The sequence below is a fragment of the Ahaetulla prasina genome, chromosome 10 (genome assembly GCF_028640845.1).
Source record: "Ahaetulla prasina isolate Xishuangbanna chromosome 10, ASM2864084v1, whole genome shotgun sequence".
Classification (NCBI taxonomy): domain Eukaryota; kingdom Metazoa; phylum Chordata; class Lepidosauria; order Squamata; family Colubridae; genus Ahaetulla; species Ahaetulla prasina.
The window spans coordinates 22,949,557-23,093,256 of NC_080548.1; the positions used below are offsets into that span (position 1 = coordinate 22,949,557).

At 45.6% G+C, this 143,700-nt stretch overlaps 2 protein-coding genes across 2 annotated transcripts; one reads left to right on the forward strand and one right to left on the reverse strand.

The window, feature by feature from the left end:
* Positions 1–1,147: 1,147 nt before the first annotated feature.
* Positions 1,148–66,620, forward strand: NPHS1 (NPHS1 adhesion molecule, nephrin). Its single transcript, XM_058196240.1, has 31 exons — positions 1,148–1,285; positions 2,240–2,317; positions 4,198–4,401; positions 8,718–8,840; positions 11,802–11,933; positions 16,134–16,215; positions 18,340–18,443; positions 18,991–19,109; positions 22,608–22,779; positions 23,606–23,763; positions 24,880–25,021; positions 25,123–25,247; positions 28,506–28,592; positions 29,551–29,722; positions 31,976–32,105; positions 33,310–33,482; positions 37,480–37,620; positions 41,291–41,431; positions 42,762–42,877; positions 44,643–44,814; positions 45,023–45,179; positions 49,580–49,731; positions 49,840–49,951; positions 51,665–51,846; positions 55,309–55,365; positions 61,265–61,387; positions 61,580–61,604; positions 61,827–61,917; positions 64,464–64,524; positions 64,653–64,795; positions 66,046–66,620. The coding sequence occupies exons 2-31, from the start codon at positions 2,257–2,259 to the stop codon at positions 66,175–66,177; spliced, it is 3,789 nt and encodes a 1,262-aa protein (XP_058052223.1). The 5' UTR covers positions 1,148–1,285; positions 2,240–2,256; the 3' UTR covers positions 66,178–66,620.
* Positions 66,621–68,957: 2,337 nt separating this feature from the next.
* On the reverse strand, positions 68,958–120,557 carry NFKBID (NFKB inhibitor delta). Its single transcript, XM_058196293.1, has 12 exons — positions 120,401–120,557; positions 95,420–95,511; positions 94,208–94,241; positions 87,352–87,650; positions 85,459–85,664; positions 82,548–82,653; positions 80,847–80,993; positions 79,054–79,105; positions 77,493–77,638; positions 76,353–76,469; positions 73,623–73,787; positions 68,958–73,519 (listed from the first exon to the last, which is right to left on the reverse strand). The coding sequence occupies exons 1-12, from the start codon at positions 120,420–120,422 to the stop codon at positions 73,454–73,456; spliced, it is 1,452 nt and encodes a 483-aa protein (XP_058052276.1). The 5' UTR covers positions 120,423–120,557; the 3' UTR covers positions 68,958–73,453.
* Between the last annotated feature and the right edge of the window lie 23,143 nt (positions 120,558–143,700).

Sequence of the window (143,700 nt, forward strand, 5' to 3'; positions counted from 1 at the left end):
GAAGTGTTAATTCCACTTTATAAGTGTGGTAAGGCCACACTTGGAATACTGCATCTAGTTTTGGTCGCTACGATATAAAAAAGTTGTTGAGACTCTAGAAAGAGTGCAGAGAAGAATAACAAAGATGATTAGGGGACTGGAGGCTAAAACATATGAAGAACGGTTGCAGAAACTGGGTATGTCTAGTTTAATGAAAAAAAGGACTAGGGGAGACATGATAGCAGTGTTCCAATATCTCAGGAGCTGCCCTAAAGAAGAGGGAGTCAAGCTCTTCTCCAAAGCACCTGAGGGCAGGACAAGAAGCAATGGGTGGAAACTAATCAAGGAGAGAAGCAACTTAGAACTAAGGAGAAATGTCCTGACAGTGAGAACAATTAATCAGTGGAACAACTTGCCTGCAGAAGTTGTGAATGCTCCAACACTGGAAGTTTTTAAGAAGTTGGATAACCATTTGTCTGAAGTGGTATAGAGTTCCCTGCCTAAGCAGGGGGTTGGACTAGAAGACCTCCAAGGTCCCTTCCAACGTCGTTATTCTATTCTATATTATTCTTTTCAGCTGATATTGTCCTCTGTGTAGTCTTCTCCTCTGAGCTGTAACTCTCTAGTTTTATCCGCTGAATCAGAGGCTGTGTTGTAATGCAACACACTTAACCAGGTCAGCTACAAACCTTGCAGATGCATTCTTTTCCTCTCTAGCTTGGGGCTAAATGAAAGCCTACTGCACAGTTTTAAATATGGAGAGTTCAAGGGCAATAGTAGACGGAGCTGACTTTCTTTTTCTCACCAGCTCGTCTTCTGCTTCAAATAAAGAATTATCCAAAGAGGAAATTAGCAGGTGAAGTGTTTTGCTCCTCCTCCTTCTCCCGGAATAAAAAAATAAGTAACAGCCTACTGCACAGTTTTAAATAGATGTAATAACCTGAAGTTTGCTCCATTGTGCTCAACTGGGCTTTTATTTTTTTTTAATGCGCCTTTGACATTGCAGCTTGACTAACCAAGTCTCTATGGATGAGATGGCTGTTTAAGACTCAAGAGCAGAGTGGGAAAAAAAAAAAAGCTGACAATACAGTTCTTAAAACAGTGTAGAGATTCATTTGCTCTCTCCACTCTGGACAACGGGAACTTATAATAGATTCTAACCTTCTGCCTTCCTTCTGGTTTACCTTCCTTCCCTCTGCTCGGTGCACTTGGCCATTTCTGAAAGAAACAAAGGAATAATTTGAGAATCGCAGCTCTCCGGAAACCTGCAGTGGAAGTGCCTGTCAACTGATTCACATCTAATCGGGTGCATTTAACGAGAAAGACAGACAGACAGACTCGCTCCGGGAAGCCTATTTGCTTGCCATCTCAGAAATACCTGATCTTATTATTAATAACTGTTACATCAGAAATAAGTGGTGCAGAATGCCATTGTTCAGAATGATTTCTGTGGGATAATTACAAGGTGTTTTTATACAACGAACTCAGCTGGGTTAGTTCAAGAAGGGATCCCCAGCCCCCAGGCTGTGGAATGACACTGATCCGCAGCATACCAGATACTGGAAACAAGCGAAGCCCCTTCCGTGGGATGCAGGCAGCACACAAAACCACAGCCCTTCTGGAGTGCGGAAAAACCTCACTCCACAGAACTGGTCCCTGGTACCCAAAAGGTTGAGGGCCACTGATTTAAAGACTTAGCACAGGGGTGTCAAACTCAAGGCCCATGGGCCACAACCGGCCCGCAATGGCCCGTAGAGCCATCCTGGAAACAGTGAAGGACTGGCCTGCGGTGCCTCTGCCAGCGAAAATGGAGGTCAAGGAGGGTTGCCTGGGGCCCTCCTGAGCTCCATTTTTGGCTGTGATGGCCTCCTGCAGGCCTTCGCTGGCAGAGGGCTGCAGGAGGCCATTGCAGCCGAAAATGGATGTCGAGCTGGCCACGCCCCCTGCCCCCCCCCACCCTGAGGTCAAACACTACCCTGATGCGGCCCTCAATGAAATCGAGTTTGACACCCCTGACTTAGCAGCTTCATTCCCAAAAAAGTCTGAGCTTTGAGGATCTTCCTGTGTCTCTGTATCTCACTTATCATGTTATGTGAACTCCAGCTAATTGGTTTTTCAATATATTGCAAGGATCTTGAAAAGGTATTTTTGGTGAACACAGAATTTGCCAGCTGCTTTCATGCCCACCATTTGCTCAGTCAATTTGTGCCCGACAACTGCTTGCAGCATTGTAACCTCTGGTTTTTTTTATAACCTCCAGAGCATCAGCAAGTAGGAATGGCCCATTGTGGCTTGTTTGTTCCCCTGATCTTCTACTTTATCCTGGATCTGAACAAAGGTGAGAACATTCAGCAAAGAGAACCCAGCAGAAGGGTGGGGACACTATTCTATGTTTCGGTCAGCTGTGGGCTTCCAATATTCTTGCTACTTGTTCACTGAGCGTGCGCATGCTCACTTCACATGCCCGCCTTCCACGCATGCGCTTTGCTCACTCATGTGCCTTCCGTGCATGCACCTGGCCTCGAAAACGTGCCTAAATAGGCCGTCATAGAGCTGGGGTGCTTGGACGGGTGGGTGGGCTCACCTGCGATCTTCGCTACTGGTTCGCCTAAACCGGTACGAACTGGTTCGGGCGAACCGGTAGCGAAGATCGCAGGTGAGCCCACCCAACCGTCCACCAGTATGAACCGGCTGAATACCACCTCTAGTTTCGGTCCCAAGAGGCGTAGAGGAAGCATTTATACCTGGTTATATATAAAGATACAGATGTGGTAAATCCACGCTGTTTATTCTGTGATCTTTTCAGGTGGTTTTCTCTGCCTTCTTCCTAGGGCTGAGAGAGAGGGACTGGTCCAAGGTCACCTAGCTGGTTTTTGTGCCTAACGTGGAACTAGAACTCACCGTCTCCCACTTAATCTAGTCTATTTCCTTTAATCACTACATCAAACTGGCTACCAGTGTGAGTGTGTATATTATTTAAAACGATAAGCGAGGGAGCCAAATGTAAATCTGCATCGTGCAGGCATGACTTGCCTGTCTCCAATTTTTTGATCTTTCTCCAGCTGATCAGATAGTAGCAGGTAGAAGCGTGACACGGCTGACAGACCAAAGGAATAATGTTAGAATGTAGGCTTTTCCCCCTCTCTTCCAATTTTTTCCTTCTTTCTCTCTAAGCAGACTTCCTCAGCTTTTTTCAAATTAAACATTCTTACACAGTTTTTGTTGAGCTTGGAACAGAATTGGCTGACTTTGAATGAGCTACTCGACTGCTGAGATTTTTTAAAAAATATAAATTTTATTAATTTTCTATTGTTTACATTTGTTCGTGCTTAATAAACATCATGTGGTCTGGATAGTTAATTTACTTAACAATATAGATTACATTCTTCATTTCCACCCCTTTTTCCCCCAACCATTGGTAAAATAAGTTCCATGTTTGATAATAGTCTGTGTCTTCTTTCTGTTTAATTTTCAATCCATTTCTGCACAATCTAGTATCTTCTTAATTATCTCTTCATCTCGGGGTGTTTCTTCATTTTTCCAATATTGTGTGAATATAATCTTTGCTGCTGTTAGGACATGTAATATTAAATACACACTTTGCTTAACAGGTTTTTCTGGTATTATGCCTAATAAAAACAGTTCGGGTTTAATAGAATAGAATAGAATAGAATTTTTTATTGGCCAAGTGTGATTGGACACACAAGGAATTTGTCTTGGTGCATACGCTCTCAGTGTACATAAAAGAAAAGATACCTTCATCAAGATACAACACTTACAACACTTAATGATAGTCATAGGGTACAAATTTAACACTTATAGTCATAAGCTACAAATAAGCAATCAGGAAACAATCAATATCAGACTAAATCGTAAGGATACAAGCAACAAAGTTACAGTCATAAGTGGAAGGAGATGGGTGATGGGAACGATGAGAAGATTAATAGTAGTGCAGATTTAGTAAATAGTTTGACAGTGTTGAGGGAATTATTTGTTTGGCAGAGTGATGGCGTTTGGGAAGAAACTGTCCTGTAGCGTCGTTTTGAGGATAGGAGTTGAAACAGTTTATGTCCAGGATATGAGGGGTCTGTAAATATTTTCACAGCCCTCTTTTTGATTCAATGGAAGGCAGGTTGGGAGCCATTGTATTGTATAAATTCTATATGTTTCCCTATCCTCCTCAACTGCTGAGATGCCTCCATGTTTTGGGTCTGGTAGGTTGCCAAGCAGAGATGCTTCAACAGGTTTTCCGTGTGGAGCCAGAGAACGTCACCATTCTCGAAGGGGAGACAGCTCTGCTGAAGTGTGAGGTGGAAAACCCCTCTGGTACCGTCCAGTGGGTGAAGGATGGGCTTTTACTGGGCCCCAACTGGAGCATCCCTCGGTTCCCCCGTTACAGCATGATGGGTGAGACTAGCAAAGGTGAGATCTTTGGAGAAATACGAGCTGGCTTCAACAGAGGTGGGTTTCAGCAGGTTCTGACCAGTTCCGGAGAACCGGTAGCGGAAATTTTGAGTAGTTCGGAGAACCGGTAATAAAAATTCTGACAGCCCCGCTCCTATCTATTCTCTGCCTCCCGAGTGCCAGCTGATCAGGAGGAAATGGGGATTTTGCAGTAACCTTCTCCTGGAGTGGGAGGGAATGGAGATTTTACAGTATCCTTCCCCTGGAGTGGGGTGGGAATGGGTATTTTACAGTATCTTTCCCTGCCATGCCCACCAAGCCACACCCACGGAAACGGCAGTAAAATTTTTTGAAACCCACCACTGGGCTTCAAACAAAAGTTCCAACTAGGCTGGAAAGTTTAGACAATAGAATAACAGAGTTGGAAGGGACCTTGGAGGTCTTCTAGTCCAACCCCCTGCTTAGGCAGGAAACCCTACGCCACTTCGGACAAATGGTAATCCAGCATTATCCAACAGTTCCTGTCGTGTGCTGGAGCCTGGGCCCCCAAAGTGAGACAGGTTGACTTTGAAGAGTAAACCAGATTGGAATCACGATTAGATGTGCTACTTGTACTTTATTGTAAACCTACCTCGAGAGAACCTTGAAAGTCTGAAAGTACAAATCTCCTCAACCCCCCCCTCCTTTACCACTAGGGAGAGTTCCTTTTTTAACTGGTTTTTTTTTGTGCGTTTCAAATTTTTTTATTCGTTAATATAAAATACCAAAATATGGAAGAAAATAGTGGGAAAGTAGGAAAAAGAAAAGTATAGGGCAGTGATGGCAAACCTTTTTGGCACTGTTGTGTGGAAACGTCACACACATGTGCGCACTCATCAGGGCCACACTCCGGAAAAGCTGAACTTCCAGGTAGACAATCAGCTGGCCAGCACGCATGCACACACCGGTTTTGTTGTGACTCCAGCCCCCGAACCTGGCCCCATGCCCGAAAGTGACTCTGAGAGTGAGGGGGAAGGGCCGGTAAGGCTTACCTCGGGAGCACCGGTTCCTTTGGCTCGGCTCCAGGAGCCAGAACCAGACCAGTCGGAGGACGTAATGAGGCCGTCATCCCCTGATTCCTCCCTTCCCCAGGCTACGCCTTCAGACCCAGCTGATAATAATAATAATCAAGCTTGGCTTAACCCGTGCTTCAGAAGATTAGAGAGGGGCATCACCACAGGATATATAAGGAGCTTTGGGACTGCTCTCACTCCACGGGAAGCAAAAGTTTAGCTGAACTGTTTCAAAAAGAGCTGAAAGTCTTGCTACGTGAGTCATTTGTTTGAACTTTGGCAGGCAGCTGCGATTTCTCTGCCAGGACTGATAAGAGCCATGAATCCGCTGGCTGAAGGCCAGCTTGTGGGTCTGAAGTGGGGAAAGAGACAGAACAGGTTTTTGGCACTGCCACGTGTGTGAAGGATCATTGCACATGCATGCATGCCAGAAACCCAGAAAATAAACAGGCAAGGCCATGCATGCCGGGCGACATGGCTTCGAGTGCCACTTTGGGCACTTGTGCCATAGGTTCACCATCACGGGTATAGGGCAAAGGGAAAAAAAAGAAAGAAAAGACACTGACTTCTCCTTTTGGTGCAGTAGAATAAGATAATAAGATCGAATCTCAACTTTTTACTTTTACATAATAATGTATATTAGCCATTTCTATAATAACAAACCCATCTAATCGTCAAAACCCAAAATTAAAGTTTCGTTTATTTTCCCCCACCTCAAGCACAAAATCCAAAAGCGGTTTCCAAGTAGAGGCAAAATTAGTTGTGTTTTTTAATTTAATCAAAGCAGTCAATTCAAAGCAGGCATCTCTGCTAACTCCATCAACTTTTGTAGCCATTTCGTCCATGGTGCCAATCAAAGTGTCCTTCCACTTTTGGGCATGAACTAATCCCCACTAGGGAGAGTTTTTTCTGAGCCTCTTTTATTTGTATTATGTTATTTTTTTAATCCCTCAAATAAAAATTACAAATTCGCACAAGCAAAATAAGAAAATTAAAATGTCATGGGGATGATAGGCTTGTCAGTGCACCTATGCACATCCCCTTAGGGACTTCTTAAATATAGAGTGACATCCACAGAAGATTAGTTAGAATGAAAACAAAGTTAATGGCTCAGATAAGTGAATCAGGTATTCCAGACTTTGGCAACTCTGTTACAAATACTGAATTTTTTACAATTGAGTTTAGAGCAATTTACGTTAAGTTTAAAGCGATTGTTCGCATTGATTAAAAAGTCATTTATAGGTAAAGCGTTATTATGTACGATAGTACTCTTGCTCCACCCAATACCCAGCTGTGGGCTGTGCTGTCTCTTATCTGACCATTTGAGACTCTAGAAAGAGTGCAGAGAAGAGCAACCAAGATGATTAGGGGACTGGAGGCCAAAACATATAAAGAACAGTTGCAGGAACTGGGTATATCTAGTTTAATGAAAAGAAGGACTAGGGGAGACATGAGAGCACTCTTCCAATATCTCAGGGGCTGCCCCAAAGAAGAGGGAGTCAAACTATTCTCCAAAGCACCTGAGGGCAGGACAAGAAGCAATGGGTGGAAACTAATCAAGGAGAGAAGCAACTTAGAACTAAGGAGAAATTTCCTGACAGTGAGAACAATTAATCAGTGGAACAACTTGCCTCCAGAAGTTGTGAATGCTCCAAAACAGGAAGTTTTTAAGAAAAGATTGGATAACCATTTGTCTGAAGTGGTGTAGGGTTTCCTGCCTGGGCAGGGGGTTGGACTAGAAGACCTCCAAGGTCCCTTCCAACTCTTGGTATTCTATTCATTTCCTCAGCAGTCAGCCTCCCAATATCTTTCCTACATACCATCACTGACAGAGCCTGTTTCCAGCTATGTTGATGACCGTTTATCATTATTTTGGGCTGCTGTATCCTTTTATATTTTGTGGGTTCTTTTTTTTTTTTTTAAAAAAAGTTCACTTTAGTGTACGTTTTTTATGTATTTTAAACTTGTGACCCTTTGAGCATGGATCGTATGGGATACACTTGAGAGATTTTTACTTGACAAGTGTGCGCAACCTTAACCCTGGAGGCCATTTGTGACCTATCCAAAGCTTTGCTGCCCCCCTCTGAGTCCTCTTAATCATTGCTTAATTGGGCCACCAACTGTGGCAGCAGTCATGAATAACTAAGTTCTGGGGGACACCCCAATGCCATTAATCAAGGCAACCTAAAAAAAGAGAAAGCCATTCTGATTTTGTGCCACCCGAAAGCTCTTCTCTCTCTAAGCAACATACAAAACCATTTGGGGCTCCTCAGATTATATTCCATTTAGAAGTGCTGCTCTCAAGTCCTACTATTCTGGCTTTGATCGAGTAGTCGCAGCCATTCTCTTGACTTTCTTGACCTTCCCTGCAGATAGCCTCGACTTAAAAGCCCTTGTAGAGCAATCTTTGCCCAGTTTCCCATTTCTTTGGTGAAAAAGAATTTCAAAGAAAACAGATGGGAGAGTGCAAAAAAAGGTTGGGAAGACTTTCCTAAGCTTTACTCAGAAGTTATGAACACGGGAAAATAATATTTGCTTTTGAACTGAGCAAATGAGTCCCAGTAATGCAATCCATTTTTTTAGAGACACAACTAATGTTCTTAGGCACCATACCTCCCATTTTAGATACGTTTCACCTCACTTACTTCACAGGAGAATGAATTAGAAGTATGATGCCCTGTTATGATTGGAGAGGAATCTGCCCAGGGGTGAAACGCTACCGGTTTGCTTTGGTTCAGGTGAACCTGTACTAATAAAAACTACCGGTTCGAGTGAACCAGTAGTAAAAAAATTAAAAGGTAAAAGGTTACCCTTTAAAAAGGTAAAAAAAGGTTCCAACGATTGCACAGCACAACCTTTTTAAAAAACTTTCTTAAAGCATTTTTTACTACCTATTCACCGGAACCAGTAGTAAAAAAAATGCTTTAAAAAAAAAAGTTCCAAGGACTGCACGGCACAGCTGATTGTCAATGTGCCGTGTGATCATTGGAACCTTTTTTTTTTTTACTTTTTAAAAGCATTTTATTACTATTGGTTCCAGTGAATAGGTAGTAAAAAATGCTTTAAAAAAGTAAAAAAAAAACGTTTTGACGATCGCGCAGCACAGCTGTGATCTTTGGAACTTTTTAAAAAAAAATTAAAAGCATTTTTTACTATCTATTCACCTGAACCGGTAGTAAAAAATGCTTTAAAAAAGTAAAAAAAAAATGGCCACGCCCACCCAGTCACATTACCCCCCACAGAACCGGGAGTAACAAATTTTACATTTCACCCCTGCTTTAGGGATATATAACCTGCAAGTAATAAACAGCCAATTGGAAGACGACGCCTTCTATGAATGCCAGGTTGGATCCACAGAAAAAAGCGCTGGTATAATTTCCCGTAGAGTGGAACTGACAGTGCTTGGTAAGTATAGTTGGAGTCACACTGCCTTAGGAAGATCTCTAGAACTGAACGTTGATTATAACAGGGGTGTCAAACTGGATTTCTTCAGGGGCTGGATTGGCATTGTAGTCCTCCTCTGCAGGCCGACGGGGTGTGTGTGGGGAGGTGGGGGGAGGGAGGGAGATGGGATGGAAGCCTCCTGCAGCACCCTGCTGGCCAAAATGAAACATGGGGTGGCCACAGGAGGCCCTCCACACCTTGTTTTTGGCCTGGATAGCCTCCTGCAGCAAAGGCCTCTGCGCGGCCCATTTTTGGCCAGCAGAGTGCTGCTGGAGGCTGGGGAGGCCGAAAATAGGCCATGCGGTGACCTCGCAAGGCCTCTGCATGGCCCGTTTTGCCCAGCAGAGGCACCACGGGCTGGTCCTTTTGATATTTCCAGACCATCCGTGCAGGCCAGATTTAAGCACCCTACGGGCTGGATCCGGCCCACGGGCCTTCAGTTTGATACCCCTGGATGATAGAAATAATTGTTGATATGAGAGATAAAGAGAAACCACTATAAATTCTACTCGGGTTTAACCAAATCAGGGACAAATCTAATGGACTGCATTGCATCTCATGCTGTGCTTTGGTTTGTTCTAACTTACGTAGGTTAGTTTTTGCAACTTGGTGTGTTGTACAGGACGTTTGGCCAATTTATGGATCATTCAATGTCATGGGAAGGTTGGTTAATTTAGTGAGTGGATCCACGTTTGTGGAGCAACCACAACCTTTAGAGGGCATCTAAGAAACTTCGGTATCTTTGCTGTCCTTATTTAAATTAGTATGACAGTGTCCTCTTCCAAGATTCAGCAGAAACCAGTTCAGCACAACGGACAGTTCAATATATCACCTTCTCAATCTCCTCCAGAAAATATTCAAATCTTCTGCATCATTAATTGGAGGGATATTTTTAGATGAGCAAAGGACGTGGAGCTGAAAAGCCCGACTCAGAATGTGCAGTCAATAGTCTGCAGGCAAACTTTTTTTAAAAATTGCCTGGAACTCCACTAAGGATGACATCACTCAGCCCTTTTGGGTAGGAGACAAATAAAGTAGACATGTGAAATTTCTGATGGGCTTAACACACCTTATTCACATTACGCTCCCCTACCCTTTAAGTAGAAAAAATGATCCAAACATTACCTCAGCGTTAGGCCTTCGCTGCCAAAAGAAGTGATTTAAAATGTGCAACCGCCACTGCCAAAAGATTGCGTGTCTCGGCTTTAATATAATCTAACCTAACCTAATTTAACCTTTATTAACTCTTCTGTCTTTCTCCAGGAATGTGGTTTTGTAGGAACGCCCACAGAAATTGGGGATGAAACCCCTTTTCTCCCTCAATCCAATCCAGCTAGAAACTCACAAAGCTCTAGTTTCAAAGATAGCATACAAGTAGTCTTCAGCTTGAAACCGTTCATTTAACAACTGGTTATTTTGTTTTTTGTAAAAAAACAACAACATTTTTTATTAGATTATAGAATAAAATATAAAAACATGAAAGCAAATAATAGGACAGGGGGAAGGAAAAGGGGGAAGTAAAGTCATAGGAGGAAGGAAGAAAAAAAAAAGGCATTGACTCAGGGGTGAAATTTACTTACCTTTGCTACCAGTTCGCAAATGTGAACGCTCGCACGCAACACTTCTGCGCATGCGCAGGACCTTCTGCGCATGCGCAGAGGTTTAAAAAATGGGATGTGATGACGTCCGCGAAGGTGGGTGGAGCCTCCAACTGCCGGTGCTACCGGTTTGCCCGAGCCAGATAGAATCAGTTGAATTCACCACTGCATTGACTTCCGACTCTCTCTGTTGCAGTAGAATAAAATACTAACATCTAACCTCAACTTTTTACTTTTCCAAAACAATATAAACCAGCCATTTCTATAACAACAAATCAATCTAATCAGTAAAACCCAAAATCAACGTTTTGTTTTTTTTGTCCACCTCAAGCGGAAAGTCCAGAGGCGGTTTCCAGGTAGCAACAAAAGTACTTGTATTTTTTTCTTGAATCAAAACAGTCAGTTTAGCCATTTCTGCCAACTCAGTCAGCTTCTGTAGCCCTTGGTCCATGGTGGGAATTGAAACGTCCTTCCATTTTTGTGCATACAGTATATCTTGCTGCCATCAACATATAGAAGATGAAGGTTCCAATTCCCCCCCACCCCCTGTTTTTCCATTAAACCCAGAAAGAAAGTTTCTGGTTTCATCTTTATCTTCATTTTAAGGCTTTTCTTTATTAGAATATGGATCTTACTCCAAAATTTAGCAACTGTTCAAAGTTACAATGCCACTGGGAAAAAAAAAAGACTTATGAGTTGTCTTCGCACTTATAACGGTCGTAGCATCCCCATGGTCACGTGATCAAATTTTAAGTGCATGTATTTATGACAGATCTAGCATCTTACTGTCATACAGTCAACATTTCTAACCTTCCTGGCCAGGTTACGACAAGCAAAGTCAATTGGAGGAAGCCAGATTTGCTTAGTGACTGCATGATTCACTTAACAACTGTGGCAAAAAGGTAGTATAATTGGGTATGACTTACTTAACAACCACCTTACTAAGAGCTATGGTTGCGCAGTGGTTAGAATACAGTATTGCAGGCTACTTCTGGTGATCGCCGGCTGCCAACAACTTGGCAGTTCGAATCTCACCAGGTTCAAGGTTGACTCAGCCTTCCATCCTTCCGAGGTGGGTAAAATGAGGACCCAGATTGTTGGGGGCAATAGGCTGACTCTGTAAACCGCTTAGAGAAGGCTGTAAAGCACTATGAAGTGGTATATAAGTTTTAAGTGCTATTGCTATTACTTAGTAAAGGAAATTCTCCTCTCAATTATGGTCATAATTCAAGGACTACCTGCACCACAAAAAAAAAGAAAGAAAATTAAAAACAGAATTTTAAAACCCTATATCAATCCTTCACTTTGCTTCTTTTCTACATAGTTCCTGTCAAAAGGCCACTTTTTGTAGAGTACGAGGCTAAGAGCGTGGTGACTTGGATTGCTGGCACGGAATATACCCTGCACTGCCAAGTGAAGGATGCTCGGCCACCCGCTGAGATTACCTTCTGCAAAGGTGAGCCCATAGCTTGAGGATCCCAGCAACCGTTTCCTTCCCTCACCTTGCTTTTTTTTTGAATTCATGTCAGCGGCTATATAAATTCTTTCGTAGCCAGTAGGAATTGCAGATCTTGCAGAAGTTACCGAGCATCAGTAAATTTTTCATGGGCTTTTTGTGCAAAACACAAGGGAACCTGCTGTGTCTGCGTGAGGTGAGAAGTTCAAGACAGACACAGCAACTCATAGTTACTTTGCGGAAACTGTTACTGGGGAAAGTCACGCTGCAAGCCGTCATTTGTGGACTGGAAGCCTGAGGTAACCATTTACACCAGGGGTGACAAACTCAAGGCCCGCGGGCCGCATCTGACCAACGGGGTGCTTAGTTCTGGCCCGCGGGGCCTGCAGGCCCCACCCTGGAAACAATGAAGAACCAGCCCACGGCCCTCGCAAGCTTCTTTTTCACTGGCAGATGGTTGCAGGAGGCCGTCACAGCGAAAACTGGAGCTCGCGAGGGCCACATGCGGCCCTCCCGAGCGCCGTTTTCGCTGGCAGGGGATGGCAGGAGGCTGTCACAGCCATAAATGGAGCTTGAGAGCCTGTTTTCGCTGGTAGAGACTTGGGCTGCCACAGGCGCCCCTGACATGAGTGACATCAAGCTGGCTACGCCCACCCTGACCATGCCTCCTCCCCCCCAAGGTCAAACACAACCTTGATGTGGCCGTCAATGAAATCGAGTTTGACACCCCTGATTTACACCATGGAAAAGGCCACCAATGAACAAACTGGGGATCTAATTTAACTGAATGTCAAATTGGGATCCCCTTAGATGTCGCCGTACTTTGTATTTAGCAGAACACAAGCAGAAGAGGCTTCATTCTGAGGAGGCATGAGGAAAACAGCCCCTGGAAATGACTTTGCGAAACAACGCAACCCCCTTGCTTCCACCGGTCACAGAAATTGGATTGCTTCTCCGACTTTCATCAGCTCCGGATGCTAGAGTCAGCATCCGGTCAGCTCCTGGAAGCGTTTAAAGAAAGTTCTGACTCTTCCAACAACTTGGAACTGCCTGTTGAGGCCAGGGGTGGGCTTCAGAAATTTTAGCAAGGGGTTCTCTGCCTGGTTGCTGGGTGGGCGTGGCCATGGTGGGTGTGGTCTAGTTGGCCTCCTGCACCATGGCACCGGGGGAGGGGGGGGCGCATTTTTGCCCTCCCCGGGCTCTGGAGGCCCTCTGAAGGCCAGAAACAGGCCTGTTTCCGGACTTCCTGAACTTCCAGTAGGCCCGTTTTTCATCCTCTCTGAGCCTCTGCGTGCGCCCTGCACTTACCTGCATCCAAAACTGGCTGCGTGGGGGCTCCTGGGAGGGGAGGGGTGGGCAGGGCCAGTCAGGAGTGGAATTTGGGGGTTCTCCAAACTGCACAGAATTTTAGCTAGAGGTTCTCCCGAACCCCTGCGAACCCCCAAGAGCCCACCTCTGGTTGAGGCTCTGAGACAACATAAATTATCTTGTTGAGGCAAATGCATTGCCTTTGTGCCCCAATGAAGAGACCTGCGTGGAAAATGCCGCACTGAGTGGAATCAAAGCTGTCTTGCACGGACCAAATAAACAGAGGCGAAAGAAGGATTGTGAGGCAGAAGATATCTCACGAAGCAATGCAGGCAATTTACCCATGGCTGTCTTTCCAATTTTAGCTAACTCCATCTACAAATATTTCCAAGCCCTTCTCTTTGGCTCACATTCTGTGGCTCAGTTCATGTAATATGTGGATTAGATTAAAATGAGGTTGGATTACGTGTGGTTTCAACATCTTCAGCGAAATAATTGAATACTAGATGAAGTAAAACCCAGTGCATCACTGGATGTGTTAATAATGAAGCTACAGTTTAGATATTTTGGACATCAAATGAGTCATTGGGGAAGACTCCGATGCGTGGAAAAATCAAAGTCAAAATATTGATAAAAGAGGCTAACAGAAAACAAGGTGACTGTTTCTGATGATGCAAGCAGATGCTTACTTGTTGGAAGAAATGTCCATCTGGGTCAGTGGTGGGTTTCAAAAATTTTTACTACCGGTTCTGTGGGTGTGGCTTGGTGGGCATGGCATTGCTTGGTGGGTGTGGCTTGGTGGGTGTGGCAGGGGAAGGATACTGTAAAATCTCCATTCCCTCCCCACTCCAGGGGAAGGATACTGCAAAATCCCCATTCCATCCCGATCAGCTGGGACTTGGGAGGCAGAGAATAGATGGGGGCAGGGCCAATCAGAATTTTTACTACCTGTTCTCTGGACTACCCAAAATTTCCACTACTGGTTCTCCAGAACTGGTCAGAACCTGCTGAAACCCACCTCGGATCTGGGTTCAGTTCCAAGTAGGGAAAAAGACACTGGAAACATGGAGACTGCTTGGAAAGATGGTTTAATGTTTTTTTATTTTTTTATTTTTTTATTTGCATTTATATCCCGCCCTTCTCCGAAGACTCAGGGCGGCTTACACTATGTCAAGCAATAGTCTTCATCCATTTGTATATTATATACAAAGTCAACTTTTATTGCCCCCAACAATCCGGCTCCTCATTTTACCTACCTTATAAAGGATGGAAGGATGAGTCAACCTTGGGCCTGGTGGGGCTTGAACCTGCAGTAATTGCAAGCAGCTGCTGTTAATAACAGACTGTCTTACCAGTCTGAGCCACTGTCCTGGTGGACAGGATCACATGGTTTGAGTTCCTGAACCGAAAAGGTGATCACATGCTTCAAGATTGTGGGTGAAGAACCAGAGAGGAAAGGAAAAGAGACCAAGATGCTGAGTGCCTGAGTTTATAACCTCTGTTGGGCCCGCACCTTAGTGTTTCCTGTTCCTGTATAAGAAATGTATCCTGATTGGTTGTCAAACTCCCAGGTGGTCTAGGGGGTCTTAGCTAACTTTGTAGGTTGTCTCTCAAGCTTGCTTGAGCCTTGCCATGTGGTGAGTTTCTGTTGCTAGATAGGTCCCATTGTGTTAGAGATGATGGTCCATTGACGAAGGTGGGGGGGGGGAATGAGTGAGCTTGGCTGAGGCCTTAATGGTCCATTGACAAAGGTGGATGAGTTTCTGCCTCTGCTGACAAAGGTGGGGGAGGCAGGAAGTTGCTTCGTCTTTAAAACAGGTTTCTCCATTTCTCATCCAGGAAAATATAATATTCTGCCCTTTTAATATTTCCTAAAACATTTCATTCTTCTAGGGGATGGGTGGGTGCTAACTTTCTGCAGACTCAAAGATACAATAGTCAATCCTGGTGTCCATCAGGTCACAAAAAGTTGAAAGCGACTGAGTTGTGGGAACTCACATTGTCTTAATATGTTATACTAGTGACATTGGACATCATGTGAAGCCAAAACATTCAATGGGACATTGCATGTTGTTACATGAAGGTATGTAACAATTTTTTATTTTTTTATTTATTTTTATTTTTATTTTGTCACAACAGTATACGCAAACATTGACATAAAACAACAACACATCATATAAACATATATATAAGCAAAAGTATGCAACAATTATATTAATTTGATATAATGAAAGGGAACAATAGGACAGGAACGGTAGGCACTTTTGTGCTCTTATGCACGCCCCTTATAGTCCTCTTAGGAATGGGGTGAGGTCAATAGTAGACAGTTTTTGGTTGAAGTTTTTGGGATTTTACGAAGAGACCACAGAGTCAGGTAGTGAATTCCAAGCGTTAACAACTCTGTTACAGAAGTCATATTTTCTGCAATCAAGTTTGAAGCGGTTAACATTAAGTTTGAATCTATTGTTTGCTCTTGTATTATTGTGATTGAAGCTGAAGTAGTCTTTAACAGGAAGGACATTGCAATAGATGATTCTGTGTTCTGTTTTCTTATTCTTATTCTTATTATTTCGTATTCTGTTTTTTATTCTGTTTTCATAGTCCAAGTTTGATATTTAATATGTTACCTGGTTTCTCTATCCTTATTTAAAACTGACAATAGATGTTTCTATGTAGAATTTTCAAACCTTTTCCGAACTCTTTCTCTGCAGATGAAATGACTATTCAGGAAATGGCCTGAATGACCTTCATATCAACTTCCTAAAAATTATAGGAATTATAGTAATCCAGTAAATCCGAAGGGCATCGGGCTAATAGAAACTGTAGTTACAAATCTGTAGTCATTAATGTGTGTAATCTGGAGTTTTATCACCTTTTTTTTTTTAAATCCAGCTGACAAAGAACTGCCAGATGTGACATCTACTATCCAACCTGGTTCTGTAGCCAAACTATTCAGCACTGAAGCCACGCTGAGGTAATAAAGAACTGAACAAGGGTCCCAAGGAGATTGACAGGTGTTAGTTTTTCTTACCCGGTTGGTGATATTTCAGGTTTTTAAGAACCAGAAGACGTAAATTCGTATCTCATAATTGCCATCAATTCCACGACAGGTCTTCGTGAAAACAGTCTGCAGCTGAAGCTCACTATTCTTTTGCAAAATGGAAATAAGAGGTTTTTGAAGAAAAGGGTTGTCCAAAAAGTCCTCGTCAGAAGAACCCATCAGTTCAGGCCTACCCTTGCAATACTAATGTTGAGAGCCTCCCCTGTGAGAAATTGTAGGTGACACTGGGACAGGATTGTAAAGGAAAGCAGAAATAAACTATCAGGAGGTAAAAAAAAAAAATGAGGCGATTGGTGGTTTATCTCATTACAACTCAGTCCAGGTAGTGAGATACCTGGGAAGAAACATTACAAATCATTCAAAACGTTCTACTTTAATTAACCCCGCTATAAATGAGGCCAGGGAAATTCCAAGACCAGTGTGGGAAGAAATATCCGTTCAGGTTCAGTTCTAAGCTGGGAGAAAAATGCCGGAAACGACATGAAGGCTGATTGGAAAGATGGGTGTACTGAACCAGAATCACAAAGACAGTTCTGGGAACAGCTGAACAAAATGGTTGAATGAGTGGATGGATCTTTAGAGGTTTCTGTGACTTTGAAGGTTGAACTGTTCTGGGGGTGGGGCAATGAAGGGGCTTGTGTTCTGAAAGGGTGTTGGTTAGTGGTGGGTTTCAATTATTTTACTACAGGTTCTGTGGGTGTGGCTTGGTGGGCGTGGTGTGGCTTGGTGGGCGTGGCTTGGTGGGCATGGCAGGGGAAGGATACCGTAAAATCTCCATTCCCTCCCCAATCCAGAGGAAGGTTACTGCAAAATCCCTATTTCTTCTGGGACTTGGGAGGCAGAGACTAGATGGGGGCGTGGCCAGTCAGAATTTTTACTACCGGTTCTTCGAACTACTCAAAATTTCTGCTACCGGTTCTCCAGAACTGGACAGAACCTGCTGAAACCCACCTCTGGTGTCGTTGCAATTCCTATTGTGGGTAATGGCTTTCTGCCCTGTGTTGGATATTGGGTGAAGGGCTGCTTTCTAATCCTACCATTCTGCCTTTGTTAGCTGTCAAACTTTGCTGCCAGGAGTTTCGAAATATCCTGTCTGGAATGGGCTTCCCCTGGTCGTATTTGCTTTGCTTATGAATAGAGCTATCTAGATACTTGTCTTCCTCTGTCAATAAGCTCTTTATCTCCTTAAGTGCTGGCATCTGCTGTGGGCTATTAAGAGAGACTGGGGGCTGCTTCCTTCTGCCTCTAAAAACTTCTTTCTCCATTTCCCTGTTAGAGAATCATAATATTCTGCCTTTTAAATATTTCCCAAAATATTACATTCTTCTGCGGGTGGGTGAGGGTGGGGGCTTCCCACACCAGTTTCCAAGATTCTGTCTATACTTCTAATCTAGCACTAATGATCCTTTACTGAACTCTGTGTAGGTCCTTGATCTTTCCCAATGTTGGAAGAAATATCCATCTGGGTTCAGTTCCAAGTGGGGACAAAGACACTGGAAACATGGAGGCTGCTTGGAAAGATGGTTTAATGGTGGTCAGGATCACATGGCTTGAGTTCCTGAACAGAAAAGGGCTGAGATCCTGTGTGCTCCCTGGCTTTATGCTTTTTCTGAGCTTTGAACTTTCTGGGGCACAGGAAGAGTATCCTGATTGGTTTTCAGACTCCCAGGTGGTCTAGGGGTCTTAGCTAACATTGTAGGTTGTCCCTCAAGCTTGCCTGAGCCTTGCCATGTGGTGAGTTTCTGTTCTATTGTGTTGCAAATGATGGTCCATTGAGGAAGGTGGGGGGGTTGAGTGAGCTTGGCTGAAGCTTTAATGGCCCATTGACAAAGGTGGGGGGGAGTCAGGAAGCTGCTTTGTCTTTAAAACATGTTTCTCCATTTCTCATCCAGGGAAATATATTCTGCCTTTTAAATATTTTCTAAAATATTTCATTCTTCTAGGAGGGGGGTGGGTGCTAAATTCCTACACCAGCTTCCAGGGCTTATCAGCCCACAACTATATATACATTTTTTTTAAAAAAATGTCTTCTTCCAGGTTCACCCCCGAGAGTTCAGACAACAAGGAACTGCTGACCTGCAAGGCTGCAAACACAGTGACTTTAATACCAGTCGCTGTCAGCTTCAGCATGAACATCCTGTGTAAGTTGTTTGGAATGCTTTGTCAGGCATTCTACCCAGGATTAAGGAAGTGTCATCAAAATAACTGGGCAAGTGCTCAAGGCAATTCCTATTACCGTGTTAATAAAAAACAAACAGAAAAGGAAGTGGGCTGGGGAGAGGAGGAGGAGAAGGATAAGGATGGAAGGAGGAGACAGGACAGGAGAGAAATCACAGGAGAGAAACGTAATGAAGAAGGGGACGGGAACCAGGAATGCCAGCTAAGGAAAGCAAATGGAGAAGATCAGCCAAGGGAATCATTGAGATCATGAATGGTGTTTTTGAGACCGTTCTTAAAACAAGCTGGCTGGGGAATTCTGGGAGTTGAAGTTCTTGCCAAGGCTGAGAAACGCTGTCCTAATGGATGAAAGGTTTCCTCACCCTTGGAATACAGATGAAGCTTTGGGAGGAAATGACAAGGTAGCATCACACACCAGGCAAGATGCTAAGAATTTCCAAAAGTTTAGTCGAGTCTGAAGTGTTTTTGATAGTGGTTTTCTCTCTCTCTCTCTCTCTCTTTTTTTGACAGTCCCACCTCAGCTGCCTGTCATCAAGGGCTACACAGGAGCCGTTGTAAAAAACAAGGAACTGAAACTGACCTGCATTTCTCCAAGTGGGAATCCCCTGGCTACACTGCAGTGGCTCAAGGTGAGCAGAAGAAGTTTAATAAAGTATTTAAGTTTTGGATTTACGGGGTGCTGTGTGAGTAAAATCCCTAGCTTGGAATTTCTGGATTGGAACCCAGTAAGGGAGGGAATAATAATGACAGATATGCATTTTTTTTTCCTTGTTGCAAGAATTTTGCTTTGTTGTGTTCAGATCAGAGACATGCTTAAATTAGAATATTTCTATTTAATAGATGCAATTAAACTTATCAGTAATTGCATTCCTTAGTACATGGCTAGATTTGCATAAAATACTTAACTTGGTTGCTGAGTTAACCAATATGGTTATTGTCTAGCAGCAATGGCACTCAAAGCTAATCACATACCTATAACTAGTCTACAAATGGTTTAAATTGTTGTTCATTGTTTTAATAAGGCTTCCTTTGTAATGCCTCCAATTTACTCTTTTTTGACTCAGTGACTGAGTGCATAAAATGTGTTTAACTTGTTTCATTGCCTTAGTCCATTTTGTGTATTTGCATGTTGAATCCTACTAAGTTTCTACAGTACATTTCTCCCATTGTGCCAAACACTATCCAATAATAAAACTAATCTTAGCCTATTGTGAGAATGCAGCTGCAGCTAAGTCTTTAATTGATTCTCTTAAATATGTCTTACAAACCTAGTTATTTGGGGCACATTTCATCTGTGGGGAAATTCACCCAAGGAGGAATAATTCATGGGGAGGGGTGTAGGCAGCTTGCTTAAGCTGCTGAATGCCAGCATGGAGTATGGGAAGTTCTTGATTTCTGACTAGTTGCTTAGAATAGAATAGAATAGAATAGAATAGAATAGAATAGAATAGAATAGAATAGAATAGAATAGAATAGAATAGAATTTATTGGCCAAGTGTGATTGGACATACAAGGAATTTGTCTTGGTGCATATGCTCTCAGTGTACATAAAAGAAAAAATACCTTCATCAAGGTACAACATTTACAACACAAATGATGGCCATAGGGTACAATTTAACCCTTAATGATAGCAACAAAAAGTTACAGTCATACAGTCATAAGTGGAAAGAGATTGGTGATGGAAGATTAATAGTAGTGCAGATTTAATAAATAGTTTGACAGTGTTGAGGGAATTATTTGTTTAGCAGAGTGATGGCGTTCGGGAAAAAACTGTCCTTGTGTCTAGTTGTTCTGGTGTGCAGTGCTCTATAGCGTCATTTTGAGGGTAGAAGTTGAAACAGTTTATGTCCTGGATGTGAGGGATCTGTAAATATTTTCACGGCCCTCTTCTTGATTTGTGCAGTATACAGGTCCTCAATGGAAGGCAGGTTGGTAGCAGTTATTTTTTTCTGCAGTGAATGTTCATTTATGCCTGACCCCACAAAAGGGACTTATGATCCAGATTTGAAGTTTTTGACATCCGACCCACCTCCACCCTTGCAGTCATGTGACCTCATTTGGGGCAATCAACAGTCAACCTGGCTTTATGGCTGTTTGTGGCATTCTGGGATCACATGACTGCAATTTATAATGTTTCTTCTGGAAACTGACATTTTTCTGGAAAAAAAAATTGGAAAAATGGTTCAAATCAGGGGTGAAATCCAGCAGGTTCTGACAGGTTCTGGAGAACCGGTAGTGGAAATTTTGAGTAGTTTGGAGAACCAGCAAATACCACCTCTGGCAGGCCCCAGAGTGGGGAATGGAGATTTTGCAATATCCTTCCACCAGGAATGGGGAGGGAATGGAGATTTTGCAGTATCCTTCCCCTGCCACGCCCACCAAGCCACACCACGCCCACCAAGCCACCCCCACAGAACCGGTAGTAAAAAAAAAGTGGATTTCACCACTGGTTCAAATTAATGACCGTGATGTTTGCTTAATGGTTACGGCATTCACTTAAAGACTGCTGCACAAAAAGGCTGTAAAATCAGTACAGACACAGGATGAACCTGTTTTACATCTGCCATGAGTTATGGCTGAAATTGTGGGCTCAGTTACAATAGTAAATCGAGGACGTTCTTTAATACCAAGAGGGAAAAAGGCAAGCATCTTTTAATAGAGAGAAAACATCCTTAGAGAGCAGGGGTGTCAAACTTGATTTCATCCAGGGCCACATCAAGGTTGTGTTTGACCGCCCTGAGTCAATTTTATACCGCCCTGAGTCCTTCGGGAGAAGGGCGGTATAAAAATCAAATCAAATAAATAAATAAAATAAATAAATAAGACCACGGGGGTGAGTGAGTGGCCCTGGCTGGGGTGGCCGTGAGTGCGGTCAGCTTGACATCACTCATGTCGGGGGCACAGATGGTGGCCCGAGCCAGCGAAAATGGGCTCCTGAGCTCCATTTTCAGCTGTTATGGCCTCTTGCAACCCTCTGCCAGCAAAAACGGAGCTCGGGAGGGCCGCACACGACCCTCTCAAGCTCCATTTTCACTGTCAGAGGCACCGCGGGCCAGTCCTTCGCTGTTTCCAGTCCTTTGCTGTTTCCAAATCTAAGCACCATACGGGCCAAATCTAAGCACTCTGCAGGCTGAATCTGGCTCCCGAGCCATGAGTTTGACACCCCTGTTATAGAGGAAGGACAAACAAAGAAGGCAAGAAACTGATGGCTTTGAAGAGGCGTTGTGGGTGGTGTATGATGGGCCAGCAGCTAAGATCCACCCTGTGCCAGGCTACCACTGCTTCCAACGGCTGCTGATCCCTCTTTTGCTTCATCTGTCTTGCTCTACAGCTACTTCATCTGCCTTCTCACTGCACGTAAGCAGAGATACCAGGGAGGGGGAAGGAATAATGGCTTTCACTTTCCTTGTCTTCTCCTTCCGTAGAGTGTTGCATTTACATATCAATAAAGAAGGAAAGAATGCTGCTCCGCATAACATTTACATGTGCAAATGTACAGAGATAAATGAATGTAAATAGAAGTCAACTTAGCTCCCGGTCAAGGGGGTTGGGGTGGTGGTGGGTGGGAAATTGACGGTCTCAGTTTGCTGATATGTATAAACTAAAAATTGACGACCATTGACGGTCTCAGTTTGCTGATATGTATAAACTACGTTTGGTGAGATTGGACTGGACAGTTCTTCAAACGGAGGATGCTTTCATACTATTAATGGTCTCTTGTAAAGTCAGAACCACAAAAAACCCCTAATATGTTACTTCTAGGCCAGTGATGGTGAACCTTTTTGGCACAAAGTGCCCAAACCAGAGCACCAGAAACCCGACGATCAGCTGGCCGGCGTGCTTGCGTGCCTTGGAAAACCGAAAACCAGCTGGCGGGTGTGCATGCATGCCTCGGAAACCAAATGACCAGCTGGCTGGTGCACATGCGTGCCTCAGCAAACCGATGACCAGCTGGCTGAGCTGGGGCAACAGCACGCGTGCCCACAGAGAGGGCTTGGCGTGCCATCTCTGACACATGTGCCATAGGTTCGCCATCATCGTTCTAGGCTCTTTGATGGGTCTGCCTCCACGCTTGAGGTTTCAGACTCATTGTTGGGCATCTCAGGTGATGGTCTTCTGTCTTTCAGAACGATGAAGTCATTTCCAGGAACTGGGAGACAGATGACACCAGCCAATTGTCTCGAAGTTCCTTGAGCCTGAAAATCACACCAGAAGACAACATGGCTGTAGTGAGGTGTCAGGCCATGAACCAAGTTTTATCTCGGCCTTTGCAGTCCAGCATTGTTCTGAAAGTGACCTGTGAGTGCCAGCCAGCTTCTTTAGCAATGCTGTCCTTCTCTCTGTGCCTATATCTCTAAGGCTTCTTCCCCAGTTAATTTCTACAGCTGCTGTCTCCATTTCTTCTGTTTCTGTATAGCAGGGGTCCTCAAACTACGGCCCGTGGGCCGGATATGGCCCACTGAAGCCATTAATCCAGCCCACGCTGGACCACCAGGCTTCCCCGTCCACATCACCCCACCTATCTGCCGGCCCCCATCCACCTTCTGGAGGCCAAAAACAGGATACGCAAAGGCCTCAGGGGCCTCTCAGGCCTCCAGAGAGAAAGACACACACACACACACACACACACACACACAAATAGAAGTCCCTCATACACACCTCAAGGCAGCCACATCCCTTCAGTAACCTGCTTTCCACTACCAGGAGCATAACAAATTAAAGTTTAATTTGTGTGTATTATTTAGACTGCTAAATTGGCCATACCCACCCAGTCACATGAGCACCTAGCCATGGCTGCCTAGCCAGTCCGGCCCCTCAACAGTTTGAGGGACCATGAATTGGCCCCCTATTTAAAAAAATTGAGGACCCCTGCTGTATAGAAATGGTGGTTCCTAGATGCATTAGGCAATCTTATAACCGTGATTTTTTCCCCCCAAACAAGGAGATAGATGTGCCCCATCAGGCGTGTGAAAAGCAATGGCATTGTTCTTTTTGTGGGAGGGAAAGTTATAGTGAGCATTCTGAAAAATGTCCACCCGGTGATGTGAGGGAGGGTTGGGGTGTCTCTCCCATAACAACGGATCACTTTCTTTCTTTCCCTCCCTCCCATATTTCTGAATGGCAGTTCCTCCTGAGCAGGTGAAAATCATAGGCTCCAGCAGCACTGAAGAAAACCAAGAGATCTTCCTGACCTGCTCCACTTCTACAAGCAACCCACCAGTGATGCTACGCTGGTGGCTGGGATGGAGAGAGCTCAATGCTACCGAAACCGCCGTTACAGAGGTAGGCAAGCCCAAAAGACTGGAGGACCATGAGTCAACTGGAATGTGTTGTGGCCCGCAGCAGATTCAGACAGTGAGGAGGTTGGGGAGGAACAGGGGCCAGTCCTGGAATCTGGGGAAGGCTCTGAGGAGGGCTCTGCATCAGAGGCAGAGATGGGGTCAGGGCCGTCTGACAGTTGTCAGTTGCCTTCGGAGTTGGACATCAGTGAGGCAGAAGAACAGCTGGATCCTGTTCCCAGTGTGCGCATGCTCAGAGCTGCCAGGAGAAGGGAACAGCTAAGGAACAAGGGTCGACTCAGGAGTAAAGCCACATGTGAACGGTGAATAGACCCTCCCATAGAGAATAAAAAGGAGCGAAGGGGAGGGGAATTTGCAGGAGACAATTAGTTCATTTGGGTGAAGATCTGTTCCTGCATTCTTGCCAAGTATTGTCGGTTACAGTATGGAGTCTGAAAGATATCAGCCTGGCCACTCTCCAAGCCTCATAAAGGTCAGTAATTGTGAACTATCTTGAAAGACTGTGGGAGAGGAAAGACTTTGCTGGAGAGGAATTCACTGTAAATTAAATAAAAGGGGTTTATCGGGACGAGGACATGGCTTCATGCTGCTGGGAAAGGTTAGGTCAGAACAGAATGATTCCCTTGGTAGATCTGACTCACCTGGAGATCATTTTTTTTCCTGGACACTGGGGTTGTTCAAAGACAGTGACGGCTTGCTCTGTGACCAAATAAGGCCCTCAGAAAAGCAGACTGGCTACATAGCAGGGGTGGGTTCTACTTACCTTTACTACTGGTTTGCAGCGGGATCGCGCAAAGCTTCCTGATGATGTCAGGTTTGGTGGGCGGAGCCTCCCCCCCCCCCGGTTTTACTGACGGTTCACAAGAACCGGTCCGAAGCAGGGGCAACCCACCACTCTACATAGGTATCTTTTCTTTTATGTACACTGAGAGCATATGCACCAAGACAAATTCCTTGTGTATCCAATCACACTTGGCCAATAAAAATTCTATTCTATTCTATTCTATAAAATTCTATTCTATTCTATTCTATTCTATTCTATTTTTTTCTCTCCTTGGCAAATAGTAGTCACTGAGTAAAATTTGCTTTCCTCTTGCAGGCAGAGTATGGAGGAATGACCACTGTATCCAATCTGACATATATAGGATATCGAGAGGACAATGGTCTCCTCCTGATCTGTGAGGCCTTCAACGAAGCCATCATGTACACCAAGAGTGCTTCGGTTACTCTCAGAGTAACATGTGAGGATGAGGATGGGAACCAGCAGGGTTATGTTGCATTTTAAGCCTCTCTTCTTCCTGCTAATTGGTTTTCCCCCCCTCCTATTTTTTTTTTACCTCAGATCCACCTCAGAAAATCTGGCTTAATGTGCCACCACCAGAGACATATTTTCGAGCTGGCGTTGAAATCAAACTCGTTTGTTTTGCCAGTGGTGGGAACCCTTTGCCTCGTCTTGATTGGTACAAGGTACCAAAGCACTTTAATGTCCTCTTCTCCTTCATCATGGTCCTTGAGACCACTGCAAGGGTTTTTAGTGAAGATACCAAGATCCCCATTCCTCTAGCACAGGGGTCTCCAGCCTTGGCAACTTTACGACTTGTGGACTTCAACTCCCAGAATTTCTCAGCCAGCGTGTGCTGGCTGAGGAATTCTGGAAGTTGAAGTCCACAAGTCGTAAAGTTGCCAAGGCTGGAGACCCCTGCTCTAGCAATAGCACTTAGATTTATATACCGCTTCACAGTGCTTTTACAGCCCTCTCTAAGCGGTTTACAGTGTCAGCCTATTGCCCCAACAATCTGGGTCCTCATTTTACCTACCTCGGAAGGATGGAAGGCTGAGTCAACCTTATTTATTATTTATTTATTAAATTTGTATACCGCCCTTCTCCCGAAGGACTCAGGGCGGTTCACAGCCAAGTAAAATAGACAATATATAAATACAATTTAAAATACACTTAAAAAACTTATTAAAATTGGCCACAATTAAAATTTAAAACTAAAACCCATTTAAAAACCCATAAATTTAAAAAACTAACCCAGGCCAGCGCAGATAAATGAGGTTGAGGTCCGGAAGTTGACGAAGTCCTGGGGAGGTCGCTCCAGAACACTGTCGGCACTCTGTGAGAGCGCACGGTCGGTGAGAGGTATTCAGGCGGTCCTGAGCCTGGTGAAATTTGAACTGCCAAATTGCAGGCAGCCGGCAGGCAGCAGAAGGAGCCTGCAGTACTGCACTCTAACCACTGCGCCACGTTGGCTTTTAATCTCTAGCGTAACCTCTTGGTGTCTGCACCAACAATTCCTTGCATATATAAGCCTCTCTCTAAATTTCAGAGAGAAGCTGCCAAATCTTGCAAGATTGGACATTCTTACTTAAAATCTACCATGTTTTCAACTCGAGATAGCAGAACGGTCCCTACAGCTGACCTTCAGTTTACATCCCTGAGTGCAAAAACTTTTGATGACAATTCACATAACAACAACAACAACAACAAAAAACAACAGAAAAGGCTACTCTGGCTCATGCTCTGTCTCCAAAATCCATCCATATTAGCTTTTTGCCAAAAGAACTCACTTCTCTTTCCTGCAGAAACTACCTTTGCCTGGTGGGATGTGTCTGGTTTTCGGACTGCATAATATTAAGCCACTGCTTTTTGTAAGCCTTGGTTTATAGTATATACCATGGTTATACCCAGCGGTGGGATTCAAGTAATTTAACAACTGGTTCTCTGCCCTAACGACTGGATGGGTGGGTGTGGCCATGGTAGGCGTGACCAGGGGTGTGTGACAGGCAGTACTTGGCCTCCTGCACCCCCATGGAAGCAAAAATTGGCCGCAGGGTGCCCGTTTTGGGCCTAGTAGGCCTCCCTGTAGCCTCCTGGAAGCAAAAACAGGCCGCGGGAGGGGGGCACACCACATCCCCTGCAGCCCATTTTGGGCCTAGTAGGCCTCCCTGCACTTACCTGGGAGACAAAATGGGGCACGGGGAGACTTCTGGAAGGGGCAGGGCGAGGTGGGGCCAGCCAGCAATTTAACAACCGGTTCAGTTGAAGTGGTGTGAACCGGTTGAATCCCACACTGGTTATACCAGGGGTCTCCAAACTTGGAATCTTTAAGACTTATGGACTTCAACTCCCAGAATTCTCCAGCCAGACATGCTGGCTGGGGAATTCTGGGAGTTGAAGTTCACAAGTCTTAAAAGTGTTGGAGTTTGGAGATCTCTGGGTTATACCATCGTTTTTCCAGCCTTGGCAACTTTAAGATATTTTAACTCCCAGAATTCCCCAGCCAGCATTCCAGAGTTAGAAGTCCACCCATCTTACAAGTTGCCAAGTTTCAAAAACACTGGCTTATAGACCAATGAGCAATGAGTTTCTCCAGCTCATTTAACAAGTCATGCTTGAAGCAAACCGAGGCTTAAAGTGATGCTTGTGTGCTGTTTCCATTCCAGAGTTGATTGGGTAATCCATCTCCTGTAAAGTACTCCAGATCAGACCTAGAATGACAATCATTGACCCACTTTTTTACATTTCAGGTCAGCTCTAATCAGTCTTAGGCAAAGCTGTGTGCCCGATTTGGGGGGAAAAAAAAGGCATGAATGAAAGTTGCAAACTTCCCTTTGCCCGGAGCTTATTTCCTATTATCAGCTCTTTCCGCAGGCATTTCTCTTTGAGCCGGACTTAGATAAAAAAAAAAAAAAAATTATAGCAGAAGAAAATACAGGTAGAGTCCTCCACTTACACCCAACATTGGAATTGGAACTTCCTTAAGTGGCTCATATCTGATTTTATGATTTTTTTCTTATACATGGTCATTAAGCGTATTCAGCTTCCTCCATCGACTTGGATGGAGTCCCCTGGGAAGGTTGTACATGTTGATCACATGATCCTGGAGGGCTGCAACTGTTGGAAAGGCATACCTACCAATTGCCAAGCACCTAAATTTTGATCATGTGACCGCGGTGACGGTCATAAGTCTGAGGTGCAGTCGTCAATCACCTTTTTCAGCTTCATCATAATTTTGAACACTTGTTTAAGGATCATAAGTTGAGGACTATCCAGGGGTTCTATTCAGCAGGTTCTGGAGAACCGGTAGCAGAAATTTTGAATAGTTCAGAGAACCGGCAAATACCACCTCTGGATGGCCCCAGAGTGAGGATGGGAATGGATATTTTGCAGTATCCTTCCCCTGCCACGCTACGCCCCCCCCAAGCCACATCCACAGAACTGGTAGTAAAAAAAATTGAGGTAGGGACTACTATTGGGACTACCTCTAAACTACCTGCAGAGAAAGGGTTCTGTAACTACTGTATTTGGTCAGCCCTTCCCACCTCCCACCATCTAAGCTTTATCCATAATTTAAGCATGGCTTGGTTTAGCAATAGCACTTATATACCACTTTACAGTGCTTTACAGCCCTCTCTAAGCGGTTTAGAGAGCCAGCCTCTTGTCCCCAACAATTTGGCTCCTCATTTTACCCACCTCGGAAGGATGGAAGGCGGAGTCAATCCTGAGCCTGGTGAGATTTGAACTGCCAAATTGCAGGCAGCCGGCAGGCAGCAGAAGTAGGCTGCAGTTCTGCACTCTAACCACTGCGTCACTGTGGCCATTTAGGATTGGGGTTGAAGTTAGGGCCCATTAATCTACTTTATCTGAAGACATTGTTTGCATTAGTATAGGCAAAGCAAACTTAGTTTTCCTAAAACAAGTTTTATTTTTATAATTTGTAGGTGACCTGCACGCTTGCTGGAGGAGTTCGAGTACAGCTGCAGCAATCTCAGCAGAGTGGACATTCGAAGCCTTGTCAGGGCAAACAAGTGAGTGAAAAATCCAAGGCTGGAAACCAAATGTGGCTTTGAAGCACCCCCCCCCCAATGTTCTGGTTGGTTGTCTGGTGGGGGGGGGGATATGCCCCTCCTTGTTGTGAAACCTCCTTTGATTGTTTCCTGTGACCCTCCATACATTTACTTTGAGCCCTTTGTTGCCTTCGATCATGCAAAATTGGAATCTGAGCACAGCATTCTCAAACTATTGATGGCCTTCCAGTTCTATTCTCATATTTCTACTGTCCAAAATAAGTTTGGTTATTCACAGGGGCTTCAATGAGAAGCCTGTTCTGAACCAGAGCTCTTAAACGATCAGCTCCTGGAAATGATGTCACACGATACTGGATATATCCAGTAGTGTAGAGAAGAGCAACCAAGATGATTAGGGGACTAGAGGCTAAAACATATGAAGAACGATTGCAGGAACTGGGTATGTCTAGTCTGATGAAAAGAAGGACCAAGGGAGACATGATGGCAGTCTTCCAATATCTCAGGGGCTGCCACAAAGAAGAGCACGTCAAGTTATTCTCCAAAGCACCTGAGGGCAGGACAAGAAGCAATGGGTGGAAACTAAACAAGGAGAGAAGCAACCTGGAACAAAAGAGAAATTTCCTGACAGTTAGAACAATTAATCAGTGGAACAATTTGCCTCCAGAAATTGTGAATGCTCCAACACTGGAAATTTTTAAGAAGATGTTGCATAACCATTTGTCTGAAGTGGTGTAGGGTTTCCTGCCTAGGCAGGGGGTTGGACTAGAAGACCTCCAAGGTCCCTTCCTACTCTGTTATTCTATATCGAGAAACATCCCTCTCATCCTTTTCTAAGGCAGGCAGTAGGGATTTTTTTCTCTTTGTCAGAGTTGATTTGCTCATCTGAGCCCGCTGAGTCAGATTAACAGTTGTCTTAACTGTTCCACTATGCTTACTATAATATGCATTGCTTCCACAGGATATCAAGTTAGTAAGGGAAGGAACATCTCCAGCCTCATCTGGGAATATTATTTCCAAGGAGTTGGTCTTGACTACGACTCCCAGTGACAACATGGCAACCTACCGCTGCAATGCCACTGGTCCTCCCAGGACCCCTGCACTCACTGCATATACTAGTTTGCTGGTTCAGTGTAAGTTAAAACTCAGCACAGATTGTGCATGTGCAAAAAAGTGCGTGCGCACACACATACATACACACACACACACACAGAATGGGAAGTTCTAAGAGGGTGAGTGGAAGGATGGAGAGGCAGAGAAAGATGGATAGATATAGAATACCTTTTAATATGGGATATTAAAAGGTATTCTATATTCTTATTAAAGATTAGAAAAGAGAGGTAGAAATTAGAAATTGGGAAAATATTATGCATAATGTCACACAATATAATTTACTATAATTAATATGTATACGCAAATGTTAGAAGTTGGAAGATTACTCAGAAAGTCATTAAGAGTTGAAATATTAAAAAGAGCAAGAGATGATGGATAGATATAGAATACCTTTTAATATGGGATTTATTTCATTAAAAATTAGAAACACAGAGGTAGAAATTAGAAATTGGGAAAATATGCATATTGTTACATAAATATAAAGTGTTACAATTACTAAGTATACGTAATTGTTAGAAGTTGGAAGAATACTACTATGTATACTTAAATAGTAGTATTATTGATATAAGTATTGTGTATAAAGTAAATTAACCCAGACAATATACTGTTCACTAAGTAATCATGCATGTTAAAGAAAAAAAAACATAAATAAAATTTATTTTACGAGAGAGACAGAGAAAGAAAAAGATGGACAGATTGACATGGAATTCTTAGGACATCCAAGATTGGCTGTTTGCCTGCAGATATTACCCAATGAAGTAACATCAGTGTGAACGTATGTGGGGCTTGCTGGCTGGCGAATTCTGGGAGTTGAAGTCCACACATCTTTTAAAGTTGCCAAAATTGAACTATCCTGCACTAGACAAAATTGGGGTTGGGTAACTTCCATGTTTCCCCGAAAATAAGACCCTGACTTATATTTTTTTTGAACCCTGAAATAAGTGCTTGGCCTTATTGCCATACGCTCAAAAGCCCGATTGGGGTTATTATCAGGGGATGTCTTATTTTGGGGTAAACAGGGTTGTAGTAACTTGAAGGGATGCAGTGGCTCAGTGGCTAAGACACTGAGCTTGTCAATCGACAGGTTGGCAGTTCAGCAGTTCGAATCCCTAGTGCCGCATGATGGGGTGAGCTCCTGTTATTTGTCCCAGCTTTTGCCAACCTAGTGGTTTGAAAGCACGTAAAAAAAATGCAAGTAGAAAAATAGGGACCATCTTTGGTGGGAAGGTAACAGCGTTTCATGCGCCTTTGGCATTTAGTCTGCCAGCCACATGACCATGGAGACGTCTTCGGACAGCGCTGGCTCTTTGGCTTTGAAACGGAGTTGAGCACCGCCCTCTAGAGTCGGGAACAACTAGCATCTATGTGCAAAGGGATCCTTTACCTTTACCTTTTTAACTTGTAGTACAATGTTTCAAGAAAACACATCAGGGAATGTAGATCCATAGTGAGTCCAGAAAAAGTGGGCTGTTGTGCATTGAAAACTAGCATGTTATGGAGAAAACTAAATGAGGGAATCTTTCTTCCTCCATGCTAGCTAATAAAAGAGAATATTTCTAGTTCCGGGTTGGAATGAGCTACACTAGCAGTGATGATGTTACCTAATTTGGGTAATGAAATGTCTGCAAGAAAATGATTAAGTTCAGAGAGCACCCGGGACTCCTCCATGCAGTCTTTTCACATACACAATATCAATCGATTGAAACAAGCTCTACTGCATTTTCTTTTCCCCTGAATGTTTTGTCCCCAAGAGTTGTGAAGTGCACTGTGAGTGGAAAAATAGGAGCTGAATGTGAAACATGATGGGTAGGGAGCAGGGGTGGGCTTCAAAAATTTTAGCAAGGGGTTCTCTGCCCGGTTGCTGGCTGGGCGTAGCCTAGTCGGCCTCCTGCACCATGGCAGGGGGAGTGTTTTTGTTCTCCCCGGGCTCCGGAGGCTTTGCTCGAGCCTTTGGGAGGGTAAAAATGTCCTCCCCAGGCCCCGGAGGCTCTCTGGAGGCTGGAAACGGGCCCATTTCTGGCCTTCCCGAACTTCTGGTAGGCCCATTTTTCACCGAGCCTTTATGCCACTTACCTGCATCCAAAACGGGCCATGTGGGGACTCCTGGGAGGGGTGGGGCAGGGTGGACGGGGCCACCCAGGAGTGGGATTTGGGAGTTCTCTGAACTGCACAAAATCTTAGCTAGAGTTTCTCCTGAACCCCTGCGAACCCCCGACAGCCCACCCCTGGTAGGGAGTGACAATACAAATCTGAAATACCCTTTCTTTCCTTAGTTCCACCTTTGCATGCCACCATTACAGCAACAGACCAAAATGTGAGACGTGGCCAATCGGTGACGCTGACCTGCAAATCGGGCAGCAGCAACCCTCCTGCTCATCTCACTTGGCTCAAAGATGGAAAAAGGTGAGTAATTCTGCTGATGACCACCTTCTTCAAGCTTCTCTGATTGTCTTTGTAGGTTTTGCCTCTTTCCACCAAGACTGGCTTCAATAGCAATAGCGCTCAGACATATATATAGCGCTTCACACAGCGCTTTACAGCCCTCTCTAAGCGGTTTATAGCGTCTGGGTATGGCCCCCAACAACCTGGTTCCTCATTTTAGCGACCACAGAAGGATGGAAGGCTGAGTCAACCTTGGGCCCATCAGGAACGAACTCCTGGCGGTCGGCAGAGTCAGCCTGCACTATTGCATTCTAACTACTTTTCCACCGTAGCTCTTAAATCGCTCAAGCATAGCAGATGAAGGTCATTCCTTTTGGGTTCATCCTGTAGCATCAAGTCATTGGGTTTGGGGCTCTTTTCCGAACCAATATAATTATTGGATAGCCCAAGATTAATTTTGCATCCAGGGTTGTTTGCAGGGTCTAGTAAAAAGAAAGGCCAGGAGGGCAAATGTATTGGTGTGATGGAAGCCTGTTTTCTATGTGTGTCGTACATGGAGCTTCAGCTTCACCATCACAACTGCTTCTTGACTTTCTTGGCCATATCCTGTGGACACCCTTGGTTGCATCAAATCAAGGATCTGTCCTCTCGTATTAAGAGGAAGGTTGGTTTTAGAGGGAAAGCGTTTTACATTCCCCTCCAGATTAAGTTTTGAGGACCCCCTTAGATATGCCAAATGCTGCTTTAGCATGCATCGTACTGGCTGCGTACTGGCGACCCATTTGGGTCATGTTGTCTTCTTCCCACAATGTCATAAGAACAACAAATCCACACAGGAGAAGGAGGGCAAGAAGAAGAAGATCATCTTTGCTGTATGGAAACGTTCTTCAGCTGTCACTTCGTATTTCCCCCATTGTTCCTCAGTCCTGACCCATCAGGCTTCCGACTTCCCGAGGCTTAGGCTGTAATGTCAACAGAAGAACTAGACAGCTGAATCAGTCCCAAATTTCACTCGGTCCTGCTTTCTGTTTCTGACAGCAGCATGAAACAGGCCTGTCAGAAAACGTGCAAGTGAGGCTACGAAGGCATCAGGTCTTGTCTCTTGCTCATCCCCGGCAGCTGAGCTATGTCAGTAGATTGTCTCTGAATATAGAGGTTCATCTTTGGACTCTTGTCAGAAACATTAAGTTCGGCTGCGATAATCTTCACGCCTTCTCGCCTTCAGGCTGGACGGCGTCAATTTAGGCCAAAGGAAAGCAGAATTTGGAGGTTTCTCAGCATCGGAAAGAGTGACTCTGGTAGTGTCATCTGCAGATCATGGGAAGAGGGTGGAATGCTACGCCTACAGCTCTGTTCTCTCTGAAGGTGTGAACACCTTCTACCAGCTTACGGTCCTATGTAAGTATACGGAAATGTCCCTTAACTACTGTTTCTTTGTTGCTGGAAGTTCAGCTCCGAACGTGAAGCTTTTCATTCAGTGGATTTGTTCAGCTGGCACAGAATGCAGCGGTGAAGGCAGTTATGTGTGCTTCCAGAACAGCACATGTTACACCTCTGCTCCGCTACATCTGTTGCCAGTTTGCTTCTGGGTACAATCCAAACTGTTGGTTTAAATCTTTAAAGCCCTTTGTGGCATGGGAGCGGGCTATCTGAGGGCACCTCTCCCTAGTTACCCATCCTATTAAATCAGGCAGAGGAAGCATGCTGTGTGTACCATCAGCTAGGGCAGTGGTAGCAAACTTTTTACTTACCGAGTGCCTAACAGGAACGTGCTTTGTGCGCTGTGCGCACTCGCGTACCATCAGCAGTAACGTGTGGCTCCTCCCCATGTGCTGCAGTGCGGAACTGCACCATCTGTGCATGTGCACAGCTTTCGCGTGCACCCCCACCATGTGCTGTGCGCGCAACCGCACCATCTGTGCATGCGCACATTTTGTGCATGTGTACTAGTGCACGCTGCACGCACAATCTCATCATCTGTGCGTGCACACAACTTTCGTGCGTGCAACGCACACGCGCAAATGCCATTTGCGCGTGTATGCACTGCACACCAGTCGTCTCGCGCGCATACACAAGCACGCACGTGTGCACGGGAGAGCTCCGAAGACCAGCTGGGTCCCCTGAATTGTGCACATGTGCACCAAGAGACCTGAACACCAGATGGGGTGCGTGTGCATGCGCAGCTTCAGGTGAGCTTGGCAACCGCTTGCGTGCCTGGAAAAACGTCTCTGCATGCCACTTGCCATAGGTTCACCATCATGGAGCTAGGGTGTTCTGACCCAGCTCCCCAAACATGACAATTCCTCTGGCGTGAACTCAAAAGATTCCTTTATTAGGAATGCTGGCAGCCCCGGCAAAAAGTTTCTCTCTCAGGCTAACAAGTCCATCCGGCTGGATGATGAATAGTTGTCTGCTACACCTATTCATCTCCGCCCCCTGCCTTTTATCCCCACAGTTAGGGTGGGGCTTCGCTAGCAGCGGTGGCTCTTCCTTCCCCAGGACTGGCCCATGGATTTCCACTGCTCTCCTCTCCTCTGCCTTCTGTGCAGCCGCATGTCAGACACTGGACCCAGCTGTTCCTCTTCTTCTTCATCAGCCACCTCCAGACCTGGGGGCGCTCTCTCTCTCTCTCTGTCTCTCTCTCCCCTTCCTCTCTCTCCTTCCCTCCCTCCCTCCCTCCCTCCATTCCTTCTTCCCCCTCGGAGAGGTTGCCCTGATGCTGGCCCCGACTCCCACGTCTCCTTCTCCTCCTTTGATTCGGCTGCTGGAGGGTTTGGCGCCCGACAGGCCACAACATAGGGACCTACTTTTGGTGAGTCCCAGGAGATGTATCTTCTCTGCCATAGTGCCTGTCTTATGCAATCTTCTTCCCCTCCAAGGTTAGTTAGCTTAGCTCCATTCCTTCTGACATTCCGAAATCCTTCCAGACCTGGTTATGTTAGTGGGCCTGAGGGTCGCAAGGAACTGGAGACGTGCTCATTGTAGAAGTTGATGGAGTTTTTTTTTTTAATTTGCATTTATATCCCGCCCTTCTCCGAAGACTCAGGGCGGCTTACACTATGTCAAGCAATAGTCTTCATCCATTTGTATATTATATACAAAGTCAACTTATTGCCCCCAACAATCTGGGTCCTCATTTTACCTACCTTATAAAGGATGGAAGGCTGAGTCAACCTTGGGCCTGGTGGGACCTGAACCTGCAGTAATTGCAAGCAGCTGCTGTTAATAACAGACTGTCTTACCAGTCTGAGCCACAGAGGCCCTATTGAGTTGGCTGAAATGGCAAAATTGACTGCTTTGATTAAAGAAAAGAAACATAAGTACTTTTGTTTCCACATGGAGACCACTTCTGAACTTCATGCTTGATGTGGAAAAGAATGAAAATTTTGAGTTGGGTTTTGCCAATTAGACTGATAAAGCTTTATAGAAATGGCTTGTTCATACTATTATGAAAAAAGCAAAAAGTTGTGATATGATGTTCATGCCTTATTTTAACATACCAGAGACAGTTGGAAGTCAATGCTTCTTTTTTCTTTTTTCTTCTTCTTATCTTTCCTCCTTTCCTTCCCCCTCCCTGCTTTTCTATTTATTTTGCATTTTATAATACTTTATAATTCAATAAACAAAGCTGACTGATAAAAAGAACTGGAGACAAGCTTAGATGGATTGCTGTGATAACCATTTTTATCCTCTCCCTGCCTCTGGTTTACATTTTCATTTCTATAATCATTTCTCTTTTATACTTTTTTGTACATGCTTTATAGTTGTTTTATTCAATTGTTGTATGCTGCCTTAGAGTAGCTTTTTGTTATGCATATCTGAGATCCTATAAAACCAATCCCTGAATAGACCTCCAGGCTTTCCTGTGGACATTGACATTCCGCTGGCTAAAAACGATGTTTGATTACTAGGATAATACATGGATGGAAATCTCCAGGAAATCCCAGAGTTAAAGACTGTGAAGACCGTGAAGTTAAGAAAACATCCTGGAGGATAGGAATGGAAGATTGTCTTTTTTTGCGAAGATGACTTGATGGGCAGGGGAAGGAATGGTAGTTTCTATGCTTTGACAGATCTATACATACAGGAAGTCCTCAGTGTCAGGGTTCCAAGTCATACCTCCATATCAAGCAAAACTCCGAAGCAGGTACCGGTAGATTCCTCAAAGAATAGCTTTATTGGAAATATCATATTGGAACAGATCTGGTGAAACCCGACTCTGAAGACTCCCAGGGTTTTCACCTAATTAAAAGTAAAAGTTTCCCCACTTTCTCAAAACAGTCAGTCACATGATCCAATCACGGCTCTGTCTGGTTGCCTGGTGACATCACACCTCCTTCCTCGGACCAGGTGTGAGAATGTCCTTGGTTCCCAAGAGAAAATACTTTGTTTTGGCTACAGCAGTGGTTCTCAATCTTTATAATGCTGCGACCTCTTTAATACAATTCCCCACGATGTGGCAACCCCAACCGTAATATCGCACCTGAAGCCGTATTGGCTAGCGATCTGAACTGCTTGCGATTGCCTTGAGGACGGAGGCATTAAAGCGGAGACTCCTCCCCTATTAAGTTTATCGCACCTGAAGCCAGATTAGGCCAATGATTGGGAGTGATTGCAGCTGGCTTGAGAGGGAGACATCAGAGCAAAGATTTCTCTCTTTTTTAATTGATCACGCCTGAAGCTGAATTCGGCTAGTGATTTGAAGAGCCTGCAGCTGGCTTGTGGAGTCAACCATTGGAGCGCAATTCTTCAACTCACAAGTATACTTCCCATATTTCCGATGGTCTTAGGCGACCCCTGGCAAATCGTCATTTGACCCCCAACAGGGTCCTGACCCACAGGTTGAGAACCGCTGGGCTACAGGATCCCAACTATCTCAAATCCCCCATCCCTGTGGCAACACTGAAGCGTTCAAAAATGGCTTCAGTCAGGTCAGCTTCAGGGTTGACACTCAACTTGAATTGTTAAGCAACAATTCAAAGTTAGGACAGCACTGAAATAAAGTGACTTATGCCTGGTCCTTGCACTTATGACTACTGCTGCATTCCCTGTAGTCATGCGACCGTGATCCACGTGCTTGGCAACCAGCTTGCAATTGTGACCAGTTGCGGCATCCTGCGGTCTTGTGGTCTCCACTTGTGACCTTCCGTGCCAGCTTCTGACAATGAAGTCAAGGGAGAAGCTGGCAGGAGGTCACAAGTTGCAGTCATGTGATGTCTCGCTTAACAACCACACTACCTAACAACAAATTTTCTGATCTTTATTGGTCATAAGTCGAGGACCACCTGTAGACCAATGAGCCAGAAAAGGGAATGTCTCAGTTAGCAATCTTGGCTCTTGAAGCCTCCATGGGCCTGACCTCCAAAAATGTGTGTCTTCATTTCTTTCAACACAGTTCCTCCAGAGTTCTCCCCTGAGCAGACCCACCTAGTGCAAGCTGTGGAGCATGGGTCTGCCCGGTTGCCCCTTTTGGTATCTGCCAGCCCTCCCGAGATTACCTATCGCTGGAGTTTTCTTGGAGAGGTGATCTTAACAGGTGGGTCACACACCTTAGGATGAAATCTAAAGCAGGGGGTCTCCGAGCTTGGCAACTTTAAGATTTGTGGACTTCAACTCCCAGAATTCCTCAGCCAACTTTACTTCTGGGAACTGAAGTCCACAAGTCTTAAAGTGGCCAAGGTTGGAAACCCCGATCTAAAGACCTGAGAACTTGGGTAAGGTAAGAATCGCTGGATATCCTCTTACCTGCTGCATTCTATAAAATTCCCCTAGTCTCACATTTCCTATATCCCTGCTCTTTGCTTTTTAAAAATGTGCATGAAAATGGCCAAGCTGCGCTTAACTTATCCAGGGATGGGCCGCTGGGGGTTCACAGGGATTCAGGAGAACCTCTAGTTCTGCGAAGTTCGGAGAAACCCCAAATCCCACTCCTGGCTGGCCCCACCCACCCCTCCCATCCAGGAGTCCCCTCGCGGCCCATTTTGGATGCAAGTAAGTGCAGGGCACACACGGAGGCTCAGGGAGAGTGAAAAATGGGTCTACCAAAAGTTTGGGAAGGCCAGAAACGGCCCTGTTTCTGGCCTCCAGAGGGCCTCCAGAGCCTGGGGTGACCATTTTTGCCCTCCTGGAGGCTCAAGGAAAGCCTCCAGAGCCTGGGGAGGGCAAACCCCTCCCCGCTGTGGTGCAGGAGGATGACTAGGCCATGCCCACCATGGCCACACCCACCCAGCAACAGGGCAGAGAACCCCTTGCTAAAATTTTTGAAGCCCACCCCTGGTCCTGTTTATGTGGACTTACTGGGAGACCACAGAGGGAGAAGGAGACAATGGGAACAGGGACAAATGAGGAGTATGAGCTTTTAGTTCATGTTTATGTCAGTCTTGATTTAGTTCCAGCAGGGAGGGAAGATGGAAGGTTTGTGCCGAGCATTTTGAAAGGATGGGAAGGAAAAGAAAAAAGAATCGGATGTAAGGGTGGAGCCATTAAAAAAAAGAGCCAGTGGGCCTTGAGACCGTCAAGATAAGTGGGGGACAGGAAGAAGGAAAGGGGTCCGCAGAGATAAATCAAAATATGAAGCTAGAATATTCAGGAAGAGCCACAAGAATAGAATAGAACTGATAGGAGCCTTTGGGGGCTACAGCTCAAAAAATCCAGGCTGGGCTGGGGGTAAACAGCCAGATAGGATAGGGAAAAATCCAAATTAAATTTAATATAAATTTGTTAGCACGATTCTATTACATTAATCTGACGCAAGTGTACTGCGTTTCATATTTGCTTTTCCTGGTGGCCAACATGTGGAGACCTGATGGTGTCCCAAAATGTCAGTTTAGTGCAGCTTTGCCATAAAACATTGTAAATGCATTAAATGGCAGTGCTGAATTTATATTTACCGACAAAGAAAGTGTCGTGTCCCACTCCTTTGCTGACGGCCGGGTCGGGGAAGTCCGTATCAGGCGTGCCTCTGCTGCTCTGCCAAAGTCCTAGCACCTGCCACCAGCACTACTGGATTGGGCGATCTGGTCTGAACTGGGAGCATTTCACACTTGCCTTCTGGGATTCGAACCTGGGCCACTTGCATATTAGGTAGACGTATTAACCTCTAAGCCACGGGCTTTCCTTGCTTTGTCAGCTATACCAGGGGAGACATTGTTTTTTCCAGTGAGACCTGTCTATCAGGGCAACCTGGTCTACCCAAATATAATATAATATAATATAATAATATAACAACAGAGTTGGAAGGGACCATGGAGGCCTTCTAGTCCAACCCCCTGCCCAGGCAGGAAACCCTACACCATCTCAGTCAGATGGCTATCCAACATTTTCTTAAAAATTTCCAGTGTTGGAGCATTCACAACTTCTGCAGGCAAGTCGTTCCACTTATTAATTGTTCTAACTGTCAGGAAATTTCTCCTTAGTTCTAAGTTGCTTCTTTCCTTGATCAGTTTCCACCCATTGCTTCTTGTTCTACCCTCAGGTGCTTTGGAGAACAGCCCGACTCCCTCTTCTTTGTGGCAACCCCTGAGATATTGGAATACTACTATCATGTCTCCCCTAGTCCTTCTTTTCATTAAACTAGACATACCCAGTTCCTGCAACCGTTCTTCATATGTTTTAGCCTCCAGTCCCCTAATCATCTTTGTTGCTCTTCTCTGCACTCTTTCTAGAGTCTCAACATCTTTTTTACATCGTGGCGACCAAAACTGGATGCAATATTCCAAGTGTGGCCTTACCAAGGCATTATAAAGTGGCACTAACACATGGGATAGAGCATACTAATTCCTCTTTCGCCTTTCAGCCCCAATCCAGGAGCCTTCGCAGGCAGTCGCTTCCGTGACAAACTAGTTTTGTTGTGAAAGCGACTGCCTGTGAAGCCCCCTGGACTGGGGCTGAAAGGCGAAAGAGGAAGCAGTGTGCTCCATCCCATATTTGGGTAGACCAGGTTGCCCTATAGCCTGGACTCACCGGAAAAAAAACACTTATTAAATGGCAGGTTTCTTACTCTTGGATTTTCTTTCTCTTGTCCCTTCCTGTGTCAAAGGTCTTCATATTTAGTGAAACGAAAAAAAATGGAGACTAGCAGTGAATGAACTATGCAGGGTCCTGAACTTTAGAACCCATTGATGTGAGAGATTGGAATCAGAATAGAGCTGGAAGGGACCTTGGAGGTCTTCTAATCCTTTTTCAGCGCAAGAAGCCTCCAGCCGCCGCCTCTTTTTCAGCACGAGAAGCAGGGGTGAAATTCAGCAGGTTCTGACAGGTTCTGGAGAACCGGTAGCAGAAATGTTGAGTAGTTTGGAGAACTGGCAAATACCACCCCTGGTTGGCCCCAGAGTGGGGTGGGAATGAAAATTTTACAATATCCCCAGGAGTTTTTTTTTTTTAATTTGCATTTATATCCCGCCCTTCTCCGAAGACTCAGGGCGGCTTACACTGTTAGCAATAGTCTTCATCCTATTTGTATATTTATAAATAAAGTCAACTTATTGCCCCCAACAATCTGGGTCCTCATTTTACCTACCTTATAAAGGATGGAAGGCTGAGTCAACCTTGGGCCTGGTGGGACTAGAACCTGCAGTAATTGCAGGCAGCTGTGTTAATAACAGACTGTCTTAACAGTCTGAGCCACAAGAGGCCCAAAAGGAGTGGGGAGGGAATGGGGATTTTGCAATATCCTTCCCCCAGGAGTGGGGAGGGAATGGTGATTTTGCAGTATCCTTCCTCTGCCATGCCCACCAAGCCACACCACGCCCACCAAGCCACGGCCACAGAACCGGTACTAAAAAATTTTTGAATTCCACCACTGGTGAAGAGCCTGCAGCTGCTGCCTCCTTGCTGGCCGGAACTGAGGCGGCAGTGGTGGCTGGAGGCTTTTCGTGCCGGTCAAAGAACGGTGGCGGCAGCAGGCTTCTTGAATTGTAACAATCCGTTCGCCTGAACTGGTCCGAACCGGCAGCAGCCCACCTCTACCTACAACTTCTGAAGGCAAGCAGTTCCACTGGTTATTTGTTTTCACTGTTAGGACGTTTCTCCTTCATTGCAGGATGGAATTAAGAATTAGGATGGGAGCAAAACTGATGCAGAAGAACATTTGAATTGTTGATCATTGTTGGCTTGACCCATGAAATCCCTCCCCCCTCCTTGCCTTGGTGATCCAAGTGCTTGTTTCTTTGTGGAGCTTGACTTGTGATGGATTGTCTCTGTCGTAGAGGGTTCCCCACGGTACCACTTGCGAGATGGTGGATCTCTGGAGATCTGGAACGTGACTCGAGCTGATGCCGGCAAATACCGGATCTACTGCGAGAATGCAGAAGGACAAAATGAAACCACCATCACTCTAAACGTGCACTGTAAGTTAAGAGATTCGGAGGAAAATATTCCCTGTCTTCACACATCTATATAGACTCAAGAAAGAAAAGTTTGGATTAACCCATCCTTTCCCAAGCTGGCTCCATCCAGATGAGTCTGGCCAACTTACATCAGGCCCAGCCCTAATGGCTAGTGGCCAGGGATTATGGGAATTTTGCCCCAACATTTCTTGAAGGACTCAGGTTGAAGAAGGATGGAGTTCTTTTTCCATATCCTACTTAATTTTATTTTTTACTGTTTCTTCTAAGATGGTCTATTTCAGGGGTGTCAAACTCGATTTAATTGAGGGCTGCATCAGGGCCGGCGTGTGTGTGGCCTTGGGGCATGGCCATGGTAGGCGTGACATGGGACTCGTGTTGGGGGCGGGCATCTGTGGTGGCCAAGTGCTAAGGTAGGACTTCTCTGAGACCCTCCCTCACTCTCATAACCAACCATCCTTCCTTCCTTCCTTCCTTCCTTCCTTCCTTCCTTCCTTCCTTCCTTCCTTCCTTCCTTCCTTCCTTCCTTCCTTCCTTCCTTCCTTCTTTTCCCTTCCTTTTCTCCTTTTCCCTTCCCTCTTCTCTCTTCATTCTCCTTTCTTCTTTCTTCCCTCTTTCCTTCTTTTTCCTTCCTTACTCTCTTCCCATCTCTCCTTCTTTTTCTTTGTCTTTCCTCTTTCCCTTTCTCCTTTCCTGTCCCTTCTTGCATGCTCAAATGCAAAATGGGGAAATATTTCTCCTTTTGTTTTGCTTTTAGTTTTTTTTTGATAGCCTTTTGCCAGCAAAAATGGAGCTTGGGGGGGGGGGACAGGATGGGACACACTCCATTTTTGCTGGCAGAGCCACAGTGGGCCGGTCCTTTGCTGTTTCCAGGCTGGCCTCACGGGCCAAGTCTAAGCACACACACACAAAAAAACTGTGGGCTGGATGCAGCCCGCGGGCCTTGAGTTTAACACCCCTGGTCTATTTAATCAAGTTGCTTGTACATGAGGATTCTTATATCGGGCAAGAGGTTGGACTAGAAGTTTTCCAAATTCCTTTCAACTTTAGGAGGCTATGATTTAGCAACATCACCGTCTTTCTCCCTTCAGATTTCTCAGGCGCAGGTCTGATCTGCGCGACTTTGCTAAGTGAACACAACCGAAGGCGTTTACTTAATCTGCATAATACATTAAGCATTATACTCACACAGACACCTCCAGCCAAAGCTAAAATTAATGGAGAGCTTAGCATGTTGTAGAAATGCAGCCGTCAAATCGTTAACGCAGCTTGAACAGACAACTGTGTGCGAACCGAGTTATGCTTTTTTTTTTCTTTTTCCTCCTACAAACAGATTCACCCTCTATCCGCAGCATTGCAGATCCAACTTACGTGGACCTGGGAGACAGCGCCGAAATTGTGTGCCAGGCTGATGCCAACCCTATACCAAATTTCCAGTGGAGGTGGCTGGTAAACTTATAGGGCTAAGCCAGGAGAAAGCAGGGGAAGGATTGGCACTGATTCTGTATGCTAACCCTACAGTGGTGCCAGCAGGAGAACGTTTCTTACTCCAATTAAAATGGACGTGATGTGGCCATGCCAAGCGAAATGACCTTTTTTCCCCAACCTCCTTTACAACTTGATGGCTAATAATGGTTCTTTAATGGCCGCTGACAACTAAAGAATACTTCCTTTAAAGGCTTTGGTAATGTAACTCCTAACGATCAGACATATTGCATGGACTGGGGTGAGCCGGACATTTAAAAAAAAAAAAAAGACATAAGAATCAGCTTTGCGTTTAACTGTCTGGCAGGAATCTTGCATTACTGCAAGATTACGAGGCTGTTTTGCAGGAGCTAATGCTTCTTTAGAGGCTGACATTCTGTGGTTTGGTGGTTTGCTCCACTTTACTCAAATACATAAAGGTAAATAAGAGCTGGGGATTTCTATTTTTAAGCCCAAGAATTTCTTGGGAAAATCTTCCAGGGACTAGGTGCCAGCGGTAAGTGGTGCCAAAGGCAAGTGTAGGAAAAGAAAAGGAAAGCCACCCATATACAGGCAGATGTGAGATGTGCTCTGTGCAGAAACCAGTGGGCTGGACCGAAGGACGGGGTGGGGGTGGGAAAATCTGTGAGAAAAAGAGTTCTTAATTACATGTAACCCTCGGTTTACAATCATTTACATACAATAAGAACCGTGGTGAAACAGTGGTTAGAATGCAGTATTGCAGGATAATTCTGCCAACTGCCTGCAGTTTGATCGTCACCGGCTCAAGGTTGACTCAGCCTTCCATCCTTATATATGCAAGGAATTGTTGGTGCAGACACCAAGAGGTTAAGCTAAAGGTTAAAGGCTGAGGTGCTACATACCTGCTGAGCATCTTAAGAGCTGCTGTGGCGCAGTAGTTAGAGTGCAGTACTGCAGGCTCCTTCTGCTGACTGCCGGCTGCCTGCAATTTGGCAGTTCAAATCTCACCAGGCTCAAGGTTGACTCGACCTTCCATCCTTCCGAGGTGGGTGAAATGAGGACCCAAATTGTTGGGGGCAAGAGGCTTGATTCTGTAAACTGCTTAGAGAGGGCTTGTCGTGTCCCACTCCTCCGCTGACGGCCGGGTCAGGGAAATCCGAATCAGGCTTGCCTCTGCAGCTCTGCCCAAAGTCCTAGCAAAGTCCTCAGAGCAGGCAGGAGACCAGAAAGTGACTTCAGCAAGATAAGTTCGACTTTGCCTGACTCAGAGACTGCCAGAAAGCAGATCCTTTATATAGGCCATGGGGTGTGGCTCCATGACTCAGGCCTGCCCCTCCCTTCCTTCTGTTGCCTCCGCCTATCCAGTCTTCTGATGCGAGGGTCACTCCAATCAGCAGCTGTTGGAAATAAACTTTCCTCAGGCTCACATGCTGTGGAGGAGGGGGAGGGGTCTAGTTGCTCCGTTTGCCTGGGCATGGAGCCAGGGCTGGGGCTGGGGGATGCTCCCTCCTCTTCAGCCTGCTTGGGCATGGAGCCAGGGCTGGGACCGGGAGGTGCCCCCTCCTCTGCAGCTTGTCTGGGCATGGAGCCAGGACTGGGGCCAGGAGGCATACATTCCTCCGTGTTCGGGAGCAGATAAGAAGGCCCCGGCTGCTGTGAGAGCGGGCAAGACACAACAGGGCTGTAAAGCACTATGAAGCGGTATATAAGTCTAAGTGCTATTGTACGGCTTAATACAATCTTCCTGTTATTCTGGCATCTTATGCAGGGCGATTTGGAGCGCAGCCTGGAAGATTTAGGTTTTAAAATATTGTCTGAAGGATTGGTGGGCACCCTGCGGGTCCAAGGAGCCCAACGAACACATGCTGGACTTTATGAGTGTCAAGTAGATAATGGCATCTCCCCAGCAGCCAAAAGCAGTGCTCGTTTGATTGTGCGATGTAAGTATTAACACTAGTCAACCTTTCATATGTCCTAGACTTAAAGACTCCTATAAAATCTGATGTTTTACTTGTCATAATTGCTTGTCACCCACCCCTGGAGTGTTTCTCTGAGCCCCTTGATGTCATCTCTTTCTTTGTTTTTCTTTTCAGCCAGCAGCTTACACACGCAACACAACTTTAACCACACATCTCTCTTCCCTTCTAGACCCACCAGAAATCCTCAAGGGCCCTGGGCAAAACAAAGTGGCAGCTTCAGGTGATGGAAGAAGCCAAGCTGTGCTTCTGTGCAGCGCTCAGGGTGTGCCCAGTGTGATCTTCAGCTGGGCCAAGAATGGGGTCTCCCTCGATCTCCAAAGTCCAAGGTAAGATTTCCCATCAGGAGGTGAAGTAGTAAAATAGTGAAGAGTTGAGCTTGACTTTGGATGACTGCACGGACACAACCACACAGTGTTGTGGCCCGCCAGTGGCCAGCGAAGCTGGGAGCAGATTTGGACAGTGAGGAGGTTGGGGAGGAACATGGGCCAGTCCTTGAGTATGAGGAGGGCTCTGATGAGGGCTCTGCGTCGGAGGCAGAGTGGGGCCCAGTGCCGTATGCCAGCTATCAACTGCCTTCAGAGTCAGACATCAGTGAGGCAGACAAACAGCTGGAGCCTGTTCCCAGTGTGCGCATATGCAGTGTGGCCAGATGGAGGGAACAGCTAAAGAACAAGGGTTGACTTGGGAGTAAGGCCACAGGTGGATGATGAATGGCCCCTCCCAGAGGGAATAAAAGAGGAGCGAAAGTTGAGTGGAGTTTGCAGGAGACAATTAGTTCGCTTAATTGGTTCGTAACTCTCAGAGACTCCTTGCCAAGTTTTGAAGATATTGGGCTGGCAGCTCTCCAAGCCAGATAAGGTCTGTGACTGAAAATTCTCCCTTGAAAGACTTTGCTGGATGTGAATGAGAATAATTCACAGTAACTTAATAAAAAGGGAGCTTTGTCGGGACAAGGAATCTGCTTCACGCTCTTGGGAAGCCTCGGTCAGAAGACACAGGTTGCTCATGAACACAATGGGGACTGAATTTCCATTGCTAAGCAAAGGGCATTGTTAAAGTGAGACACGCCCAATTTTACGATTTTTTTGGGGGGGCCATGGTTGTTAAGCGAATCACTGCAGTTGTTAAGTGAATCATACAATTAATGAATCCGGCATCCCCTGATGCTTTGCTTGTCGGAAGTTGGCTGGGTAGGTCGCAAAGACCCCAGGACATTGGAATCATTGCAAATACATCTGGTTGCCAAGCATCTGAATTTTAATCATGTGACCATGGGGATATGGCGTTGGTTGTAAACAGTAATATATTATATATGTAAAACAGTGGTGGGATTCAATATTTTTTACTACCGGTTCTGTGGGTGTGGCTCGGTGGGCATGGCTCGGGGGTGTGACAGGCAGCACTCAGCCTCCTGCACCCCCCTGGGAGCAAAAACGGGACATCGGGGGGACGCGCTGTCCCCTGCGCCCCGTTTTGGGCGTAGGAGGCCTCCCTGCACTTATCTGGGAGCCAAAATGGGGTGCCTGGTGACTCCTGGAAGGGGTGGGGCCAGCCAGCAATTTAACTACCCGTTTCACTGAACCGGCCCAAACCAACTGAATCCCACCACTGGTTGTAAGTATGAGGACTGGTTGTAAGCCATTGTTTTTTCAGTTGCATGATAGCTTTGAACAGTCGCTAAGTAAATGATTGTAAGTCAAGAATTAGCTCTATGTAAACGGTTCTTTCAGTTCAGGCATGGTGCTCTGCTTTCCCCCCAAGGCCTAATCAAGTGTGACTCTGCTTAGCTTCTGAGCCCAAACAACATTGCCCAAGTGCTACATATCTGTTGAGCATCATAAGAGCTGCGGTGCGCAGCGGTTAGAGTGCAGTACTGCGGGCTACTTCTGCTGCCTGCCGGCTGCAATTTGGCAGTTCAAATCTCACCAAGCTCAAGGTTGACTCAGCCTTCTATCCTTCCGAGGTGGGTCAAATGAGGACCCAGATTGTTGGGGGCTGACTCTATAAACCCCAACAGAGAAAACTTCGGTGGTCCGCAGAAAAATTATTTGCATTTTTAATATTGCACTAAATCACGGGTCCTCAAACTACGGCCCCTGGGACAGATACATGCAATGAATGTTAGTGTTGCTGCAGAGAGTCTCCCCCTTCAGGGTCTTTTTGTGCAGGTCGGAGGGGGGCAGAAATTCCGACTTGGGGTCTGCTTCAGCCTCCTGGTGCAGGGTTTTGGGCGAAGGCTGGAGGGAAGTGCCGCTGGTGGCAAAGAGCCGGAGGACCTCATTCCAGTGGGACAGCATCATGGCCTGGAACTGGCTGATCATCTCAGCCCGCTGAGCCTCCAAGCGCCGGTACCTGGCCTTGCACTCCCGCAAGTCTTCCCTCTACTTAGAAAGCCTATGCTTGTAGTCCTCAGTGAGGTGCTTCTGCTGAGCCTCCTTCTCAGTCAGATCCAATTTGAACTGAGCTGTTTTGCCAACTCTTTCTCGTGGTGGCTGCTTAGCTCCAACAACTGCTTCCTTTTGGGGCCCTAAGGAGCCTGGGCAGGGAGGCGAGGAGTTGGCCACACCCACCCAGTCATATGACCACCTAGGTACACCCACCCAGTCGGTCATTAAGTGGGCTGCAGGATTTAAAATTATGAACTTAGTGGTCCCTGAGGTCCGAAAGATTGATGACCCCTGCTGTAAACCGCTTAGAGAGGGTTGTAAAGCACAATGAAGCGGTATATAAGTCTGTCGGCTGGCGGCGCCCAGGGGGAGGACCTTCTCTGTGGGGGCACCAACCCTCTGGAACAAGTTACCACCAGGTATCCGTCAACTCCCTGATCTTCGGACCTTTAGACACGAGCTGAAAACATTTTTGTTTCACCGTGCAGGACTGGCCTACTGGGGTTTTAATAAGGGGTTTTATTGGTTTTAAGTTCTTCAACCAACTCTAAATTTTCTTTTAAACTGATTTTAAAAATTGTACTAATTGTTTTTACTTTGGCTGTAAACTGCCCTGAGTCCTTTGGGAGAAGGGCGGTATAGAAATTGAAACAATAAATAAATAAATAAAAAATAAATTAATTAATTAATAAATAAGTGCTATGGCTATTGCTATTAGCATCTTCTAAGCAGTGAATTTTACTGAGGTCAACCTGCATCACCTGAAGTCTTATCTCCTGGTCCCTTATCAGCTTCATTTTGGTTACTGCCCATAAGGCTCTACAGGGGACAGAACACAACGAAGATCAAATATATTGCCGTGTCACAATGCAAACCACATAACTTATGTACTTGCACCCGACATTGGGACACAACTATGAAAGCCTGTTGTGATGCATGTTTTATCATCTTTTGGGGGTCATAATGGTTTGTATCAGATATCTGTGTTATTGTCCAATTCATTTTTTATTACGTTTCCGCAAGTCAAATATGGTTTGATTTCAGTTAGGCTGCAAGGGCAGGAATTTATACATAAGTAAGCGGACCCGTAAATCTTTGCTGCATCTCTTCCTGTCTCTCTCCATCAAATTAAGTTTCCCTGCCTTCGAAAAAGGGCAGTGGAAGTTCGCCGTTGCTTACAGATATTCCCAAACATTTGCACTCAGCATGCAAAGGCTTAACTCCTTTTTGGGCAAACGGAGGGTGGGTATGGGGATTAAGCATCTCCCAGGAGTTGAATGCTTACAATATTCTGTTCAGTTCTATTTGGAATTAAATTTGTAACTTAAAAGTTGTTCCAACGTGGCTGGGGTCCAACCTAAGCCAACCGAAGTTTGATAATCAGTTTGGCACTCCTTTGGATTCAGTTTTGTTCCAGTTGCGTTGGGGAAATGTTACAAATGCATTTTTATCTGCAAGAGAAGAATGGGCAATGGAACAAATCAATATGGCGAATCTGCTATATTTAAACGTCAGAACTCACACATAAGAACAGATATTACGGAAAAGATTTGTTTACTTTCTCCCAATCTCTGTTTCCCTCTCCCTCCCCTCCCCTCTCCCCTCCCCTCTTGCTTTCCTCCCCTCTTGCTCTCCTCCCTTCTCGATCTCCTCCTCTCCTCTCCTTTCCTCTCCCTCTCCCCATCCCCTCTCCTCTCCTCTCCTCCTCTCCTCCTCTCCTCTCCTCTCCTCTCCTCCTCCTCCTCTCCTCTCCTCTCCTCTCCCTTCCCACTCCCTTCCTCTCCTCTCCTCTCCTCCTCCCTCTCTCTCTCCTCTCCCTCTCCTCCCCTCTTGCTTTCCTCCTCTCTTCTCCTTTCCTCTCCCTGCCCCATCCCCCTCTCCTCTCCTCCTCTCTCTCCTCCTCTCTCCTCTCTCCTCTCCCCTCCTCTCCCTCCCTTCCTCTCCTCTCCTCTCTCTCTCTCTCCTCCTCTCCTCCTCTCCTCTCCTCCTCTCCTCTCCTCTCCTCTCCTCTCCTCTCCTCTCCTCTCTCTCTCTCTCTCTCCTCCTCCTCCTCCTCTCCCCTCCTTCTCTTCCTCTCTCCCTTCCTCTCCCTCTCCTTTCCTCTCGCTCTCCTCCCCTCTTGCTTTCCTCCTCTTCTTTCCTCTCCCTGTCCCCATCCCCATCCCCCTGTCCCCTCCTCTCCCTCTCCTCCCTTCCCCTCCCTTCCCACCAGCTTTCCTCCCCCCTGGATTTCTCTTGTTTCTCAGTTTGTCACTCCATTTTCATTTGTCAAATATTTAATGATGACTGAGCTGCTCCATTTTTTATGACATCATTCATGATATTATCTTCTTCCCCAGGTATAGTGTGGTCACAAGCTACGAGGATTCTTTCCACACCAGCACCTTAACCATTGCCAACGTGAGCGCAATGCTTGACTATGCCATCTTCACCTGTACGGCCAACAATGATCTGGGCACAGATGCCTTTGACATCCAGCTACTTAGCACGAGTAAGGAACAGCTGGAAATCTGGGTGTCCATCTGGTGAAGTTTGAAGATCAAAACAAATCCTTGTACCGTTTGAATTAACTTGAACTACTCTGATAATTTCTTGCCAGGTCATCCTGACCCACCGACTGGGTTCAAAGTTGTCAGTGTAGCTCATAATTGGTTGGCTTTGGAGTGGATCCCAGGTTTTGATGGAGGCCTGCAGCAAAGCTTTCGTGTCAGGTAGGGCTCATGGAGATAAAAGTCCCATCTGTCAACACAGGGAAAGGAGCTTTAAATCAATGTAACTCTCATGAATTCCACACAGGTCCAAAACCAGGAACTGACATGTAGTGATTCTTCCAAGCTGAATTCTTTATCGTTTCCACACCGGTAGACAGAATCTTGCCAGACTAAGCGCTCTGCTATCTGCATCTACCATATACTCTGCGAATTGTTAGGGAGGGTCTGTCTTCGCCCTCTTTCTTGCACATATCAAAATATCAGACTGAGTTTTCTCTTATTCCTCTACAATGCACCCCCTCCCTCTTGGGATTCCAGCCTACTACATTCCGTCACACTTGGCAACTTTAAGAAGTATGGGCTTGAATTTTCAGAATTCTGGGACTTGACGTCCACGCACCTTAAAGATACTGAGGTTGGCCATCATATGCATGGCTTTTTAGTTGTAAAGTTACCCAGAGTTGCTTCGGAGCTGGATGGCCTACATGCAGTGGTGAAATCCAATTTTTTTTACTACTGGTTTTTTAGAATAGAATTTTTTTTTTATTGGCCAAGTGTGATTGGACACACAAGGAATTTGTCTTGGTGCATATGCTCTCAGTGTACATAAAAGAAAAGATACGTTCATCAAGGTACAACATTTACAACACAATTGATGATCAATATATCAATATAAATCATAAGGATTGCCAGCAACAAGTTATAGTCATACAGTCATAAGTGGAAAGAGATTGGTGATGGGAACTATGAAACGATTAATAGTAGTGCAGATTCAGTAAATAGTCTGACAGTGTTGAGGGAATTATTTGTTTAGCAGAGTGATGGCCTTCGGGAAAAAACTGTTCTTGTGTCTAGTTGTTCTGGTGTGCAGTGCTCTATAGCGTCGTTTTGAGGGTAGGAGTTGAAACAGTTTATGTCCAGGATGCGAGGGATCTGCAAATATTTTCACGGCCCTCTTCTTGATTCGTGCAGTATACAGGTCCTCAATGGAAGGCAAGTTGGTAGCAATTATTTTTTCTGCAGTTCTAATTATCCTCTGAAGTCTGTGTTTTTCTTGTTGGGTTGCAGAACCGAACCAGACAGTTATAGAGGTGCAAATGATTTTGCGGCATGGCTTGGTAGTGGCTTGGTGGGTGTGGCTTGGTGGGCCTGGCAAGGGAAGGATACTGCAAAATCTCCATTCCCACCCCACTCCAGGGGGAAGGATATTGCAAAATCTCCATTCTCTTCCCACTCCAGGGGAAGGATACTGCAAAATCTCCATTCCCACCTCACTCCAGGGGGAAGGATATTGCAAAACCTCCATTCCGACCCTACTCTTGGGCCAGCCAGAGGTGGCATTTGCCGCTTCTCCGAACTACTCAAAATTTCTGCTACGGGTTCTCCAAAACCTCTCAGAACCTGCTGGATTCCACCCCTGCCTACACGTGAAATATATAAAGATGTACTGAAATGTCCTTGCCATCAAGTGACACACGTAGACTAGACATTTAGACGAAACCATTAGGGAAAAGCAGTTAGAAAAAGAGACAATGTCAGCGCAGAAACAGATGGAATTTATTAATTTGAATAATCCACATTCAGAAATTTTCCACGCTTCCAAGATGTACACGGATTAGGCAGTGTGGGCCTGATGCCCCTTCATGTCACACATTACGTATTTAATGAATTTGTTCTTCTCAGCAGCTTTTATCTCCAATTCCTTTCACTCAGATATCATTGGCCTGGGGCTCCCAGCTTTCTGTACGTGGACGTCTTTCCACCACAATCTCCAACTTTTACGCTGACTGGCCTGCAGCCAGGCACCCTCTATAATGTCTCTGTCAACGCACGCAATGCTCTTGGAGAGAGTGATTTTGCAGATGGGGGTGCAGGGCTGAGCATCACCACAGAAGGTAAGGGGCTTCAAGCAGAGGTGGGGCTGCTGAGGGTTCGCAGGGTTTTGGGAGAACCTCTAGCTAAGATTCTGTGCAGTTCAGAGAACCCTCAAATCCCACTCTTGGCTGGCCCTGCCCACCCTGCCCCTCCCCTCCCAGGAATCCCCATGCGGCCCATTTTGGATGCAGGTAAGTGCAGGGCACATGCAGAGTCTTGGGGAGGGCAAAAAACAGGCCTATTGGAAGTTCGGGAAGGCTGGAAATGGGCCTATTTCTGGCCTCCAGAGCCTGGGGAGGCCGTTTTCGCCCTCCCAGAGGCTCAAGGAAAGCCTCCAGAGCCTGAGGAGGGCAAAAATGCCCCCCCTGCCATGGTGAAGGAGGCCGGCTCGGCCACGCCCACCATGGCCATGCCCATGCCCACCCAGCAACCAGGCAGAGAACCCCTTGCTAAAATTTTTGAAGTCCACCTCTGGCTTCAAGGTCCAGACCAGAAGCACAACAATGAATACTAGCTCTATCTCTACTGCATGCTTATATTGAGAGAATCTTGCAAATCAGAAAAACGAGGGAGGGTTTCTTTTGAAACACTTTCCACACCCTCCCTTCTCCTATGGGCTTAGACATCTTTTTGCATGGCAGTTGTCTAGTCCGCAGCTCTTCTTCCCGTCTTCTAAGGTCATCCACACATGCCATTACAGGCAGGGGTGGGTTCTATTTACCTTTACTATTGGTTCGCAACGGAGCCGCACACGCAAACAATTCCTGATGCTGTCCGGGTCAGTGGGTGGAGCGTCGCACTAGTTTACTACCGGTTCTTGAGAACCGGTCTGAACCGGCGGCAACCCACCACTGATTATAGGAACAAGAGCAGAGCCCAGCAGAGGAGCATATGGGGCATGCTTATATTTTAAGGAGCAAAAAGGCAGCAATTGTATAGTAGCCATAGTGCTGGACATGGACCAAAGAAATCCAACTCTGAAGCTGAATTGGCTTGAATATTTTATTCAGCTGAGTGTGATTAGAAACACAAGGAATCTGTCTCTGGTGCAGAAGCACTCGGTGTACTAGCAAGGCAACAAAGAAAATAATAACACCAATAAAAGGGGGACGTAAAGAAAATAATAAAAGGAATAAATAATAAGACTACAGCCACACTCTATGGGCTGATATACATACACATTAGACAGAACCTGTTGAGAATTAGATGTTCAGTAGAATGATGGCATGAGAGAAAAACCGGTGCTTGTGTCTAAGTTGTCTTGAAACGGAAGTTCTGTCAGCCCTGAATTTCACAAAATAGCAATAGCAATAGCAATAGCAATAGCATTTAGACTTATATACCACTCCATAGTGCTCTACAGCACTCTCGGAGATGTTTACAAATGTCAGCATATTTGCCCCAGCGATCTGGGTCCTTATTGTACCAACCTTGGAAGGATGGAAGGCTGACTCGACCTTGAGCTGGTGAGGATTGAACTCCTAACTGTGGGCAGAGTTTGCTTGCAATGCTGCAGTCGAACCACTGAACCAACTCCTAAACTCCAAAAGCGAGTCTGAGTCAACTAGCCTCGTCAGCTTAGCACACCTGGTTATAAAGATAATAAAGATGGAGGCAAGTAAATATACTACTCATATTTTTAGAAGAAGGAAGGAATACTTGAAAAGTAGAATAAATAAGGTAGAAAAACCGCCTTTGGAATCCTATCTGCAGTAAACACAATGCTCAGTTGAAACAATCAGTGAGATGGAGCGATGAAAGTGTTGTTGAACCGGCAATAGAGAGGCCCAGTTTCTAGTCTGTTCTCATCGATATAAGCCCCCTGGGTGATTTGGAACCAGTCTGTCCCTTTCAGCCCAACTCACCTCACAGGGTGGTTGTTGTGGGGAAAACAGGAGAAAGAAAGAGCCAGTGTGGTCTAGTTTAGGGGTGTTGGACTTGATATCATTAAGGGCCGTATTCGGGTTGTGTTTGGCCTCGGGAGGCTGGGTTGGGCATGGCCAGCTTGATGTCACTTGTGTCCTGCCAGCCAAAAACAGGCTCCTGAGCTCTGTTTTCGGCTACAATGGCCTCCTGCAACCCTCTGCCAGCAAAAACGGAGTTCAGGAGAGCTGCACGCGGCCCTTGCGAGCTCTGTTTTCAGCTGCGATGCCCTGCAACCCTCTGCCAGCGAAAACAAAGCTCAGGAGAGCTGCACGTGGCCCTTGCAAACTCAGTTTTCAGCTGCGACGGCCTCCTACAACCCTCTGCCAGCGAAAACAGAGCTCAGGAGAGCCGCACGTGGCCCTTGCAAGCTCAGTTTTCAGCTGTGACGGCTTCCTGCAATGGTCTGCCAGCAAAAACAGAGCTCAGGAGAGCCACATGGGGCCCTTGCAAGCTCCGTTTTCAACTGCAACGGCCTCCTGCCACCCTCTGCCAGCTAAAACAGAGCTCAGGAGAGCTGCATGTGGCCCTTGCGAGCTCCATTTTCAGCTGCGACGGCCTCCTGCCACCCTCTGCCAGTGAAAACAGAGTTTGGAAGGGCAGCTCTCCCGAGCTCCGTTTTCACTGGCAGAGGCACCATGGGCCAGTCCTTCGTTGTTTCCAGGGGGTCCCCGCAGGCCAGGTCTAAGCACCCCATGGGCCGGCCCCGGCCCCTGGGCCTCAAGTGTGACACCCCTGGTCTAGTAGTTAAGGCTCCAGGTTAGAAAGGAGGAGATGGTGAGTTCTAGTCCCGCCTTAGCCATGAAAGCCAGGTGGGTGACCTTGGACAAGTGGTTCTCCCTCAGTCTCAGTTTATTTCACCTCCTAGGATTGTTGTTGTTGGGAAAATAGGAGGATTGTGTGTTGCGGGATACAAACCAACTAACCAACCAACCAACCAACAAACAACAAATTAGGTACAGTATGTTCTCTGGCTTGAGTTGTTTATAAAAATAAAATAAAATAAAGGCAGGATATAATTAAATTAATTAAAAAACCAAGAGCCCATGTGGTGTAAAGGTGAAATCCTGGGCCGGGAGTGGGGGAAACATAGCTCTAGTTTACACTCAGTCATGGAAACTCTCTGAGTAACTTGGTCCATGGGCCAAAATCCGCTCTTCTCAGCTCTACTTACTTCACAGGGTTATTCTTGTAGGGAAAAGCAGGAGGGAGGACTACATAGTCACACTGAGGAGGTGGTTATATAAACATGTTTTCACAATACTGAAAAGTTCACGGGGTGGGGGTGGGGGGCGGGAATCCACATTGTTCAAGTAATTGGCGAATGTTCCTTGCACTTTCTGTTCATTTCCCCTAAAGGCACAAGATTCTGTTTATGCTTTCGGAGCCTTCCTATAAGGAAGTAAAAAAAAAAGGGAAGTAAAACTAAAAAAAAAAAAAAAGTATACCAAGAAACATGGCACGTTGGGCCCAATCTCTTTATCAGGCAACTTGTCAGCTCTCCGATGCTGTTAGAATTTGAATAATACACGGTTATAATTTTCCATGTTTCTTTCCAGAGAGAATAGAAATAGCAGTTGACAAGGAGTCGGAGATTCCCTTCTCATCCGAAGCAGGTGATCTATTCTATTTAAATCCTGCTTTCTTATGATAAATACGGCCCTGGTATCTTGTTTAAGATAGCCACAATTTTTTATTGGTCCCTGCTGTTAGATTAGAAAGGGAGACTTAGGAGCCGTTGATGCTTCTTTGGACACTGTGAATACTTGTTGATTTGGTACTGTCAAAAAAATACCAAAGCTGTCCGGGCTACTCCATTTGATCAGTTGGGGGGATTACTTATGGATGCCTACAATATTTGTGAGTGATGCAATAAGGAATTAGAGGTTCCAAGTAAGACCCTCCATAGCAAACAGAACCCCGAGGCAGGTAAATGCCTCAAAGAACAATTTTAATGGAGATATCATATTGGCACAGACAGGTGAAAACCGACTCTGAATGTTCCCGCGGTTTTCACCTAATTAAAAGTAAAAGTCTTTCCCTCCTTTCCCAAACAGTCACACGGTCCAACCAAGGTGTTGTCTGGTGCCTGGTAACTTCACTCCTCCTCTCTCCGACCACCTTTGGGAATGTCCTTGGTTCCCAGGAGAAAGTATTTTGTTTTAGTTACAAACCCCAGTTATCTCATTTCCAGCTCCCCTCCCTATCCCTCAGCTCCGGTGTGGCAACACTGAAGCCTCAAAAACGGCCTCGGTCAGGTCAGCTTCAGGGTTGACATTAAAGTTTAAATTTAAGTTAAATTTGTGCATTGGGCTCTTACACCAGTGGAATCCTGTCCTGGACAGAAAGCTGGATTAGGTCCGTGATGGTGAACCTATGGCATGTGTGCTGGAAGTGGCACAGAGAGCCATCTCTCCGGGCACACCAACGATGCTGCCTGTTGCTCTTTCGGGTTCTGGCATGTATCTTCCCGTGCATGGGAGTGCTGGAAACCAGAAGAACAGCTCCCTGGGGGGCATGCACATGATGGGAAGCTGAGTTTCTGCTTTCTGGCACATGCATGTACGCCAGCCAGCTGGTCTTTGTGTGTGCGAAAGACCAGGTGATTGGTGCCCATGCACATGATGGAAACCGGAAGCTTAACTTCCCGGCACATGCATGCACACTGGGGAACTGCTCTTCCGGTTTCTGGTGCTCCCGTGCATGCGTGGAAGAGGGAGCTGCTCTTCCAGTTTCTGGTGCTCCCCCCCACTCATGCGTGCTCCCGTTTCGGCACTCAGTGCCGAAACGGTTCACCAACACTGCATGCGCACACCGGAAACCAAAAGACCAAATGATCGGTGCTCATGTGCACATCGGAAACCGGAAGCTGAGCTTCCCAATCCGTGCATGCATACTGGGGAGCTGCTCTTCTGGTTTCTGGTGCTCCCCACCCCTCGCGCATGCTCCTGTTTCGGCACTGAGTGCTGAAAAGGTTCGCCACCATTGGTCTAGGTCTAGGTCAGGGATCTCCAAAGCTGGCTGAGGAACTCTGGGAGTTGAAGTCCACAAGTCTTAAAGGGACCAAGGTTGGAGACCCTGGTCTAGGTGATCTCCAAAGCCTCTTCCCGTGCTGACACATTGCAATTCTATGACAATAAGGAATTTTTTTTTTTTTTTTTGCAAAATTTTTTTATTTTTCCATAATAATTCCCACAATTTGACCAGTGTACAATACAATCACTTATCCAACAATCAGTCCTATACTCAAATTATACTCAGTCAGGGCTGCTCGACTGCCACTCCCCCCTTTAATCCTTTCTTCCCTTCTCATCCTTCTTAAACTTCCCCCACCACCTTCTCCTCGCTTTCCTACTTCCCCTCCTCTTTCCCACTTCTCACTACCATCCTTTCTAACCCTCTATCTCCTTCTTCTCCTCCTCCTATCCTTTCTTCTCCTCCTTCTTTCCTCCCTACCCACCTAGCTACCTACTTCCTTCCTTCTTTACTCCGCTTTCCTTACCCTTTCCCTTCGGGAGTGTTTGGCGAGCAGTCCCGACATTACACGATTCCAACTTGTTTAATTCTACCATTATTCCTGTACAATGGCAACCAATCAATTTATAGTCTTCCCTTCCCCACCTCCTTCCCCGAGACTTCCCAGAACAGAATACAGGGTATTGTAACTAACAAACATAATCTAAAATATAACATAAAACATATTCCATTTCACACCATCACACTATCAATTCACTTCTTTCTTAAACTAATACATAATAATTCCTAACTTCACTCAAAAACTAATTGATATTTTTTAATCTGATACTTATTTTGAATATAATCAATCCACTTCCTCCATTCCAATATATATTTTTCTTGTGTACAGTCTTTCAAGTAGGCAGAAATTTTTGCCATTTCTGCTAAATTTGATACTTTACTAATCCATTCTCCAATTGTGGGTAAGTCTTCTTTCTTCCAATATTGTGCAATCAATAATCTTGCAGCAGTTATTAAATTCAGAATCAGTTTTGTCTCTATAACAGTGCAATCTGAGATTATTCCTAATAAAAAGAACTGTGGAACAAACTTGATCTTCTTTTTCAAAATGTTCTGCATAATCCACCATATTTTAATCCAAAAGGCATTAACTTTTTTGGAAGTCCACTTAAGTGGTACAATCATCTCATTTTGTAAATTTTTATAATAAGTAGTTGTCAAGCCATCTGTACCTGGTGCTTTATTCGCTTTAAGCTGCTTAATTGCAAACACTATTTCCTCTGAAGAAATTAATTGATTCAACTCTTCCCTTTGATCTACTGTAATTTCTAAAATACCGTGGCCCTGTAAATATCTATCTATATCTTTATCACTAATCACATCTCTAGAATATAACTTAGTATAATATTCTAAAAAAGCTTTTTTAATCAAATTTTGCTGATATACTTCCTTACCTCTATATTCTATTTTATCAATTATACGTCGTTTCTGTTTCTTTCTTAATAAATATGCTAACCACCTTCCAGGTTTATTAGAATTATTAAACAAATTATGTCTTACATATTGTAAATTAGTTGCCACCTGATCTGCCATTAACATATTAAATTGACCTCTTAATATATTTATTGACTCTTTTGTTTTACTATCTCCTGGATTGCCTACCAATAACTGCTCCTTCCTTTTAATTTCCTCTTCTAGTTCTTTTCGCCTTTTGTGCAGTCTATTTCTATATTTATTATTCATCTCTAATAAAATTCCCCTCATATATGCTTTACTGGTGTCCCAAACTATCTCTATAGGTGTCCCTTTATCCATGTTCAAAGAAAAATTCCTTCATTAGAGTTTTACATTCATTTACATTTTGTTCATATTTAAACAAATTCTCATTCATCCTCCACGACCTCCTGGCCTCTTTTTTCCGCTCTAACTCAATCCATACCGGCTATGATCAGACAAGGTTCTAGAACAAATTTTGTCTTCTTCACTCTGAAAACAAATCATTAGTAATTAAAATGAAATCAATCCTAGAAAAGATTGATGTCTGTCAGAAAAAATGTAAAATCTCTCTTTTCATTGCGTTCTCGCCATACATCTCTCAATTCTAAATCTTCCATCAAATCAAAGAATGCCTTTGGCAGTTTTACACGATTGGAAATATTTCTAAGACTTCTTTTATCTTTCTGGGTATCCATCACTCCATTCCAATCACCCATTAATATATAAGTTTTATAATCCCAAGATGTTATTCTTTTATGTAAAAACTTATAAAATTTTTCTTGTTGTTGATTTGGTGCATAAAACTCCTATTAAAAGTATTTTTCTCCCTTCCAATAAAAGTTCAATAGCAATATATCTTCCTTGATTATCCGCTTCAATTAATGTTGCAGATAAATTACTCTTTATATAAACAACTAGTCCATTCTTCTTTTCTGTAGCAGATGCAACAAAATGTATTCCCAATTTCGAATTTATCAAATATTTCTGGTCTAATGTTCTAATATGTGTTTCTTGTAAACATACAATGTCAGTTTTAAATTGCTTCAAATAATGAAATATCTTTCTTCTCTTTTGTGGTGAGTTTAATCCATTGACATTCCAAGATAAAAGTCTAATTGCCATTATCAGCAATCGGAAACTTTTGAAGCACCAGCCGCAAATCATATCTTTCTTTGGGCCTTGCTCCTCCCACTGTTTCCGTCTTGGTAATAGCAGATTGAGCCTGTTGAGCCTTTTCTTCTTGTTCCTTGCGTTTGACAGCTGCTCTTGTCATCCTTGGCTCTTTTGGAATCTCTGATCCCATCTTAGACACATCCAACGCTTGTAAACGGTCTTCTTCCATTACTATCACTTCTTTTTCTTTAATTTCACCTTCCTTTCTCCTACCATCCGGAGATGGGGGACTTCAGCCTTAAGCACATAAGCATAAAACTCTTGTGCTTTACTGACTGTATTAAGACGATGTGCTTCCCCTTCATAGTAAACTATTATACCAATTGGGATGTCCCATCTATACTCAATCTGACGTTTTTTAAGTTCGTTCACCAAAAAAGCAAACTCCTTCCTACCTCTCAACATTTTGGGGGGAATTTCCTTTAGTATTAAAATGTCTTGGCCGCTTGAATCTTGTCTCCTTTAAAAAGCTTGTAAAATCTCATTTCTCACTGTTCTAGTAGTAAAATAAATAACAATGTCTCTGGGAAGATTTCTTTGTCTTGCTATCCAGGAATTCACACGATAAATTTTATCAATATAAAAGCCACATCTGCTGGCCGAACTGCCAAAATCTCTGCAAAGGCCTCCGAAAAATTTGCTTCAAATTCTCATTTTTACATTCTTTAAGTCCACGGATTCGTAAAGCAAGTTCCATAGCTCTATATTGTACCAAAACAATTTCATCATCAACTTTATCCATTTTACATTGAACTGCCTCAATCTTATTTTCCAATTTTAAATTAACTTTCTTTATTTCTTCTACTTCCTGCTCCAATAAAATCACATTTGATGCCAGACCCTGTACTGCTGACACCAAACCTTCTTTAACTTCTTTATTTCCAGTTTGAATTTCTAACATCTGTTTTTTCATCTCTGACATTTCTTCTGTAATTAATTTAAACTTATCCTCTATCTGGGAAGTTTGCCAATTCATAGCATCTTTAAGAGATTCTTTCATAAATTCTTTCAGGTTATCCTGAAGTGCTTCCAAATTTAATGATTTTGTATCTGCTGTATGTGCTGGAGAGACTCCCGGTGTTAATGTTCCTGGGGTTTTTGTAACAGTTGACTTTAATTGTTTTGCTGCCATCTCTTAAAATTTCTCTTTAACTTAATATTACGTATAAACCTTTTAAGTCTTTTTTTTTTCCAGTCTCAGTATCTCTTCTCCCTTCTCATTACAATGTTTAAAAAAAAATTTTTTTTTCAGCTGGCCTCAGCTATAAACAACAGACAGTGAGACTTGTAACACTTTCGTTTTCAACTGTGTAGCTCATTAAAGAACGATCGCCATTTTCACTTTGAAGTCAAGTCCAAAACTTAAAAAAAAAATAATAACAGGGAATTGATTGATTACTTGCTTTTATAATTAGAGCTCTCCTGTTTCTGTTCAGTCCGGTATTATCTTCTTTAAGTTAAAATTGGTCCCGGAAGTTGGTCGCGGCAATTAGGTCTGCCGGAGCAGGAAAAAAGCCTCAGATCTGGAGCACTTTGAAGTTCTGAGGGGGCTTAACCCTTCGAGCCCCCTGGTATCTTCCAGGAGCTCTAGGGAAGCTCTACCTCTGCTTCCTTTTGCTCACCACCGCTTCTTCTCCCGAAGAGGGGGGTTTCCGAACTGCTGGACAGCTGATTGTCGCTGTCTTAGCAGTCCAACATGATCCAGAGGTTGGTGACCAGAAAGATCACCTCCGTTGCCAACGGAGCCAACCAGGAAGACGACAATAAGGAATTGATGCTGGGTTCTTTTCTTATTTGTGGCAAAAACGATAAAAGGCAAGAAGGCTCATTTTATTGACTTTCCACTTTTTAAAACCTTCCTTTCTCTAGAAGGTTCCATCTTGCCGCTTCCCATCGTTCTGCTCCTCGGTGGTCTAGGAGGGTTCCTGCTCCTTTCCAATTTGTTTTTGCTTGGCTGCCTCTTCTTCAGAAAGAGAACTCGGGCTCCCAAAGGTAAGCATAGATCATCACTTGTAAATAGGTCACCGGTCAGGGGAAATTCCAATAATCTGCTCTGCTTTTTCTGCCTCACCAGAAAATAAAATAAAATAAAAAAAAGATCATTCTATGCAGATGAAGAAATCCTTTCATCTCTTCTGTTTGGCTATAATTTATTTTGCTTGTTTTTTCCCCCCCACTTAACAGGAGATGGAATTGAAGGATCAACCAGGTGAGCCTAAGTGGGCGAGAGGGCAAGACACATGGGATTAAGTGCGTAACTTGGAGGTGCCGTCTTTTCTCTTCCTTTTTTGTATTGATGCATCTAATGTTGAATAATTTGAAAAGCTGACATTGTCAGTCACACAGAGATGGGGGCAATTTCCTTGGTAACTGAGAAACGCTTCATAAATTCATCAACGAGGCTGTAACCCAGCGTGGTGGTTCATTGCAGGGGGAAAGTCAGATTTGGGAACAGCTACACGGTGAGCAAATGGCTGAAGGTTGGTGGACAACCAGCACAGCTGGAGGGGTACAGTTCAGAGGTAAGTACATCAGTCTGGTCAAGGGGACTGTGGATGCAATACCTGAGCGACCACAATGGTTGCCAAGCAAGGCGACAGAACAACAGCTGGTTTGTCTGTTAAGCAGCAGTGTGCCTAATACTATTTTCAGAATGCACAGGAATTGAATATAAATAGTCCTCAATGTACAACCATTTGTTTAGAGGCCGTTTGAAATTACAGTAGCCCGGGAAAAAAGGGACTGTGCACTTATAACCAACACGGTCATACGATCAAAATTTGGATTCTAGACAACTGGCATGGATTCATGATAGTTGCAAGGTCCCAGAATCACATGATCTTCCCAGCCAGCATCTCACAAACAAAATCAATGGGAAAAGCTTGATTCACTTAATGACTAGGCGATTCACTTAGTAACTGTAGCGATTTGCTTAACCAGATGGCAGTGTGTGTGTGTGTGTGTAAAATTGGGCACGATTCATTCAGCCTTGCTTAGCAATGAAAATTTTGGTCCCAATGGAAGTCATAAGTCGAGGACAACCTGTAAGTGTGTGGGTTGGTGGCGGTAGAAGCATAAAACTTACTTAGTAGAGAGGGGAAAAAAATCCCCCTCTCTCTTTTTATTCCCCAAAGCTTTTTTGAAACTTGCTTTTTCCTCCCAAGGAAACTTAAGTCAAAGCAGCTGGTTTTATTCAGTTGCTTCCTCCGCTCAGTGTCAAGATTGCCTCCTTTGGAAGTAAGGGTAGATCTCGCAGGTCCTTTGGGTTCAGTCCATCTCACAGAGTCCCAGCGTTCTCTACCCGTATCAGTGAATCCAATTTCATCAATAGAGAGAAATTATGTCAGCTGGAGAAGATTAGTCGAACTGACTCACTTCGCCTCCATCATAATGCAACTTAAGACTGTATTGTTATAGTTTTGGAGAGTGGGTGGGATTGGAGGTTGCTATGGAGCAAAGAAACTTGGGGAAACTATAGGGAAGTCCCCAGGAGCACTTAAGAGAATCTTTCTGCCTCTGTCTGGAAAACTTTATGCAGCTCTGCTTCTGTTTCTTATTAGCCGAAAAGAGTTGGGTCTAATGAGAAGTCCTAGACATCTGATCCTTTTTTTTTTTTTTCAAAAATAGAGGGCATAATAATCTTGACATTTTGAGAGAATCAGACTGTTTGAAAGCATCTCATTTATCAATCCTTGTTAGGGAGGTGAAAAAAAATGAGAGTTTCTCTAGCAGAAAGGGATGGGCTGGAAATTGTAGTTAAGCTCTCCTGGAAGAGATGGTGGGGAAGGAGGGCAGGCTTAGATCTACACATGTTGGTTGGTTGATTGGTTGATTGGTTAGTTGGTTGATTGGTTGATTGGTTAATTGATTGGTTGGTTGGTTGGTTGGGTGGATGGATGGATGGATGGATGGATGGATGGATGGATGCAGTGGTGGGATTCAGTTGTTAAATTGCTGGCTAGCCTCGCCCCTTCCTGCCCTGCCCCTTCCAGGAATCCCCACACGCCCCATTTTTGCTCACAGGAGGCTGCAGGGAGGCCTACTAGGCTCAAAACAGGGCGCAGGAGGGCCCATCTCTGTGGACTGTTTTTGCTCCCAGGAGGGTGCAGGAGGCTGAGTGCTGCTTGTCCCACCCCCTGACCATGCCCACCATGGCCACACCCACCCAGCTGGTCATTAGGGCAGAGAACCAGTTGTTAAAATTATTTAAATCCCACCACTGGATGGGTGAGTGGCTGGGTGGGTGGGTGGATACCATAAATAGGAGGCCAAACCAAGGCCTGGGGAAAAGTATTTTTAAAAAATTGCTTATGGATAGGGGTCTTGAAAGTCATGAGGGGAGGGGGGATGCTGTTCCAAAGAGTAGGATCACCTCCTGGATCCTGCTAGTAAAGGTAAAGGTTCCCCTCGCACATATGTGCTAGTTGTTGCCGACTCTAGGGGTCGGTGCTCATCTCCGTTTCAAAGCCGAAGAGCCAGCGCTGTCCGAAGACGTCTCCATGGTCATGTGGCCGGCATGACTCAACACCAAAGGCACACAGAACGCTGTTGCCTTCCCACCAAAGGTGGTCCCTATTTTTCTACTTGCATTTTTTATGTGCTTTCGAACTGCTAGGTTGGCAGAAGCTTGGACAAATAATGGGAGCTCACCCCATTACGCAGCACTAGGGATTCGAACTGCTGAACTGCCGACCTTTCGATCGACAAGCTCAGCATCTTACCCCTAAGCCACCGCGTCCTGCTAGTAGTACTGCTTAATCAACAGGACCCAGAAAAACCTTATCAGAATGCATGGGATATGCTGGTACTAAAGGAGACGGAGAGATCCTCCAAAAGCTAATCCCGATGCTATATAACTCTTTATGAACAATAACTAGTGTATTTAATTGCATCCAGAAGCTGACTGGTAATCAGTGCAGGTCATATACAATGTTACATAGGCTTAGGGACATGTCTCCATTACTGCTCATATTGCCCTGTTCTGGACTAGAGGTAGTTTCTGAATGGTTTTCATGGCCAGATGTTTTTCCCCCTTGCTCCTGACATTGTTGGTTGGCTCTCCCTCCAGGGCAGTTCTACTAAGACATCAGCCGCTGTCTCTACAGCCACCAGCGATACTAGTGTTATAGGTAGGTAAGAGCTGATCACATTTCCCCCTTCCTCTTCGTCCCAGCCCTAATTCCACATTCAGGCCTATCCTTTGAATGCGTTGAGGGCAAACCTGTTGCCTGAAGGAGAACTTCTGCATTCTTTGCAGATCCCAACATCTCGCTCCCTTGGATTGGCTCTCAAGAGCATCATGAATACGAGGAAGTAGGAGGTCCTAGGAGATTGGAAGATGTGGGTCCCCTCTATGGTGAATGGAATGCCAGCGATGAGCCATGGATCAATGAATATGCAGTGAGTACCTTGAGAGGAAGGGGAATTCTGAGACAGTCCTGATGCGTTGTGCTCTGTGGTTTCTGATCAAGGGTGCGGTACGAAGCTTTATGAATGGAGTTTTGTAGATGGATACTTCAGTGGAAGCATTTAATCAGTGGAACAACTTGCCTCCAGAACTTGTGAATGCTCCAACACTGGAAGTTTTAAAGGAGAGATTGGACAACCATTTGTCTGAAAGGGTATATAGGGTTTCCAAGGTCCCTTCCAACTCTGTTATTCTATTCTATTCTATTCTATTCTATTCTATTCTATTCTATTCTATTCTATTCTATTCTATTCTATTCTATTCTATTCTATTCTAATTCCTATTCCAGTATTCTATTCTGTTCTGTTCTATTCCTATTCCTATTCCTATTCCTATTCCTATTCCTATTCCTATTCCTATTCCTATTCCTATTCCTATTCCAGTATCCTATCCTATCCTATCCTATCCTATCCTATCCTATCCTATCCTATCCTATCCTATCCTATCCTATCCTATCCTATTCTCTTATTCCTATTCCAGTATTCTAATGCAGTATTCTATTCCATTCCATTCCATTCCATTCCGTTCTCTTCTGTTCTCTTCTTATTCTTATTCTTATTCTTATTCTTATTCTTATTCTTATTCTTATTCTTATTCTTATTCTTATTCTTATTCTTATTCCTATTCCTATTCCAGTATCCTATCCTATCCTATCCTATCCTATCCTATCCTATCCTATCCTATCCTATCCTATCCTATCCTATCCTATCCTATCCTATTCTCTTATTCCTATTCCAGTATTCTAATGCAGTATTCTATTCCATTCCATTCCATTCCATTCCGTTCTCTTCTGTTCTCTTCTTATTCTTATTCTTATTCTTATTCTTATTCTTATTCTTATTCTTATTCTTATTCTTATTCTTATTCCTATTCCTATTCCAGTATCCTATCCTATCCTATCCTATCCTATCCTATCCTATCCTATCATTCCTATTCCAGTATTCTAATCCATTCCGTTCTATTCCTATTCCTATTCCTATTCCTATTCCTATTCCTATTCCTATTCCTATTCCTATTCCTATTCCTATTCCTATTCCAGTATTCTATTCTATTCTGTTCCGTTCCGTTCCATTCCATTCCATTTTTCCACATTCCACATTCCGTTCCTTTCCCACTACCTTAATAAATCCCTCTACTTTAAAAACAATATGGAATCTTATCAGATCTTATTCCTTGTGTTTAGCATGTCTACCAAGGATTTGGAAGACGGCCAGCTGCCTCCACAAAGACAGCACCCATCTATGACTCGGTAGCAAACTATGGTCTGCCCCGGGATACAGAACTGCCTTTTGAACAGCAAGGGGAACTGGTCTAAGTAACCTTTCTCTGACCCACCGTCCAAGATTGCCGTTGTCTCCTGGTAACTCTTAGTTCCTTCTTTTTATGCTACATTCCTTATCCATGTAGAGACGCTAAATCCAGTGGTGCAGTCTTTGGATGGGTTCACACAATATAACTAAAACCTGGCTTAGCGAGAACACAATTACTGAGGTTGCAAAAAAAATTACTGTGCTCAACATACACAAAGGGATAACGTGACACCTTTGTTTTGACTGCTGGTCGGATTCTTACAACTCAAAGTGTAAAATGTTTGGCAAAACAGCCAGAGAGCTAGTATTCTCCTTTTTTCCCTACTGGAATCCGATGCCTTGAGCCCTCCCCAGCTGTTAGTTTGCATGGTTAATTTGACTGTTTTAATTTCAGCCTGGTTTAATAAAAACTGCAACTTTAAGAATTGCTACCTAGGCTCGAGGTGTTGTGTTTTTTTTCTCCCTTCCCCAACCTTCCTCTCGCTTCGCTTGTGTGTGTGTGTGGGTATGTGTGTGTGTGTGTGTGTGTGTTGCCTTTTGTAGCTAAACCTCAGGGCAAGGACTTCTCCACCACTCAGCTGCTCAGAGTTTTCTTTTGGCTTAAAAACCGAGGTTCAAAATGCAAGAAATCCATAAAATATAAATAAGCCGAAGGCAGACCACACATGGCTCGCTGGGGATGGAAAGGATACCATAAACCAGAGACAAGTGAAGGGGTTGTGTTTTTTTTTAAAAGGAGGTTTATTACACTTCTGCTCCAATAGCGTATGTTCCATTGTGAAGCCTGCTTGATCTTTCCTCTGGTCAAGTTATCTACCCTTGCAAGCTTTCATCATGTCGAACACAGAAAGATGCACAGGAGGATAGCAGACCCTCAAACAGACGGGGTGAAAGCACAAGACATCCATTCCCAACCAATGACAAGGTCAAAACATCTCGATGCAAGCAAACATCTCGATGCAAGAGCCCTGCCCTCTTCAAACGTGCATTGTGGGATCGCAAAACCGAGGGCAGAGTTTGCAACGCAACATGATTTCACCCCTTGCCCCCCCCACCCCCGTCAGAGGCCGATGGGCGGAAATACCTTGTCTGCTTTGCATTGGTGGGCAATGGTCAGACAGGAGGCTTAATTAAGGTGGCTACTAAATGAACCCACATTGTGGGCTTGCATTTTTGAGCCGGGGGTTCCTACCAGAGGGTGGTTTCAGCAAGTTCTGACCAGTTCTGGAGAACCGGTAGTGGAAATTTTGAGTAGTTCGGAGAACCGGTAGTAAAAATTCTGACTGGCCCCGCCCCCATCTATTCTCTGCCTCCCGAGTCCCAGCTGATCGGAGGAAATGGGGATTTTGCAGTAACCTTCCCCTGGAGTGGGGAGGGAATGGAGATTTTACAGCATCCTTCCCCTGGAGTGGAGGGGGGAATGGAGATTTTACAGTATCCTTCCTTTGGAGTGGGGAGGGAATGGAGATTTTACAGTATTCTTCCCCTGCCACGCCCACCAAGCCACACACACAGAACCGGTAGTAAAAATTTTTGAAATCCACCACTGGTTCCTACGGTACACTTTAGATGTAAAGAACAAAGCCCAGGTAAAAAACTAACCAAGCATTGTAAGGTTTACAAAGACAAGTGGTCCTCAACAGACAACAGTTTGTTTAGTGACCGTTCAAAGTTACAACAGCACTGAAAAAAAATGTGACTTACGACCGTTTTTCACAGTTCCTGTCAACCCTGAAGCTGACCTGGCTGAAGCCATTTTTGTCACTGCTTCAGCGTTGCCAACACTGGAGCTGAGGGATAGGGAAGTGGGATTTGAGATAAAAGGGATTCAGTAGCCAGAACAAAGTATTTTCTCTTGGGAACCAGGGACATTCTCACACCTGGTTGGAAGAAGGCGGAGCGATGCTACCTGGCTACCAGCCTGCACCATGATTGGACCATGTGACTGATTGTTTGGAGAAAGTAGAAAAACTTTTAATTAGGTGAAAACCGTGGAAGACTTCAGAGTCGGTTTTTCTGACTCAGTTTTTCAGCTGACTGAATCGGGGTGCCGGCATCCACAGCCACTCCGTCTTGGAGGGATTAAGCTTGAGCCTGTTTCTCCCCATCCAGACCCGTACGGCTTCCACACACCGGGACAGCACTTCAACAGCTTCATTGGGGTGGCCTGGGGTGGAGAAGTACAGCTGGGTGTCATCAGCGTACAGCTGGTATCTCACCCCAAAGCCACTGATGATCTCACCCAACGGCTTCATATAGATGTTGAACAGAAGGGGCGAGAGAATCGACCCCTGCAGCACCCCACAAGTGAGGTCCCTCGCGGTCGACCTCTGCCCCCCTGTCAACACCGTCTGCGACCGGTCAGAGAGATAGGAGGAGAACCACCGATACACGGTGCCTCCCACTCCCAATCCCCCCAACCGGCGCAGCAGGATACCATGATCAATGGTAACAAAAGCCGCTGAGAGATCTAATAGGACCAGGGCAGAGGAATAGCCCCTGTCCCTGTCCCTCCAGAGATCATCCACCAATGCGACCAAAGCTGTCTCCGTGCTGTACCCGGGTCGGAAGCCGGACTGGAACGGGTCTAGATAGACGGCTTCATCCAGGTATTGGGGTAGCTGTCGCGCCACAGCACTCTCTACAACCTTCGCAACAAAGCGAAGGTGGGAGACTGGACGATAATTACCCAAAATAGCTGGGTCCAGGGAGGGCTTCTTGAGGAGGGTCTCACCACCGCCTCTTTCAAGGCGGCAGGAAAACCCTTCCAACAAAGCGTTGATAATCTCCTGGAGCCAGCCTCGTGTCACCTCCTGAGTGGCCAGTACCAGCCAGGAAGGACACGGGTCCAGTAAACATGTAGTGGCGTGAAGTCTCCCCAACAACCTGTCCACGTCCTCGGGAGCCACAGGGTCAAACTCATCCCAAATGGACTCAACAAGACGTGTCTCCTCTCCCTCGCTTGGATCATCCCAATTTCGGTCCAGACCATCCCGGAGCTGAGCGATTTTATCGTATAGTCAGTTTATTTATTTATTTATTTATTTATTTATATATTATTTAGATTTTTATACCGCTCTTCTCCCAAAGGACTCAGGGCGGTGTACAGCCAGATTAAAACAATAATATACAAAATTAAAATAACAATTAAAATACATATTCAAAAGATGGCCGAAAATTAAAACCGTCGAATTGACCTATACTAAAATACCCCAATTTAAAATTATTAAAAATTCAGAAATTTGAAAATTTAAAAATCAAGCCAGTCCAGCTTGGATAAACAGATATGTTTTCAATTCATGGCGAAAGGTCCGAAGGTCAGGTAATTGGCGTAAACCGGGGGGAAGTTCGTTCCAGAGGGTAGGTGCTCCAACAGAGAAGGCCCTTCCCCTGGGGGCCGCCAGCTGACATTGTTTGGCGGATGGCACCCTGAGAAGACCCTCTCTGTGTGAGCGTACGGGTCGGTGGGAGGCATAAGGTAACAGCAGGCGGTCCCGTAAGTACCCGGGCCCTAAGCCATAGAGCGCTTTAAAGGTGGTAACCAATACCTTGAAGTGCACCCGAAAGACCACAGGGAACCAGTGCAGACTGCGCAGGAGCGGTGTTACCCGGGAGCAACGTGTGGCTCCCTCAATCACCCGCGCAGCTGCATTCTGGACTAACTGGAGCCTCCGAGTGCACTTCAGAGGTAGCCCCATGTAGAGAGCATTGCAATAATCCAGACGAGAAGTGACGAGAGCATGAATGACTGTGCATAAGGCATCCCGGTCAAGAAAGGGACACAACTGGCGAACCAGGAGAACCTGGTTGCAGTGTCCAAAGGTCATGCGATCCCCTTTTGCAACCTTCCGACAAGCAAAGTCCATGGGAAAGCCAGATTCACTTAATAACCAAGTGACTAACTTATCAATTGCAGTGATTCACTGAACAACCGTGGCAAGAAAAGTCATCAAATGGGGGAACAAAACTCACTAAACAAAGCCGGATGGGAAGGTCACCCATTGGCAGTCACGTGATCCCAGGATGCTTGCAATTGTTCTAAATGCACGTCGGTCGCCAAGCATCTGAATTTTGTTCACGGGACCATGCTGCGATGGCCATAAGCGCGAGGAGCAGTTGTAAGTCACTTTTCTTCCAGTGCTGTTGTAGCTTTAAATGGTTGCTAAAGGAAACTAACTGTAATTCTTACCAGATGCTTGGAGAACATGAAGTGAGTTGGGGATTGGAGAAAAGCGCGAAGGAAAAAAGGCAGTGGTGGGATTCAAATGATTTAGCAACTGGTTCTCTGCCCGAATGACCAGCTGTGTAGGCGTGGCTCGGTGGTCATGTGACCCTGTGGGCGTGGCCAACTCAACATCACTCACGCCGATGGGCGCTTCGCCTTAGCTGTTACAATGTAATAAGGGTTAACCAGAGAGGCAGTTTCTGAAATCAGGGCAATAAAGATTAGGCTAGAAACAACACCAGAACGTTTCCTTCCTGCCTTCCTTACAGGATTAGTCCTGTCAAGTGGAAAAAACAAAACAAAATAAGATTTCTTCCAACAACCAGTTCTCCGAACTGCTTAGAAAGTTAACAACCGGTTCTCCCGAATAGGTGCGAACTGGCTGAATCCCACCACTGAAAAAAAGGGGAATGGTTTTTCCCACTTTATGGAGATTACAGCTTTCCGAAATGGAAGGAAGATAATGCAGTCTCGGAGAAGAGCTCAAGACTGCTTCTTTGGCCCAAGTAGGTTTTTTTTTTTTTTTAAAAAAAGCAAGCCAGAGATCTGGCTACAGCTGTCTGGACACAGATGCTGTGACAGGGTTCAATGCAGGCCAAAGCCTAAATCACAATCACAATAAAAAGTAATATCCAAAGATATCCTGGCAGTTCTGAACAAACCCGTTTTCTTCGCGGAGTCTTAAGGATGCTTCTGAACGACCAAGGATCCACAGTGCAACTGCCTTTGCTCGCCTCTGGCTAATCTGAGGCATAATGAATAGCAGTGCCAGCAGTTTCCTCTGTAAGAGGACTCTTTCTGCCTGAAAAGGCTAACTTGTCATTCACATTAACTTAATAACGATGATATCCCCATCCCTGGGAGAAATCCTGGGAATTTCAATTTGCCGGGCATGCCAAGACTTCTATTAGAAGTCCCAAACCTGCTCACAAAATAATGCTTCCTTGGATTCTCCCGGTTACATGAATCTGGACTCAATCCAATTTCATTTTTGAATGAAACACATCGACGATGCATTCTACAAAGGTCTATGCGGCGAAAAGAGACTTCCCCCAGTTTAGATAGTGAGAAACCCCACAAACCCCCCTCTCAGGGATCCATTGTTGACTGGATTCAATGTGGGGGGGAGGTGTTAGTCTAAAATGGGTTCTGTCTTAGATCTACTTCCGAGGAGCAAGCCCAGTTGAATACAATGGGCCTTTCCCCGCTCCCCTCAAATACTCATATGTAGAACTGCATTGTCAGTTTTGCCTTAAGTCAGGGTGTCAAACTGGATTTCTTTGAGGGTTGGATCAGCATTGTAATTGTCCTCTGCGGACCGGCCAGGGGGCGGGAGACAAGAGATGGGACGGATGCCTCCTGCAGCACCCTACCGGCCCAAACGCCCCATTTTCAGTCTCAATAGCCTCCTGTAGTACTCTGTTGGCAAAAATGGGGCGCCCCTCCCCTAGCCCCATTTTGGCTAGCAGAGTGCTGCAGGAGGCCATCAAGGCTGAAACCAGGGTGTGGGGAGGCCGCACACCCCTCCCCATGCCCTGTTTTGGCCGACAGAGTGCTGCAGGAGAAGGTTTTTGCTAGCAGAGGCACTGCGAGCCTTTGCTATTTCTAGGCTGGTCCTGTGGGCCAGATCTAAGCACCTCGTGGGTTAGATCTGGCTCACGGGCCTTGAGTTTGACACTCCTGCCTTAAGTAATCACTCAAGCCGGACCCTCCTATGATACGATCCAGGTAATCGACAAACCAATGTGGTTCAAGTTAAAAAAAAAAAGAAGTTCAACAAACCAATATGATTCAAGAATAACGACGGCAATGCAAGATCCAAGTGTTCTACGAACCAATATGGTTCGAGTTAAAAATCCCATTTCACGGAAATGATTGAAGCGTAGTCGATAAGGAAGACGGAGGGCTCCTAATTGTACAGAATATCACGAGGACCAAATGAGGGAGGTAGCTGGATGCAGAATTCGGATCAACTTTCCTTCAAATATGCGGAGGGATGGATTCCAACCTGGAACGGCCCAGAGGGTGCCAGGTGAGAAGAAGATGGGCCCAGATGCTCAGATCACCATTCTTGCTGGTGACACGGAACCTCGTGGGATTGTGTGGGGTGGGTTTGCATCTGGGATGCCATCGGCCTGTGGTAGAAGCAGTGGTGATGGAGGAGATAAACCCAGCCTCTCCACCGATGGTTTATGGTAACACTCAGGGGTGGGCTCCTGGGGGTTTGGCAGGGTTTGGCCGATCCTCTAGCTAAAAATTACCAGGGTTCAGCAAACCCCCAAATGCCACCCCTGGATGGTCACGCTCACCCCTCCTTTCCCAGAACTCTCCACGTGGCCCGCTTATCATTCCAGATAAGTGCAGGGACCGCATGGAGGATCTGGGAGGGCAAAAAATGGGCCTACTGGAGGTTCTGGAAGTCTAGAAATGGGCCGGTTTTCAGCCTCCAGAGGGCCTGGGGGAAGCTGTTTTCGCACTCCCGGAGGCTCAAGAAAACCCTCTGGAGCTTGGGGAGGGTGAAAAACAAGCCTCCCGGAAGTTCTGGAAGTCCAGAAATAGGCCTGTTTCCGGCCTCTGGAGAGCTTCCGGAGACCCTCTGGACCTCAGGGGAAGCTGTTTTCGTCCTCCCAGAAGCTCAAGGAAAGCCTCCTAAATCTGGGGAGGGAGAAAAAACAGGCCTCCCACCGTGGTGCAGGTGGACGACTAGGCCATGCCCATCATGGCCATGCCCACCCAGGAAGTGGGCAGCGAACCCGTTGCTAAAGGTTCTGAAGCCCACCCCGGTTACAGTGAGTCCTCTCCACCACTGACCCACGGCACCGGCTTCTACTAGGAAAATATGCTTTTTTTGTGTGTAAAGCTCTTGAGGTTCAACTTGACGTCCCAATCCTTATCCAATAACTTAATTAAATATAGCAAATATAGAAGACCACACCTTCCATCGGGGGTGGGGAGAACAGAAAGGAGAAGAAAGAAACAAAAGACATTCAGGCTCCCTCACTCTTCGAGGGTAGAGAAAGAGACAGGTTGGTCTCCCTCTATCCAGGATGGCTGTGTCAGGTGAAGGATGGGGGATAGACCAACCCAGGGCCTGAGCGACGGCTTCGCAGCAAAAGACGCAGCTGGAGAGAAGAGGAGAGAAGAGTTTGTCAAAGCTGCAATGCTGCCCTTCGACTTTTTGCCCGTTCCCAGACCCTACCTGGATCACTCAAAAGCCCAACTCACTTGCTCGGCTGCTGGTCCTGAAGTCAACAGGTGAACTGGCTGCTCGTTCTCTGGGTTCCGGGCAGTGGGATCGGCCCAGTGGTCCAGCAAGAGGCGGACGATCTGCTCTTGATAAGGATGGCCATGGAGGCCAGCTGCCATGTGCAGAGCTGTGTTGCCATGGGCCTGAGGATAGAGAAAGGACCTCGGTGGTCAGGCAATGTTCACCTTATTGTCTTCTTAGCAAGAGGCTTGGGTGATGATGAGCCTGAATCTGCATGCCACACCTTCTTTAAGGTAGAAAGGCTCCCATCCCCGTCTCAATTCCATATACAAAATTAATGTTACGGCTCTTAAGGTACAGCAAGATGAGAAATTCATTCATGCATCTCCAATACAACTGCCAAGCCACCCACGCAGTTCTCATCTGTTTGACTTCTGCACCACATGTTATTGAGATAGGCTCTCCCCCCCACCCCTTGCAGCTGAGCAGGCAAATGGTTTTTAAAAGGAGAAGTACCTTGTCTAAGACACCATGCCTCAGCAATCATGCTCTCTCTCTCTCTCTCCTCCCTCCCCCTCACCCCTCCTCCTCCTCTTCTCTCTCCTCCTCTCTCCTCCCTCCCTCCGTCTCCCTCCCTCCCCTCTCTCTTTCTCCTTCTTCTTTCCACTCTCTCTCCCTCCTCCTCCCTTCCCTCCCCTGCCCCTCTTCTTCTCTCTCCATCTCTCCTCCTCCTCCTCCCTCCTCCTCCTCCTCCTTCTCCTCCTCCTCTTCTTTCTCCTTCTCTCTCCTCCTCTCCTCCTCCTCCTCCTCCTCTTCTCTCCTCTCTCCTCCTCCTCCTCTCCCTCCTCCTCCTTCTCCTCCTCTTCTTCTCTCTCCTTCTCTCTCCTCCTCCTCTCCTCCTCCTCCTCCTCTTCTTCTCTCTCCATCTCTCCTCCCTCCGCTCCTCTCCTCTCTCTTTCTCTTTCTCCTTCTTCTTTCCTCTCTCTCTCTCCCTCCCTCTCCCTCTCTCCTCCTCTTCCTCTTCTCTCTCCTTCTCTCTCCTCCTCCCTCCTCCTCCTCTCTCTTTCTCCTTCTTCTTTCCACTCTCTCTCCCTCCTCCCTCCCTCCCCTTCCCCCGCCCCTCTCTTCTCTCTCCATCTCTCTCCTCCCTCCCTCTCCCTCCCTCCCTCTCTCCCTCTCCTCTCTATTTCTCCTTCTTTCCAGTCTCCCTCCCTCCCTCGCTCCCTCTCCCTCTCCTCTCTCTTTCTCTTTCTCCTTCTTCTTTCCTCTCTCTCCCTCTCCCTCTCTCCTCCTCCTCCTCTTCTTCTTCCTCTCTCTCTCTCCCACACTCCCTCTTTCTCTCTCTGTGCATTTCCCCCCCCCAATCAAATGCCTTCCAGATGTTCTTTACCTGCTGCTTCCAAGACCTGCAGCATTGACATGCAGCATTGACATGTAACTGATGGCAGTTATACAGGCAATCCTCAATTTACAACCATTCATTACCATCCGTTCAAAGTTACGATGACATTGGAGGAACAAAAGGGACTTACAACTGGTCCTTGCACTTATGACTGTTACAGCATCTCCATAGTCCCATGAGGAAAATTTGGGTGCTTACATGTGTTTACAATGGTTTCAGTGTCCTGGGGTCATGTGATCACCATTTGTGACTTCCCCAGCCAGCTTCCCACGAAGTTAATGGGGGAAGCAAGATTTGCTTAACGACTACATGATTTACTTAACAACCATGGCAAAAAAAAAAAAAGGTTATAAAGTTGGGAGCAACTCACTGAGCAACTGTCTTGCTCAGTAACAGAAATTCTGGTCCCGATTGTGGCCATAAACTGAGGACTATCTCTAGTCCAAGGCACAGGCTGGAAGCTATAAAAAAACACACACACCCCTTTGTGCCCAGCCCTGGGGGCAAGGCTTGTGAATTGGGGGGGAGGGGAACCTAGTTGCTGTTAATGATTTTATTCATGGAGCCTACGAAGAAAATACAAAAGTAAATAACAGGAAAGACAGGGAAGGAAAATGGGAAGAGAAAAGTGGGGAAAGAAAAGAGGGAAAGCGAAAGAGAAGGCTTCGACTTCCAACTGCAGTAGATAGAATAAGGCACTAAGTAAAACTATTATGTCAAACTAAAAAGTTGATATGAATGCCTAGTTGACGCATACTGTTGTGCCTCACTCGCCCCCCCCACCCCCCGCCGCAGCCGGGCCCTTCTCATCTTATGTTACCTCAGCCAGAAACGGATAATGAAGACAAACAGCCTGGCATGCCTCCAGCCCCCAGTCCTGGCACCATGCCTGGACAGACCGAGCAAGACAAACAGCCTGGCATGCCTTCAGCCCCCAGTCCTGGCACCATGCCCGGACAAACCGAGCAGATAAACCCTTCCCCCACAGCATGTGAACATGAAGAATATGAGGCCAGTCACGAGCTGGGATTGCCGGCAGCGGAGGGTGGAGGGATCCACGCTTCCGGAGAATGGAGAGGCGACGTCAGCAAAAGGAAGGGAGGGGCAGGCCTGGATAAGTGCTGAGTCATGGAGCCACACCCCATGGCCTATATAAAGGATCTGCTTTCTGGCATTCTCTGAGTCAGGCAAAGTCTAACTTGGATTGCTGAAGTCACATCCTGGTCTCCTGCCTGCCCTGAGAACTCTGATAGAACTTTGGCAAAGCTGCAGAGGCTTTGCAGCCACGCTTGATACGGACTTCCCCGACCCGGCCGTCAGAGGAGGAGTGGGACACGACACATACCTTAATGTTTACAAAATTCTGACGTTCCTGTCCAGGCAGTTTGAGGAGGAACTGGACCAAAGGCAGGTTTGCAGCTTGAACAGCCAGATGCAGGATGGTTTTACTGCTCTTCAAATCCTAGCCAAAGTCAAAGGAGAACAAGGGTCAGATACCCAGACAGTGGTGGGTCTAGGGAATTTTCTAGTTTGGTCTGTTCTGACCTAGGCTCCCTTAAGGAGGCAGGAATTTACTGGCAAAACCTCTTTTATTTGCACGACTGTGAATTACAGTTCATCCACAGTCAGCAAGGTTTGTCCAAACAGTTTTTCAAAGGAATATTTCTCAACACACCTTATCTTGTTTGGCAAGCTGCCACGTAACTTGTTTCCAACCGCAGTACAAGACAAAACTTGGAACAGACTCTCTCAGAGTCGCAGAACGAACAAATTGTTTCCTGCAAAAGCCCCCTCCCTATTCGCTCCTCTTTTATTTCCCATGGGAGAGGCCAATCACCTCCAAGGTGTGGCTTTACTCCTGAGTCGACCCTGCTTTCTGAGTTGTTCTTGTCGTCTGGCAGCTCTGCACATGTGCACACTGGGAACGGGCTCCAGCTGTTCCTCTGCCTTGCTGCTGTCTAGCTCCCTCTCTGCCTCCGACGCAGAGCCCTCGTCCGAGCTTTCCCTAGCCCCCAGGAGTGGCCCATGTTCCTCTCCAACCGCCTCACTGTCCGACTTTGCTGCCAGCTCTGCTGGTGAGCCACAATAGTCTCCAACCTTGGCAACTTTAAGCCTGGCGGACTTCAACTTCCAGAATTTCCCAGCCAGCTTTGCTGGCTGGGGAATGCTGGGAATTGAAGTCCACCAAAGTTGTCGTCTGCCAGTCTTAAAGCTGCCAAGCTTGGAGACCCCTGGTCTAAGGGGGTCCCTTCTTTAGATGGAACTGGGTATTACTTCCAAATGGGGACAGTCAGATCTGTCGCACTGACATCCACCTTCTGACGGGGGGGGGGTCTGATCTTTTGCCTTCCCACCTTTCCTTGTGGTTCTATTGCAGGGATGTCAAACTCAAGGCCCGGGGCCAGATCCGTGCTATTGTAACCACTCTTCCTGGAGTGTCAGGAATCTGTCTTCCTTGCTGCGATATAAATGCTTGACCACTTACCTGGCTCTTGTAATCAGCACCAAGTTGCAAAAGCCGCTGAATACAGAGCAGTAAGTTCTGCAGGTGATGTTGGGACAAGGGCTCCATGTTTTGTGTCTGGAAGGCAGCATTGTGAGCCATGACGGCACAGTGCAAAGGAGTGAGACCTGTACAAACACCGTAGGAAAGGAGTCAGGCAGCATGCCTGCATTGTGTGTGTGTGTGTGTGTGTGTGTGTGTGTGTGTTGACTCTTGATATCTTGACTACTCCCTGCAGTTTTCTTGGCAAGATGCCTCCTTCCTAGAGCTGGGAAGGAGAGACTGGCTTAAAGTCATGTAACTGGCTAAGGCAGGACTAGAACTCACAGTCTCCTGGTGATTGGCCTAAAGTCACCCAGCTGGTGTTCATGGCTATTGCCTAAGGCGGGACTAGAACTCACAATCTACCGGTGATTGGCTTAAGGTCACCCAGCTGGTGTTCTTACCTATTGCCTAGGGTGGGACTAGAACTCACAATCTCTTGGTGATTGGCCTAAAGTTCTCTAGACAGCTTTCATACCTAAGGCAGAACTAGAACACACGTTCTGCTGGTTTCTAAACTGGGTACCTTAACCACTACACCAACATCAGTGGTGGGATTCAATTTTTTTTTTACTACCAGTTCTGTGGGCGTGACTTGGTGGGTGTGGCATGGCTTAGTGGGCATGGCAGGGGAAGGATATTGTCAAATCTCCATTCCCTCCCCACTCCAAGGGAAGGATTCTGCAAAATCCCCTTTCCCTCTACATTTTAGGGGAAGGCTACTGCAATATTCCCAATCCTTCCCCACTCCAGGGGAAGGCTACTGCAAAATACTCATTCCCTCCACATTCTAGGAGAAGGCTACTGCAAAATCCCCATTCCCTCCCCACTCCAGGGGAAGGATTCTGCAAAATCCCCATTCCTTCCCCACTCCAGAGGAAGGCTACTGCAAAATCCCCATTCCCTCCCCATTCCAGGGGAAGGATTCTGCAAAATCCCCATTCCTTCCCCACTCCAGGGGAAGGATACTGCAAAATCTCCACTCCCACCCCACTCTGGGACCAGCCAGAGATGGTATTTGCCGGTTCTCCGAACCACTCAAAATTTCAGCTACCAGTTCTCCAGAACTGGTCAGGACTTGCTGAATACCACCTCTGACCAACATGGCTCTTAAATATACCCCAGATGAAAACGGTTTTGAGAAAAATCAAAGGCGCTTATCGTCTTGACGTCATGGTTGGTTCCCAGAGAGCTACGGATTCAGAAAGCCATTATGTAGACAGCCAATCATGGCCAGCTTCTGTATTATCAGTAAAAAGAGATTTGTGCCCTCACTGGATCAGAAGAAGACTGTTAGAAGGAAAATCAGAAAGCTGTCGGCCCAAACATCCAAGGGGGAAAAAAAATGGCTTTAAACGTGAAATGGTTCGGTGGCTGGAAGTTTTGTAACCCTGACCTCTTCTCAATGAATCTTGCTAACCAAAAAAAAAAAAAAAGTGTGAATGATTGGGGGAAAAAATCACCTTTGGTTCAGGCAGTTGCCAAAGAACCTGACACTTACCTTCAAAATTTCTGGCATCCACGTTGACAGGAGCACCAGTCATCATGACCGCCTGAAAAAGGAAGAACGGGGGTGGGGGAAATAATAAAGCCGATGTGTGTTTTGGAAAAGATTTGTTTGAGTCATGAGATTTTCCATGCTGGCTCAGGATAGCTAGGAAACATAGTTCCAGTATATCAGGAGCTCCTGGATTAAAGCTCTGCAAAGCTTTAACGGGGTCACTTTGAAGGAGATTCAACCCAATCGCCATGTCAAAACAGATATATGCCAAGTCAAGGATATATCTTTTACCGGCCAGGTTAGAGACTGCCCTGCCAGTTTAAGAGATAGTCCTTGACTTATAACCGTTTGCTTAGCGAGCAGAAGTCACAATAGCACTGAAAAATAAAAATTGACTTAGGACCAGTGGTGGGCTGCTGCCAGTTGTAACAACTGGTTCACCCAGCACCCACTGAAAATGTAAGCGCGAGCGCATGCACTTGGCTTGAAAAACACCATGATATAGGATGGGATAGCCCTGGGACAGGTGGGCAGTGGGTCGCAACTATCAACTATCAACGGGCCTCTGGTGGCTCAGACTGCTAAGACAGTCTGTTATTAACACAGCTGCTTGCAATTACTTGGTTCAAGTCCCACTAGGCCCAAGGTTGACTCAGCCTTCCATCCTTTATAAGGTAGGTAAAATGGGGACCCAGATTGTTGGGGGCAATAAGTTGACTTTGTATATAAATATACAAATGGATGAAGACTATTGCTAACATAGTGTAAGCCGCCCTGAGTCTTCGGAGAAGGGGGGGATATAAATGCAAATAAATAATAATAGATAAAAAAAATAAAATATCAGTTTTCCCGAACCGGTCCAAACCGGCAGCAGCCCACCTCTCCTTACGACCAGTCCTTGCATTTATGACCATTGCAGTATCCACACAGTCACATGATCAAAAGGCAACCGACATATATTTATGGTTGCAATGTCCCAGGATCAAGGGATTGCCATGTGTGGCTTTCCCAGCCCGTTTCCAACAAGCGAACTTAGCAAGGGAGGGTGGATTTGCTCAATGGCCATGTGATTCATTTAGTGATGGCAGTGGATTTGCTTAACAACCATGGTAAAATAGGTCATAAAATGGGACATGACTCACTTAGCAACCGCCTGGCTTAACCATGGAAATTCTGGTCATAATTGTCATTAATTCGAAGGCTACTTAATACCTTTTGCTGGCTTATCAGTGGCTTTCGAAGCATATCCCCCAAACTGCATGGATTAGCAGATTAATCCCGCTTCAGTGCTTCTCTGACGCTTTGCTTGGAGCACTGAGACAGGTAGTTTTCGTCTCTGGTAAAGAGCTACAGGTAGTCCTCGACTTACAACAGTTCATTTAGTGACCAAAGTTACAACAGTCCTGAAAAAAACGACTCATGACCATTTTTCACAATTACGATTCTTGCAGCATCTCTGTGATCAACATTCAGATGCTTGGCAGCCGGTTCATATTTATGACCGTTGTTGTGTCCCAAAATTATGTGATCCTCTTTTGCGACCTACTGATGAACAAAGTCCGTGGGGAAGCCAGATTGATTCACTTAACAACCAGGTTACTAAATTATCAACTGCAGGGATTCACTGAACAACCGAAGCAAGGGAGGTCGTAAAATGGGACAACGCTCCCTTAACACATGTCTCCCTTAACAACAGAAATGTTGGGCTCTATTGCGTTCATAAATCGAGGACTACCTGTATTGTGCCTACTTTGCACAAGGCTATTCTAGCAGGGAAAATAGGCCAGACTCACCTCAATAACACTGGGCAGCCCGTAGGTGGCGCCAAGGTGCAGCACAGTCTGCCCCTTTTGGTCCATGGCATTGACATCTGCTCCCAGCAAAATCAGGTCCTTCACGATCTTAGGTTGGTTGGCTGCAGCCGCCACTAATAATGGAGTCTGGGCCCAAAGGAAAAGAAAAAAATCGAACTGAAGAAGCTTCTTGGATGAGAAGCGCAACGTTTTCAAAGGAAAAAAAAAAAAGCAAGAAAGTCCAGTTGCCTTTTCGAAAAGCACCTTTGGGATCACCAGGACCTGGATGGCTGATAATCTCCGTAGAAAATTGATTTGAGGGCACAATCTTAACCGGTGGACCGTATAAGGCAGCCACCCAAATGGCAGTTCGTTATGGAATGGATCAGGGGTGAAATGTAAAATTTGTTACTACCGGTTCTGTGGGCGTGGCTTGAGGGGGGAGTAATGTGACTGGGTGGGCATGGCCAACTTTTTTTTTTTTTTACTTTTAAAAGCATTTTTTCTACAACCTCTTCGGCCGAAGAGGTTATAAAAAATGCTTTTAAAAGCCTCTGATGATCCCAGCTGAGCCGTGCGATCATCAGAGCCTTTTTTTTTACTTTTAAAAGCATTTTTTTGGCCGAAGAAAAAATGCTTTTAAAAGTAAAAAAAACCCAAAAACACTGATGATCGTGCAGCTCAGCTGGGCATGGGCGGGGGCAGGGATTTTTGCTTCCGGTTCTGCGAACCACCCACCGCCATCGCTACCGGATCAGGCGATCCGGTCCGAACCGGGAGCATTTCATCCCTGGAGTCAATGGAAGGAATGATGTGCCATAAGCTTTCGTGGCTCAGTGTTGGTCCAGCTCAGGGTTTCTCAACTTGAAGATGTATGGACTTCAGCTCCCCAAATTCCCGCGCCACAAAATCAATTCTGGAGAATTCTGAGAGTTGAAGTCTGCAGATGTGTGAGCTGCCAAAGTAGAGAAACATGGGTTGCCAGCTTGTACAGCTGATAGTTTGAAGGGAGCTCGAGGCACAGCGTCATTTGGGAGGGGTGACCACTGCTTCTGGCTGCGGCCATGATCTGCTTATCCTAGATCCAAAACTGTGACTAGTTTTGTAAGGGGAAAAAAAAATAGGTTCTGTTTTATGTTTGCATGTAGCGGGAACATGTGTCCAAATCTGCTTCTGAATGACTTTTTTTTTTTTAACAATGTAATCTCAGATTCTTGAAGCAGGGGTCTCCAACCTTGGCAACTTTCAGCAGAGTTGAAGTCCACAAATCTGAAAGTTGCCAAGGTTGGAGACCCCTGTCTTGAAGGACAGATGCTGATGCTTTCCCATCCCAGTATACCATGGAGCAGCAGATGATGCAGGACAAGCCACAGGGGTGATGGGAAGATAACTCTTTCAGGCAAGATACCTTTAGCAATATCTGCACAGGCAGAGAACCTCCAGCTAACGCTGATCTTCAAATTTGGCAACTTTAAGATTTGTGGACTTTAACTCCCAGAATTCCCCAGCCAGCGTGGGAACTTTAAGACTTGTGGGCTTCAACTCCCAGAATCCCCCAGCCAGCATGGGAACTTTAAGACTTGTGGGCTTCAGCTCCCAGAATTCCCCAGACAGCATGGCTGGTTGGGGAATTCTGGAAGTTTATGTCCACAAGTCTAAAAGTTGCCACGTTTGGAGACCCCTGTCATAGAGCGCACTCACCTTTCCCCGGTGTTCTTTGACGTCCAACTGTCCACAATCTCTGAGCATTTCAGCTGCAGCATACGACAATGGGCGGAGTCCTTGAGCCACAAAGAGATGAAGCAACCTGGAGAAGAAGGGCTCAGAGTGATCCAAAGTCCAGTCCACCATACTGTTTGGATAGCCATGTCAACATCCTTACCCTCGTTTTTTTTTTTTTTTAAGTACTCTGACTTCAGAAACTTTTGTGCATTTACAACCAGCACTGAGAATTCTCCCTCCCTCCCCCAGTGTTTCAAACAACTTGGTTCTCTCATTTGCAAATTCGTTAGCTGCAGGTCTTATTTTATAATTTGAATTTTGAAGGGTTGCCAAGTTTTGGTCTCTTTCCGGATAAAGGATCATAGGAAGGAAAACCAAGGTCGCTCTTGTATTCATAATGGCAACTGTGCAGGTGAGGAAAATTGCTTACCTGATCATAGCTTTCTCAGATACAGTAATGTATCTACTACATTATTATTTATAGTATCCTAATCAAGGTGCAACACATATAAAGGTAAAGGTAAAGGTTCCCCTCGCACATACGTGCTAGTCGTTCCCGACTCTAGGGGGCGGGGCTCATCTCCGTTTCAAAGCCGAAGAGCCAGCACTGTCCAAAGACGTCTCCATGGTCATGTGGCCGGCATGACTCAATGCCAAAGGTGCACGGAACACTGTTATCTTCCCACCAAAGGTGGTCCCTATTTGTTCTACTTGCATTTTTACGTGCTTTTGAAACTGCTAGGTTGGCAGAAGCTGAGACAAATAACGGGAGTTCACCCCGTTACAAGGCAGCACTAGGGATTCGAACCGCTGAGCTGCCAACCTTTTGATCGACAAGCGCAACGTCCTAGCCCCTGAGCCACCGCGTTCCTCTCACAACACATATAGTGGCATCTAAAGGTGAGGGAAGCAAGGAGGACTTGCAAAAATAGAAAGCTATAGATTCTAATGAAGGGATGCAGTGGCTCAATGGCTAAGATGCTGGGCTTGTCGATCAGAAAGGTCGGCAGTTCAGCGGTTCGAATCCCTAGGGCCACATAACGGGGTGAGCTCCCGTCACTTATCCCAGCTTCTGGCAACCTAGCAGTTTGAAAGCATGTAAAAAAATGCAAGTAGAAAAATAGGAACCGCCTTTGGTGGGAAGGTAACAGCGTTCCGTGTGCCTTTGGCATTGAGTCATGCCAGCCACATGACCACGGAGACGTCTTCGGACAGCGCTGGCTCTTTGGCTTTGAAACGGAGATGAACACCGCCCCCTAGAGTCAGGAATGACTAGACTGGCACGCATGTGCAGGAGAACCTTTACCTTTACCTTTAAAAGATTCTAATGAACGGTATTGGCATAAATGAGATTTAGCCATGTATCTTTTTCTTTCTTCTCTCATGTCATTCACTGACAGCTTGCTGCTCCTTATGTGTTTCCTTGACCTTGGCAACTTGAAGATGAGTGGCCTTCAACTCCCAGAATCCCCCACCACAACAGGAAGTCCACCCATCTTCAAGTTGTCAAGATTGAGAAATACTGCCTTTTGCCTTTTCTCTGTGGGTATAATATTACTTCCCTGAAATGGAATTGCATGTGGGATATGATGATATATTATTAGGGATTAGCACAGTGATATGCATGCAAATGCAAAGGAATTATCTATCACAAGGGCAAAGATTTAACATCTAAAAGTGCAAACTGTAAATCTCCTGGTTGCCTTTGTTGTGTGGCAATACTTTGTGGGCCGCCCAATTGCCACTTTTTTTTTTTTTGTCTTATCTGATTCACTCTAAGTGGCAAGAAAATGAGAAGGCTGCCATCGTTTAATCCTGTTTTTACACTGCAACCATGGATGTTTTCCCAGTGGGATGCATTCCAGATGTGATACGGCTATATAACACTTGGCATTTTTATCCAGTAAAGTCTTTGAGCTGTCCAAGCTAGAAATTGCAGGCCTCACCTATCTGGAAAACACCAGGTTGGGAACAGATTCCAGTCCTTTTCCCAGTTAGTTCCTATGTAGCCTGCTTGTTATCATCATCCTTTAACGACCCCATAATCCCTTGCCGGGTGGAGTCTAGGCAGCTGAATGGAGCTGAGTGTTTACTGGCCGGATGCCCTTCCTGTCGCCAATGTGGAGTTTTGTTCAGCAGATATGTCCTCATTGTGCCCAGAGAGTGTTGTGTCTTGCCCGCTCTCACAGCAGCCGGGGCCTTCTTATCTGCTCCCGAACACGGAGGAATGTATGCCTCCCGGCCCCAGTCCTGGCTCCATGCCCAAGCAGGCTGCAGAGGAGGGAGCATCCCCCGGCCCCAGCCCTGGCTCCATGCCCAGGCAAACGGAGCAGCTAGACCCCTCCCCCTCCTCCACAGCATGTGAGCCTGAGGAAAGTTTATTTCCAACAGCTGCTGATTGGAGTGACCCTCGCATCAGAAGACTGGATAGGCGGAGGCAACAGAAGGAAGGGAGGGGCAGGCCTTAATGAGTGCTAAGTCATGGAGCCACACCCCATGGCCTATATAAAGAATCTGCTTTCTGGCAGTCTCTGAGTCAGGCAAAGTCGAACTTATCTTGCTGAAGTCACTTTCTGGTCTCCTGCCTGCTCTGAGGACTTTGCTAGGACTTTGGGCAGAGCTGCAGAGGCAAGCCTGATTCGGATTTCCCTGACCCGGCCATCAGCGGAGGAGTGGGACACGACAGAGAGAGAAATATCTGCCTCTACCTAAGATTGAACTCACAGCCTCCTAATTATGTGGCGAGAACTTCACCTCTAGGCCACCGCACCACTCTATGTAGCTTGCTCGTTATCTGCTTTCCAAGCCCTTTCATCTTTTCCCACGGCCGTCCCAAACAAGAACACGGAATGAGTTCCTCACTGGGTTGGTGCCCCGGTTGTACACTTACGTGTCGCCATCTTCATCCTGCTGCAAAAGGTGAGATAGATCTATATTCTGGATCTGTGCCCGAGCTTGAGTCAGTTCCCCTGGATCGACATCCACAGATAAGTCTGCGTAACTCCCAGGAAGGAGGAGGCAAGCATTGTTTTGTTCCTGTCCCAGCCAGGAGGTCTCCGAGCTTGGATAAAGATGGACAGCTTCAGTGGCAACCTTCTGGATGGAAATTTTTTAAAAAAAGTTAAACAGGTGATGGAGTGAAGCTGATCTAAAGATGGGTGGTTCTCAGTGGTGGTGTTGTGACTCGTCCTCCCTCCTCTCCTCAGCCGGGCCCCTCCCGTTGCCAACTGGACTTGTTATCAGACTCTGAGTCTGATAATGAAGATGAAAGGCCTGTCATGACTCCAGCCCCCGGCCCTGGCCCCATGCCCGGAGAGGAGTCAGGGAGTGGAGGGAGAAACCCAGTACAGCTCACTCATTCAGTGTGTTTTCCTTCGGCGCAGCCTACAGAGCAGGAAGTCAGCCAAGTGGTGCAATTACTCGGACCTACTCCCTCTGATACAGCTGGGGACAATTCAGAGTGGGTGGATCCTCGCTTCCGGAGATCTGAGAGGCGACGCCAGCAGAGAGAAGGGTGGGGCAGGCCTGGATAAATGCTGAGTCATGGAGCCACACCCCACAGCCTATATAAAGGACCTGCTTTTGGCATTCCAACCTTGAGTCAAGCAAAGTCTCATCTGGTTTGCTGAAGTCACAACTTGGACTGCCTGCCTGCCCTGAGAAACCTCGAAGGAATTTGGCAAGCTGCAGAGGCTTCGTTGCCACGTTTGATATGGACTCCCTTGTCCTGGTCGTCGGAGGGGGAGTGGGACACGACAGGTGGGCTTCTGCTGGTTCGGGCCAGTTCAGGTGAATTGGTAGTTCCGAAGATCAGCTGGCCCTGCCCACCGGTCCCTGCCCTATCCTGTCCTATATTTCCTTCTTTCTGGCTCAGCTGATTCCCGTGGCACAACTGATTTCTGTGCCTCTGCTGTCCTACTAACTGGGGCTGCCTTAGAAAGTAAGCAGCTGAGCTTCAAATTGCTGTATTTTGAATGCTGCGTGCAGGCGCATTAGGCGCGCAATCTCTGAACCGGTTATTAAACCAGTTGCAGCCCTGGATTATCCTATGAAGCTGCGTCTAGTGCCAGGTTTATAGTCCTTCCTTCCTCTCCTTTTTCTTTCTTCCCTCTCCCTCCCTCCCTCCCTCCCTCCCTCCCTCCCTCCCTCCCTCCTTCCTTCCTTCCTTCCTTCCCTTCCTTCCTTCCTTCCTTCCTTCCTTCCTTCCTCTCTCTCCCTCTCTCTCAAACGAACACTCCACCCCTATTTTTTGCCTAGCAGGTTTCAGCATTTTTACCTTTTAAAAAATGCTTTTAAAAGTTAAAAAAAAAAGCCTCTGATAATCGTGCGGGCATGGTTGGGCATGGGGGGAGGGCAGGGATTTTTGCTGGCGGTTCTCCAAACCACCCGCCGTCATTGCTACCGGATCACCTGATCCGGTCCGAACCGGGAGCATTTCACTCCTGATATTTTCTCCTACATACTACGGTAGTTCAGCTCCTCTGGATAGCACCTGGATAGGGAAAGTGAGCCCGGACTTATCTACTTTGAAAATACATCTGTGCATTAAAAACAAAACAAAACCATGCTGCTTTTTCATCGTCCTTTCCAAAGAAAAGATGCCAACTGCACTTTGGAAAGGCTCCTAGCACACGTTGAGGAGATCACATCTGCACACAATTCTCAGGATTCTCTTTGGAGAAGTAAGTGGCTTTTTACAGCCAGCTTGAGACATTCATATGAATACGCTGCTAAATACCCCAGGGAGCTCATTCCAGCCCACTTCCACCTCTCCTCATCTCACCTCATAATTTACTGCTGATGTTATCTTGGATGCATAGGCTACCTCGGGACCTCCAGGACCTGCTGCTCCATAAATATTGGTTTCCAAGGGAGGGCAGGGACTCATCACATCATACTGGCTCCCTTGAGGCTGGAGATGGAAATTGTTGCCAGGGTCCACACACGGGTAGTGAAAATCTGGAGCGAAAGCTCCTTGGCTGGAGGCCTCTGGTTGCCAGGCAGGAAAGGCAGCAACTGGATACGGAGGGACCGTAGATGGTCCTAGAACAGAATCCCCCTTTTCTAGTGTTCCATGGGGCGCTAAGAAAAGAGATTAGAGGAAGCTCCAGTCAGTGTATTGTAGGAAGTTAACACCCACCCTTCTCCTGGGAAAATGAGATATTTTAGGAAATATTAAAAAGGGCCATTAAGGCCTGCGCTAATCTATTCTACATAACAAAGATCTACCTCCTTCAGGCAGAACCATAGCAGGAATTGCCCAAAGCCCTTTCATTACATCATCACCCAGCAAGAGTCAACCAAGCCTGGGACTTTGGACAACCTACAAAGGTACCCCTGCATGGCCCCAGGGGAGTCTGACAACCAATCAGAACACAAGCTCAAATTCAAAGCCCAACAGAGGGCATAAAACCCAGGCACTCTCAGCATCTCTGCCCCTTTCTCTGCCCAGGATCTCAAGCCATGTGACCCTGTTCATCAATAAACCTTCTTTCCAAGCAACTTCCATGAATCCAGTGTCTTTTCCCCCACTTGGAACTGAACCCAGACGGATATTTCTTCCAACAGTATAAAGTTGATTTCTTTGGAGAAACAGAAAATGCACAGATCACTGTACTCGGGCTTACATTTATGACCTTAATTATCTGCTGCAGCTGTCTAAGGGTGAAAAATGGTCATACTTGGCTAACTGGCTAAGTGTCTTGCTCCTATATATATTTAATCTGGACATTTTTAGTGTCTTTATTGTTTTTGGTATTTTTAATTGTAATATATATATATATATTAGTTCCCATCACCAATCTCTTTCCATTTATGACTGTATGACTATAACTTGTTGCTGGCAATCCTTATGATTTATATTGATATATTGACCATCGTGTTGTAAATGTCGTACCTTGATGAACGTATCTTTTCTTTTATGTACACTGAGAGCATATGCACCAAGACAAATTCCTTGTGTGTCCAATCACACTTGGCCAATAAATTCTATTCTATTCTATTCTATTCTATTCTATTCTATTCTATTCTATTCTATTCTATTCTATTCTATTCTATTCTATTCATATTGATATTGATTAGTTCCTGATTGCTTATTTGTACCCTATGACTATCAATAAGTGTTGTACCTTAGAATTCTTGATGAACATATCTTTTCTTTTATGTATACTGAGGGCATATGCACCAAGACAAATTCCTTGTGTGTCCAATCATACTTGGCCAACAAAAAATTCTATTCTTTCTCTCTCTCTCTCTCTCTCTCTCTCTCTCTTTTTTTTTTCTTTCTTTCTTTCTTTCTTTCTTTCTTTCTTTCTTTCTTTCTTTCTTTCTTTCTCTTTCTTCTCTTTCTTCTTCTACTCCTCCTCCTCCTCCTCCTCCTCCTCCTCCTCCTCCTCCTCCTCCTCCTCCTCCTCCTCCTCCTCCTTCTTCTTCTTCTTCTTCTTCTTCTTCTTCTTCTTCTTGATATTGTTTCCTGATTGCTTATTTGTACCCTATGACTATCGTTAAGTGTTGTACCATATGATTCTTGACAAACGTATCTTTTCTTTTATGTACACTGAGAGCGTATGCACCAACACCAATTCCTCATGTGTCCGATCACACTTGGCCAATAAAGAATTATGTTCTATATTTAATTGTAAGCCGCTCAGAGTCATTGACTAAATTGGGCAGCTGTAGAATTTGAATACATACCTATATACTTAAGTAAAGTCTACCTTGCAGGGCTGTTGCAAGGTAAAAAATGCAGTAGAGGAAAACCTCTTTGGGTCAATTTGCACCCTTGGAGGAAATGTTATTAAATACATAGTAGTTAATCAATAATCCTAAGTAAAGACCTAATGGAACGTTGAGCAATAAATCTACAATAAATCTATTTGAATAATAAATCTTGCCCCGTAAATCAGTTAATACAGGATAACGCCTGTATTTTAAATAGTTTTATTGGGATTTTAAGCAAGAAATATAGAAACTAATATTTAGAAGGAAGGAAAGAAGGAAGGAAAAACAAAGCAGGGGAAAAAAAGTCTGATTTTCTTTTATTGCAGTTATAAGTGGAAATTAAATTCTTACTTGATGGTTTCTGCACGGCTCTCACTTTTTCTATAATTTTATTTTTTAATCATCAAAACCGTATCTCAAAAGTTCATTTCCCCCCCCTGTTTCATGCACACAAGGTCTATAAGGGTTTTCCAGTCAGCGTTAAACTTAATGTTTTTACTCTGATCACAGATGTCAGTTTGGCCGATGACCTTCGTGGGTTTGATAGACAGAGCAGGATTCACAAACATGAGGCTGAGATAGTTTTCTCCAATAAAATATAATTAGTTTAACATTCACAACTGTGGCAACCACCAGAGACAGTCTCATTATTGTCTTCCAACTGAAAAATCCCCCTCGGAAAATCATCTATCTCCACTTTTGAAGTTAGACGTGGCAACATCTGCCTAGGGCCCTTAACGGTCTGACCAGATTTTAAGAGGACAGAACCTGTGCTTCATTTGCACATCTTCCATGCTGAGGTGTCCTTGGTCCTCTCTGAGCTTGGTTGCTTTCTTGCAGATGTTGTTCTGACCAGTGGTGGCTTTCAAAATTTTTTACTACTGGTTCTGTGGGTGTGGCTTGGTGGGCGTGGCATGTCTTGGTGGGTGTGGCTTGGTGGGTGTGGCAGGGGAAGGATACTGTAAAATCTCCATTCCCTCCCCAATCCAGGGGAAGGATACTGCAAAATCCCATTTCCTCCCATTCAGCTGGGACTTGGGAGGCAGATAATAGATGGGGGCGGGGCCAGTCAGAATTTTTACTACCGGTTCTCCGAACTACTCAAAATTTCCGCTACCGGTTCTCCAGAACTGGTCAAAACCTGCTGAAAACCCACCTCTGGTTCTAACCTAGGCTTCCTTAGAAAGCATGAAGCAAAGTCTTAGTCCTGCAAAACCACTTTTATTTATACGACTGTAAATTACTTTCATTTACAGTCCTCAAGGCTTGACAAATAGTCTTTCAGAGGAAGGTCAACACCCACCTTTGTCTCACTTGGAACGCTGCCAGAGAGCTAATTTCCAGATGCGGGGCAAGGCCAAACTTGGCACAGAATCACAAACAGAACTTTCAAATCTTAAATCGGCCAAATGAACTAATTGCTTCCTGCAAAAGCCCACGTCCTGTTTGCTCCCCTTTTATGTCCTATGGGAGGGGCCAATCATCTCCCAGGTGTGGGCTTACTCCGAAGTTGACCCTGCTTTCTTATTTGTTCCTGTCTTCTGCACATGCGCACACTGGGAAGAGGCTCCAGCTGTTCCCCTGCCTTGCTGATGTCTGACTCCGAAGGCAGCTGATAACTGTCGGATGGCCCTGGCCCCCTCTCTGCCTCCAACGCAGAGCCCTTGTCTGAGCCTTCCCCAGACTCCAGAACTGGCCCACGTTCCTCCCCAACCTCCTCACTGTCCGAATCTGATGCCATCTCCACTGGCTGCTGGTGGGCCATAACAGACGTCTCATTACCCAAACTAGGTAACATCATCAGTGCTGGTCCTGATGAGGTTAACTAGTGTTACCTAGTTTGGGTAATGACACGTCTGCAAGAAACCAAGCAAGCTCAGAGAGCACCAAGGCCCCCTGATATAAAGGGAACGCCTACAAAGATGCAATTAAAAAAACAGCCATATGGGATCCCTCTTGATTTGTTCGATTATGAAAAACAACCAAGCTCAGAGTGTCAGGGGTTCCAAGTAATATGTCCATAGCAAACAAAACTCCGAAGCAGGTGGATTCCTCGAAGAATAGTTTTATTGGATATATCATATTGGCACAACCTGATGAAAACCGACTTTGAAAGTTCCCGTGGTTTTCATCTAATTACAAGTTTTTCCCCTTTCCCAAACAGTCAGTCACATGGTCCAATTGAGGTGCTGTCCGATTGCCGGGTAACATCGCTCCTCCTCCCTCTGACCAGGTGTGAGAATGTCCTTGGTTCTCAGGAGAAAGTATTTTGTTTTGGCTACAAAACCCCAGCTATCTCTATTCCCCCCTGCCTATGCCTCGGCTCCAGTGTGGCAACTCTGAAGTTTCACAATGGCTTTGGTCAGGTCAGCTTCAGGGTTGACGCAGAGAGCACGAAGGACCCCTCGTTTCAACCCTGAGCTACAAATATTCTCCTTTATCCTCCATTCACTACCTCTAACCATGATCCCCGCTAACCTTTTATGTCTGAGGTAGGATTAGAACCCCCCTGGTTTGTAGGTCAGCACCTTAACCACTATACCAGGGGTCGGCAACCTTAAACACTCAAAGAGCCACAAAGATCCTAACCAGAAGCCCCCGTTCAGTTCTGGAGCTGACCGGAAGTCCGGTTCCCCCATCATAAAGCCTCCTCCTAGCGCGGCATCCTTTTTCCTCTGCCGACTGTCAGTTCCCCCACCATAGAGTCTCCTCCTAGTGCGGCGTCCTTTTTCCTCTGCCGACTGAAAGTCAGTTCCCCCACCATAGAGTCTCCTCCTAGCACGGTGTCCTTTTGCCTCTACCTGTCCTAACCGAAAGCCCTATCAATTGTGGAGCCGACCAGCAACAGGGAGCTGCAGCAGAGGGATGAAAGAGCCACATGCAGCTCCAGAGCCACGGGTTGCTGACCCCGGCACTATACCAATCTGAGTTCCCCAGTCAGCATGAGGATTATTGAAAATTCTCGTAGCTGAAGGCCACCCAAGCTGGAAAGTGTCCAAGTTCTGCAGGCCACACTGAAACAATGTCCTAATCTTACTCTCCTAAAACAGAGAAGAAATCAAGATTGACTTGGAGTTCGCCAAGAATGTATTTCCTAAGCAGTGGTGGGATTCAGCCGGTTCGCACCACTTCGGGAGAACCGGTTGTTAACTTTCTGAGCAGTCTGGCAAACTGGTTGTTGGAAGAAATCATTAGGGCAGAGAACCGGTTGTTAAATTACTTGAATCCCACCATTAGATAGATAGATAGATAGATAGATAGATAGATAGATAGGTGGGATTCAGCCAATTCGCACCACTTCGGGAGAACCAGTTGTTAACTTTCTGAGCAGTTTGGCAAACTGGTTGTTGGAAGAAATCATTAGGGCAGAGAACTGGTTGTTAAATTACTTGAATCCCACCATTAGATAGATAGATAGATAGATAGATAGATAGATAGATAGATAGATAGATAGGTGGGATTCAGCCAATTCGCACCACTTCGGGAGAACTGTGTTGGTGTTGGTTATGACCTTTAAAGCGCTCCATGGCTTAGGACCTGGGTACTTACGGGACTGCCTGCTGTTACCACACGCCTCCCACCGACCCATACGCTCCCATAGAGAGGGACTTCTCAGGGTGCCGTCCGCCAAGCAATATCGGCTGGCGGCCCCCAGGGGAAGGGCCTTCTCTGTGGGGGCTCCCACACTCTGGAACGAACTTCCCCCGGGTTTACGCCAAATACCTGACCTTCGGACATTTCGTCGCGAACTCAAGACTCATCTTTTTATCCGCGCGGGGCTGGCTTAAATTGGGTTTTTAATGTTAAATTTATTAATTTTAAACGGGGTTTTTTAATATGGTAAATTTTAATCATTGGGCTAATTTAAATAAGTTTTTTAAATCGTATTTTAAACTGTATATTGTATTGTCGGTTTTATTATGCCTGTACACCGCCCTGAGTCCTTCGGGAGAAGGGCGGTATAAAAATCAAATAAAATAAATAAAATAAAATAAATAAATAAACTGGTTGTTAACTTTCTGCGCAGTTTGGCAAACTGGTTGTTGGAAGAAATCATTAGGGCAGAGAACCGGTTGTTAAATTACTTGAATCCCACCACTGTTCCTAAGCAACGGAACATCCAGGTAGTCCTTGACTCAAACCACAACGGAGCCCAAAATTTCTGTTGCTAAGTGAGGCTGTTGTTAAATGAGTCTCCCACCCCATTTTGTAGCCTTTTTGCCACAATTGTTAAGCAAATCACTTCAGCTGTTAAGTGAATCATGCAGTCATTATGCGAATCTGGCTTGCCTCATTGACTTTGCTTGTAGAAAGCTGGCTGGGAAAGTCACAGAAAGTGATCACATGACCCTGGGACAGCGCAACCGTCATAAAATACTTGCCAGTTGCAAACTGTCGTGTTTTGATCACATGACCAAGGGGACGTTGCAACGGTCGTAAGTGTGGAAACCAGACATAGGTCACATTTTCAGTGCCGTTGTAACTTGGAACGGTCACTGAATGAATGGTTGTAAGTGGAGAACCATTTGGACCGGCAGTGCCATTTTGAGAATGGAGCAATGATGCTGCAACGGTAAGAACCAGGAAATTGTTTAGATAGATTAAATAGATTGAGAGATAAAGAGATAGATAATGAGTTAAATCTGAAACTGCTTGGAAGTTTATTAAGTGACCTAAGCCAAAAATAAATTATTCTTGCAGCAATTTAAGTGGAAAACCTTAAGTACCGCAAATGCTTAGCATAATCTGTTAACCTCCAGATGCAGTGGAGAAATCTCCGCTCTGTTAGAATTGCTGGAGTTGTTAAGATGCCAGCTGGAGGGTACCATGTTTAGAGAAGCTGATGGAAAGCTAAATTCACAAGAGCGTTTGTGACAGAGATAAAGCAATTACATTCCCAGATGTCTGAGTCCACTCACCTGGCCAGCTGGCTTCTAAAGCTCCTGGTGGGATCTGAAATGGGAATAGAAAGAGAAAGAGAAAGAGAGAGAAAGTAATGAATCTGAGAAAGGCAATAAGACCAGGTTGGATCAACCCTCTCTGTTCAAATGCATTTGAGGAACAAGACGAATGAAGGCCCAAAATAGTTCAGTGATTCCACAAAGAACCTAGAAAGAAACTGAGTTGTGTCGGTGAAGAATCTCAGTCATCCTGTTGTGACTCCAGCCCCTGAACCTGGCCCCATGCCCGAAAGTGAGTCCGAGAGTGAGGGGGAAGGGCCGGTAAGGCTTACCTCGGTAGCACCGATTCCTTTGGCTCGGCTCCAGGAGCCAGAACCAGACCAGTCGGAGGACGTAATGAGGCCGTCATCCCCTGATTCCTCCCTTCCCCAGGCTACGCCGTTAGACCCAGCTGATAATAATAATCAAGCTTGGCTTGACCCATGCTTCAGAAGATTAGAGAGGCGTCGTCATCAAACGGAAGGATATATAAGGAGCTTTGGGACTGCTCTCACTCCACGGGAAGCAAAAGTTTAGCTGAACTGTTTCAAAAAGAGCTGAAAGTCTTGCTACGTGAGTCATTTGTTTGAACTTTGGCAGGCAGCTGCGATTTCTCTGCCAGGACTGATAAGAGCTGTGAATCTACTGGCCGAAGGCCAGCTCGTGAGTCTGAAGTGGGGAAGGAGACAGAACACATCCAGGCAAAGGTGTCTAAAGGTGGAATGGGACAACTCACTGCAGCCAACTCACCACGGCCAATTCTCTACAACCAACATGCCATGGCCAACTTGCCATGGTCAACTCGCCATGGCCAACTCGCCACAGGACAACTCCCTGTGGGACAATTCAATTTAATTATTTAAAATAGTCTAAAACATATTTTAATTTTCGTCATTCGCATTTCATTTTGTCCCTCAATTCGGCATCCTTTCTTTAATGGTCCTATTCCACTATTTCTTCGATATTAAGTGTAACTCTTGTCCCGCGGTGAGTTGGCCGTGGAGAGTTGGCCATGTTGAGTTGGCCATGGTGAGATGGCAGGCAAAAGTTGCCTGAAGGTTGAATCATGGCAACTGGATAAACTTGGTCCAGTTGCCATGATTCAACCTTCAAACTGAGTTGTGCTAGGGAGAAGCGTGTGGCTATCTGCATGTAATACAGGTGTCCAGGTCTATTCAGCAGGTGACTCACCAGGGGCCTGGTGCTGCGGCTTAGAGCAGCTTGTTGTTGTCTTCGTTGCTCCAATAACTTCCGCACAGTCTGAGGTGGTGGCCCTTTGCAGCCTGTAAGTAGACAGAGAATTGGGGTATTAGAACTGGGGTACGTGTGGGGATTTGGGGAAAAAACTGTCCTTGTGTCTAGTTGTTCTGGTGTGCAGTGCTCTATAGCGTCATTTTGAGGATAGAAGTTGAAACAATTTATGTCCAGGATGTGAGGGGTCTGTAAATATTTTCACAGCCCTCTTTTTGACTCGTGCAGTATACAGGTCCGCAATGGAAGGCAGGTTGGTAGCAACCGTTTTTCTTGCAGCTCTAACTATCTGTTGAAGTCTGTGTCTGTCTTGTTTGGTTGCAGAGCCAAATTATAGGCACAATTATGTTTTAACCTCTCTCTAAAGTTACATCATAACACTCTTCTTTCTATCATCTATCATCTCATCTACAATGTATCCTGTCTAATCATCAGAATCATAAATGACAAGTTCACATTTTTTTCTTTCTTGCACAAAAAGCCCATAAGGGGTTTCCAATCACAGATAAACGTTATCTTTTCTCTAATCAAACCAGTCAATTTAGCCATTTCAAGCTAGTTCTGTCATCTTCTCCAACCATGTACTCTGTTGTAGCTGTTACCAAATCTTTCCATCTTTGTGCATACCATCATCTTGCTTGCAGTTATCGTATCTAACAAACAGCGTTCCCCATCTCTTTTCTAGCTGTTTCAATCCCAGGAGGAAAAGTTATGGTTTCAATTGAATGTTAAGCTTTAAAATCCTCTGAATCACACTATGTGTTTAAGCCTTCAGCGAAAGATGCTTTAAGACTTCCGTGTTTCCAGCCCTTGAAAAGTGGCCTCATCAGCACCTTTGAGGTTGCTGAGGGTTGCTCCTAGCCATTTTAATTCCGTTCCGATCGCTTCTATTCCAATCTTTTCTCATGATATATTCTGCAGGTTAGTAAAAACAAGCAGCGTGACCATGTACAATGTTAGGTAATACTCCATTCCCAATTTAGAACCATTTAATTGCGCCACATTCTGTTCTAACTGCTCGTTCCTGGTTCATCGTACCAATTCTTTTAACAGACAGATTAGATATGCCTGGCACTCCCATGTTTTCGAGGGCTATTCAGCATTCATTCCGGTGTACACAATCAAAAGCCTTAATATATTCAATGGAGCATGAAAAGAAATTTTGATATTTTTGGGGGATGTCTTTTCCAGTAGCCATCAAATGAGAGCAATGTGATTTTAATGGTCCCAACAGCTTTGTGATCCACATGTATGACTGGTGATTCTCCTTCCAAATATTAGAACTTTATTGTCACCTTGAATGTACACTAATCGGCATACATTAAAATGAAATTTTGCTGCATACAGCTCTCAAAGGGTTACCCCCTCCAATATATACTACATACACATGACAAAGAAAGAAAGAAAGAAAGAAAGAAAGAAAGAAAGAAAGAAGCAAGCAAGCAAATAAATAAATACAAAATACAAATATATAACATATATTATATGACACAGAGAAACAACACAGTCTAGTTTGGATGTATAAATGTACATGGCGAGAAAAATGAATCTTGCGACCTTTACCAGACGGATGGAACAAAGCTGTTACAGAATCTGGCATTCCTGCTAGAAATATTGTTTGAATGCTTCATACGCTGCCCATTTCTTACACCCCACTTAACATTGCCATGCACACGATGTTTCTCCAAGAAGAGGGAACGCGATAGGGCAGGGCTACCGGATCTGGGACTCAACTCCATTTGAGGTTAATGACATTAAGGGAATTAACACGGATGCATTTGTTTGCCCAGGCAGAACCTGAGATATTAGAAGTTTAATTCCTTCTTGGCTTGTCTGAACTGCTAATTGCATTTCAGGAAAGTTGATTCTGGTGCTCTTCGGGGCTTCTTTGCTGTGCAAACAGCATTTTTCTATGTCTTATTTGGCAAACAGCACTTTCTAGAGGGAGTTTTATTTGAATCCATGTAGAGAGAAGACACAGCAAGAAAAGAGGCAATGGTTACTTGGCTTTTTCACACCCTCCTGTCAGTGGTAGCATCAAGGATTGGCCTTCTCCTTCTCCTCCTCCTCCTCCTCCTCCTTCTCCTTCTCCTCTTCCTCCTCCTCCTCCTCCTCCTCCTCCTCCTCCTCCTCCTCCTCCTCCTCCTCCTCCTCCTCCTCCTCCTCCTCCTCCTCCTCCTCCTCCCATATCCGTCATTGGACATTGGGGATCATGTTGGGGATCCTATTTTTATCAACAGCGGCATGAAAAAGTGCTGTTGAGTTTTGTCTAAACCGGTCCCTTTGATTTTGAAGCCATGATGTTCTTCTTCTGCCTGGATCTCATTTGCCTTCAATCTTTCCTTGGAGGATTAAATGAAGGATGCCGTATTTTTCTGGGTGTCTGTATCACACGTCCAAATATTCTAAGTTTCACTTTTTTAATAGTCTTGATGATTTCCCTTGGCTTTCCCAGGCAGCTTATCAGCTCCTCATTTCTGATTTTGTCAACCCAGCTTATACGTAACAGCCGCTGTAAATCCACATTTCAAATGCTTCTAGTCTCTTCAAGTGGCTTTCTGTCAAGAGACCAACTCTCCACTCCGTAGAGCAGGATAGAAAAGATGTAACCTCTGGGTTTTCGCTAACAGAATAACAGGGTTGGAAGCGACCTTGGAAGTCTTCTAATCCAACCATATACAGGGGTTAAGCAGGAAGCCCTATATCACTTCAGACAAATGGTTGTCCAATCTCTTCTTAAAAACCTCCAGTATCGGAGCACCACAACTTCTGGAGGCGAGTCGTTCTACTGATTGATTGTTCTGACCGTCAGGAAAATTCTCCTTAGTTCTAGGTGGATGCTCTCCTTGATTAGTTTTCATCCATTGCTTCTGCTCCTGCTTTCTGGTGCTTTGGAAAACAGGTTGACCCTCCCGCCACCCTCTTCTTTGTGGCAGCCCCTTAGACATTGGAAGACTGCTATCATGTCACCTCCTAGTTCTTCTTTTCATTAAACTAGACATACCCAATTCCAGCAACTCTTCTTCATACGTTTTAGCCTCCAGCTCTCTAAGCATCTTCGTTGCTGTTCTCTGCACTCTTTCTAGAGTCTCAACACCTTTTTTTTAATATTGTGGTGATCAAAACTAGATGCAATATTCCATTTATGACCAAAGCAATGTTGTTTTTTTCTTTATGTTGAGAGCTATACAGGTATTCATAGAAGCAGAGAAAACTGACAGCACGAAAAGATCCTAGTGGTCCATCAAAACTGTCCTTTCAGTTTTTGTTTCTTTTCTGCTGTCGGTCCTCTTTTTCGTTCGTGCATTTATTCTTTTAATATATTTTTTTTAATTCTTGTGGGATGAAAGGTCGATCCTTGACCTAGGACCGCAATCGAGACTGCAAAATTCCCATTGCTAAGCGTGACAGTTGTTAAGTGAGTTTTGCCCCATTTTACGACCCTTCTAGCCACCGTTGTTAAATGAATCATTGCAGATGTGAAGTTAGTAAAGCGGTTGTTAAGTGAATCTGGTTTCCCCCTGGCCTTTGCTTGTCAGAAGGTCGCAGAGGGTGATCACATGAGTTTGGGACACTGCAACCATCATTATTTATTTTTATTTTTATTTTTTTAAATTTTTTTTGAATTTATATCCCGCCCTTCTCCAAAGACTCAGGGCGGCTTACATTGTGTAAGGTAATAGTCTCATCCATTTGTATATTATATACAAAGTCAACTTATTGCCCCCCCAACAATCTGGGTGTCGTGTCCCACTCCTCCACTGACAGCTGGGTCAGGGAAATCTGAATCAGGCTTGCCTCTGCAGCTCTGCCCAAAGTCCTAGCAAAGTCCGCAGAGCAGGCAGGAGACCAGTAAGTGACTTCAGCAAGATAAGTTCGACTTTTGCCTGACTCAGAGACTGCCAGAAAGCAGATCCTTTATATAGGCCATGGGGTGTGGCTCCATGACTCGGCACTCATTAAGGCCTGCCCCTCCCTTCCCTCTGTTGCCTCCGCCTATCCAATCTTCTGATGCGAGGATTACTCCAATCAGCTGTTGGGAATAAACCCTCCTCAGGCTCACATGCTGTGGAGGAGGGGGAGGGGTCTAGCTGCTCCGTTTGCCTGGGCATGGAGTCAGGGCTGGGGCTGGGAGATTCTCCTTCTTCTGCAGTTTGTGTGGGCATGGAGCCAGGACTTGGGCCGGGAGGCATACATTCCTCAGTGTTCGGGAGCAGGTAAGAAGGCCCCGGCTGCTCTGAGGGCGGGCAAGACACAACACTGGGTCCTCATTTTACCTACCTTATAAAGAATGGAAGGCTGAGTCAACCTTGGGCCTGGTGGGACTCGAGCCTGCAGTAATTGTAATTGCAGGCAGCTGTGTGTTAATAACAGACTGCATTAGCCTGTTGAGCCACTTCCCAGCCCTATATGAGCCAGTTGTCAAGCACCTGAATTTTGATCACGTAATCGTGGGGATGCTGCAATAGTTGTACACGGGAAAAATAGCGATATGTTACTTGTTTCAGTGCCATTTTCACTTTGAACAGTCACTAAATGAATGGTTGCAAGTCAAGGACTACCTGTATTTGGTCTTTGCATGCCAACCTTATTTACGGGACTGCCTGCTGCTACCGGCGGCCTCCCATCGACCAGTGCGCTCCCAGAGGGAGGGTCTCCTCAGGGTGCCGTCGCCCAGACAATGTCGGCTGGCGACCCCCAGGGGAAGAGCCTTCTCTGTGAGGGCACCAACTGTCTGGAATGAACTGCCACCGGATATTCGCCAACTCCCTGATCTCCGGACCTTTTGACGCGAGCTGAAAACATTTCTATTTCATCGCGCAGGACTGGCCTAATGGTTTTAATTGGGGTTTTTAGTGGTTTTAAATGATCCAGCCAACTTTGAATTTTTGCTTTTAAATTGGTTTTAACTTTTATATTGACTATTTTATTCTGGCTGAGTCCTTCGGGAGAAGGGTGGTATAGAAATTTAAATAATAAATACATAAATAAATAAACCTTGGAATTACATTCAAAGTAGCGGACAAGACCAAGGGAAAGAAAGAAAGAAAGAAAGAAAGAAAGAAAGAAAGAAAGAAAGAAAGAAGGAAGACAATGGGATGTTATGCACAACTAATTTGAAAGTATATTAAATTAATCAGATCTAGTAATGATGATATTAAATTTATCTTTATGCACTTAACCGTTCATTCCATATTAAATCCTAATTTCTCCATTATTATTAATTCCATCTTTATGATTTTATCATTGCCCTCTGGTGTCCCATGATAAATTGCATTTAGGCAGCTGGGGCCATCTTCCAGGTTTTCAGGAGGTGCAGGCAGTGGCGGGATTCAAATAATTTAACAACCGGTTCTCTGCCCTAATGACCAGCTGGATAGGCGTGGCTTGGTGGTCATGTGATCGTGTGGGCGTGGCCAACTCAACGTCACTCAGGTCGATGGGCACTTCGCCTTAGCGGTTACAATATAATAAGGGTTAAACCAGGGAGGCAGTTTCTGTAAGCAGGGCAATAAAGATGAGGCTAGAAACACCACCAGAATGTTGCCTTCCTGCCTTCCTTACAGGATTAGCCCTGTGAAGTGGAAAAAAACAAAATAAGCTTTCTTCCAACAACCGGTTCTCCAAACTGCTTAGAAAGTTAACAACCGGTTCTCCCGAATAGGTGCGAACCGGCTGAATCCCACCACTGGGTGCAGGATCTCAAAAGGTGTACTTCGGATTTAGAGAGAAGATTTAGGGCAGTGTTCTGGGAGCATTCTGGGAGCTGAAGTCCTCACATCTTAAAACTGCCAAGTTTGAAAAATGCTGATTTAGGATAACAGTTGACAGAAGACGAAGAAGGACTTCTGATTGAGCAAGACTGACTTGCCATATTTTGAAGGGAGTGTGAATAATAGGTTTTAGTGTAGGGTGCAAAAACCATGGCTTAGAGGCCATAATGGTCCATCTGCATATGCGCTGTTGAAGCAATTCTCTCTTTTTTAAAAATATATATATATATATTTATACATTTTTTAACATATATAAATATTTAGTAAACAGTGTGTTGTCTGGGTCAATTTACATATACATAATAATAGTAATAATATTCTTTACTTGTGTATAATAGTATTCTTCCAACTTCTAATGTCTACCTTTATTATCTAACCATTGATAAAACAAATCCCAAGTTAAAAAACATTCTGTGCCTTCTTTGTCCTTTATCTTTAATGGTAACCTATCCACTTCTGCACCATCTAATATTTTTTAAAATTATATTTTCATCTGTAGGAGTTTCCTCGTTTTTCCAGTGTTGAGCAAATACAATTCTCGCTGCTGTCAAAACATGTAGTATTAAATTTACATTCCCTTTATCATATCTGTCTGGCAATATATTTGTTGTGACCCAGGCCCAAGTAGGTAGTAGGAAACTCAGTCCGTGAAAAAACAAACAAACTTTATTCGAACAGCTGAGAATTATTTCATTCCCAGCGTAGTTCAACTAAATTAAAGCAAATTCCTCCCAACACAAATTCCTCAGTCCTATCGCAAACCTTGGTCCAATTAGGCAAACTGCCAAAGGCCTTTCTTGGCAAACCTTCAGAAGTCACCGATATAAAAATAAATGCAAGACGTAGATGAAGAAGAAGAAGAAGCTACTAACGTTGTTTTCCGACAAAGAGCTCAAATGCCGTTGCTGGTCTTTTAAGCCTTATGGGAGGGGCCAATCATCTCTTGACCCTACCCCTGAGTCGTCCTCTTTGCTTGAGCTGCTCTTGCCTTCTGGGAGCTCTTCTCATGCGTGCATTAGGAACAGGCTTCTCCTTTTCCTCTGCCTCACTACTATCAGTCTCTGGAGGCTCTGGAGTCCACACCTCATTCCCCGATGGCCCTGGCCCCACCTCAGCCTCATCGCTGTCTGACTCTGTTACCAGCTCCGCAGACTGCTGGCGGACTACAATGATATTGAACAAAAATATTTCTGGCTTTAAATTTATGTGTTGCTTTATCATTTTCTCTAAGCAGGTATGTATTTTCATCCCCAAAATTTTTTCTTTTGGTCTTTGGACAATCCACCACATACGGTAGTATGAGCCAGGTAGGTCCTAGCAACTCTCAAAGCCTCCTCCCAAAATGGAGACAAGAACAAACCTTACAGTCCTTTCGTTTGCATTTCTAGAGTTTTGAGATCAGAGTCTTAAAAGGTCAAGCAGTTGCTTTCGATCTTGCCTTCTTGCAGTGGCTCACAGCATCATTTGAAACCGCTCCAGCCCTCCCTCCCTCCCTCCCATAGATCCTGAGGCCCTGACTGACACCACCCACTTTGGGGAGCGCTGTGACTATTTGATGTGCAAAGCCCGGCCTTTTGAGCTGATAGCAAGTTGTACACTTCTTCTACTTCTTTTACTATTTTAAGAGGAGACCCTTCTACATCCAGTTTCTTCGCTTCATCATTCAGTTCACTGGGATTTGACATGTCTTGGGGTTCCTATTGACATAGAGTTTATGACAGTTTATGGTGTCTTTAAAACGTGAGCTTTAATGACAATTCCAGCAGCACAAAAGAAATGGTAGTGAATTCCAAAATATTTTGATGAAAAGAAGGACTAGGGGTGACATGATAGCAGCATTCCAATCTCTCAGGGGCTGCCCCAAAGAAGAGGGAGTCAAGCTCTTCTCCAAAGCACCCGAAGGCAGGACAAGAAGCAATGGGTGGAAACTAATCAAGGAGAGAAGCAACCTAGAACTAAGGAGAAATTTCCTGACAATTAGAACAATTAATCGGTGGAACAACTTGCCTCCAGAAGTTATGAATGTGCCAAGACTGGAAGTTTTTTAAAAGAAGAGATTGGAAAACCATTTGTCTAAAATGCTATAGAGTTTTCTGCCTAAGCAAGCTGTTGGACTAGAAGACCTCCAAGGTCCCTTCCAACTCTGATTTTGTTGTGTTGTGTTGTGTTGTATTGTATTGTATTCAGGGGTGAAATGTAAAATTTGTTACTACCGGTTTTGTGGGTGTGGCTTGGTGAGTGGGGGGGATAATGTGACTTGGTGGGCTTCGCCAACTTTTTTTTTTAACTTTTAAAAGGTTAAAAAGAAGAGGTTGTAGAAAAAATGCTTTTAAAGGGTTCTGACGATCCCAGCTGAGTTGCCTGGTTGCCAGAACCTTTTAAAAGCATTTTTTACAACCTCTTTGGCTGAAGAGGTTGTAGAAAAAATGCTTTTAAAGAGTTCTGACGATCCCAGCTGAGCCTTGTGATTGTCGGTGGCTTTTTTTTTTTTTTTACTTTTAAAGCATTTTTTTCGGCTGAAGAAAAAATGCTTTTAAAAGTAAAAAAAAACAACCCTCTGATGATTGCACGGCTCAGCTGGGCATGAGGGGGGCAGGGATTTTTGCTTCTGGTTCTCCGAACCATCCGCTGCCATCACTACCGGATCAGGTGATCCGGTCCGAACCGGGAACATTTCACCCCTGATTTTATTGTATTGTATTGTATTATATTATATTGTATTGTATTGCATTGTATTTCTGCAAGAACGAGCTGGGTATCTCAGTCCCAAGCAATCCGTTCCACATTAAAACTCTTGATTATTATTTTTTAATTTGAATTTATATCCTGCCTTTCTCCGAAGACTCAGGGCGGCTTACACTGTGTTAAGCAATAGTCTTCATCCATTTGTATATTATATACAAAGTCAACTTTTATTGCCCCCCAACAATCTGAGTCCTCATTTTACCTACCTTATAAAGGATGGAAAGCTGAGTCAACCTTGGGCCTGGTGGGACTTGAACTTGCAGTAATTGCAAGCAGCTGCTGTTAATAACAGACTGCCTTAGTCAGCTGAGCCACCAGAGGCCCAGCATGATGCCTCTTTGAGGCCCATGCACACACACACACACACACACACAGAGAGACAAAAACAGCTGGTTCCTGTTTCTCACACCCGGACCTGACTCTGCAGCTGGAGGCTTCCCCTTCTCCAAAAGCCCCTGCGTGTCTCCTCTCAATGTGGTCTCATCAGCTCCCTCTGAAGAGCCAGGGATCCACCGTGCAAATGGCCAGGCTAAAGAATGGATTAGAGCAGCACCCCCCACACACACACCCCATCCCCGTTCCCAAGACATCCTGGATCAAGTCCTAACAGCCACGAAAAGGCCTGAGCCAGCGTTTATCCTACCACCCCCCACCCCCACACCTCCGCCCCCATTTTTCCCTGCCCTTGTCAGAGCTCAGTTCGGTTGGCGAAGAAGAAGAAGAAAAATCACCGGGCTCTTCATTTTACTCATGAATCATGGTTGCCCTCTCGCTGGCCTTTAGTCTCATCCCCTGTAATGTTCCATCTCAGCACACACACAAAAAGATGTTTTCCAAAGCAGGTGATAACAGTCCCCCCCACCCCTCCCCTTTTATTTTTCCTCAAAGCAGACCAGCAAGCGCTTACAGGGAAAAGAGGGCAGATCAAGAATAGCAAACCGGTTCACAGGTCGGTGCTGTGCGGTTGCCAACTGACTTTGCTAAATAACCCAGGGGCATTGCTTGCTTCCGTGATGGAAGACATGACAGCGTCTGGAGGAAGTGAGGTGGAAGAGACGTTCAGCAGTCGTCAGCCTTATCTCTCCACTAAAACAAACATTTCCGAAGCCACAAGTTCAGGTTATTTCCGATTGCTTATACGTTATGGAAGTCATTTCAAGAACTAAAGCTGAGTGTCGAGCAGAAGGAAATAGGAGCACCTACTCAGCCAGGTCCCCACGGCTAGCAAGGGGATTGATGTAATGGGCAGAAGGAATAAACCTGAGGAACGGGAAGAAATCTCCCAACCAAGACAAGGATCCGATGGAAGGAATAGGAGTCCTGAACAGAATATAGAATAACTGAGTTGGAAGGGACCTCGGAGGTCTTCTAGTCCAACCCCCAGCTCGAGTAGGAAACCCTATACCATTTCAGAAATGTAGTTTAAGGGGCTGCCACAAAGAAGAGGGGGGGTCAAACTATTCTCCAAAGCACCTGAAGGCAGGACAGGGACAATGTGCAAAGCCTGATAGCTTTGAGCTGATAGCAAGTTGTACACTTCTTTTACTATTTCCGAGTCCTTTTACTATTTACCAGTTTCTTCACTTCATCATTCAGTTCATTGGGCTTTGACATGTCTTGGGGTTCATCTTGACGTAGAGTTTATGGCAGTTTCTGGTGTCTTTAAAATGTGAGCTTTAATGAAAAATTCCAGCAGCAGAAAAGAAATGGTGGGGAACCCCAAAATATTTTGATGAAAAGAAGGACTAGGGGTGGACGTGATAGCAGCGTTCTGATATCTCAGGGGCTGCCCCAAAGAAGAGGGAGTCAAGCTCTTCTCCAAAGCACCCGAGGGCAGGACAAGAAGCAACGGGTGGAAACTAATCAAGGAGAGAAGCAACTTAGAACTAAGGAGGAATTTCCTGACCGTCAGAACAATTAACCAGTGGAACAACTTGCCTGCAGAAGTTGTGAATGCGCCAACACTGCAGGGTTCTAAGAAGAGATTGGACAGCCATTTGTCTGAAATTTGTCTGGTATAGGGTTTCCTGTTTGAGCAGGGGGTTGGACTAGAAAACTTCCAAAGTCCCTTCCAATTCAGCTACTCTGATAAAAAAATACGACTGTCCCTAGATCTCCTGAAGCTCAAGGGAGAGAGGGGGAAACATACTCAGATTTATAAAATTATAACCTTATAATGAAAGCATTAGCTTACATGTCTTTGCTTTCCAGGTTAAATCCACCTGATAGTTACATCCGTCCCATAAAAACCTGCGGCCTCCAACAATGCTTCCATCCTTTGGCTTAAATTCAAAGCCAGGCTCAATGGCAGCTGGGATCTTTCCGTTCTTAACCGCTCAGAAGGCAGGGAAGGAGAACTTGGGTGGGATGGCAGAGAAAGAGAGGAGAAGGGGCAGCAAGGGAAGCCGCAGCTGTAAATGTTATCAATGGATAGACGGACAAGCAGAAAAGGATGAGGTGGCAGTAGAAAAAGGCAGCGCTGCTATATTCCCCATTGCTTTGACCGAAGCGGGAGGAGAAGGAGAAGGAGAAGGAGAAGGAGAAGGAGAAGGAGAAGGAGAAGGAGAAGGGAAGAGAAGAGCTGCTAAGGGAAGTGAAACAAGAACTTGGTCCTGGGAAAGTGGAACATGTGGGAAAGACATTCAAAGTAGCTTTGTCTTAATTCTCTTTGGTATAAGAAGAGGTTGAAAGAAACACTGCCCAGCTTTCAAGCTTCTATTTATTTATTTATTTATTTTATTTATTAATCACATTTATATACCGCCCTATCTCCCAGGGGACTCAGGGCGGTTCACAGGCAAGTAAAAAACATATAAATACAGACTAAAATAACAGTTAAAAAACTTATTCTAAAAGGCCGAATTATTAAAAGACAATATAAATAATAAAACCCATTTAAAACCAATATAAATTTAAAATCTAATCCAGTCCTGCGCAGATGAATAAATGTGTTTTAAGCTCGCGACGGAAGGTTCGGAGGTCCGGAAGTTGACGAAGTCCTGGGGGGAGTTCGTTCCAGAGGGTGGGAGCCCCCACAGAGAAGGCCCTTCCCCTGGGTGTCGCCAGACGACACTGCCTAGCTGACGGCACCCTGAGGAGTCCCTCTCTGTGAGAGCGCACGGGTCGGTGAGAGGTATTCGGTAGCAGTAGGCGGTCCCGTAAGTAACCCGGCCCTATGCCATATTCTCCTATTTTATTTCCCAGAACAATACAGTAACATTTCTGTAGTCCTTTGTGGTGTCTGTTTCTTGACCAGGTCTACCAAAATAAATAAATAAAATAAATAAAAATAGAATAACACTCCCCCATCTTGGCACCATCCTGGGGCACCAAGGCTTTGCCTGCCAACAATTTTCAGGCAACATTTCTGCAACGTTTGCTTGAAATCTTGGAGAGCCACGGCTGGGTGGTTACAAGCCAGCAAGCCTTGATCATCATTAGGTTTGTCTGTAAGAGGGTTGCTGTGCCTCGCTCTCCCTCCTCTCCTCAGCCAGGTCCCTCCTGTCGCCTCCCGGGCCTGCTATCAGATTCAGAGTCTGATAATGAAGAGGAACGGCCTGGCATGCCTCCAGCCCCCAGCCTTGGCCCCATGCCCGGACAGAATGTCAGGAATGAACAAACAAACCTCACTCCTACAGCTTGTGAGCAGGGAGCCAGCCACGTGCTAGAATTACCGGCAGCAGATCCAGAGGAAGGGAATTCACAGTGGACGGATCCCCGCTTCCGGAGATCTGAGAGGCGATGTCAGCAGAAAACGGAGGGGCAGGCCTGGATAAGTGCTGAGTCATGGAGCCGCACCCCACAGCCTATATAAAGGATCAGCTTGAGTCAAGCAACTTTGAGTCAAGCAAAGTCTCCTTTCGTTTGCTGAAGTCACAACTTGGATTCCTGCCTGCCCTGAGAAATCTGAAAGGAATTTGGCAAAGCTGCAGAGGCTTCGTGGCCACGCTTGATACGGACTTCCTAGACCCGGTTGTCGGAGGGGGAGGGGGACACGACAACGGTATACACCATATATGACCTTGGGTAGCTTGCGGTAAAATCCCCCCTGATCGTTACTAGTGTGAAAGCAAGCCTCGATGAGCAGGCATCTAATCATCACGTAGACATCAGTGTCTTAAGACATGTGCCTCTCTACACAGCTGTAACTTTCACATCCTTGACAGTGCCCCCTTTTTCACTAAACCTGTCTGCAAATTTCACACAGATAAAGAAGACACAGTAGAGATCCCACCCCACCCCTAATCTACCAACACAGAAGAATGTAAGGATTCATTAGATATTTCATTTCTTTTTTAAAGCTCCTGCTTCCCTTAAAAAGCCAAGAAGCTGGCATGCAACCCAGAATTGTTACCTTACAGATGAACAGAGTTGGAAGGGACCTTGTAGGTCATCTAGTCCAACCCCCCTCACCCAAGCAGGAGACCCTACGCCATTTCTGACAGGTGGCAGCCCCGTCTCTTCTTGAAAGCTTTCAGGGATGAAGCTCCCACAACTTCTGAAGGCAACTTCTGTTCCATTGGTTGATGGCTCTCACTGTCAGAAAACTTTTCCTTATTTTTCTAGGTTGAATCTTTCCTTGATCAACTTCCATCCATTATTCCACATCTGGATCTTCAGGTGCTTTGGAAAACAGCTCGACCCAGGGGTGAAATGTAAAATTCGTTACTACTGGTTCTGTGGGCGGGGCTTGGTGGTCATGTGACTGGGTGGGCGTGGCCACTTTTTTTTTTTTTTTTACTTTTAAAAGCATTTTTTCCTACAACCTCTTCAGCCGGGAAATTCTGGGAGTTGAAGTCCTCCAGGCTTAAAGTTGCCAAGATTGGAGACCCCCGATATAGAAACAAACGTTAATAGAATAGAATAGAATAGAATAGAATTTTTATTGGCCAAGTGTGATTGGACACACAAGGAATTTGTCTTGGTGCATATGCTCTCAGTGTACATAAAAGAAAAGATACGTTCATCAAGGTACAACATTTACAACACAATTGATGGTCACTATATCAATGTAAATCATAAGGATTGCCAGCAACAAAGTTATAGTCATACAGTCATAAGTGGAAAGAGATTGGTGATGGGAACTATGAAACGATTAATAGTAGTGTAGATTTAGTAAATTGTCTGACAGTGTTGATGAAATTATTTGTTTAGCAGAGTGATGGCCTTCGGGAAAAAACTGTTCTTGTGTCTAGTTGTTCTGGTGTGCAGTGCTCTATAGCGTCGTTTTGAGGGTAGGAGTTGAAACAGCTTATGTCCAGGATGCGAGTGATCTGCAAATATTTTCACGGCCCTCTTCTTGATTTGTGCAGTATACAGGTCCTCAATGGAAGGCAGATTGGTAGCAATTATTTTTTCTGCAGTTCTAATTATCCTCTGAAGTCTGTGTTTTTCTTGCTGGGTTGCAAATCATTCAAAAAATCATTTGAAGGCGAAGGAATATCCTTTTGTAGGGTTTTTCAACCTTGGCAACCTGAAGAGGTGTGGACTTCAACGCCCAGAATTCCCCAGCCAGCTTGGCTTCTGGGAGTTGAAGTCCACACACCTCGTCAAGCTGTCAAGCTTGGGAAACACTGCCCTTTTCGATTTTCCCTTGCCTGCATAAAACGAACTGTTGAGCAAGGAGAAAACATTTATCCTCGTCTCCTTGCATGCAGAAAATCACCCTTGCAGAAGGAAGAATTAAAGAGTTCAGCATTCGGGTCTTCCAACCTGCAGATCAACCCGTTTATTCTCCCCCTCCCTCTCCATTTCTTTAATCCACGTTTTTTTTTGGGTTGCTTTTTTGTTTGTTTGTTTGCAAGGCCCCATCCTTTCTCCATCTTCGGCTGCCTCATCTTACCCCTTCTGGAGATCGTGGCATGCCGGGAGCCGTTGAGAGATAAATAAATAACCAAAATGGCAAGAAATCAAAGTGACGTCTGAGTTAAGAGTTACATTCCCGGTAATAACTCGCTGTAAATCACGGCCGGGTGTGGATGGGGCCATCATTCTTTTCCGCTAACGGTCTTCTTCTGCGATACTGGGATTTGAAGTCATGAAGGAAATGAATTGGAAAGGTGTGGAAAGATGCTCAGGAATATTTCATACAGGAGAGGATGGAACACATGGAAGGGAAAGGTTGTCTTCTGCAGACCTAGCCTTAGGGATCCAGGGCAGAGGTGGGGTATTCAGCAGGTTCTGGAGAACCGGTAGCGGAAATTTTGAGTAGTTTAGAGAACCGGTAGTAAAAATTCTGATTGGCCCCGCCCCCATCTATTCTCTGCCTCCCAAGTCCCAGCTGAGTGGGGAGGGAATGAGGATTTTGCAGTGTCCTTCCCCTGGAGTGGGGAGGGAATGGGGATTTTGCAGTACCCTTCCCCTGGAGTGGGGAGGGAATGGGGATTTTGCAGTACCCTTCCCCTGGAGTGGGGTGGGAATGGAAATTTTACAGTATCCTTCCCCTGCCATGCCCACCAAGCCACGCCCACCAAGCCATGCTACGCCCACCAAGCCACACCCACAGAACCGGTAGTAAAAAAAATTGAAAGCCACCACTGATCCAGGGTTGTAGGAAAACCTGAGTTGGACAGGTACAGTAGCTTTACAGGTAGTCCCTGAATCACAACAGCTCATTTAGTGACCGTTCAAAAGTGACTTAGGATCATTTTTCACACTGATGACCATTGCAGCACCCCCCCACCCCATGGTCACGTGGTCAAAATTCAATTGTTGGGAAACTGACTTGTATTTATGACGGTTGCAGCGTCTGGGGGGGGGAGGCATGTGATCCCCTTTTTATGAGCTTCTGAAAAGCAAAGTCAACGGGGAAACCAGATTCACTGAACAACCAGGTTAGTAACTTAACAGCTGCCGTGATTCACTGAACAACGGGGGCAAGACGGGCTGTCAAATGGGGGCAAAACTTCACTGAACAAATGTTTCGCTTAGCCACAGAATTTTCGTTCTCACACTGCATCCTTCACACCGTGCCCAGGTTCCAGTGTGAGGTGGATGGTCTGGCTTTGCTCAAAAGTTAAATGTTTTTACAGATTAAAACGGAGTTGGAAGGGACCTTGTAGGTCATCTAGTCCAACCTCCCCGTCCAAGCAGGAAACCCTGCACCGTTTCTGACAAATGGCAGTCCAGTCTCTTCTTGAAAGCTTCCAGGGATGAAGCTTCCACAACAAAAAAGGCTACTTCAGCTTTAATTGCAATAATACTAGAGCAACTAATAGATTTAAACTTCATGTCAACCGCTTTAATCTAGATTGCAGAAAATATGACTTCTGTAACAGAATCATCAGTGCTTGGAATACTTTACCTGACTCTGTGGTCTCTTCCCATAATCCCAAAAGCTTTAACCAAAAACTTTCTACTATTGACCTCACCCCATTCCTAAGAGGACCATAAGGGGCGTGCATAAGCGCACAAACGTGCCTACCGTTCCTGTCCTATTGTTTTTCTTTTCTTCTTCCTATATATATATATATATATATTTGTTTTCTGAGGTTTTCGTGGGTGTTTGTATGTAGGTCTTTGGTTATTCGGGTTTTCTCCCGCGTAAAATTGGAAGTGTCTTGGCGACGTTTCGACAAAGTCTCATTCGTCATCTTCAGGCTTCAGCTTCGTGCTTCTGGGAGCAATGTGTCAGAAGCACATTGCTCCCAGAAGCATGAAGCTGAAGCCTGAAGATGACGAATGAGACTTCGTCGAGATGTCGCCAAGACACTTCCAATTTTACGCGGGAGAAAACCCGAATAACCAAAGACCTATATATATATATATGCTTATACCTCCTATATTCACTCATATATGTGTTTATATAATCTATATAATCTTTTTGTATGATACCTACATATATTGTTGTGACAAAATAAATAAATAAATAAGTAAATAAATAAACTTCTGAAGGCAATGTCAGTTCCATTGGTTGACTGCTCTCACTGTCAGAAAAAAAATCCTTATTTCCATTGAATCTCTTCTTGTTCAGTTTCCATCCATTATCCCTTGTCTGGTCTTCAGGTGCCTTGGAAAAATAGCTTGACCCCCTCCTCTCTGTGGCAGCCCCTCAAATATTGGAAGACTGCTATCATGTCTCCCCTGGTCCTTCTCTTCACTAGACTAGCCATGCCCAGTTCCTGCAACCATTCATCATATGTTTTAGTCTCCAGTCCCCTCATCATACTGGTTGCTCTTCTCTGCACTCTTTCTAGAGTCTCAAACATCTTTTGTTATAGTGTGGTGACCAAAACTGGTTGCAGTATGTTCCTCAGGGACTTTAGGAATCTGGACTGTCGGAATTCTAAATTTGGGAGGTCAGAAGAGCGGGAACCCTTGGTTCTGCTAGCTGAGAATGATGGGGACAGTAGTCTGATTTTACCAGGAAGACACCTGGAGGGAGTTGGCAGCATGCGAAAGACATTTGTTTGGTTCTGTTTTCAGCAGGGGGTTAAAATATTTCTCTCCGAAAGGAGCTCAGCTGCAGAAGCCAGAGGGACTTTTTAGCACTCTAAATGTCACGGTGGTAAGTAAAAATAAAGCAGTCCTGCGGCTCCTAAAAGACCAAATCTCCTTAAAGAACTCCTTAAAGCAGCATTTCTCAACCGTGGCAGCTTGAAGATGTATGGACTTCAACTTCCAGAATTCCCCAGCCAGCATAAGCTGGCTGGGGAATTCTGGGAGTTGAAGTCCACACCTTTTTTCAGCTGCCAAGGTTGAGATCATAGCCTTAAGGCTTATTTCCTTTAATTTCCTGTTGTTGTTGTTGTTTTGCTCAATAAAGTCAAGGGACAAAGAAAGGGTTAAGAAATCACAAATCTCACTCTTGGGACATTCATGTAACTGATGAGCTTTTCTGCCTGACACGAAAAGCAGCATAAAGGGAAATAAAGGAGAAATAAACAAATTTGGTACAAAATAGTTTGTCGTGAAAGCGACTGCCTGAGGGCTCCTGGATTGGAGTTGAAAGGCGAAAGGGAAGCAGTATGCTCCCTCCCGTATTGGGGCAGACCAGGTACTTCGAAAGAAAAACACTTTATATATATATATATGTGTGTGTGTGTATGTGTCCCTGTGTGTGTTTTACCTAAACGACAGGGATGGCTCAATGGAAGACCCTTCTCATTCAGAGGCAGAGTAGCTGTGAGATGTAAGCAGTCCTTGACTTAAAACCATTTGAAATTACAAAGAAGTGAAAACAAGTTATTTATGGCTGGTCTTTCCACTTACGACCTCCCGCAGCATCCACCTTGAAATGGTATAGGGTTTCCTGCCTAAGCAGGGGGTTGGACTAGAAGATCTCAAGATCCAGATGGATCTTGACAGACTTGAACACTGGGCCCTATCTAACAAAATGAAATTCAATGTAGAGAAAAGTAAAGTCCTACACTTAGGCAAAAACAAGGGGCCGGAATAGCTCAGGCTGGTAAGAAGCCTGTTATTAGAACACAGCAGCCTGCAATTACTGCAGGTTCTAGTCCCACCAGGCCCAAGGTTGACTCAGCCTTCCATCCTTTATAAGGTAGGTAAAATGAGGACCCAGATTGTTGGGGGGGCAATAAGTTGACTTTGTAAAAATAATACAAATAGAATGAGACTATTGCCTTATACACTGTAAGCCGCCCTGAGTCTTCGGAGAAGGGCGGGGTATAAATGTAAAAAAAAAAAAGAAAAAAAAAGTACACATATAAACTGTGTACGAAACCAGGCATAATAGCAGTAACAGTGAGAGGGATCTTGGAGTCTTAGTGGGCAGCCAGCTAAATACCCTGTTTCCCCCAAAATAAGACACCCCCATTATAATAAGCCCAATCGGGCTTTTGAGTGCATGGCAATAAGGCCAAGAGCTTATTTCAGGGTTCAAAAAATATAAGACAGGGTCTTATTTTTGGGGAAACACGGTATGAGCCAGCAGTGTGCAGCGACAGCCAAAAAAGCCAATGCAATCCTAAACTGCATTAACAGAGGGATACAATCAAGATCAAGTGAGGTACTAATACCACGCTATAAAGCCCTAGTAAGACCACACCTAGAGTACTGCATCGAGTTTTGGTCACCACACTATAAAAAAGTTGCTGAGACTCTAGAAAGAATGCAGAGAAGAGCAACCAGGATGATGAGGGGACTGGAGAATAAAACATATGAAGAATGGTTACAGGAACTGGGCATGGCTAGTCTAGTGAAGAGAAGGACCAGGGAAGACATGATAGCAGTTTTCCAATATTTGAATGGCTGCCACAGACAGGAAGGGGTCAAGCTATTTTACAAAGCACCTGAAGGCCAGACAAGGAATAATAGATGGAAACTGATCAAGGAGAGATTCAACCTGGAAATAAGGAGAAAATTTCTGACAGTGAGAACAATCAACCCATGGACAGCTTGCCTTCGGAAGTTGTGGGAGCTTCATCACTTGAGACTTTCAAGAAAATTGGACTGCCATTTGTCAGAAATGGCGTAAGGTCTCCTGTTTGAGCGGGGGGGGGGGGGGGGTTGGACTAGAGGATCTATAAGGTCCCTTCCAACTCTTGTTTTTCTATATTCTACTATTCACCCCATCATGTGATCAAAATTCAAGCACTTGGCAAAAAGGCACACATCTTACAATGGTTGTCGTATCCCAGGGTTACTTGATGATCACCCTTTGTGACCACCTCAGCTGTCTTCCCAGAAGCAAAGTCAAGGGGGGGAAGCTGGTTTTCCCCTTAACCACCATATGATTCACTTAACAGCCAGGGCAAGAAAGTGTGACTCAGTTAACAATGACCGTGTTTAGCAAGGAACATTCTGGTTCCAATTTTGGCTTAAGTCGAGGACTACCTGTCCTGTAAATGAGACTTCCTGGATTCAAAGGCCATGGAAAAAGAACACACCTATGCTCGCCTTGACAAGGCTCTTGGCTTTATCAGCCAAGACGAAACTTTCTCCAGTGTCATACATTCCAGAAGAGACTTTTTAAGACAACTGTATCACTTAGAAATCACAGCCTGTTATCAAGGACCACCGCATCAGGAGTTGCACTCGGTCCAATAGAAACAGAAATAGAAGAACAGAATCGGAAGGGACCTTGGAGGTCTTCTAGTCCAGGGGTCTCCAACCTTGGCAACTTTAAGACTTGTGGACTTCAACTCCTATAGTTGAAAAAAAAAAGGTGCATAAACGCACCTGTGTACCTACCGTCCCTGTCCTAATATTTTACTTACTCTTTTCATGTATCCAAATTATGTTTATACTCTTTCCTGTTATCTTATATATGATTGACAAAATAAATAAATAGATAAATAAAAATAAATAAATAAAATAAATAGAGTTGAAGTCCACAAATCTTAAAGTTGCCAAGGTTGGAGACCCCTGCTCTAGATCAGCCTCCTGCCTAGGCAGGAAACCCTACACCACTTCAGACAAAGGGTTAGCCAAAATCTTTTTGATGTTGATTGATTGTTTGCTTCTTTGTAGCCTATGACTATCATTAAGTGTTAAATCTGTACCCTATGGCTATCATTAAGTGTTGTAAGTGTTGTACCTTGATGAAAGTATCTTTTCTTTTATGTACACTGAGAGCATCTGCACCAAAGACAAATTCCTTGAGTGTCCAATCACACTTGGCCAATAAAAGAATTCAATTCTATTCTATTCTATTCTATTCTATTCTATTCTATTCTATTCTATTCTATTCTATTCTATTCTATTCTATTTACACTGAGAGCATATGCACCAAAGACAAATTCCCTGAGTGTCCAATCACACTTGGCCAATAAAAGAATTCTATTCTATTCTATTCTATTCTATTCTATTCTATTCTATTCTATTCTATTCTATTCTATTCTATTCTATTCTATTTACACTGAGAGCATATGCACCAAAGACAAATTCCTTGAGTGTCCAATCACACTTGGCCAATAAAAGAATTCTATTCTATTCTATTCTATTCTATTCTATTCTATTCTATTCTATTCTATTCTATTCTATTCTATTCTATTTACACTGAGAGCATATGCACCAAAGACAAATTCCTTGTGTGTCCAATCACAATTGGCCAATAAAAAAAAATCTATTCTATTCTAGTCTTCTTCTTCTTTTCCATATTCAATATTTTATGAACACCTTTAAAAAATAAATAATTAAAAAAAAATCTGGAAGTAGACGTGGAGAACCGCCTCTCCGCCCCTTGAGCAGTTTTCGCGAAAGAGCATCGCAAGGGTATTAATCTTCCTCGCTAGGGCTCGGTGGGTGGGGGGAGGGAAGGACGGGGAGAGGCAAGCGCCTGCAACGCAGCACATCAAATTAGATCTCCTAAAAGAGGATTCAGTGCCTTAAGAAGGGATAAGAAAAGCTGAGCTCAGGACGTAAAATCCCTCCCAGCTGGCGGAGGGGGGCAGTGAGCTGAGTCTTCTAAAGCCAACGGCAGTTTGCTTTTAAGCGCCTGGTGGTGCCTCCCCTCCCCTCTTGTTTTAGGAATCCCACGGAAATCACCGGCCGGCTGTCCGCCAGCCGCGCTTGCAAAGCTTCTCTTGCGTGGGACAACCGTCCCTCGAGACTCAGGGATGCCCCCTTAAAGAGCAACTCGGGACATTCCTGGGCAAGCCGTCGGGGTGGGGCGGCTGGGGATTCCGGTTAGCCAGCGGGGCGCCACCGCCAAGGGGAAAACGCCGATCGGCCCTTCCCCTTCGCCCCTCGCCCGACACGGGTGGTGCACACACGTGGGCCCCCTCCAAGACATCCCGACAGGAGGCCGGCCAAGCGTGGCCGCCCACGGGCCGCGCCTAGCATGGAATCCCCAACGACGCGTCAGTGGGAAACCCCCTCGGGCATTCCTCCTCGTTTGAAGGTAGAAGCAGCCGGGAGATTGCTAAACTTTGGACTTGGCCAGATTTAGGATCTTGGAGTGGATGGGTGGGTGAGGATAGCCCCTCTCCCTTTCCCTCTGCCCCCAAGCACTTCCCCATCACTGGTTGCCCTAGAGCAGGGGTCTTCCAACCTTGGCAACTTTAAGACTTGTGGACTTCAACTCCCAGAGTCCCTCAGCCAGCTTTGCTGGCTGAGGAACTCTGGGTGTTGAAGTCCACAAGTCTTAAAGTTGCCAAGGTTGGAGATCCCTGCCCTAGAGGTCAAAGGAGGTGCTCAGGCATCCAGGTGTCCCAAAGTTGCTTTTTGTGTGTGTGCAAAAGGCAAATCATCATCATCAAAGAAACGGAAGGTTTAATATTCGCTGCTCAAGAAGCACTACAAACTAATGCCATGAAAGCAAAGACACAAAAATCCACCGACAATCCAAACTGCCGACTTTGCAACAACAAAGTTGAAACTGTTTCACGTTTAATAGATGAATGCAGCAAAATCGCACAAAGCTGATTACAAAGCTAGACAAGACCGGGTTGCTAAATTAATCCACTGGTCATTATGTAAAAAAATACCACTTGCCTGTATCCAAAAAGTCATGGGAAAAATAAAGTGGAAAAAGTTATAGAAAATGAGAAGGTGAAGATCTTGTGGGACTTTCGAATACGGACGGATCGTCACTTGGAACACAACACGCCAGATATCACAGTTGTGGAAAACCGAAACGTACAATTTATTGACATCGCGGTACCAGGAGATGCCAGAGTCGAAGAAAGAGAACTGGGAAAAATCATGAAATATTGCAACCTGGCCATCGAAACTATGTGGCTACGGATGAAACTTGTAACAGTGATACCCATTGTCACTGGGGCACATTGGCACCATGTCCAAGAATTTTATAAGATACATGAACAAATTGCAGCTTCCTGCAATGACACCAGCGGAACTGCAAAAACCTGTGCTACTTGGAACATCGTACATCTTAAGAAGGTACTTGGTTGATACCTAGGACATTGGCAGCAACCCGTATCAACCATTAGCACCAGTCAATGGTATTTGTGATGCCTTTTTGAATGTTCAGTTGACTGAGTTTCATATTTAATGAATAAAGTAAATAATAATAATAGCCTTTATTCTCATTGTACATCATGTATGCAACTGGACTTTCTTTGTTTTCCCTTTGAAAGACTTTCACTTCTCATCCAGGAAACTTCTTCGATTTTGACTATTTGGCTATAAGAACTGAAGAAGCTTCCTGGATGAGAAGCGAAGTGTCTTCAAGCCAAGCACAAAGTCCAGTTGCCTTTTGAAAAAGCACCTTTGGTTCCCCTAACAGCTGAAACCTCAGGACGGAAGCCTGTGGAGATTCTCCGTCATCCAGACAATCCCTAATTGTCTCAAAGGTGCTTTTTCAAAAGGCAAAAGGTTTCAAAAGGTTTTTTTTTCCTTCCAAGGAAAAAAATATATAGTCCAGTTGCCTTTTGAAAAAAAAAATAAAAGAGCATATTTGAATGAACCTCTGGACAATCTCTGTTTTCACCTCCCCTTCTCTCCCCGCCTTCCCTTCACAGATTCTTTTTCTGTATCTTCTCCTGTCCTAAAAGTTGCCAACTGATCAAGAAATAAAAGTGCACATGTGCTATGAGGGTTTTTCCTGACGTTACCAGCAACACTTCACACGTAAATTCCTTGGTAGGCAGCATTTTCCAGCCCGCCAACAGGACACGGCTAAATTCTTGTGTTAGGAACTGAAGGGTGAGTGGGATATACAAATGGGTTATGATTACTACCGAAAAAAAAGTCCATTTGCTCCATTTCCTTCTACTTCTACCGAGACGAATTAAGTGTCCCCTCCCCACATGAGCTCTACAGAGGCCCCAGGAAAAGAAAGGGATAAATTAATAACTTCTGTTTTAAGATGGAAGGGAAACAACAATAAGCGTATAAATATGATTAATCATAATTTGAGCCTGGCAGGACAATTGCTTTGCTTCAGGTTCCAATCAAAAATTGGGCAGCTATGACCAACTAATCATTTTAGGCAACGATCGCTTAGATGGTGCACTTAGGAGAGAGCATTTAAATTTTCGAGCACAGAAGTGTTCTCTCCTTGGCATTTTAAACAAATTCTGTAGCAGCATGACATTAAAACAACAGCAGCAACAACAATAATAATAATAAAAAGGCTGGATCTAAATAACCCTGCTTTCTCCTGCTTCTGATTTCTGGAGAGCAGTGGTCTGTGGTTCCCAAATTATTTCTTTCTTCCTTTGGGGCTGACAAGTGTTGTGGGCACAGCGATTAATGATGGGCATTGGGATGAGAAGGCCTGTTGGGAGGAGTGCAGAAATCTAGAATCCAAGCTAAGCAACAGCTGGCAGTGGAGGGGGAAAAAAATTCGATATTCCTTTTGCCCAAAGCAAAAATCAATGAACCTCTATGCAGATTGGAGAACTCTATTGCCAGAGTGTTTTTTTTTAGGGCCCACCCCCCGCTGTTTTGATCTTAAACAATATTCTCATTCGCAGGAGGTTAGCCTGTTCAAACCGCAACGTTCAATGCACTTACAAATAAGTAAACCCAACTGGAACATATATATATATATATATATATACGTTTGACTCTGTGCGGTAGAGTTTGACTATCTCCAGGTCAGAGAGAGTGGTGGGTGGGGAACCCATTTCACCAGATGATTAATATTTGATAGGCTGATATTAAAGGCAGAGGAGGACTGAATCCATTAAAAAGATATTTCGGCCCTGGATGAAATTCCTTTAGGCCCCATCTTGGGAAGCCAAGAGTCGCTTTAGGAAAAATAAGATTGGAATATCACATAAAACCCCCAAAGACGTTGGATTAAGATGCATGTTTAGGAAGCCCTCTTCTTTTGCTCTTCCATCACAATTTGGTGAACGCATTGCTTGGGTTGACCTCTTGCAATCTGCTTGTGTAGGCCAATGTCCACTAGTGCCGTGTTTTTCGAACTTGGCAACTTTTAAAACACGAGGACTTCGAACTCCCAGAATTCCCCAGCCAGCAGGATTGCCCGGGGAATTGCGGGAGTCGAAGTCCGCATGTCTTAAAAGTTGCCAGGTTTGAAAACCACAACAAAACAAAAAAACCCAGCAGTCGTGATTCAAACCAAATAGCATTATGCAATAGCACCTAGACTTATATACCGCTTCACGGTGCTTCACAGCCCTCTCTAAGCGGTTTACAATCAGTGTATTGCCACCTTCCACTCCCCTACCCTGGCAACAATTTGGGTCCTCAAACGCTCACGATAAGGACTTTTTCTTCTTCAAACAGGCCCCAAATTTCAGCTAGAAGGGCTCTTCTTGGCCAAAACAAGAGAAAACTGCTTGTATTACAGCTGCACCCAGGCAGAAACACCACCAGGAAACCAAACCAAACAATTACTACGTAACTAGAGCGAGAACTTCAGCTCAACAGCCCTGAGCGAGGCTGAGTTCTTTCTCTGCTCCACTCTAACAGAGAACCAGACTTTTCCATCTCTTAGGACAGCCAAACCGTGGTGTACAAATCCAGCCAGGACCTTTGGGGGAAACCAAAATTTTTCACCTACCTTTCGGAAATCTCATTCCCATCTCTAGCCCTCGTGGGGCACCAGAGTTGTTGCTGTCCTCCGCCACCTTCCTCCGCAGCAGCGTCTTAAGTCAATGTGCTCTTCTGACAGAAGCACGCTTGAATTTTATCAGGAGGAAGCCGAGCTGTCGTTTATACCAGGGAGAGGAAGTGCTTGTACAACCCTTCGGGAAGACCCACGCCCCTCCCACTACTAGTAAGCTGCTTGGAACCGTAGCCTGCAGGGCAGGTGAATCACCGAGAAGCATCTTTTTGGCACAGATAACAATACTGTGGATGGGCCAGTGGGGGGATAAGAGTTTGGTTTCCAGAATTTCAAAACAAGGGGCTTTTGCGTCTGTTTGGACAGGAGTGGCCATAATTGTGGAAATTTTTGGGGTTTGAGGGCTAATAACACCTCTTTCTTTCTTTCTTTCTTTCTTTCTTTCTTTCTTTCTTTCTTTCTTTCTTTCTTTCTTTCTTTCTTTCTTTCCTTCCTTCCTTCCTTCCTTCCTTCCTTCCTTCCTTCCTTCCTTTCTTTCTTTCTTTCTTTCTTTCTTTCTTTCTTTCTTTCTTTCTTTCTTTCTTTCTTTCTTTCTTGAGTTTCAAGATAATCCTATTCCACTGCTGGAATGGCCTGGGAATAGCTCAGACCTTCACCCAATTGAAAATCTATGGAGCTGACTAAAGAAACTTGTTAGTCAGAAGTGACCCAGCAATAAAACGCAGTTAATAGAAGCAACCATTCAATCTTGGTTTCACATTATAACAGCTGCAGAATTAAAAGATTTGATTCACTTCATGGGAAGACGTTATAAGGCCATAATTCATGCTAAAGGCTACCTAACTAAGGAATAACTGACAGGGTGATCATTTGTGTATATCTCGTTTTTCTACGTGTCTCACTTTTCTTTTTTATCCTGTAGCTGCTATTCCAATAACAAATCTTTCATAAAAGTTATTGCATTACGTTCTTGATTAAATTATCTTTCCATTGATATATAATTTTATGGTACTACTTTCCCCCCAAAAGTGGTGTTATTAGCTACCGTATTTTTCAGAGTATAAGACGCACCGGAGTATAAGATGCACTTTAGTTTTTGGGGAGGAAAGTAAGAAAAAAGCTGATTGGCAGGTAGATTGGCCTCCTGGAATACCCCCAATCAGCTGTTCCCAGAGGTGAATTTTAGCAACAGGTTCCTTGGTTGTGAGCTCTGTGCCTTGCTTTTTTTTTGCCTTTTTTTCTGCCTCTGAAACTTCTGAAACTCCATTTCAGAAAAAACTTTTTTCTGCCTCTGAAAGCCTTCAAAACAGCTTTAGAAAAAAAGCCTCTGAAGCTCTGTTTGGGTCTTTTTTCCTGAAGCTCTATTTGGGGGCTTCTTTTCTGAAGCTTAGTTTCTGATGCTTTTTTCAACCTCTGTTTGAGAAGCTGAGTGGGGCTACATTCGGAGTATAAGACGCACCCAGATTTTCACCCTCTTTTTTGGGGGAAAAAAGGTGCGTCTTATACTCCGAAAAATATGGTAGTTTTAGAAAATACACTTTCCCCAAAAGGTTTCCACAATTTTGGCCACTACTGTAGCTTTGGAGTTCGTAATGTCAAGGTTTGTACTCGGAGAGGAGTCTCTCACCGGCATGGATTCTACTGGTTGGAGGTGATGATGGCGATTAGTCAGAACGTAACTGGAGGATATTGGGTGGAGGCAGAATTGGTAGCTATGACAAGCCATGATTAAAGCAGGAGATCAGCTTCTCCTTGTAGGGATGCTATGCTATGCCAGAACGTCTCTCTTGCTTCCAAATTGCTCTATTAAATATTTCCCAATGCACAGAGATCTTCAACCATCTTCTCACTTAACAGTTTTCAACCTTTTTTTTTCTCCTCCCGTGGGGAAAATAAACATAAGGGTCTCATTGGATTCTTCTCTTCCAAACGTTTTTGTTGGATATTTCGTTCACAAGCACAGGGGATTTTAAACCGTTTTCCCCATTCAACGGCTTTCACACGTTTTTCCTCCTGGGAGAAAATAAATTGGGGGGTCTCTTTAGACTCTTTTCCAAATGGCCCTGTTGGATATTTTGTTTCCATGGACAAGACGTTCCCCGGCTTCGTTCCACTTCAACAACCATGAAACTTTCTTCCACCGTGGGGAAAATAAACCAAAGGTCTTGTTGGTGTATTCAGTCAGCTTCTTTGCTGTTCCATAAATGAGTAAAAAAAAAAAGAAATTCCACGTGGTGAGAATAATAAAGGTAAAGATAAAGTTTCCATTCGCACGTATGTGCTAGTTGTTTGTGACTCTAGGGGGCGGTGCTCATCTCCGTTTCAAAGCCAAAGAGCCAGCGCTGTCCGAAGACGTCTCCATGGTCATGTGGCCGGCATGACTAAATGCCAAAGGCGCACAGAACGCTGTTACCTTCCCACCAAAAGTGGTCCCTATTTTTCTACTTGCATTTTTTACGTGCTTTCGAACTGCTAGGTTGGCAGAAGCTGGGACAAGTAACAGGAGCTCGCCCTGTTACGCGGCACTAGGGATTCGAACCGCTGAACTGCCGACCTTTCAATCGACAAGCTCAGCGTTTTAGCCACTGAGCCACCACGTTCCTTCTTGTGAGAATAATAATACCATATGCTAAAACAATGGCTGGATCCCAGAGCCCTTTTTTATATTAAGAACATCTGGGAGATTCACTAGACCTAATTCTTTATGTTTAGAGAACAGGCAGTCCTTGACTTATAAGCAGTCATTTAGTGACCATTCAAAGTTACAACGGCACTTTAAAAAGTGTCTTATGATTGTTTTTCACCTTTTTTTAATTTGCATTTATATCCCGCCCTTCTCCAAAGACTCAGAGCTTCTTACACTATGGTCAAGCAATAGTCTTCATCCATTTGTATATTATATACAAAGTCAACTTATTGCCCCCAACAATCTGGGTCCTCATTTTACCTACCTTATAAAGGATGGAAGGCTGAGTCAACCTTGGGCCTGGTGGGACTTGAACCTGCAGTAATTGCAAGCAGCTGCTGTTAATAACAGACTGTCTTACCAGCCTGAGCCACCAGAGGCCCTTATGACCGTTGCTGTATCTTCAGGGTCACATGATCAAAATTCAGACGCTGGGCAACTGGCTCATATTTATGATGGTTTCAGCGTCCCGGGGGTATGTGTCATGACATGATCCCCTTTAGTGACCTTCTGACAAGCAAAGTCAATGGGGAAGCCCAGATTCACTTAACAACCATGTTACCGAGTGAACAACTGCAGCGACTGTGAACCGAACAACGACGGTGTCAAAAAAGGTGATAAAATGAGGCAAAACTCACTTAAGGAATGTCTTGGTTGGCAACATAAATTGTGAGCTCAATTGTGGTCGTAAGTTGAGGGCCATCTGTGCTTATATAAAGAGAATAAAGGAGAACATTTGTAGCTCAGGGTTGACATGAGGGGCCCTTGGTGGTCTCTGGGCTTGCTTGGTTTCTTGCAGACATCTCATTACCCAAACTAGGTAACATCGTCAGTTCTGGTCCTGATGAGGTTAACCAGTGTTACCTAGTTTGGGTAGTGAAACGTGTGCAAGAAACCAAGCAAGCTCAGAGACCACCAAGGCCCCCTGATATAAAGAGAACGCCTACAGAGATGCAATTCAAAAAACAGCCATATGGGATCAGGGGTGAAATGCTACCGGTTCGCTCCGGTTCGGGTGAATTGGTAGTGATAAAAACTATCAGGTTCGGGGGAACCTGTATGTTAGATTCGGGCAATAACGAGGCAGGAGACCAGGATAGTGACAACAGCTCTTTACTATATGGTGAACCCAGCAGCTCGGGCTGGGAAAACCCTCTCTTTATATCCAGTTTAGCCAGAGGCTTCATCCAATCAGCAACGTGCTTTTTCCCGCTCAGTTTTCCCTCCACAACTCTTAAAGATACATTACACTCCTTCCCTCCCAGAGAACACTTTACCAATATTTACATAGAATTAACATCTTATTTTTCAACGTAATCACGCAAGTAGACTGGGCGTCTCCTGACTCTTTCGGACCTGCGCAATTCATTTTCTGGGAGTGAGTCGAGCTGACCGGAGGGACTGTTTGTTCCTCTCAGCTCCTCCTCTAGGCCATCCGGCCCTGGATTATTTGCAGAGTCGTCCCTGCTGTTTTCAGGAGGAACCGGTTGGCGTCGCTGGACCTCCTGGAACTCAGATAAGTCCGCGTTGCCCGGGTTTGAGTCAGCTGTGATTCAAACATGGGATAGTCAGGGCCTGTTTCGTCTGATTCTGATTTACGGTTATCGTTTCCTTATTTGGTCTATGTGGCGCTTCCATACCCGGCCATCCTCTATCTCTACTAGATATGATTTTGGTCCTGTAATCTCTAGGATTTTCCTGCTAACCAGGTCGGGCCTCGCTGTAGTTGTGTGCCCACACTAGGTCGCCTACTGCCATCTCTCTTGTTTTACCGTGTGCCCTTTGTAACCGTCTGGTGTGTAGTTTGGGTTTAAGCGGTCTAGTGGGCACCTAAGCTTCCGACCCATTAATAGCTCTGCCGGGCTGCAGCCAGTTGTTACACAGGGGTTCTGTGTTGGACTGCTAGGAATGTATCGATTTTGTTTGCCAATCGCCTGGCCTGATTCTGGACAATGCTTCCTTTGCGCTCGAACGAAACGTTCTGCAAGGCCGTTCGTCGCAGGGTGGAAAGGCGCCGAGAGGACATGTCGGATGCCCTCCTCTGCCAAGTACCCTCAAACTGGGTTGCCGTGGAATTGCGGGCCGTTATCGGAGACTAAAGTGTCGGGCAACCCGTGGGTTACAAATAGGTGCCGTAGGACTGAAATCACGGCCTCGGCTGTCATGGATCTCATGAGAATGATTTCCAGCCATTTGGAGTAGGCATCGACTACTACCAGAAAGGTTTGGCCGTGAAAGGGACCGGCAAAATCGATATGGATCCTAGACCAAGGGCCCTGGGGTCTCTCCCATTCCCGAATCGGGGCCGTTGGGGGTAGCGGTCTGGACTCCTGGCAGGCCTGGCATTTCCCTACCCTTTCAGCAATTTCCGAGTCCATTAAGGGCCACCACACATAGCTTCTCGCTAGACCCTTCATTCTCACGATCCCTGGGTGGCCTTCGTGAAGGAGCTCCAATACCTTTTCCCTCAATTTCTCCGGGATCACCACTCGATCCCCCCATAGCAGGCACCCCCCTTGCGCTGATAGTTCCCCACGTTTTTTTACAAATTCTTTAAACGCCGCCCGCAGCGGCCAACCTCTTTGTACCCAACCAATTACAGTCCTTATTGTAATGTCCTTATCGAAGCCGAGCCACCTCTTTGGATGTGACTGGGCCAGAGTCCAAAGAGTCAATTAGCAGAACTGGTGTCCCCGGAGTGGGGTCTTCGATAGTCTCTGGTAACGGGCATCTGCTCAGGGCGTCTGCATGCCCTAATTCCTTCCCTGGCCGGTGTAGTAGTTTGTAAGAATATGCCGCTAGGAAGATAGTCCATCTGGTCAGTCTGGGCGAAAGTGCCACGGGCGTTGGTGTCGCCTGCCAACAGGCCTAGCAAAGGTCTATGGTCCGTGATGATTTCGAAATCACGACCAAATACATATTCATGGAATTTCTTTACTCCGGAGACTATAGCCAAGGCTTCCTTATCAAGCTGGCTATAATTCCTTTCAGCTGATGACATGGTTCGGGAGTAGTATGCAATAGGGGCTTCTGTGCCATTTGGCAACCTGTGGCTGAGCACAGCCCCCACCCCATAGGGAGATGCATCGCAGCTTAACACTAATGGCAGCGTGCCATTGTATTGGATAAGGAGGCTATCACTCGATAGGAGATTCTTTACCCCTTCGAATGCCCTAGCTTCCGCCTTTCCCCAAGACCATGCAGCCGTCTTTGCTAGTAATTTATGCAGCGGCTCGGCTACTGTTGCCTTATTTCTTAAGAATACCGTGTAGAAATTGACCAGACCTAAGAATGCCTGCAACTCCGTTTTGTTCTTTGGAACCGGGGCCTTCCTGATGGCCCGTACCTTGCTTTCAGTGGGGTGAATCCCTTCCCTGTCTATCCGGTAGCCCAGGAATTCCACAGATTCAACCCCTATCTGGCATTTGTTCAATTTAACTTTGAGACCGGAAAATGCCCAAAACTTTTCGCAGCCTTACCCCTAATTCCTCTAGATTCTCAGCGGATACCAGTACATCGTCAAAGTATGGTACCACCCCTGGTAGTCCCTGCAATAGTCGCTCCATTAGGTTCTGAAATAACCCTGGGGCCACACTAACCCCAAATTGTAACCGTGTACACTTAAAAGTCCCTCTGTGAGTCACAATTGTCTGCGCTTCGGCTGTGCTGTTATCTATAGGCAGCTGTTGATAGGCTTGGGTCAAGTCTAGCTTGGCAAAAACCTGCCCTTGCCCCATTGAGTGCAGTAAGTGTTGTACCACCGGGACGGGGTAAGCACTCTTTTGCAACGCTTTGTTAAGCGTTGCCTTATAGTCAGCACAAATCCGGACCGACCCGTCCGGTTTGACCGGGGTGACTATAGGGGTCTCCCACTTAGCATGGTCAACTGGCACTAAAATTCCCTGGTTTACTAGTTTATCCAGTTCCCGGTCAATCCTGGGCTTTAGGGCGAACGGGACCCTCCTAGCCTTTAAACGAATAGGGGCAACTTGTGGGTCTAAGTTAAACGAAATAGGGGTCCCCGTGTACTTGCCCAGGCAGTCTCTGAAAACGTCCCCAAATTCCTTCATGAGTGCGTCTTTGAGGCTGACTTCGTTTCTGAAGATTCCAGTCACTCCCATGCCCAATGCTCGGAACCAGTCCAGTCCCAACAAGCTTGGCAGGGTCCCATCGACTATGGTGATGGGCAGAGTTTTCTTGTATTGTCCATACTCGACGTGGACGGACGTTAGCCCTCGAACAGGGATGCGATTCCCTTGGTAGTCTTGTACCTTTAATTTCTGTGTTTTCAGCTTGCGCTTTGCGATGGCGGGTAAGGCTTTCACGAGAGTGTCCCAGGACATGATCATGATCGCTGAGCCGGTGTCCACCTCCAATCGGCACGGCACCCCCTCAATCTTTGTTTTCGTAAAGATTTTTTTTTCTAGGCGTGTTGCTGCGTGACCCACTCTCACGACAGTCTGATTCAACTTCGCGCCTTTTTTGAATTGACCAATCACGGGCCGCTTCGCCGTTCCCGCGCTCTGATTGGTCGGTTTGAATTTTTGGCGGGAAGGTTGGGGTGCTCGACAGACCTGTGCTATGTGCCCCTTCCTTTCGCACCGCCGACAAGTCGCATCCTTGAATTTGCATTGTTGTCGTTGGTGTTGCCCTCCACAACTCGCGCAGTCACCCCGGTCTTCTTTCTCTGGCCTCCCGGTGTGGAAGACTCCTTCCTCCTCCTCACCGTCCGACTCGGCCTGGACCTCTTCATTGTGGACCGGGGTTGATTTCGCACCAGCCGTTGGTGCGACCTGCTTTTGTAGGGTTTCCGCCGCTTGGGTAGACATCTCATTAGCCCTTATTTATTTATTTATTTATTTATTCAAATTTATATACCGCCCTATCTCCCGAAGGACTCAGGGCGGTGTACAGGCATTTAAAAGACATATAAATACAATATAAAACAATTAAAAAACTGATTCTAACAAGCCCGTAAATTTAGAATTAAAATATCAAATAAAACCCAATTTAAAACCAATAATTTAAAATCTAGCTCAGCCCTGCACAATTAAATAAATACGTTTTAAGCCCGCGGCGGAAGGTCCGGAGGTCCGAAAGCTGACGAAGTCCGGGGGGTAGTTCATTCCAGAGGGTGGGGGCCCCCACAGAGAAGGCCCTTCCCCTGGGTGTCGCCAGACGACATTGCCGCGCCGACGGCACCCTGAGGAGACCCTCTCTGTGAGAGCGCACGGGTCGGTGAGAGATATTCGGTAGCAGTAGGCGGTCCCGTAAGTAGCCCGGCCCAATGCCATGGAGCGCTTTAAAGGTGGTCACCAAAACCTTGAAGCGCACCCGGAAAGCCACAGGTAGCCAGTGCAGCCTGCGCAGGATAGGTGTTATACGGGAGCCACGAGGGGCTCCATCTATCACCCGCGCAGCCGCATTCTGGACTAACTGTAGCCTCCGGATGCCCTTCAAGGGGAGCCCCATGTAGAGAGCATTGCAGTAATCCAGGCGAGACGTCACGAGTGCGTGAGTGACCGTGCATAGGGCATCCCGGTCCAGAAAGGGGCGCAACTGGCGTACCAGGCGAACCTGGTAGAACGCTCTCCTGGAGACGGCCGTCAAATGGTCTTCTAGAGACAGCCGTTCATCCAGGAGGACGCCTAAGTTGCGGACCCTTTCCATCGGGGCCAATGACTCGCCACCGATGGTCAGCCGCGGATTTAGCTGACTGTATCGGGATGCCGGCATCCACAGCCACTCTGTCTTGGAGGGATTGAGCTTGAGCCTATTTCTCCCCATCCAGACCCGTCGGCCTCCAGGCACCGGGACAGCACTTGATAGCCGTTGGGGTGGTCCGGTGTAGAAAAGTACAGCTGGGTGTCATCCGCATACAGCTGGTACTTCACACGAAACCACTGATGATCTCACCCAGCGGCTTCATGTAGATAAAGAACAGAAGGGGCGAGAGGATCGACCCCTGCGGCACCCCACAAGTGAGGCGCCTCGGGGCCGACCTCTGCCCCCCCGTCAACACCGACTGCGACCGGTCGGAGAGATAGGAGGGGGACCACCGATAAACGGTGCCTCCCACTCCCAATCCCCCCAACCGGCGCAGCAGGATACCATGGTCGATGGTATCGAAAGCCGCTGAGAGGTCTAATAGGACCAGGGCAGAGGAGCAACCCCTGTCCCTGGCCCTCCAGAGATCATCCACCAACGCGACCAAAGCCGTCTCCGTGCTGTAACCGGGCCGAAAACCGGACTGGAACGGGTCTAAATAGACAGTTTCATCCAGGTGCAAGGGAAATTGATATGCCACCATACTCTCTACAACCTTCGCCGTGAAGCGAAGGTTGGAGACCGGACGATAATTACCTAAAACAGCCGGGTCCAAGGACGGCTTTTTAAGGAGGGGCCTCACCACCGCCTCTTTCAAGGCGGCCGGGAAGACACCCTCCACCAAAGAAGCGGTCGTAATCGCCTGGAGCCAGCCTCGTGTCACCTCTCGAGTGGCCAGCACCAGCCAAGAGGGGCACGGGTCCAGTAAACACGTGGTGGCATTCAACCTACCCAACAACCTGTCCATGTCCTCGGGAGCCACAGGGTCAAACTCATCCCACACAATGTCACCAAGACCGCCCTCACGCATCTCGCCCGTATCACTGCAATCTTGGTCCAGACCATCCCGAAGCTGAACGATTTTATCGTATAGATAACCGTTAAACTCCTCAGCACGTCCCTGCAACGGGTCATCCCGCTCCCCCTGGTGTAAGAGGGAGCGAGTCACCCGAAACAGGGCGGCTGGGCGGTTATCTGCCGATGCAATGAGGGAGGAGGCGTAGCTACGCCTCGCTTCCCTCAATGCCACTAGGTAAGTCCTAGTATAGGACTTCACTAGTGTCCGATCAGCTTCCGAACGGCTAGACCTCCAAAGACTCTCCAGGCGTCTTCTCCGGCGCTTCATCCCTCTCAGCTCCTCGGAGAACCAAGGAGCCGGTTGGGACCTGCGCCGGGTCAGAGGCCGCAAAGGCACGACACGGTCCAAGGCCCCCGTCGCGGCCTGTTCCCAGGCCGCAACAAGTTCCTCAGTCGAGCCGTGAGCCAGACCCTCAGGAAATGGCCCAAGCTCCGTCCGGAACCCATCCGGGTCCATCAGGCGCCTGGGACGGAACCAACGTATCGGCTCCGTCTCCCTGCGGCGGTGAATGGCGGTCAGAAAGTCCAGGCGAAGAAGAGAGTGATCTGACCATGACAAAGGTTCAATGACTAATTCCTTTAAGTCCAGATCTCTCAACCACTGACCAGAGAGAAAAATCAGGTCCAGGGTGCCACCCCCAATGTGAGTAGGGCCATCAACTACTTGGGTCATGTCCAAGGCCGTCATGGAAGCCATGAACTCCCGAGCTGCCGTCGATGACGAGCCGGACGATGGCAAGTTAAAGTCCCCCATGACTAAAAGTCATCCAAGGCGTTTGCCAGCGTCAAGTTGCTTTTGGACAGCAGCCGCCGTCGCAAACGGATGTCCCTGACCCCACGAATGAGTTGCTCCAGCAATGCCTCTTCCAAGTCTCGGAACTCGCAATGGCTCGTGGCTTTCCTCAGGGCTGCCATGTATGCGCTGATGGACTCGCCCTCTTGCTGCCTACGCTCCCTGAATTCGTACCGTTGCACATACTTGGACGGCGTTGGTGCATAATGGGCTTTCAATATGGTCTGTAGAGTCTGCCATGGCACCAATTGTACCGGCGTTGGCTCCGCCAACGATTCTGCGGTGTCGAAAACCTCTGGACCGCAGTGGCTCAGGAAATACACTCGTTTCCTGTTGTCTGAGACTCCTTGAAGTTCGTTCGCCTCGAGGAAACACTCGAAACGAGCCATGTATGACCCCCATTTTTCCTTCGCTGGGTCGAATGGCGCTGGCGGTGTGTAGCTGGACATCGCTGCTTTCCGCCCCTTGTTTGCTGGGTTCGCGTCTTCCTGGTGACTTCAGCTTTTTTCCTGGCGCTCTTAGCCTCGAGATCCCACCTTCGTCGCCAGTGTTAGATTCGGGCAATAACGAGGCAGGAGACCAGGATAGTGACAACAGCTCTTTACTATATGGTGAACCCAGCAGCTCGGGCTGGGAAAACCCTCTCTTTATATCCAGTTTAGCCAGAGGCTTCATCCAATCAGCAACGTGCTTTTTCCCGCTCAGTTTTCCCTCCACAACTCTTAAAGATACATTACACTGTAGTGAAAAAAATGCTTTAAAAAGTTAAAAAAATAAAAAAGGTTCTGATGATCACAGCTGTGCTGCGCGATCATCGGAACCCCCCCCCCCTTTTTTTATTTTTTTAAAGCATTTTTTTACTATCAGTTCAGGCGAATAGGTAGTAAAAAATGCTTTAAAAAGTAAAAAAAAAAAGTTGGCTACACCCACCCAGTCACATGACCCCCCCCAAGCCACCCCCACAGAACTGATAGTAATTTTTTTTGCATTTCACCACTGTATGGGATCCTGGTTAATTTGTTAGATTATGACTGGGGAAGTTAAGGTCCAAGTCTAACCTCAGCTATGAAAGTTGGCTGTTTATCCCTCATAGTTCCAAAAGTGGTTATTCTGGGGAAAACGTAGAAAAGGCAATATTGTGTACCTCTCTTTGATGTCCTGGAGGAAAAGCGGTCTAATAAATAATCTTTAGCAAACTCTCCGGTCTTGGATGTGAATCTGCCTTTGGAGCAACAAGGAGAACGGACATGTGCAAAGTTACAGGACACAAAGCAACTCTTGCTAAATTAACTCCAGGCTCCCTTTTTGAATGTCTGTATTCCTTAATATGGCACGCGGTGGCTCAGTGGCTAAAATGCTGAGTTTGTCGATCAGAAAGGTCGGCAGTTCAGTGGTTCGAATCCCTAGTGTTGCGTAATGGAGTGAGCTCCCGTTACTTGTCCCAGCTTCTGCCAACCTAGCAGTTCGAAAGCACGTAAAAAAAATGCAAGTAGAAAAATGGGACCGCCTTTGGTGGGAAGATAACAGCATTCAGTGTGCCTTTGGTGTTGAGTCATGCCGGCCCCATGACCATGGAGACGTCTTCAGACAGCGTTGGCTCTTCGGCTTTGAAACGGAGATGAGCACCGCCCCCTAGAGTTGGGAATGACTAGCACATATGTGCGAGGGGTACCTTTTCCTTTTATTCCTTAATATGCCAGGGCTAAATCAGATGGCGGATATTTTGATAAACTGTAACCTCTACCGATGGGTTCATGAAAGGGTTGACAAAAGACATTTGCTGAGCTCGCATAGCATGTAATCTCAACAAAGAGAACCTGAGATGGCTTATCATCGGAAGGTCTTAGTCATGCTTTGATGATGGCTGAAATCTCAGAACACACTCAAATGATAAATCCCTCAACCCCATTTCAGCCTAGCCTGGCAGGTGGTAGAAAACCAGCCAAATGCATTTCATTTTAATAATATTTATTTCCTCCTCTTGAGCAGAGCTACCGGCTAGAAACCTAGAGCTGTGTTATATGGAATGGCTTTTCTTCTCAGGAAACAGAAGATCAAGGACAAGTGGAACACAGGCATTTCCAACTATTCTGTACCATTTAATGTTTACTCCCAAAACATGGAACCGATGAATTACAGTTTGAGAAACTCTAATCTTATTTCAGGCTGCAAGAGCTAAGCTGCAAAACTTTAGGTGTGCAACGGGGAAGGGTAAATAATATTTGCTGTTCCCTGCTGATCTGTCTGGAGTTTCGTAGCCCTGACCAAATTCTGGTACCCTGTTTATTTGTAGCAGCACTTCTGGATCTGGCACAGACCTTAATGGGAGGATGGCCAATCCTACTATTATCCTTGGGAATATTCAGCTTCTGGTGAATGGATGCTTGTGACTGGACAATATTAGAAAAGCCTCGCAAAGTTGTCTGACAAGGATAGAATAGAATAGAATAGAATAGAATAGAATAGAATAGAATAGAATAGAATAGAATAGAATAGAATAGAAGAGTAACAGAGTTGGAAAGGACCTTGGAGATCGTCTAGTCCAACCCCCTGCTTAGGCAGGAAACCCTACACCACTTCAGACAAATGGTTATCCAACATCTTCTTAAAAACTTCCAGTGTTGGAGCATTCACAACTTCTGGAGTCAAGTTATTCCATTGATTAATTGCTGTAACTCTCAGGAAATGTCTCCTTAGTTCTAAGTTGTTTCTCTCCTTGATTAGTTTCCACCCGTTGCTTCTCGTTCTACCTTCAGGTGCTTTGGAGAATAGTTTGACTCCCTGTTCTTTGTGGCAGCCCCTGAGATAGTGGAAGACTGCTATTATGTCACCCCTAGTGCTTCTTTTCATCAGACTAGACATACCCAATTCCTACAACCATTTTTCATATGTTTTAGCTTCCAGTCCCCTAATCATCTTTGTCGCCACATCTTTTTTACATTGTGGCGACCAAAACTGGATGCCGTATTCCAAGTGTGGCCTTACCAAAGCATTATAAAGTGGTATTAATACTTCACGTGATCTTGATTCTATCCCTCTGTTTATGCAGCCCAGAACTGTGTTGGCCTTTTTTGGCAGCTGCTGCACACTGCTGGCTCATATCTAAATGGTTATCCAAATATTTAGGATGGTTGCCGTATCCCAGGGTCTATTGTCGTCCATCAGCCGCCTGCAGACCTGGCAGCAGAGTCGGACAGTGAGGAGACTGGGGAGGACAACGGGCCAATCCTGGAGTCAGGGGAAAGCCCGGACGAGGGCTCTGCATTGGAGGCAGAGATGGGGCCATGGCCATCTGGGAGTGATGAACAGACTCCGGAGCCTCCAGAGGCAGACAGCAGAGAGGCAGAGGAACAGGAGGAACCTGTTCCTAGTGCACACATGCGAAGAGCTGCCAGCAGGCAAGATCAGCTGAAGAGAAAAGGACAATTAGGGAGTAAGGCCAGAAGATATTGGCCACTCCCACAAGGTTTAAAAGAGAAGCAATGAGCCATTGGATTCTTTGTAGGAAAGTAACGTTGATTTCCGTGCTTCTTGTCAGGGTCTTTTGAACTTTGCGGAGGTTTTGCCAAGAAAAGCCTTTGGCAGGTTGCCAAAGACATCAAAGGTTGGTGATAAGGCCGACAGACTGGTTCTTAAGAATTTTGTTTTGGACGAATACATTCATTCTCAGCTGTTTTAATAAAATAAGTTTGTCGAGGATTGCATTGTGTTTAGTAATCACTACTTGGGCCTCGGTCAAAACAGGGTCATGGGATTCCCTGTTGTGACCTTCTGACATGCAAAGTCCATGGGGAAGCCCGATTCACTTAAGAACGGTGGCAAGAAACGGAGCAAAATTCACTTAACTGTCTCGCTTAGCAAGAGAAATTTTGGACTCCGTGGTGGCCGTATAAGGAGGACTACCTCTAAGGATTTAAATTCCCCCCCCCCATTTGCATTGGATATTTTCACAAGTGATCGGAAAACTAAACGGCGTCGGAATCGGGCAAATCCTGAAATCCCGTTAGCATTTTAAGGTCAACCAGGTGGCGATTAAAGCTGCCGCCATCGTATTAATGGCTTCTGTGGAAATGAAAGCTTTGCTTAATCCACGCTTCACCTTTGCCACATATGGAGGGTCCACCCAAAACTGTTTTCCGTGCAGGCTTTCCAATGCATTGCTTCTCAGAAGGAACAGCCTCCTCTTTTCTCTGCCCTAGAGAACAGCTTAGCAAATGTCAGAACTGGAGTCTGAGGGGGAAAAAAAAGCAGTCATTAGAAAAACAAAAAAAGACTGCAGGGATATTCTGGGGGCAGTCAGGATGAATAAATATTACAAAGCAGAGTCTTGAAGTCGGCACTCGGTGAAGTTAGTGGAAGCTGACAGAGCCATGTCCATAATGGGGCCAGAACATTTATTTACAGTATTTGTTTTTTTTTAAAAAATCCTGCCTTTATTGTTTACAAATAACTCAAGGCAGCAAATATATCTAACAGTCTTTCCTCCTCCTATTTTCCCCACAACAACCACCCTGTGAGGTGGGTTGGGGAGTGAAACAGAGGGACAGGCAGAGGGAGAGAGAGAGGGAGAGAAAGAGGGAGGGAGACAGAGGGAGAGAAAGGGAGGGAGAGGAAGAGAGAAAAAGAGGGAGGGTGGGAGGGAGAGAAGAGAAGGAGGGAGGGAAGGAGGGAAGTATGGAGAGAGAGAGAGGGAGGGAGGGAGGGAAGGAGGGAAGCAGGGAGAGAGAGAGAGAGGAGAGAAAGAGGAGGAGACAGAGGGAGAGAAAGGGAGGAGAGGAAGAGAGAAAAAGAGGGAGGGTGGGAGGGAGAGAAGAGAAGGAGGGAGGGAAGGAGGGAAGTATGGAGAGAGAGAGAGAGGGAGGGAGGGAGGGAAGGAGGGAAGCAGGGAGAGAGAGAGAGAAAGAGGGAGAGAGAGAAAGACACACAGAGAGACTGGCTGACAAAACAGGCAGACATGATAGATAGATAGATAGATAGATAGATAGAAAGATAGATAGATAGATAGATAGATAGATAGATAGATAGATAGATAGATAGATAGGTAGGTAGGTAGATAGATAGGTAGGTAGATAGATAGATAGATAGATTATGGCCATGTAGGTTGACAGAATGACAGGATAGATGATAGATAGATAGATAGATAGATAGATAGATAGATAGATAGATAGATAGATAGATAGATAGATAATGTCCATGTAGGTTGACAGAATGACAGGATAGATGATAGATAGATAGATAGATAGGTAGGTAGATGGATGGATGGATAAAGGCTCAAATTCACCCAAATTCTTTCTTGTTGTTAGGGTTGAATATATGCTTTTGTTTTGTTTCATTTTGTTCATTTGTTTTGCTGTTTTGTATTTTATTTTCTATGATAAAACAATAATTTTTTTTTAAAAAAGTCATCCAGCCAGCGTCTGTGTTGATGGGAGGACTAGAACTCAGTATCTCCCAGTGCCTAAGCACACACTTTCCCTGCTACCAGCTCTCGTGGTGGAAATGAATTCCCATTACTCTAGTCTTTTACTCAGTCTCCCCTCTTAACTTTTAACCAGGCCTGACCCTGCTTAGCTCGGCCATCAAAACCATCAAGGACCTGCTTGACTCTAAGAAAAAACAAACCAAACCAAAAACCCAACAGTCCTCCCTCCCCAGAGTACAGCAGTGCTCAATACTGCCCCCCTGTGGACATGGATGTGAACTTTTAACACAGTTCAAATCAGTAAGGTATTAATAATGTTCTGCCAGAATCTTCTCTGCGGTATTTCAAAGAGGCTTCTGTTTTTCTACTTTATTTTGAATGTTCCTTGCAAATGTCTTTGACGTTTCTCTTGGAGATGCTTCTGGAAGTGGTAGAAAGATGCTATTGATGTTAGCACGGCTGCCTTCTGTTATCCTCAACGACCATACAGGTAGTCCTCGACTTACCATCACAATTTCTGTTGCTAAGCGAGACATTGTTAAGTGACTTTCGCCCCATGTTACGACCTTTCCCCTCGTCCCGCCCTAGTTGTGAAGTTGAATCATTGCAGTTGCTCAGTTAGTCACATGGTTGCTAACTGTTGTGTCTCGTCCGATCTCACCACAGCCGGGGCCTTCTTATCTGCTTCCGAACACGGAGGAATGTCCTAATATGCCTCCCGGCCCCAGCCCTGGCTCCACGCCCAGACAGGCTGAAGAGGAGGAAGTATCTCCAGCCCCCAGCTCTGGCTCCATGCCCAGGCAAATGGAGCAACTAGACCCCTCTCCCTCCTCCACAGCATGTGAGCCTGAGGGAGGTCAATTGCCAACAGCTGCAGACTGGAGTGACCCTCGCGTCAGAAGACTTGATAGACGGAGGCAACAGAAGGAAGGGAGGGGCAGGCCTGGATAAGTGCTGAGTCATGGAGCCACACCCCATGGCCTATATAAAGGATCTGCTTTCTGGCATTCTCTGAGTCAGGCAAAGTCTAAACATATCTTGCTGAAGTCACTTTCTGGTCTCCTGCCTGCCCTGAGGACTTTGCTAGGACTTTGGCAGAGCTGCAGAGGCACGTCTGATTCGGATTTCCCTGACCTGGCCGTCAGCGGAGGAGTGGGACACGACACTAACATGCTTCCGGCTTCCCCATTGACTTTGCTTGTCCAAAGATCACAAAAAGGGGATCACATGACCCCAGGGACACTGTCGCCATCCTAAACATGAACCCGTTGTCGAGCATCCGAATGTAAAGCACGTGACCCTGGGGATGCCACAAAGGTCACAAGCAGTGGTGGAATGCTGCCAGTTTAACAACCAGTTCGGTGAGTGCTGCTTTATGTGCATGTGTGTCAAAGGCGCTTGCGCGAAGAGCTGAAAATGGAGCATTTAGAAGCTCAACTGCTTACCTTCCAAGTCAGTAACGGTAAGTAGAACAGTGGGAGGGGGGAGGGGAAACCAGCTGTGCTGCACGATTGAGATAAGCTACAAAGCAGGAAATAAAAGACAGGATAGAGCAGGGGCAGGTGGGTGGGGCCAACTGATCATCGGAACTACCGGTTCACTCTAACCGGTCCGAACCTGAATACCACCTCTGGTCACAAGTGTTGAAAAATGATCATAAGCAGTGGTGGGATTCAAATAATTTAACAACCGGTTCTCTTCCCTAATGACCAGCTGGATGGGCGTGGCTTGGTGGTCATCTGACTGTGTGGACGTGGCCAACTCAATGTTACGTTGATGGGTGCTTCGCCTTAGCTGTTACAATGTAATAAGGGTTAACCAGAAAGGCAGTTTTTATAAGCAGGGCAATAAAGATTAGGCTAGAAACACCACCAGAATGTTTCCTTCCTGCCTTCCTTACAGGATTAGCCCTGTAAAGTGGAAAAAAAAACAAAATAAGATTTCTTCCAACAACCAATTCTCCGAACTGCTTAGAAAGTTAACAACCGGTTCTCCCGAATAGGTGCAAACTGGCTGAATCCCACCACTGGTCATAAGTCACTTTTTTCAATGCCGTTGTAACTTCGGTCACTAAATGAACTGTTGTAAGTCGAGAGGAATACCTGTATAGACAATAAGAAGATAATATATGCTGCCCATCTCACTGTCAAGCAAAGGCAAGCAGGGAGTGGACCACAGCATGAGCTGAGGAGGGGGGAGGAGAGGAAGGAGGAGCAGCAGATGGTGAGGGAGCAGGCATGAAAGAGAGAGACAGTTGCTGCTGGAATCTTTGTGCCAGGCCTTTCCTTGCTGGCATTGCCCGCCTTTCTGAAGATACAGCAGCTGGCCTGGGTACCAGTGGCAGCAGAAGCCACCCACACAAGGGCGGGTTGGGGAGAAACATGGGAGAAAATCTGGGTTAGAAATGTTAAGTTTACACAAGCACAGAATTTAAGGGAAAATTTTTATAAGATGTTTTATAGATGGCACTTAGATCCCAAAAAATTATCATGTATGTATCCTGATATCCAAGCGAAATGTTGGAGGTATGATTGTGATGACGCTACATATTTTCATATTTGGTGGACTTGCAAGAAAATTAAGGCCTTTTGGATAAGAATTTGGTGGATTATTCAAAATGTCCTGAAGAAGAAGATAAAGTTCCTGCCGCAATTTTTCCTTTTGGGAATTAAAACGGATTGTACAGGGATTGAGACTAAATTGATTCTGAATTTAATAACAGCAGCAAGACTGTTGATTGGACAATACTGGAAGAAAGAAGAGGTACCTACAATAGAAGAATGGATATTGAAAGTCATTAATTTGGCTGAGATGGCTAAAATCTCAGCTTTTTAAAAAGACAATACGCAGGAAAGATATTTAATTGAATGGAAAAAATGGATTGATTATCTACAAAACAGATATCAGATTAAGAAATATCAGATTGCCTTTGAATAATTAGGAAGTATTATTTTATGTAATGGGGAGGGGGTTGGGAGATGAAAAGATTTGGATGAGGTTAATTGGATTAGAAGGGAAAATTTTTACTCTATGTTTGGTTTATGTATAACAATACCTTGTGATTGACCCGGGAAGCCGTGGGGGAAGGAGGGGAAGGGTTTTCTGGGAGGGAGGGGGGAAAAAAGGGGGGAAAATGTTTTTGTTTTTTAAAACTTTTTCAATAAAAAAGGGTGGGTTGGGGAAAGGAGACAGGAGAAAGGAAAAAGTTTCATTGTTTATTTTTAGTTTAAGAATGCTGTTAATACATGTATGCAGGCCTACAGGTGAAGCAAATATACAGTATTTTTCGGAGTATAAGACACACTGGAGTATAAGACGCAGCTTAGTTTTTGGGGAGGAAAATAGGGGGGAAAAAAATCTTCCTGCCAGGTATTCATCTGGCTAGCGTCCTTAGTCTGGCCAGCTTTAGCACATTAATTTGCTGGTTTTGAGAGCGCACACGCTTTTTATCCCCTGATTGGGGATAAAAAAAAACAGCTTCTAAAGCACAGCTGATCTTTGGAGAGAGAAGCAATGAGAAAAGCAGGCAAAGCACGGAGATCGCTTCACTCACTAGTGCCTCGTTAGGGCTGAAAAAAAGCTTCTAAAGCACAGCTGAGAGGGAGCAGCAATGAGAAAAGCAGGCAAAGCATGGAGATCGCTTCGCTTGCTAGCGCCTTGTTAGGGCTGAAAAAAGCTTCAAAAAAGCTACATTCAAGTATAAGACGCACTCAAATTTTCAGCCTTTTTTAGGAAGGAAAAAGGTGTGTCTTAAACTCTGAAAAATACGGTAATAATTTTGTAGTTTTTGGCCTATATTTGAGCATGAATATGCAAGGGTTCCCCGAGGCCTGAAAAACATTTTAAAGGGTTCCTCCAGGCTCAAAAGATGGAGAAAGGCTGGTCTGGTCCTTTGAAGTTGCCCCAAGAAGCCTCTACCAGACTACTGACTGGTAGAGGGAGGATTGACATTGAAAAACAGGCTACGGGTATCTAGCATGTGTGTATGTAGTGATACATATATGTGAACAGCCTCATGCAAATACTTATATGTCTCAAAGGTGCTTTTTCAAAAGGCAACTGGATTATTTTTTTTTTGTTTTGAGGAAGAAGATGTGTCGCTTCTCATCCAAGAAGCTTACTCAGTTCTGACTGGATAGTGGAAAGGATGGAGGGAACTGTATTTCCTTGCAGTCATCTGGTCGTTAGCACTCTCTCTGAGCGCTGATGTGGACACTTGGAGGTTTATCTGTGCCCCCAGGGTCACCTGAATCAGAGTGCAAAGGGCTGAGGAATTGTCAAGCGCCAGGGAAATCAGGAGGTCCAGACAGGGTATAAAGATTTATGGCAAACTTAAGCACTGTACAAGAATCTGAACTACTAATGGCCCAAGCAAATTGTTGGTAGATAAGAGTAGAAGGAATTCAAGTTGGGCTAGACTCAAATCTCTTGTGGGCACGAAAGGATTCAAGACTGATGACACATTTGACCCCTCCTTCAGGCTCATCCTGGTCGTCTCCTACAGCAGGGGTGTAAAACTCAATTTCATTGAGGGCCACATCAGGGTTGTGGTTGACCTCGGGGGACCGGATGGGCGTGGCTGACTGAATGGGTGTGGCCAACTGGGTGGGCGTGGCCAGCTTGACGCCCCTCCCCAAACTGCTGCCATATTTCCTCTTTGCATTGTGTAGACTGGGCCAAAGCCGCACTGGCCCAATGTTTCCTCTTCGTACTGGGTACACCAGGCCGAAGCGACATGGATTGACCAAGCCGAAGTGACGTGGGCCTGATGTTTCCTCTTTGCACTGGGTAGACTGGGCTGAAGCGACATGGATCAACTGGGCCAAAGCGAAGCAGGCCTGATGTTTCCTCTTCGCAATGGGTAGACCAGGCCGAAGCCATGCTGGCTGGCCCCTTACTTTCTAGGACAGCCCCGCGGGCCATATCCAACCACATCGCAGGCCATATCCGCCTTGTGTTTGACACCCTTGTCCTACAGGAATCTCCTTGGAACGGCTGAAAGAACCGCGTGGTAGACAGGAGATAAGCGGTGCCCTATTCCTTCCCCTCTGTTGAGGGAGGGCTGTTCAATTCTAGTTTATTTTATATGCTTGCATTGGCTGTCCCTATGCAGTTCCTTGCAGTTTGCGACCAGCGCTGCTACAACGAACTTTCACCTAGCCACACCATGCATCCACCTCCTCACTCGCTATGTACCAAAGCACCCCGCTCCGTGTACATACAATCGTTTCTCCAAAGCTCTCTGCTCCTTTGAAATAAGCATGGAAAGGAAATGCTTTCAGCAAGTGAACTGAGGACTTGTGGAGTGGGGAGAGAAAGGAAAGATTTATCTTTGTGGTATTCCTATGAATACATACAGCTTTGATTAAAGCGATGACACATTCAGTGCTACAGTGAAATCATGTTCTGCTTTTAATTTCTAATAAATAATATCATTTGGAGTTTTTGCCTCCCCTCTCCTGGCAATAACAACTGGGCTGGGCGAGGGTGTATATTCAAATTTATAAATGGGCCTCCACCTTTACTAAGAAACCAATGACCTAACCTAAGCCACTGTGTTTCATGCTCATTAATTTTCTTTCTTGTCACAAACCTGTAGGGTTTCTTTAGAATCAGAAAAATACAAGGATCAAATAAAGGGAAAATATTTTGGTCTGCAGGTCCAAGCCAGTAATCGGGCATTATGTTCGGGCGGGTGGATGGTGCCCAGTGGTGAAATCCTCCACAGACAGCCACCAGTTTGCTGCCTGCGCATGCATGGTACATGCCAAAAGCACGCTGCATGCACGCATGCACATTACATGCCAAAAACATGCTGTGTGCGCATGCACACTGTGTGTCGTGTCCCACTCCTCCGCTGACGGCCGGGTCAGGGAAATCCGAATCAGGCTTGCCTCTGCAGCTCTGCCCAAAGTCCTAGCAAAGTCCTCAGAGCAGGCAGGAGACCAGAAAGTGACTTCAGCAAGATAAGTTCGACTTTGCCTGACTCAGAGACTGCCAGAAAGCAGATCCTTTATATAGGCCATGGGGTGTGGCTCCATGACTCAGCACTCATTAAGGCCTGCCCCTCCCTTCCTTCTGTTGCCTCCGCCTATCCAATCTTCTGATGCGAGGGTCACTCCAATCAGCTGTTGTTGGAAGTAAACTTTCCTCAGGCTCACATGCTGTGGAGGAGGGGGAGGGGTCTAGCTGCTCCGTTTGCCTGGGCATGGAGCCAGGGCTGGGGCCGGGGGATGCTCCCTCCTCTGCAGCCTGCTTGGGCATGGAGCCAGGGCTGGGACCGGGAGGTGCCCCCTCCTCTGTAGCTTGTCTGGGCATGGAGCCAGAACTGGGGCTGGGAGGCATACATTCCTCCATGTTCGGGAGCAGATAAGCAGACCCCGGCTGCGGTGAGAGCGGACAAGACACAACACTGTGCCTTAAATGCATGCTGCTTTTCCCGTGGGATTTAGATTCACTAGAAAGCAGGATTTCTAGCGAATTTAAATTGTGCGGCACAGCTGATCGTCGGAAATACCGGTTTGGATGAACCGGTAGCATTTTTTTTTAATATGGTAACTTTTATCACTACAGGTTTGCCTGAACTGGTGCAAACCCGGTAGCATTTCACCCTGATGGAGCCTCCCGCAGTCACCGCTACTAGTTCGCTTGATCCAGACAAAACCAGCTGAATCTCAATTAATATCTAACATTCAAAGACAAGGAAAATGTTTGATCCTCCAGTGAGTATCCCTATCCCCAAATACAATTAGGATTTCTATGTAAACATGTAGATTGAAAACTCTTGGGAGCTGTGTTTCTCGACCACAGCCCCTTTAAGATATGCGGACTTCAACTCTCAGAATTCAATGGCTGGGGAATTCTGGGAATTGAACTCCACACAAAGCATAAAGTGGCTGAGGTTAAGTAAGGCTGCCTTAGAGCCTAGAAAAGTGCTACTTATGCTATTTCTAAAACTTTTAATGTGACTGCTGATGCTATTAATGTGTAAGAATTTACGATGCTGTTGAGCATGTGATAAAGAAGAAAGGACTTGCCTGCTCGGTTTCTTGGAAAGCTGGGACTTTTCCTACCCATTATTTTGCACCAAGGAAAGTAACTTCTGAAGTGTTGAATTATCATATCAAGAAAGACTGAGTGATCTCCAGCGGCTGCTGTGGCGAATTAATCATTCTTGTTTTCTTGAACAGTTTTGGATTGTACATAACCCTCCGAGATTTTACCACTGTTTTTCATGACCTTTAAATGAGAATATTCTTTAGAACTACCACACGTACAAACCTTAAGATCCCCAGGTGATGTAAATATTGTACCACCTTTCCCATGTATAAAGGTAAGTATGAACACGTGTGCATCTTGCAATCAAAATATTCTGATCTTGAAAAGCATGCCATGAATCTGTAAGTTTGAGGTTGTCTTTTTTGTTTATTTTTCTCTACTCTATTCTGGAATTTTTCTTCCTTTCCCCTAAATTGTTTGCTCCCCTTTCCCCTATTTTTCCCATCTCCTAAATCTCCAATTTTAATAGGGCTGGTTGCTTTTTTTAATTTTTATTTTTACAATGAAAGCCCCGTGTCTTAACATAACATAACATAATAACAGAGTTGGAAGGGACCTTGGAGGTCTTCTAGTCTAACCCCCTGCCCAGGCAGAAAACTCTACACCATTTCAGACAAATGGTTATCCAACATTTTCTTAAAAACTTCCAGTGT

Bases quoted from the DNA above. Each gene is read 5' to 3' on its own strand.
- NPHS1 (XM_058196240.1), top strand. From the start codon at position 2,257: ATGGCCCATTGTGGCTTGTTTGTTCCCCTGATCTTCTACTTTATCCTG. The intron at 19,110-22,607 runs GTGAGCAGAAGA...TCTGTCTTTCAG, and splicing joins CTACACTGCAGTGGCTCAAG to AACGATGAAGTCATTTCCAG. The intron at 37,621-41,290 runs GTGGGTCACACA...TCTCTGTCGTAG, and splicing joins TGGAGAGGTGATCTTAACAG to AGGGTTCCCCACGGTACCAC.
- NFKBID (XM_058196293.1), bottom strand. From the start codon at position 120,422: ATGGGAATGAGATTTCCGAAAG. The intron at 82,654-85,458 runs GTAAGTGTACAA...CTTCTTCTCCAG, and splicing joins CAGGATGAAGATGGCGACAC to GTTGCTTCATCTCTTTGTGG. The intron at 79,106-80,846 runs GTGAGTCTGGCC...TTCCTTTTTCAG, and splicing joins GGCTGCCCAGTGTTATTGAG to GCGGTCATGATGACTGGTGC.